This window comes from Oncorhynchus masou, chromosome 5 (assembly GCF_036934945.1).
Source record: "Oncorhynchus masou masou isolate Uvic2021 chromosome 5, UVic_Omas_1.1, whole genome shotgun sequence".
Classification (NCBI taxonomy): Eukaryota; Metazoa; Chordata; class Actinopteri; order Salmoniformes; family Salmonidae; genus Oncorhynchus; species Oncorhynchus masou.
The window spans coordinates 71,176,155-71,319,964 of NC_088216.1; the positions used below are offsets into that span (position 1 = coordinate 71,176,155).

A 143,810-nucleotide genomic window follows, 5' to 3' on the forward strand; every position below is an offset into this window, starting at 1 on the left:
TCTTTGTGTAGCATAATCAATCAATGCACATGCAAAAACACAACAAACTAAAAGGATAAAAACAATTCTAAAAATCTAACCGCAATCGCGCATGCTTGGAATATATGATAATGATGGGTGTGGTTTTGCAAGACCAGCTATACCATGCTGGACCAGCATAGACCAGCATCACCAGTATTACCAACATCACCAGCATCACCAGCATACAGCATCACCAGCATACTAGTATAAACTGGTCACCGGCATACCAGCATGAGCTGGTCACCAGCATTCCAGCATAACCAGCATACCAGTATAAGATGGTCACCAACATACCAGCATCACCAGCATAACCTGGTCACCAGCATACCAGCATCACCTGCTTGACCAGCTGGTCAGACCTGCTTGACCAGCATAAACCAGTTATTTTTTTCAGCAGGGTTGTGATGCAATATGACAGCTGTTGATGGTCAGTGTTTGTGTTTGTTTGACTATCTGTAAACGTATTTTGATTTTATGCATCTGTTCCACCACTCCAGCCATTTCAGCTGTTGCCAGAATCTTAACTTTCTTTGATCCCTTCTGATTCTCCATTTGGGAGGAGGTTCTCCAGCACCTTACAGTTAACTGGAACAGTGACAGTGACAGACTGTGCACATGTTCCCACAGAACACATCTCTCTGTGTGTGTAATACTGGGGTGGGGTCTGGATCTGAGCCAGAACGTCATGCACCTTTGGGGCTGTTCATGGGAGAGAGGCAGTGGTAGACCTATACGATGGACAGCTTCCTACGTGAAACTATCACACTCTATTAATAAAGTTTTAAATTGTATCGACACATTCTGTACTCTCCAACATACAGCAATCCTTGTTTAAGCAAGATGTCACTTGCACCAATGGTCGTCATCAAGTCAAATCCTGGGAAAAATGAATGCTTCATGTGAGCCAGTAATAATCTACCACAACAGTATATTTCTCAACACACTGTCTCTAGTTGGTTATGCTCAAACTGACAAGCCCTGACAAGAAGACACAAATTGACATTGCTACTTTCACAATACTCTCACATTGCCTCCAGCAACTGTTAACATCCCCTTTCACCTACTCAGGGAAAATACACACAGGTGCATTAGCTATAAAAGTCAAAGATGCACTATGAAGAAATTTCCTGGTTGCTAAAATTCTAATAGTTTGCCTAATGTCATTTTATGTGACAAAACAACCGAGTACCATCATTGTACCATCTAAACCGCTGTGAAATATATTTTCCATTACCAAAAATATTGTCTTTTTAGCACAGGAAGCATAAACATAGTGCACATAGAACAGATCTACCGCTTCTTAGACTTGCTTTCGATGAGAATGACAGATCTACAACTCAGTTCATCCAAAAAGTAACATATTGCAGCTTTAAATCGCTGAAACCAGATTGACTGGCTGCTTTAAATAATGTAGCTATTTCTGCAAATGGCAACAGTAATCAGGTTTCCATCCAACCTTTTATGTGTAAAGTACATGTCGTATAAAAAAATGTCTTGACAGGCCTGATGGAAACAGGTTTTTTCCCCCGTAAACTTTCCAAATGTCGACAAAACAAAATATGATATACAATGTGGAATCTTTTTGTGTCGGTAAAATGAATTGAGAGCAATAATGGTGGAAATGCTTTTATGCTTGAATATTGATATAATAACCATCATATTGAAGTAAACTTGGAGTCACACATTGACATGTTGTGTGATCCTCCCATGACTCGCTGGGAAAGCATGCAGTTTATTAGCCTACAGATAACATCAATATTGATTAACTTCACATGGTTGTGAAATTGCAAGGTGATGATGACCTTGATGCTCCTTTCCAATAGATATCGAGGGTCTTATTCTGGTTACATGATCATCAACGCTTGGCTGGCTGCCATTTGACAAATAAAATAATCTCGCTCATTTCTCCATAATAATCTCATCATGTAGGCCAGTGCTCTCCAACCCTGTTCCTGGAGAGCTACCATCCTGTAGGTTCACTCCAACCCTAATCTAGCACACCTGATTCTTATAATTAGCTGGTTGATAAGCTGAACCAGGTTAGTTACAACTGGGGTTGGAGCGAAAACCTACAGGAGGGTAGCTCTCCAGGAACAGGGTTGGTGTCACGTTCGTTGTACGGAGGAGACCAAGGCGCAGCGTAAGATGAATACATACTTTAATGAAGACGAAGAACACTTAACAAACGAACGTGAAGCTATAATAATACTAGTGCAGACACAGGCAACTAGACATAGACAATAACCCACGAAATACCCAAAGAAGATGGCTGCCTAAATATGTTTCCCAATTAGAGACAACGATAAACAGCTGCCTCTAATTGAGAACCAATCTAGGCAACCATAGACATACATAAACACCTAGATAGTAAACGACCCCATAAACCTACAAAACCCCTAGACAGCATAAAAACACATACATCACCCATGTCACACCCTGACCTAACCAAAACAATAAAGAAAACAAAGAATACTAAGGTCAGGGCGTGACAGTTGGAGACCCCTGATGTAGGTTGCTGATGTATATACCTGCACTCAGATACTATCTGCAGAGAGCACTGTTGGCTAGAGCACACGTGCCAATACCAGAGGAGTTGGGGTCGTTACAGGCCTACCTATGCAAGGTTCATTTCACCATCCCCTCCGTTAGGGAGAACGCGTCCCCACAGTTCCCTATACCAAGTCCCTCACGCGTGCACACCTCTCCTTTGGCCCCGAAGGCACCATCCCACTACAACAATTTTTTGAGAATGGCAACTCAGGTCTCCCAGCCCATAGGCAGACCTGCTAACCACTGCTCCAATAAGGGTCTAAACAATCCACCTAGGCCTACCGAGGCAAGGTTCATTACAATAGGTTTTCAGCAGGTTCTTTGAGACCTCAAAGCTGGAGGAAGAAGACCATCCTCCTCAGTGAATTTCATAAAAATATTAATAGTGAAATATTAAAAAAGTTATCCTTTTTAAATAAAACTATATTAAATATGTTCATATCACAAAATAATTGATTAAACACTGTTTTGAAATGAAGATCTACAGTAGTCTCAGCAGCACTCTGTAGGGTAGCACCATGGTGTAGCAGGAGGATAGGTAGCTTCTGTCCTCCTCTGGGTACATAGACTTCAATACAAAGCCTAAGAGGTTCATGGTTCTCACTAAAGGTCGACCGATTAATTAAGGCATGGCCGATTAATTAGGGCCGATTTCAAGTTTTTATAATCGGTAATCAGCATTTTTGGATGCCGATTATGGCCGATTACATTGCATTCCACGAAGAACCTGTTAATTTATCATCAAATCACAGCCTACTTCGCCAAAACGGGGGATGATTTGAGCTCATTCATGTAAAAAGCACAGTGATTGCACAAATGTACCTAACCATAAACATCAATGCCTTTCTTAAAAACAATACACAGAAGTATATATTTTTAAACCTGCATATTTAGTTAAAAGAAATTCATGTTAGCAGGCAATATTAACTAGGGAAATTGTGTTACTTCTCTTGCATTCATTGCATGCAGAGTCAGGGTATATGTAGCAGTTTGGGCCGCCTTGCTCGTTGCGAATTAATTTGCCACAATTTTACATGATTATGACTTAACATTAAAGGTTGTGCAATGTAACAGCAATATTTAGCCTTAGGGTTGCCGCCCGTTTGATAAAATACGTAACGGTTCCGCATTTCACTGAACTAATAAATGTTTTGTTTTCGAAATGATAGTTTCCAAATTCGACCATATTAATGGCCAACGGCTTGCATTTCTGTGTTTATCATATTATAATTATGTCTATGATTTGATAGAGCAGTCTGACTGAGCAGCCTATCTACTCCTGAGATTAGGCTGCAATACTAAAGTGCCTATTAGAATATCTAATAGTCAAAGGTATATGAAATACTAATGGTATAGAGAGAAATAGTCGACGCATCATCATTCTTGGGGCGGCAGGGTAGCCTAGTGGTTAGAGCGTTGGACTAGTAAGCGAAAGGTTGCAAGTTTGAATCCCCGAGCTGACAAGGTACAATTCTGTCGTTCTGCCCCTGAACAGGCAGTTAACCCACTGATCCTAGGCCGTCATTGAAAATAAGAATTTGTTCTTAACTGGCTTGCCTAGTAAAATAAAGGTAAAATTAAAAAATGAATAACTACAACCAAAAACTTCCTAACTGGGAATATTGAAGAACTGGGAATATTGAACCACTAGCTTTCATATGTTCTCATGTTGTAACATTCGTCATCCTCGTCTGAGGAGGATGAAGGATTGGAGGACCAATGCGCAGCGTGGTACGTGCTCATGATGATAATTATTAAACTCAGACCACTAAAACAAAAATAACAAAGAGAATGACACGAAACGAAAGTCCTGTCTGGTGAAGACACAAAACATAAAACAATCACCCACACAGGTGGGAAAAGGCTACTTAAGAATGATTCTCAATCAGAGACAACGAACGACACCTGCCTCTAATTGAGAACCATACCAGGCCAAACACAAAACCACAACATAGAAAAACGAACATAGACTACCCACCCAACTCACGCCCTGACCATACTAAAACAAAGATATAACAAAAGAACTAAGGTCAGAACGTGACACATGTTCTGAGCAAGGAACTTAAACATGAGCTTTTTTAACATGGCACATATTGCACATTTACTTTCTTCTCCAACACTGTGTTTTTGCATTATTTAAACCAAATTGAGCATGTTTCATTATTTATTTGAGACTAAATAGATTTTATGTACAGTGCCTTGCGAAAGTATTCGGCCCCCTTGAACTTGCGACCTTTTGCCACATTTCAGGCTACAAACATAAAGATATAAAACTGTATTTTTTTGTGAAGAATCAACAACAAGTGGGACACAATCATGAAGTGGAACGACATTTATTGGATATTTCAAACTTTTTTAACAAATCAAAAACTGGGCGTGCAAAATTATTCAGCCCCTTTACTTTCAGTGCAGCAAACTCTCTCCAGAAGTTCAGTGAGGATCTCTGAATGATCCAATGTTGAACTAAATGACTAATGATGATAAATACAATCCACCTGTGTGTAATCAAGTCTCCATATAAATGCACCTGCACTGTGATAGTCTCAGAGGTCCGTTAAAAGCGCAGAGAGCATCATGAAGAACAAGTAACACACCAGGCAGGTCCAAGATACTGTTGTGAAGAAGTTTAAAGCCGGATTTGGATACAAAAAGATTTCCCAAGCTTCAAACATCCCAAGGAGCACTGTGCAAGCGATAATATTGAAATGGAAGGAGTATCAGACCACTGCAAATCTACCAAGACCTGGCCGTCCCTCTAAACTTTCAGCTCATACAAGGAGAAGACTGATCAGAGATGCAGCCAAGAGGCCCATGATCACTCTGGATGAACTGCAGAGATCTACAGCTGAGGTGGGAGACTCTGTCCATAGGACAACAATCAGTCGTATATTGCACAAATCTGGCCTTTATGGAGGAGTGGCAAGAAGAAAGCCATTTCTTAAAGATATCCATAAAAAGTGTCATTTAAAGTTTACCATAAGCCACCTGGGAGACACACCAAACATGTGGAAGAAGGTGCTCTGGTCAGATGAAACCAAAATTGAACTTTTTGGCAACAATGCAAAACGTTATGTTTGGCGTAAAAGCAACACAGTTCATCACCCTGAACACAGCATCCCCACTGTCAAACATGGTGGTGGCAGCATCATGGTTTGGGCCTGCTTTTCTTCAGCAGGGACAGGGAAGATGGTTAAAATTGATGGGAAGATGGATGGAGCCAAATACAGGACCATTCTGGAAGAAAACCTGATGGAGTCTGCAAAAGACCTGAGACTGGGACTGAGATTTGTCTTCCAACAAGACAATGATCCAAAATATAAAGCAAAATCTACAATGGAATGGTTCAAAAATGAACATATCCAGGTGTTAGAATGGCCAAGTCAAAGTCCAGACCTGAATCCAATCGAGAATCTGTGGAAAGAACTGAAAACTGCTGTTCACAAATGCTCTCCATCCAACCTCACTGAGCTCGAGATGTTTTGCAAGGAGGAATGGGAAAGAATTTCAGTCTCTCAATGTGCAACTGATAGAGACATACCCCAAGCGACTTACAGCTGTCATCGCAGCAAAAGGTGGCGCTACAAAGTATTAACTTAAGGGGGCTGAATAATTTTGCACGCCCAATTTTTCAGTTTTTGATTTGTTAAAAAAGTTTGAAATATCCAATAAATGTCGTTCCACTTCATGATTGTGCCCCACTTGTTGTTGATTCTTCACAAAAAAATACAGTTCTATATCTTTATGTTTGAAGCCTGAAATGTGGCAAAAGGTCGCAAAGTTCAAGGGGGCCGAATACTTTTGCAAGGCACTGTATGTATTAAGTTAAAATAAAAGTGTTCATTGTTCATTCAGTATTTTTGTAATTGTCATTATTACAAATATACATTATATATATATATATATTTTTTAAATTGTCCAATTAATCGGTATTGCCCTTTTTTGATCCTCCAATAATCGGTATCGGTATCGGTGATGAAAAATCATAAATCGGGTGACCTCTACTTCTCACCCCCTTCCATAGACTTGCACAGCAACTATGACAATTTCCGGAAGACATCCTCCAACCTATCAGAGCTCTTGCAGCATGAACTGACATGTTGCCCACCCAATCAAAGTATCAGATAATGAATCTAGTGCTGAAATCATAAGCTACAACTAGCTAGCACTGCAGTGCATAAAATGTGGTGAGTAGTGTTTATTTTATTTAACATTTATTTAACTAGTGTACTCAAAGAGAAAGACAATAACTCTTCCAAAATTAAGAGAGAGAGAGAGAGAGAGAGAGCTATATGTGGTTTAATTTGTTTAATTTTCACTTTCACTAGCTAGTTTAGCCTACTCAAACACCCAGCTCAAACAGAGAGAGATCCTATTTATAAAATAAAAAATGACACTTTTATTTAACCAGGTAAGCCAGTTGAGAACAAGTTCTCATTTACAACTGCGACCTGGCCAAGATATAGCAAAGCAGTGCGACACAAATAACAACACAGAGTTACACATGGAATAAACAAGTTGTACAGTCAATAACACAATAGAAAAAAATAAAGTCTATACACAGTGTGTGAGGAGGTAGGCAATAAATAGGCCATAGTAGTGAAGTAATTAGAATTTAGCAGATTAACTGGAATGATAAATGAGCAGATGATGATGTGCAAGTGGAGATACTGGTGTGCAAAAGAGCAGAAAGGTAAATACAAACAATATGGGGATGAGGTAGGTAGATTGGGTGGGTTATTTACAGATGTTATGTTAGCTAGCTGGCTATGGCTATGGCTATCCAACACTGGAAGTCTTCCAAGTCAAGATAAGCTTTTGGTTTTATTAATTTATTGCCATCGGGGCCCACAAGTGTAACTGCTAAACTGCTTGCTGCAGACTGTACACTGTACTTCATGATTGTAGCAAGTTTACTAATGCGTTAGTTCTAGTAGTTCTAGTTGGCTATGATGTGACAATGATGTAGGCTGTGTGTAGCGGTTAGCAGTCATGATATGAAAGTTTGGCATGGAAAGGTTTTTTTGCGTGGTCACAGACAGCTGATGTGTTGTGCACTAAAGTCCACAAGCGAAGGAAAAAGGTGAGAGGAGGATAGTGCGTAGATAGTTGCGACAAGGAATTATACAACGAGCAAAGTGATCATGCTGTTTGTATGTGGCTGCTATGAAACCTTTGCACGTGATCAGGAGTGTATTCATTTTGTCGATTCTGTTGAAAAACACTTCTTAAACAAAAGCAAACGGAACGAAACGGGGATAAACATACCTGAATTTGTTCAATTGAAACTCTCATTTGCAACGGTCAAATGATTACACCCTAGATCAGCTAGATGCAGGCAAGAGTGTGCAAGGTAGTATTGAATGTGTCACTGTGTCACTCAAAGTTCTCTCAACGTTGTAAACTTTCATTCATAAACTTTCATTTAATTTCATAATCATCCTCACTCATCTTAAACAACACCGAGTGCCACTGATCTCCCCTGTAGCTGTTTGGCTGGAGTACATCAGTGGCATTGCTCATTTCTGTACATTTTACTATTTCAAAAATACAGTGAGGCAAAAAGTATTTAGTCAGCCACCAATTGTGCATGTTCTCCCACTTAAAAAGATGAGAAAGGCCTATAATTTTCATCATAGGTACACTTCAACTATGACAGACAAAATGAGAAAGAAAATCCAGAAAATCACATTGTAGGATTTTTAATTAATTTATTTGCAAATGATGGTGGAAAATAAGTATTTGGTCAATAACAAAAGTTTATCTCAATACTTTGTTATATACCCTTTGTTGGCAATGACAGAGGTCAAATGTTTTCTGTAAGTCTTCACAAGGTTTTCACACACTGTTGCTGGTATTTTGGCCCATTCCTCCATGCAGATCTCCTAAAGAGCAGTGATGTTTTGGGGCTGTTGCTGGGCAACACGGACTTTCAACTCCCTCCTAAGATTTTCTATGGGGTTGAGATCTGATGACTGGTTAGGCCACTCCAGGACCTTGAAATGCTTCTTACGAATCCACTCCTTCGTTGCCCGGGCGGTGTGTTTGGGATCATTGTCATGCTGAAAGACCCAGCCACGTTTCATCTTCAATGCCCTTGCTGATGGAAGGAGATTTTCACTCAAAATCTCACGATACATGGCCCCATTCATTCTTTCCTTTACACGGATCAGTTGTCCGGTTCCCTTTGCAGAAAAACAGCCCCAAAGCATGATGTTTCCACCCCCATGATTCACAGTAGGTATGGTGTTCTTTGGATGCAACTCAGCATTCTTTGTCCTCCAAACACGACGAGTTGAGTTTTTACCAAAAAGTTATATTTTGGTTTCATCTGACCATATGACATTCTCCCAATCTTCTTCTGGATCATCCAAATGCTCTCTAGCAATCGTCAGATGGGCCTGGACATGTACTGGCTTAAGCAGGGGGACATGTCTGGCACTGCAGGATTTGAGTCCCTGGCGGCGTAGTGTGTTACTGATGGTAGGCTTTGTTACTTTGGTCCCAGCTCTCTGCAGGTCATTCACTAGGTCCCCCCGTGTGGTTCTGGGATTTTTGCTCACCGTTCTTGTTATCAGTTTGACCCCATGGGGTGAGATCTTGCGTGGAGCCCCAGATCGAGGGAGATTATCAGTGGTCTTGTATGTCTTCCATTTCCTAATAATTGCTCCCACAGTTGATTTCTTCAAACCAAGCTGCTTACCTATTGCAGATTCAGTCATCCCAGCCTGTTGCAGGTCTACAATGTTGTTTCTGGTGTCCTTTGACAGATCTTTGGTATTGGCCATAGTGGAGTTTGGAGTGTGACTGTTTGAGGTTGTGGACAGGTGTCTTTTTTACTGATAACAAGTTCAAACAGGTGCCATTAATACAGGTAACGAGTGGAGGACAGAGGAGCCTCTTAAAGAAGAAGTTACAGGTCTGTGAGAGCCAGAAATCTAGCTTGTTTGTAGGTGACCAAATACTTATTTTCCACCATAATCTGCAAATAAATTCATTAAAAATCCTACAATGTGATTTTCTGGATTTTTTTCTCATTTTGTCTGTCATAGTTGAAGTGTACCTATGATGAAAATTACAGGCCTCTCTCTGTAACGGCGTTCTTCGTTTGTTGAATGAGAGTCGGACCGAAATGCAGCGTGTTGGTTACTCATGTTTTTAATGGAACAAAATGACAATACACAAAATAACTTATACATACAAAAAACAACAAACGGAACGTGAAAAACCTATACAGCCTGTCTGGTGAACACTAACACAGAGACAGGAACAATCACCCACGAAATACAAAGTGAAACCCAGGCTACCTAAATACGGTTCCCAATCAGAGACAACGAGAATCACCTGACTCTGATTGAGAACCGCCTCAGGCAGCCAAACCTATACTAAACACACCCCTAATCAGCCACAATCCCAATAACTAAAAAACCCTACTAAGAAATACAACAAACATAAACCCATGTCACACCCTGGCCTGACCAACTAATTAACTAAAACACAAAATACTAAGACCAAGGCGTGACACTCTCATCTTTTTAAGTGGGAGAACTTGCACAATGGTGGCTGACTAAAAACTGTTTTGCCCCACTGTATATTGCTCAAAACAACCTGTTAAGTTACCTACTGCTCTACCATCAACAGCCCTGGGCGTTCAGCCTGCCACCCAGTGCTTGGATTGCATTGCCAGCTATTACATTGCTTGCTATTGGGGGGGGTGCGGGGGGGGGCTGCTGCAATGAGATTACGGGATTTCATCACATGATTTTCCCAGCACAGAATAAATGGACCGTCCTGGGGCGTTGAAATGAATGGCCAGACCTTCTGGGTCTGCTTTATCAGGTACTGAACAGATGGCGCTAAAGAGCAAATTACAATTAACTTGTAAATAAATAATAATGACTGTCATTGGGAGCCTGGGACCTGAACCGAACATCCACATCCATCAACAGTCGAAGGACAGAGGGATATACTAGCTAGAACCTTCTTGCAGATCTGGTATAAAAAAAAGCATGTCTCTGTGCCCAATTTGCAAAACTGTTTTTTGTTTCTCCTGTTGTTAGATGCTAGCTACCTGACACTAGCTACCGGCAAGCTAGCATACAGCTTGCTAGTATCCAGCTTGCTAGCTCGCATGTCCATAAAGTCTAACTGAAGTTACTGGCGAGTTCATCATGCTTGTGACATTATGCTAGCTAGCTATCCCCAGTTAGATCATTTACTTGCACTTGTCGCGTTTTCCTGTGCTTGTGTCATCGATTCAATCATGAGTTGGCTGCTCGCTGCACATTCTAAAAATATACCTTTTGGTAATCAAAATAGTGGCAGCATGTGCTGAATACCCCCGCCTCAGTTTTCCTCTCCCTTCCACCCTCTCTCCCCTCTCCCTCTTCCTGAATGACTTTGGGAAAGAGGATGATAAGGAATCAGTGGCGTTCAGGGCCGTTTAAGATGAGGGAGGACGATATTTTTTTTCATGAGCATGGCCTTATTTCTATGACAGCATATTGGATGACTCTCATTCATATTCCATTCATCCAGTTCAATGTAACAGCAATAGGTTTAGGCTACTGCATGATACTCTAATTTTCCCTATACCCTTCATGAGAATGCTACAACCTAGCCTATGAATGAAAGTTTACGTCGTATGTGTACACAGGTCGAAAGACACATTTGAGATGACAGACAATGACATTCAATACTGCCTTGCACACTCTTGCCTGCATCTAGCTGATATAGGGTGTAATCATTAGTCCAACATTTGCAAACGAGAGTTTCTATTGGACAAATTCAAGTATATTTATCCCCATTTTGTTCCGTTTGCTTCCGTTTAAGAGACGTTTTCAACAAAATCGCCTGAATGAATACACCCCTGATCACGAGTAAACAAAGTTCACTCTCATAACAGCCATGTTGTATTCCTTCTCTTCCCTTCGCTTGTGGACTTCAATGCACAACAAATCAGCTGTATGTGACCAGGCTAAAAAATAACTTTTCAAGCCAAATGTTTTCAAACAGCCTACATCGTTGTCACTATATTAGCTAAAGTAACGTCATAGACATAGATACTAGAACTACCGCAGTAGTAAACCCACTACAATCATGCAGTAACGTTGGTGTACAGTCAGTAAGCAATGAGTACTTCCAAAAGCTTACCTTGACTTGGCAGAGTTCTAATGTTGTGTTGTAAAGTCATAGCTTGCTAGCTAAGTAAGTGAAACTGAAAAAAATTGACACTATTTCTCTCTTGCTTCTCTTTCATTTTGGAAGAAATTAATTTGTTCAAAACTATTCAACTATTGTCTTTCTCTCTCTTTGAGTTAACTACTCACCACATTTTAAACACTGCAATGCTAGCTAGCTTAGGTTTATGCTTTCAGTACTAGATTAATTCTCTGATCCTTTGATTGGATGGACAACATGTCAGTTCATGCTGCAAGAGCTCTGATAGGCTGGAGGACATCCTCCGGAAGTTGTCATAATTACTGTGTAAGTCTATGGAAGGGGGTGAGAAACATGAGCCTCCTAGGTTTTGTATTGAAGTCAATGTACCCAGAGGAGAATGGAAGCAAGCTGTCCTCCGGCTACATCATTTTGCTACCCTACAGAGTGCTGTTGAGGCTACTGCAGTCCTTATTTGCAAAATAGTGTGTTTTCATCAGTTATTTGGTTTAGTATAGTTTTATCTAAAAATGATTTCTTTTTAAATGTTTTACAATTTACGTTTTTATGAAATTCACTGAGGAGGATGGTCCTCCCCTTCCTCCTCTGAGGAGCCTCCACTGTAAGGAATGGGTGGATTTAGGTCAAGATCCCTTGTTTCCTGTCCTGGCATAAATGCTGGGTTTATTTTTCCCAGAGTGGGACGGGACACCCCTCCTCCCCAATCCCCAGTGTGAGGCAATGCCCAGGAGGGATAGAGGGAGAGAGAGAGAGGGCTTAAGTGCCATCCGTCCTTCAACCTCTCCCCCTCTCCTTGCTTCTCACTGGCACCGAGTCCTCAGCAACACATGTCTCTGATCAAGTGCAGCCTGCGTCATCAGTTAGTAAACTCCAGGCTCCAGGAAAACCAACAGAGAGCACATTCATCCCTGGCGACCCTGTGACTGAGTGTGTGATTCATTACTGTTTAATATGCACTCTATTCACCCCAACAACTCGACCACCTCTCCAATCCTGTCCTCAGGCAGACTCCAAACCCTGATGAAATCCATCATTAGACATACTTGTGGTGTTACTGTTGTTGGATTCTTTATTTACCAGGTGCAGTTGTCCATGGCCTATTTGCAGACAGAGAAATAGCAGTATAGGTGAGTTTGTTGGTGTGAGCTTTCTCTTCACAGGCAACATACAAAGAGGAGACCATTATTTTCTGTACGATAGGAGGGTTGGCGAGTATACACTACCGGGCAAAAGTTTGGACACACCTACTCATTCCAGGGTTTTTCTTTATTTTTACTATTTTCTACATTATAGAATAATAGTGAAGACATCAAAACTATGAAATAACACAAATAGAATAATGTAGTAACCAAAAATAATAGTTAAACAAATCTAAATATATTTTATATTTGAGATTATTCAAAGTAGCCACCCTTTGCCTTGATGACAGATTTGCACACTCTTGGCATTCTCTCAACCAGCTTCATGAGGTAGTCACCTGGAATGCATTTCAATTAACAGGTGAGTCTTGAAGGCTAGGCATCCCGCTAGTGGGACAACTTCCAGTGAAACTGGAGGGTGCACAATTCAAATAAATAATCATAAGAATTATGGATTTTAAACATTTAGGTACATTCAAGTGTCTTATATCGGTTGAAACCTTAAATTCTTGTTTATCTAACTGCACCGTCCGATTTACAGTAGGTTTTACAGCGAAAGCATGCCTTGCGATTTTTTGAGGACGGCGCCCAACATCAAAATATTTTTCCACCGGCACAGGTTTCATAAATTCACAAATAGTGATTAAATATACACTTACTTTTTGAAAATCATCCTCTGATTTGTCATCCAAAGGGTCCCAGGTATAACATGTAGTGTCATTTTGTTAGATAAAATCCTTCTTTATTTCCCAAAAAGTCTGTTTGGCGCCATTGATTTGAGTAATCCATTCGTTCAACATGCCAAGATAGGAATCCGAAAATCTACCCCTAAATTTCAAAAAGTGAAATTACGTTTCTATTTAATCCTCAGATACCCTAAAATGTAAACAATCTATAATATTCCATACTGAAATAAGTATGTTCAATCGGAAACTGATATTAGCAGATGCGCCTTGTCTTCATGGTGCACACATGAATTTCCAAGCAGATGTCCTTGTACTAAAACTCATTATTCTTACTCGTTTTGGAAGAAACAAGCATGAAACCTTTAACAAAGACTACTGACACCCAGTGGAAGCCATAGGAATTGCATACTGGGAGCTAGATTTAACTATTTCCTTATACGTTCCATTGTAAGAGCATGGGCTCTCAAAATAAATTCTGGTTGGTTTTTCTTTGGATTTTCTCCTACCATATCTATTGTGTTATAGTCTCCTACATTATTTTAACATTTCTACAAACTGTCTTCTATGCATAACCTGGCTTCAGGGCCTGAGCAACAGGCAGTTTACTTTGGGCAAGTCAGTCTGGCGGAAATTGAGAAAAAAGGACCCGAGCCTGATGAAGTTTTAAATTGTGGAATTTCTTTCCTTCTTCCTGCATTTGAGCCAATCAGTTGTGTTGTGACAAGTATGGGTGGAAAACAGAAGATAGCACTATTCAGTGAAAGACCAAGTCCATATCATGGCAAGAACAGCTCAAATAATCAAAGAGAAATGACAGTCCATCATTACTTTAGTACATGAAGTTCCGTTGATGTGTACAATTTCAAGAACTTTGCAGTTGCAAAAACCATCAAGCGCTATTGTTATATCTAGCTTAGCTGTCAAAAAATGCACATCTTCACAGTTTCACATTGCACATCCCGCTCTCATTCTAAGGACCTGTGCCACTCATTCTGACAACCCATTCATCTGTAAAGCCGCACACTCTCTTAAACCTTAACAACGTACAGTACGACGAACAGCACCATACATAACTGTAACGGCCGTTGGTGGAAGAAGGTGAGGACCAAAGCGCAGCGTGGTACGTGTTCGTCATGTTTATTCGAAACTGAACACTAAAATGCAAAGCAACAAAGAGACAACCGAAACAGCTCCGTCAGGTGCAACACACACTAAACAGAAATTAACTATCCACACCATACAGGTGGGAAAAGGCTACCTAAGTATGGTTCTCAATCAGAGACAACGATAGACAGCTGCCTCTGATTGAGAACCACACCGGCCAAACAACACAGAAATCCAAAACATAGAAAATGAACACAGAATGCCCACCCTATTCGCACCCTGGCCTAACCAAAATAGAGGATAAAAACCTCTCTATGGCCAGGGCGTGACAATAACAGCTATGATGAAACTGGCACTCACGAGGACCGCCACAGGAAAGGAAGACACAGAGTTACCTCTTCTAAAATAAGGGTTAAATAAAAAGTTAAATACCTCTACTGCAGAGGATAATTTCATTAGAGTTACCTGCACCTCAGATTGCATCCCAAATAAATGCTTTGCAGTGTTCAAGTAACAGACACATCTCAACATCAACTGTTCAGAGGAGACAGGCATCACGGTCAAATTTCACCAATAATAAGAAGATACTTGCTTTGGCCAAGAAACACGAGCAATGGACATTAGACCAGTGGAAATCTGTCCTTTGGTCTGATGAGTCCAAATTTGAGATTTTTGGTTCCAACCACTGTCTTCGTGAGACGCAGAGTAGATGAACGGATGATCTCTTCATGTGTGGTTCCAACTGTGAAGCATGGAGAAGGAGGTTTGGTGGTGTGGGGGTGCTTTACTGGTGACACTGTCTGTGATTTATTTAGAATTCAAGGCACACCAGCATGTCTACCACAGCATTTTTGCAGAGCTACGCCATCCCATCTGGTTTGCGCTTAGTGGGTGTATCATTTGTTTTTCAACAGGACAATGACCCAAAACACACCTCAAGGCTATGTAAGGGCTATTTGACCAAGGAGAGTGATGGAGTGCTGCATCAGATGACCTGGCCTCCACAAACACCTGATCTCAACTCAATTGAGATGATTTGGGATGAGTTGGACCGCAGGGTGAAGGAAAAGCAGCCAATAAGTGCTCAGCAGACCGTAGGATAAGTATTACTCATGAAGCTGTTTGAGAGACTGCCAAGAGTGTGCAAAGCTGTCATCAAGGCAAAGGGTAGCTACTTTGAAGAATATAAAACATAACATCTATTTTGATTTGTTTAACACTTTTTGGTTTACTACATGATTCCATATGTGTTATTTCATAGTTTTGATGTCTTCACTATTATTCTACAATGTAGAAAAGAGTAAAACTAAATAAAAACCATTGAATCAGTAGGTGTGTCCTTACTTTTAACTGGTACTGTACATGTGTGAGAGGTGCTTAGATAGCTATTCAAGGGGAGATTATACCTTTATTGCAAGTAAAACACACCCCAATTTCTTACAAAGACTATCAACATAAAACTAGTTGCACTTAACATTTCTCCTGACAATTTACTTAGTTGTTGAGTTTATATTTCTTGGCACGGCACACATTGAAAAAACAATGTAACTTCCCCCTGAAATCAGCATACTGCACTGCCATGTTGGGAAACATGCAGAGTAGAGAACCACCGACAGGGACTGGCACCTGAAGGAAAGCCCCATAGGAATCCACAAGTGTAGAACTCAGCAGCACTCAGTGTAAAGCTGCGGGTCGGCAGCGGTGTGGCCAGGGAGAGCTACCCCCAGGCCTTCTGTATCATCGGTGCAGGATGAGTCGTGTTTATGGGAGGCTGACAGCTCCTTCCTGTATCCCAGGCCCTGAGCCCTCTGTGAGCCCTGGCTGCTGCTGCACTGAAGGCCGCTCTCTCTCTCTCCCCCCTGACTGGGACTGGGCCTGGGAGCGGGCGTGGGTGGGAGCAGTGGGGGGGATGGGATTTGGTGCAGTGGCAGTAAGCAGTGAGGGTTAGCACTTTAGCCCCTCGGCTCCTAGCCTGTCTTTTTTTGGGTGAAGTAGGCCAATGTAAACTCCCATTTCCTGCCGGCCTGTCTCTGAGGGGGAGAGATGATCCTCCTGTGAAGAGAGAGAGAGGGCTGCTTCTCTGCAGGGACACTTCACACTAACACACATACATATACATAAATAGATATACAACCAAGAGACAGAGAGAGTGAGAGAGAGAGAGAGAGAGAGAGAGAGAGAGGGAGAGAGAAATACACAAAACACAGTGGGGCTCTGGAATGTTAAACACATGCTTTATGGCATAAATAGCAGCCACTTTTGGTAAATTACAGTGAGTGTTCTGGCACTGGGAAGCGCGCAGCAGGAAAAAGTTCTCCGATTTCAGAACCAGGCATTCTACACTCCCAAAGGAAGAGGAGTGTCATGTACTGTTTTCAGTTATTAAAATGTTTTGAAATATATACAGTAACTCTGAGTGTGGTGAGGGTTATGATATTGTGGGGTTTCAAATGGTAGCTTGTGTTTAAAATGGTTCTACATAAACTTTGTGGCAAAGATCAGATTAAACTACAGAGACATGATTCATACAACAGAAATAGTGATTCCAATGTAGTATTAAGAAGTTTTGACTAACTAGAGAGCATAATCCGACTATAACCGTTACTCACTTCAACTTGCCATGCTGTGTGATTTTATTTGAAGAGCTGATACCTTCGCCTGAGAACACGTTAAAAATGCACAACATAAAACAGCTCTCAATTCATTCCAAGCAGCTGGAACTTAAAAGGCCTGCTGTACAAGAGCATCCAGGTCAAAGGTGCAATGGTAACAACCAAATGACTCATATAAGACTCTTTGTTAGTACACAGCTGTATGAGCAAATGTCTAGAGCTCTTCTTTCTAACTACCCAGACCCAGTGGTTAGCATGTGTCATGTGATTCACTAAACAGACTAAAACTCACAACAGAAGTCTTATCTCCAGCTCTGTGAATATTTCCCTGACTGTGAAGGAAATGATGAGTTTAAGAAGCATGTGGCTAGCTGCTCCAGCTGACAGAGGCTGAGTGGAACAGTTTACATCACCTTCTGCCACAGCCCACGCACCCTCACTGCTCTGTGACCAGACCTGATCACTCAGAAAACCATGGGAACTTGGACTCTCCTGGCTACACAGACTCTGACTCACTGTCTGGGCTACAGAGTAGGAGACTTAAGTCCCTCAAAACAAGGAAATATAGACTTGGAACAAGGTTAAATAAGATGAATGTTGGCCAACAAATCTACTCTCTCTTTCACACACTTGCGCAGTGTTTAAACAGTGGCTGCGGGAGGCGAGTGGCAGGTGGAGACATTGAGCAGGTGCATGCAGTTGTACCTGTCCATCACTCAGTGTGTTCACCTGCCTCTCTCTAAACATCACAATGTCCAACTCAAACTGCTCATCCACAACCAACACACAACATTTACAGTTGCTGAAAGAGAGCCATATCCTAATTATCAGTCTCTAATCAAACATGTATATACCTGGCTGTTGTATAAGACTTTTTTTTAAATAGCTAATTTTAAAAGGTAACAACACTTTTTTTAACATAAATTACTTTATTGAATGTAAATCCATCAGCTATGAAATATTTGAAATAGAAGTGAAAGACAAACAAACACAGTAAAACATTGAAATAAGACTACATACAATCTAAACATTGCACTGTAAAACACCACCATATAAGGTTTAGGACTTTTTTATCCATCTCTGTACAGCCAGGGCTGTGAAACCGTGCTTCTATGAGACATTTTATTTGTCCCCTTCTTCCCCCAGTTCTGAGTGTTTGATGCATAATATTAATACACTTAGTCAACATTTAAAAAACTACTACCAGTTGAGGTAAGAAGGCACGGCACATCTTTGGTTTACAATAATACATTTCATAAAACAAGTTTATATCTTACAAAAATGGTGGTTCTCTCTACCATGGTCGAGAACAATGGGAATATTTAACACTGTGGTAACCTGGAGTGCATGGTTTTCAGGAATTTAAACAACATTGAAGGAGCAAAGCTACCATGAGGAATGACGACAGAAACAAATGGCTTTATCCTATTTCGGAAACACATCAGATTACAGTGGGGCTTGGTGTGGTCAAAATAACGGCTTAAGACAAACCCACTGGAGACAAAAGCATACAAAGGGACCAAAGGACTCCATCCTCTTTGTGACGATGACATACTTCCTCTTTCTAGGGGCGGTGGAAGTCACCTGTTATCGGCCCAGTAGAGGTCAGGGCCAGAGCACCTGTTAGCACCCTGTCTATCTACACCACTCTACCAGCGACAGCTGTGTGTGTATGTCATGCTGAGAGATGTATGCCACCCACGCACCTTTACATCTCTCAGCAGCTGTGTCTGTGTCTAGGCCATGATGATCCGGAGCTGGCTTGGCCAACACCGAGGCTGGGCTAGACTCAAAAGAACACGGTCACACTAACCCCCATGAGTCTACAATATGTATGAGAAAAAACAATGTTGGGACTGGGAGAATGGCAGGATTACAGAGTTCAGAACATCTACCAGATTTGGCTTGCAATGGGAGGAGTTTGAAAATCTGAGGAGTTCCTTAAATGTGATTGAAACAGAGAAACTGAGATGGCTATGGAAGTTGCATTCAAAGAGATGAGTCAGGGTCAACTTCCTCTTCTACTAGTAAATGGAGGATCTATGGTCTCTGTTGGCAGATTGGTTCAGGCTCCTCTAGTCTTGCTTATGGTATGGGTCTGTAGATGCCCCCACCGCCCTGAGGTCCCTCTGCGGATAACTGCCTGGCTCATTCCTGCTCACGCTGTGGAGGAGGAGCAGCAGCTGGCTGCACTGTGTTTCTGGAGGAGGGACATGCGGCTGAAGGTACGGGAACACACGCCACATTGGTACTTCTTCACCTCAGCGTGAGTCTGCAGGTGCGCCCGCAGGTTGGAGCGGTCAGCAAAGGCACGGTTACAGTGTTGGCAGGAGAACGGGCGTTCACCTAAGGAGGAGATCGTAGGAGGAGCATGGGTTAGAGATGCATGACACGAACTGTGACTTTAAGGACCACACACACCGCACCGAATGTTGATCTGACGTTCATCTGTGTGGTGTGTTTTAGGGACCATCTGCTGATGTACGTCTGACTACCGACATTGTCGCACAATTCTACACGAAGACAGACACAGCCGGCACTCTGTTCAGAGGGGCTAAGTACTCTCGGCCCGCAAATGCTATTGGTGTGTCCAAGCCTTTAAGCCTCTGTCTGTATATGAGACGGGGTCTGTGAACCTTGGCTTTGATTAGCAATAAAATGCTAACTTTTCTCCCCCACACAATAATATCAATTTAGCTGTCTCAGGCTAAGCAGAGTGGTTCATTAACACCTTAGTGAATCACCCTCAAAGCTCATTTAAAGGGTAATGATGAATCTGGTGTCAGGCTGGATGAATCACTACCAGACTTGAATTAACATGATTAAATCAGTGCCAAATTAGATTACTACTTTCAAGTTGCTGCTGGTGGTAAGTGGGCAGTTTGATAGAGCTTCCTTATGCTCTTTGTTCCCTTCATCACAAGATAATCCTGCATTCTGTTGTCTCAAACAGTAGCCAGTGATATGATCATTCTCAGTGAGTCATTGTTAGGGCTCCCGAGTGGTGCATAGGTCTAAGGCACTGCATCTCAGAGCAAGAGGTTTCACTACAGTCCCTGGTTTCATTTCAGGCTGTATCACATCCAGACGTGATTGGGAGTCCCATAGGGTGGCGCACAATTGGCCCAGCGTTGTCCGGGTTTGGCCAGGGTAGGCTGTCATTATAAATAAGAATTTGTTCTTAACTGACCAGCCTAGTTAAATAATAGATACAATAAAACATATATATAAAAAATGCAGTAAGGTAGAGTCACAATAGAGCCCCACAGTGGAGGTGTCATAATACCCATAAAACCTAGAGGTCAAACAGGGAAATGGTTCCAATTGGTTTTCAACCATTCATTATTCCTATAGGGGATTTTAGAAACGCTTAAAATGCAGGCTGTGTTTAGTGTAGGCTTACCCTGGTGTGACGTTTTGATAACCATGTAAATGTTTCTCGGACAAGGTGACTTTCATCAATATATTCGGCTCGATTCACTCTCAGAGTTTTGAAAATGCTAACTAGCATCAAAGTAGACATCATGCAAGACAACAAATCCCTGCAAGCTCCTGCACGTCATCTCTAGCTGGCACCTTTGCTAACAGGCACATTTAAAGAAATGTAACCAATTTATTAATTACTACATTTATCTAACATGAGATAGTTAATCCAGAGATTATGACATTTTCCTCAACTTCACAGTCTTGTAAGTGTTTCTAAAATCCCCTATGGGGAAAAAAATGAATTGTGGGGGAAAAAAACTATTGGAACTATTTCCTTATTTGACCGTTAGATTTTATGGGTACTATGACTCATACTGTGGTACTCTATGAGTGATCAATGACCAACGAGCCCACAGGGCTTCTTCATGTGCTCATGTCTACCACTACACTGTAATGATGATCCAATCAACTGAGTAACCAAACCTCCCTTCCACCAAAGTCATACCAAATGGCAAGTGTAGGAGTTCTTACCAGTGTGTGTGCGAATGTGGCCGCGCAGCAGCCAGGGCCTGGAGAAGGCTTTCCCGCAGGTGGGGCAGACACAGGGTAGCGTGTGTGAGCGAATGTGCATCTTCAGAGCCCCCAGGCTGGTGTACTCTTTAGGGCAGTGCTTGCAGAAGAAGGCTGGCCTTGCTGCAGTGACTGGGGCCACTCTCTCATCCTCGTTGGGGGCCCCATGACTCCTGGTGCTGGTGCGTTTGGGGCGCTGAGGGGGGTGGTAGGTGTCTGTGGGTTCGGGGCTGGAGGGGTCAGAGGTGCGCCCCTCGTCCTCCTCCCCACTGCTACTGGCACTGCTGCTGAGGCTGGAGGGGGAGCTGAGGTCCAGGGGTCCAGGGGTGGGAGAGGCATCAGTGGGGAATGTGGGGACGTAGAGAGCTGGAAGGAAGCTCACGTCCCATACCAGTCCCGCTGTGTAACAGGTGGTAGCTGAGTTGTTGTCCCCTGCTGGAAGCTCAGCTAGTGGGTACCTCTCCAATGAGGTGGCTGAGGGATGAGGAAAAGGGATAGAATACAGAGGTACATTTACAGCACTGTTGTCAGATACTAAGATGTTTTCATCATGTACATACTATTAATGTAACTGGAACCACACAACACAATAAAAAAAAAATATTATGATATTTGGATAGGCAACATATTTTCAACTTGTAAAGCAACAACTGCCACTGTCAAGTTTCCCCAGAGTATTTTTACACACACAAAAAAATAAGTTTCAGCAAAGCTGAGATTTCATGGGCCATTTCCTCCCACATATTTACATGGGGTAGAAACATGAATGGAAGCTCTGTACAGTTTAGGGGGAACTTTTATAATGGGCCTTACTTGAAAACTGAGAGAGAGTATAATTTGGTTGCCAACAAGGAGAAAGTTGTAATGGAAAAAGTTGTAAAAACTTAAGATCATGTAAAAAAAAAAAAAAAAACATATTTCCAAAGGTTTATTGTAAGGAACACGAATAGATAAAACAGGTGTCACCTATTCTGTAATATTTTATACATGTATGTATTCAGCTTCATACAAGGAATAAATACAGTAAAGCTTACTCACCATTTTGACACTCCAATTCACTGTAGTTGGGTTTTTTGTTTGCGAAATACTTTTTGACCAAGAAAGACCGAGGCATTTTTCCACTTTGCGAAATATGTGCGCAAAATATCCACTGGTTCAAACTGTGGAAATAGGCAGACGTCTAGGATTTAGATCCACATGAGAATGGCGGTATATAGAAAGAATAAAAGATTACTGAAACGTATAGTCCACCAGTTTGTCTGAACTTGTTCAACTGTGGACCACTGTGTGACTGTCTCCAAAATGCTGCTCTCTCTTTGCTGAAATACTCTGACACAGGCAATGGGGGTGTGCTCGCCCCGAGGGCACACCCCACCTACATATGAGCGCAGGAAGCGACACTCGCTAACCCATTCCTTAACAAAAACATGTGCCCCAAAAGCGATAACAATGGCCATCTATCAAATTGACCTGCATACAACACACATCAATGCAATAGTCTTTGACCATTCCGATTACGCAAATTAAACACTTGAGGGCAATAGCGCGCTTCCATAAACAGATTGACCCATCTGGAGACGTGCATGGAGACAATTGCGCAAACGTGTCAGATCACTAAACAGCTCATTTATTCGACTTCGAGACAATAATGATTGTTCTTTAAGACGCCAGTATGTCTGAAACAGGAGAATGATGGTTTGACTGCTGTGTATGTCGATTCTATCAATAGGTCCATAGGCCAACAGTCCAACTGATTAGGCCACATAGGGCGAGACAGTCCTTTTTTTATTGTTTTCTTCAGCATGATCAACGTGCAACATTTGGATAAGGGACTCCTTATTCAGATACGATAAATAATTTAAGTATTGTGGGATTAATACTTGGCAAGCGTTTATTATGTAAAGAAAAATCTACCTGGTCTCAGAGTATTTCGTATTATTATTTAAATCTGGAATTTGCTAAACATACAATATGTTACACATTTGCTAAATGTGTTGTATGCTTTACGAATTTGCCAAACGTTTAATATGTTACGAATTTTCAAAACATTTTTTTAATGAATTCTAGCTAGGTGGCTAGGAATTTGGTTTAGGATTTGGGTTAAGTTTAAGAGTTAAGTTAAAGGGTTAGGGGAAGGGTTAGCTAAAAGGGTTAAGTTTAGGGTTAGGTGAAGGGTTAGGTAAAAGTGTTCAGGTTAGGATTAGGGTTAGCTAAAAGGGTTAAGTTTAGGGTTAGGTGAAGGGTTAGGTAAAAGTGTTCAGGTTAGGGTTAGTGGAGGGTTAGCTAACATGCTATGTCGTGCCAAATTAGCAACAAAAAAAGTATATGTAGTTCAAAAGATTCAAACTCGCAACCTTTGGGTGGCCAGGCATTTCCATTTAACATCCGACCAACCACCATACTTCAATTTCTGCCTTAAGTAACAATCTCTCTTATGTAACCATACCAAACTTAACATATCATACTAAACAGGGTGTCTCGGATTTACGTACAGAATAATACGAAATGCTCTGAGACCATGTTGTGAAAAATAGGTCTGATTTACAGTTGCCACCAGTGCCTAGGTTACTCCTGGTATGTCATGGCGCCACCTTTTGGGAAGAAATAGTAGCTGAAACAAGTTCAATAGCAGCATGTTTCAGTTCGATAAGTACACACAAGATGACGCTATGTCACACATTTTCGAAGAGTGGTTGTCAATGAGTCACCTGCAAAAGCAGAGAAGTTTGAAATCAATGAAATGCAGTTAATTTCCTGCATTGCCATTAGGCATGCAACCTATTTATCATGAACAATTTTCCAGTCAAATGTACAAATAAGCAGCCTGTCCACTACAGAAATCTAGAGAAGACATATGAATAAATAAAACTAGTTTTGTCTAGATCAATAAATATGTTTTGTGATCACAGCATAACAAAAGTTGTTTTGTCGAGATCACAATAAATCATGAAATAAGCTCTATGTAACAGTGCTGCTTCTGCCCACCTCATAGCACCTACCTGGGCTCAAACCAGGGATTGTCTGCACACATCAACAACTGCCTCCCATGAAGCATCGTTACCTATTGCTCCACAAAGGTCTTGGCCATTGTGGAGCAAGGGAAACAACTACTTCAAGGTCTCGGAGCGAGTGATGTCACCGATTGAAACGCTGTTAGCACAAACCCCACTAACTAGCAGGCTATTTCATACGGTTACATATAAATAGGAGTGGCAGTATTGATGATAGGCTGCAGAGCCCAAGGTGGATCAACACATTCATTTTTATTAGAGATTAACCCAGGCAGAAATGTCATTATGTCTGTCAGTTTCATCTCCAATACAATTTAAATTTAAAGACATGTTTTGAAATGGATTGAATGTGTAATGTGGAATGTTCAGTGCAAGAAAAGTTAACATTGAGGTCTGTGGTTGCAGACTATCAATGAAAGTTTACAAGACTACCAGTAAAAGTTTATTTTAATATCTTTGATAATTTTAACAGATAGGTTGGCTTGTCAATAGCAGCAAAAACACAGTCACAAACAACAATTAACAAGTAGTACAGAAAAATAAAACTAGTAAAACAGGTAAAGTGACATTTCATGAAGGCTGCACAAATGGTGGGCAAAATATTGTGGTGCTGAAGGACAGATCTACGGAAGTCCAGCGAGGACATATGAATAAAAGTCAAATGTCTCTTCTTATTACAACATATTTTTCTCATGATCCCTACATGACAAAGTTGTTTTGTCAAGATATACTTTTCTGGTATATCGAGACTTGCTTTTGAAAGTAGCCTATTCGGTATGGAACTCAATGGATGAGATAGGGAGAATGACTCACAGCGGTATCAGCCTGTAGTAGGTCTATGTTATGAGTTCTGCTACATAAATTTGAAATAAACCAGGACAAAGTAAGGGGGGTAAGGAGAATTAAACAAAATGTTGTGTACAAGTGTAATACCTATATATATACTTTTCACACAATAGGACTATTGTATAAAATATATTTTAGACTCAGTCAAAAAGAAACATTACATAATATTTTGTTTGTAAAAAAAAAAGGATTTAACAACAGGTGTGAGAGGGAGAGAGAGAGTGGGGGGAGAGAGGGAGAGAGAGTGGGGGGAGAGAGAGGAAGGGAGTGGGAGAGAGTGAGAGGGGGGAGAGGGAGTCCCTGGTATTGCTGTGTTTACTTAGTAAAGGCATAGCTTGTCCTTGGCACCTGCTCTCTGCACAGCCAGGGACACTGCTGGGTGATGCCTCCTTGTAGGGATGCACAAGAGGCTGCTTAACGTCATGTTATCTAAAAGGATACGTGGTCACAGACAGCTAATGTGTTGTGCACTGAAGTCTGCCCACAAGTGAAGGGAAAAGGTGAGAGGAGGAGAGCACATAGATGTGAGAAGGAATTATACAGTTATAAAAGGTATCATATACCATATGAGTTCAGCTAACAAAAAGGGGCCATATTCCGATATCTACTGACACTGCACTTATCTGACATCTACATAAGGTGTGTTCATAAATTCACTCTGGAGTGCCCGAGGGCGCATTGGTAAATTCAGATTGTCCTTTCATAAATTCAGAGCGCACACTGGAAGCTCTGGCCAAGGAGTAAGTAGGGTTGATCCGAGCTTTCTGACCTCACAATGGCACTCGAGCACCCAAGTAAACTGACTAAAATTGGCTAGCTACTTCCAGACACAAATGAGAGAACAACTCATTTCACTCGCCCTAGGAGAGGCCGAGTAACCCTAGTTATGCTGTGTACATGTTATCTAGAGCGTTGATGACTGTAACAATTTAAGTAAATTTACTGACACAGGCCATATTCAAGGGTGTTGCACGTTCGTAAATTCCGCAGTTATTCTGTGCTCTTAATTTACGAACGCAAACCTAGTTTCTCTCTCTCGCGAGGTTTTCACTGGCTAGTTGTAAATGCGATTTTCAAATTAGATCCCTCCCGAGCCACAGTAAACCACCCTGTCCCAGTAAACCCTCACCGCATCAAATCAAGTGCACGAAATGGAATTGAATGCATTGTAGGCTGTATACATTGTAACACACTTTAGAGCTATCATACATTTGACACAATGTATGCGGCCTACCTAGCTTTCGAACTTGTCAATGAATAAAGGGTTTGTGTTTACTATGTATGAGAATTCTTGAAAAAAATTGAGATATACATAAATAACCAAGAATGTTGACAACTTATTCTAATAATGACGTTTTGAAAAAGGTGTGTAGCCTAATAATGAAAATACGTGAGCACTTATGCAATAATAGGTCTAAATGTATTAGAATCGTGAGGTGATGACAGAGGGAGCCTTCAAAGGTTGCTGCTAGTCCTTTTGCAGAGGTGTTGGTGTGAGTATTTTAATAATAACAGTTTATTTAGGATCATTTAAGGTAATCACCTCAAGCCTAGACAACACTGCTGCAAGTGCAACTATTTTAACATAAAAGGCCAATACGCCCATGTAGGTCTGCACAAAATGAGGGGCAGACCCGTATATTTTTTAACTGCGTGATTGGTTCTAAACCTCGAACGGGAGGGGGATACGGTTGCTGCGTTACTCGATCAGCTGTTTTGATTAAATTTGGAAAGAAACAGTTCCAAAGACCAGACAGAGAATCAAGAACTGATACACATCTTTGGAAAAAAGATGGTATAAACCGATACCTCATCAAATGAAAACGCATTAATGAAGGAATCGGTTACAACATCTCTTCAAATACAATTTTGGGGTTAACAGAATGTCCTACTCAAACTGAGAAATATTCTGTGAATATAGGTAAGTTTTATTTGCGGCTTGTCTTTCTATTTATTGCTATCATCTGCGTGCATCCAAACCGATCCTTTATCAACACAATTTGCAGAATTTTGTAATTGACAGGCCTTCTCCAATGCTGTAACATGAATGCAAGAGGGGCGTCTTTCCGAAAATGAGAAAATTAAATATGTCTGTTCTATTATTATCCAGTCTTTCGGTCGCTGAACTACCGCTGGCTGTCATTGAAACTGCCCCAATTTCAGACGAGACTTTGGTGTTATGTCACCTGCACCAAAGGAGTAGGCTATAGCCTAGCTTTCATATCCAGCTTTCATTTCAAAGTTCTTTCTCTGCTGATATAAGGCTAACGTCCAGGTTTTCTTTGTCATTGTGCAATGGTTTGTTTAGCCTTTCAGTGGTATCCCAGCTTCGTCCCTTCCTTGATTCCTGCTCAAGCTGTTGTTTAGGTTTTGAATAATGACGTCAGTTGCATACACATCTGACGCATTCAGGGACGATAATCAAAGCTTGATGATGAGTTGGTTATATAAATCTTGCTTGGGCAAACACCAACACCTGGACCTAGTGGGAGGAAGCCCAGGACCGAGTTTGGGAAACCCTGCAATAAGCCACATATTTGCTCAGCTGAGGAGCTGCCAATTATTTATATATACACAAAATTATGAACCGGGGGGTGCTGTTTTGGAGCCTTCATGCTTCCATCTTGGTACTCCCACACGTTGTAGAAAAATATTTTGGACGCTATAAAAATTATTTCATTAGTGTCTACATTTGTTTTTGCCACGTTTATTCTATTACAGACACCTTAATGCATACTTTTAAATTGTTAATGAGCACATAATAACAAAGTGAACTCTGCAGCCATTGGCCTCAGTGCCCATAGATCTGCAAATATGTTCGCTTATCTATTTTTTTATATTTCACATTTTATTTAACCAGGTAGGCCAGTTGAGAACAATTCTCATTTACAACCTGGCCAAGATAAAGCAAAGCAGTGCGACAAAAACAACAGAGTTACACATGGGATAAACAAACATACAGTCAATAACACATTAGAAACATCTATATACAGTGTGAGCAAATTAAGTAAGGAGGTAAGGCAATAAATGGGCCAGTGGTGGCAAAATAATTACAATTTAGCAATTTACACAAGTGATTTATGTACAGATGAGGATGTGCAAGTAGAAATACTGGTGTGCAAAAGAGCAGAAAAAGAGATTTGGGGATGAGGTAGGTAGTTGGTTGGATGGGCTATTTACAGATGGGCTGTGTACAGCTGCAGCGATCGGTAAGCTGTTCTGACAGCTGACGCTTAAAGCTAGTGAGGGAGATATGTCTCCAACTTCAGCGATTTAGATTTTTTTGCAAATCGTTCCAGTCATTGGCAGCAGAGAACTGGAAGGAAAGGCGGCAAAACGAGGTGTTGGCTTTGGGGATGACTAGTGAAATATACCTGCTGGAGCGTATGCTACGAGTGTGTGTTGCAATGTTGAGCAGTGAGCTGAGATAAGGCAGAGCTTTACCTAACAAAGACTTATAGATTACCTGGAGCCAGTGGGTCTGGCGACGAATATGTAGCGAGGACCAGCCAACGAGCGCATACAGGTCGCAGTGGTGGGTAGTACATGGGGCTTTGGTGACAAAACGAATGGCACTGTGATATACTGCATCCAGTTTGCTGAGTAGAGTGTTGGAGGCTATTTTGTAAATAACATTGCCGAAGTCAAGGATCGGTAGGATAGTCAGTTTTACGAGGGTATGTTTGGCAGCATGAGTGAAGGATGCTTTGTTGCGAAATAGGAAGCTGGTTCTAGATTTTATTTTGGATTGGAGATGCTTAATATGAGTCTGGAAGGAGAGTTTACAGTCTACACCTAGGTATTTGTAGTTGTCCACATATTCTAAGTCAGAACCGTCCAAAGTAGTGATGCTGGACAGGCGGGCAGGTGTGGGCAGCGATCAGTTGAAGAGCATGCATTTAGTTTTACTTCCATTTAAGTGCAGTTGGAGGCCACGGAAGGAGAGTTGTATGGTATTGAAGCTCGTCTGGAGGTTGGTTAACACAGTGTCCAAAGATGTGCCAGAAGTCTACAGAATGGTGTCATCTGCATAGAGGTGGATCGGAGAATCACCAGCAGCAAGAGCGACATCATTGATGTATACAGAGAAAAGAGTCGACCCGAGGATTGAACCCTGTGGCACCCCCATAGAGACTGCCAGCGGTCCGGACAACAGGCCCTCCGATTTGACACACTGAACTCTGTATGAGAAGTAGTTGGTGAACCAGGCGAGGCAGTCATTTTAGAAACCAAGGCTATTGAGTCTGCCGACAGAGTCAAAAGCCTTGGCCAGGTTTCCAATCTTTGGGGATCTCAGACGATACGAAAGAGAGGTTGAGCAGGCTAGTAATAGGAGTTGCAACAATTGCGGTGTATATTTTTAGAAAGAGAGGGTCTAGATTGTCTAGCCCAGCTGATTTGTAGGGGTCCAGATTTTGCAGCTCTTTCAGAACATCAGCTATCTGGATTTGGGTGAAGGAGAAATGGGGGAGGCTTGGGCAAGTTGCTGTGGGGTTGCAGGGCTGTTGACCGGGGTAGGGGTAGCCAGGTGGAAGCATGGCCAGCCGTAGAAAAATTCTTATTGAAATTCTCAATTATCATGGATTTTTCAGTGGTGACAGTGTTTCTTAGCCTCAGTGCAGTGGGCAGTGCAGTGGGTTTGAGTTATGGGACCCAGACTTTATGACAATGTTTTTCTCAACCAGGTCTTTGTGAGAAGTATTTTGATACCCAAAGCCTCTGCTGCGACGTCTGAGTTTCCTGCCAAAGAAAGGAGAGGAAAGAACACAGGCAAGAACATCACAACCAAGTCTGTGACCCAGAGTCAGAGACAACACCTCCAACCGCCACACAGAACAGAACCCAGTCATGTTCAGAAGGCTTACTAGTCTGTTTTTTGGAAGAGATGATGACATCTCTACAGACCAGAGGACATCCACCCCTACAGAAATGCTTGAGGAAGGGTGGCTTCTGATCAACCATAAAGGTCAGTCTCACAGGAAGTAGTGGTTGGACTGTAGCTACATAGTGTGCTCTACTAGAGGAAATATGGGTAACACTGGCTCTCTTGTTGCTCTACAGAAGTGAACCCATTGGAGGAGCAGGTAGTGGAGTGTGCTACCACATCTATCTACAGAAGTCCACCTGTCACTGAGGAGACTGAACCCATCTCAGAAACTGGCGTCAGGTGAGAGAGACTTTTGTGCATTTGCGTTTGATTGTCCTTGTCTTTATGTGAACAGATGTGGGTGTGCATTTGTGGGCTTACAAGCATTTGTTTCTCTGCAGGATGTCAGAACCAGTGGTCCCAGTCCAAAGAAGCACCACCAGCCCCAGCCGGATCATTCGTGGATCAGTGTCCATGGCTGGACAGCTGGCTAAGGTCTCGCAGGTTGCTCGTGTCCAGAGGGCTCAGACCCGGGTGGAACGCCACCACCTCACACGGAGCTGCATCCAGCGGCAGAACTGTGTCCGCCAGCGAGCTCAGCGCCACTCACCCCGCACACGCACAACCTACCTCCAACAGCCAGGCCACCACAACTTCAGCCACTGAACACCCAGCACCAGGGAGCGCTTTTAACACAAGAACAACAGGGACCTTTAATCTGCTCACACCATACACACACAAACAAACAGACATGCTCAGACACCTTCACAAATGCAACATAAATTGATTGGCAGCATATTTCCGTATAGTGAAATAAAGTCATAATTCAAACACATGTTGCATAGTTCAATCTTGTGTAGATGAAGGTATTTCCCAAAGGAATCCTATCTACCCCATTTGATTCAAAACACAAAGCTTGTTACTTGGAATTGTCACTTGTTCACTGGCAGCTAAAAATTAATTTTGAACCTGTACTGTACATGACAAGAGAATGAAGATGTGAATATATCAAGGAATACGTTCGCCCTAAATATTTCTGAGACTAAAAGCATTGTATTTGGAACAAAACACTCACCAAACCCTAAACCTCAACTAAATCTTGTAATAAATACTGTGGAAATTGAGCAAGTTGAGATGACTAAAATGTTTGGAGTAACCCTAGTTTGTAAACTGTAATGGCCAAAACATATTGATGGAGTAGTAGCTAAGATGGGGAGAAGTCTGTCTATAATAAAGCAATGCTCTGCCTTCTTAACATCACTATCAACAAGGCAGGTCCTACAGGCCCTAGTTTTGTCGCACCTTGACTACTGTTCAGTCGTGTGGTCAGGTGCCACAAAAAAGGACTCAGGAAAATTGTAATTGTCTCAGAACACGGCAGCACGGCTGGCCCTTGGATGCACACAAAGATAGTGGAGGAGAAATTGACTTCATCACTACTTTTATTTATGAGAGGTATTGACATGTTCAATGCACCAAGCTGTCTGTTTGAACTACTGGCACACAGCTCGGACATCAATGCATACCCCACAAGACATGCCACAAGAGGTCTCTTCACAGTCCCCAAGTCCAGAACAGACTATGGGAGGCACACAGTACTACATAGAGCCTTGACAACACAAATTCTATTCCACATCAAGTAACTGACGCAAGCAGTAAAATTAGATTTTAAAAAACAGATTAAAAAACACCTTATGGGACTGTGAAGCAACACAAACATAGGCACAGACACATGCATACACACACATACGATAACATACGCACTATACATACACATGGATTTAGTACTGTAAATATGTGGTAGTGGTGGAGTAGGGGCCTGAGGGCACACAGTGTGTTGTGAATGTATTGTAATGTTTTAAAATTGTATAAACTGCCTTAATTTTGCTGGACCCCAGGAAAAGTAGCTGCTGCTTTGGCAGCAACTAGTGGGGATCCATAATGAATACAAATATCAAATGAGATATGTTTGTAGGCTTGATAGTTTGTGGCTATGGCAAAACTGTCAGTGGCATGCATATTTCTGTGCAAAGCTTTTGCTAAAAAATTGCTAAAACATATGTTGAGGGAAATTAAAAGGTATTTGTATCATTACACATATGTATTTTGTCAGATTGTTGTGTGTGAGTTAAAAACATTTCATATAGCAATAAAAAGGATGACCCACGTGAATGCACCATTGTTCCTTTATTCCATTCCTGTCAGAACTGCATGATCAGGGCTATTTGGTGACCAAAAGACATTACTAATGTTATCCAATTCAATGTTATGCGACACAATATGTAAAAGAAGGTTACAGAAACAGCTCAGTGTATACTACTTTAAAAAAAATGGCTGATCAATTGGTTACTTAATTGGACAATCTGATTGGCTGAGTAATTCTTAACCCGTTTGTCATTATTCATGTGTTAAGGCAGGTAAGAGGGAAGCAAGCAATGGAGAGCTCATAAAACTGTGTTATACTTTCTGTTCTTCTAGATTACCGTAGTAACATAGTGCAATTGTTTTTGTGTATCTCTACATTCTACTGCTCCAACACCTGTGTTTTACAGCTTGTTTTCACCATGCTGACTTGCAGGTTTGCTAGTCATCAGATGGGAAGGGAGAGGGTAGTCCTGTGTCTGTCTAATTGTACATCATGTGCTTATCTCTGTGTGAACATAGGGAAAATGGATGTCAGTCCTGAGACTAAACTTAGCAGCAGACAATCCCCAGTTGGTTACAAGAGCTTTGAGGGCTTACCTCAGTTGACTGTGGATGACACATTGACCAAAGGGCAAAATGGGAACTTTCAGAATGAGCATAACCGAAACACAGGTAGTTGGTTTGGTAGCAACTCAATGCTACTTATATGATGTCAAGTCAAATCTTGCTTGTATCAACCACAAATTGCCACACATGTACAATATTTTTTTTTTTGCCCACCTCCACTCTGACAGGGTCTAAAATCTCTCCCTCCAGGTCTCCATGGCCATGGTGGCCTCAGTTCTGCTCCAGACCTCAGCAGTCTCCCAAAAGAATTGCCCCTGAGACATCTAGCCTCTGGGAGCCAGCTCCCTAACCTGGCTGATCTAAGCTTGTCCTCCATTAGAGAGATGGATAAGAACCCGCAGCCTGGGGGGCCAAGTAGGTGTGGCACTTGGCAGGATGCCATCATACCCATCTATGCTGCCTCTCTCATCATTGCCATAGCAGTCACCACCGCTATGGTCCTGCAGATTTATCTAGGGACAAATGAGGTATGTTCTCACTTAGAAAAATGTATAGAAACTATTTAGAACAACTTTTACTTATTACCTTATATTTATCCTCATCCTTACTATAATGGGGTCAGCAGGTCTTCAGAGGGAGTGTGTTGGTGACGGACCATGAACACTGTACAGAGCTTGGTCGTAGGGTGCTGAATGAACAAGGCTCCAGTGTGGATTCTGCCATTGTTGCCACCCTGTGCCTGGGGATAGTCCATCCACATGCATCAGGTATTGGCGGGTAAGTGACATGCATTTGAGAAAGTTAACGGCAAGTGCACTATATATGTGGCATAATGATTGTCCATAGGTTATCATGTGGATGGACAGGACATTCATGGTCCACCTGACTTAATTATGTATTTTTCTGTAGGGGAGGGGTGATGCTGGTTCATGACATCCGGAAGAATATAAGGAAGGTGATTAATTTCCAGGAAACGGCACCCTCTGGAATCAAGGAGGAGATCCTGCAAATTGACCCAGAGCTAAAGGTGATGTGCTGTATGACAACAGTGTATGAGTAATAATACATAACTTATTGTAGATCTTTCATTTTTAGGATAACACAATGTGTTGAACAATTACCTCAAATTGTGTGGCTAGTCTCAGATAGTCATGCAACATGTACACTGGGGCTTCAAAAGAGATTTTTAAATTGTAACCTCTTTCCTTAACCATCCAGCCAGGTCTGATTGTAGGTGTGCCAGGCTTGCTCAGGGGGTTGTACCAAGCCCATAAACTGTATGGAAGGTGAGGGGTTGTCATTATGTGCAATTTCATGTTTGTGTTCAGAAGCACATACTAGCCTATGTTTGTTATTGTTTCACCCCAGACTGTCATGGGAGGATATTGTCACCAGGGCTGCCAACGTAGCCAGAGATGGCTTTAATGTCTCTCACAGACTTGGTAAGGAGTGATTCACAATCATACCATGTATTTTTCTTACTGTTTTACTTCTCATGCCTGTACAATCTGTATGAAAGCCTCAATACAAAATTAGACCAATTGCATGTTTTCACCAGTAGATTTTTTTTTTTTAATTGTACCTTTATTTTACTAGGCAAGTCAGTGAAGAACAAGTTCTTATTTTCAATGGCAGCCTAGGAACAGTGGGTTAACTGCCTGTTCAGGGGCAGAACAACAGATTTGTACCCTGTCAGCTTGGGGATTTGAACTTACAACCTTTCGCTTACTAGTCCAACGCTCTAACCACATGAGGCTACCCTGCCGCCCCTTTGATATTTGTCTAACCCTGCAGCAGAGGCCATAACCAAGGTGAAAGGTCAGAATATGTCATTGCGCTTCAGGGACATGTTCTTGCCAAGAGGCCATGCTCTGTCCCCCGGCTCTCTTATGAAAACACCAAGTCTGGCTGCTGTCCTGGAGGCTGGGGTGTCAGAATTCTACAATGGGACTCTAACACAGGAAATGGCCAGTGAGGTAAATAAATGCGTTAGCTAAGAACATAGCCCTCAGCAAATTGCATTGAATCATATGCATATTTAACCTGTGTTGTATTTTAGGTGCAAGAAAATGGAGGAATTCTAACCAAGGAGGATCTCAGCAACTACAGTGCAGTCATAGAGCAGCCAATTGAAGGCCTGTATCAGGGTAAACATAGTCATACTTCATACTCTTTATAGGAAGTAGCCTACAAACAAGAAAATTCTACAGTATGTTGGGATTAGCTGCATTTGTTGACATAATAATTTGCCTGGTGGCACTTTAAATGGGTAGTAGGACAGGCTCATAATAATGGCTGGAACATAATGAATTGTTGGATTCCATCCATTATTATGAGCTGTCCTCCCCTGACCAGCCTCCTCAGGTCTACACAATATTTCCTAACACCCTCCCTCAGGATTCAGAGTTCTCGTGCCGCCTCCCCCTTCTATTGGTGCTGCTCTGATCTCAGCCCTCAACATTATAGAGGACTTCCACCTCAATGGGAATTGTACAACGTATAGAGCAAACCACTGGATTGCTGAGGTACTGTATCTCAAGCTCTGAAGTGAGACCCATGTCATTTACAGTGTGCAGAAAAGGTTCCCCTAATAAAAGTGTATTGTGTTCATTTTGAAGTCACTGAAAGCGTCCCTGACTATGGCTAGTGGGCTCGGAGACCCTGTGTATACCTCATCAGTTTCTGCACTCATCTCCAAGATGCTAAGGTAAACATTAACAAGCGTGCATTCACTTCCTCACCATGTTCTAAGTAGATTAGCCATATGCAATTTAAGTCCTTCTGAAATGCAATGACAGGAATTTCTGTGAACAATTGTCCTCTCTACTGATTGTCAGTTGTCAACAATTGTCCCCCCCCCCCCTTTATATCTGTGTCTCCGTTAAAGCAAGCCACAGGCTATAGTGCTCCGTCAGTTGATTAGTGACTCGCAGGCATCTCCTCCCAGACACTACTCTACTGTCTATGACCTGCCGAGTGGAGCTGTGGCCAGCCAGGTGGTCGTGATGGGTCCCGATGACATCATTGTGTCTGTCACCAGGTGCTGTGATTGGGAGCTTACCTGAAGGAGATAACAACATGTTTACATTAGCGTTATGGATATGGTGTGGGATAGCTTAAGTCTTGCACTTGTTCAATTTTTTTTTTGATGTTTCAGCTCACTGAACAGGCCCTTTGGAAGTAGAATTTTAACCCCTTCAGGCATTCTCCTGAACAGCCAGATCTTGGACTTCTCCTGGCCAATTAAAACCCAGGGACTGTTAATATCTAACCTGGTAACAGCATACCACAGTACAATGCAAGTTTGGGCTGTATAATGTATTAACATAACATAATTCTACTGTCAATCAGAGAAACAACCATTTTGTAAAAATATCCTATATCAACACTTTTTGGTTTTCTTTGCAGACGAACAGGGTCCAGCCAGGCAAGCGGCCTCTGTCATTTATTATGCCAACAATTGTGATACCGGCTCTAGGAAAATGTGGATCCTATGTGGCCCTGGGATCTTCTAATGGAGAGTCCAGCCTCAGTGGTGTCACCCAGGTCTGTTTATGCCTTTTTGTTATCTAAAAGTTAATGTCCTTGTAATTTCATTACCTTTCATTGTGCTTTTTGTTTCAGGTCTTGATTAATATTTTATCATATAACAAAAATCTGAATGATAGCATATCACTGGGACGACTCCATCCCCAACTTAAGCCGAGCAGACTCCTGGTGGACTGTGAGCATTTCTGATATTTTCTTTATCTACACTTAGTTGTGGGTGGGAAATCAGCTTTAAAATGGTTTGAAACCACTCACTTTTTTCTAATTCTTATTTTTCCAAACTTATTTTCCAAACTATCTCCCCTCAGCTGAGTTCCTGGAGGAGGATGTGAAGGTGTTGCGTTTGAAAGGACACACTGTCTACAGGGTGGGGCTGCTGTCCCTGGTGCAGGGTGCCCAGAAAACCAACAACATCATTAGGGGCATTGTTGACCCTCGTGCTGTGGCTGGCTCTGCCTAGCTTTCTGAGAATATGGCTTTATTTCAATGTGAACATAAGAAGATTAAGTAATATTTGAGTATGTTTATTAAAAAATTAATGTATTACAATTTTAGATTTACCTAGTGTGATGATGGCAGGTGTGGAACTTCCATTGGTGGCAATGGTGTGCTTTAGGACTATGCGGACACCTCTGAGTGGTCGGTTAGACTGTTTGGAGTGTTTTATCCGACTGGTTCCCCCACAACAATTAAATTAAATATGTCCCTCCTGGATGATGGCATATATTAAGGCAGATCTAATATAAAGGTGGTAGACATCACAGGAGGCTGATGACGGGAGGACCACTCATAATAATGGCCCAGAACGGCGTCCATGGAACAGCATCAGACACAGGGAAACCATGATTTTGATGTATTTGATCCCATTCCGCTCCAGCCGTTACCACGAGCCCGTCCGCCCCAATTAAGGTGCCACCAACCACCTGTGGTAGACATATATATCCCATTTAGCAGACGCTTTTGTCCAAAGCGACTTACAAGTCGGCTGGGGCCACTACTTTTACATATGATTTCATCTCTGCGTGTGAAGATGTGAATAGCCTATACCCACCAACCTAGGTCACAATAGTATTGGTTGTCCAAAAGGGGGCACTACTTGCCTAGGCAGAACTAGATAAATATAGTTTGCCCTAATGTTTGGTAGAAGTTAGAGGCAAATACATTATCGCTCTTTACAAATCAGATATTTGCTGTTAGTCACTGCTGTTTTGTCGAGGTAAAGATGATCCATATAGCCACCAGCTACTGTATATCTCCAAGAATGCACTTCATGTGTGAATGTTGACTCCCAAACAAGCCACCAAACCCTGCTCCTAATAATGAATGCAGCGTGGGATGGGTTGAAATGGCAAATATCCAGATTTTAAAAAGTTACTCGATCTTATTCCAATATCAGTGGCACTGTCAACCCTTACATTAAAGGCATGTGTCTATGTTTTCATTGTTGGTTTTAACTCTTTAGCTTGTTAATCAGCAGCCCAAAAGTATTAAACTGTGTGCTCAACACCTTCCTTGTGTAACAGTATAACTTTAGACCGTCCCCTCGCCCATACCCGGGCGCGAACCAGGGACCCTCTGCACACATCAACAACAGTCACCCACGAAGCATCGTTACCAATCGCTCCACAAAAGCAACAGCCCTTGCAGAGCAAGGGGAACTACTACTTCAAGGTCTCAGAGCATGTGACGTCACTGATTGAAATGCTATTTAGTGCGTACCGCTAACTAAGCTAGCCGTTTCACATCCGTTACAATTACAACACATACTCTCCTACTAGCCAGGGCCTCTTCGGAGTAGAGAATGTGCCAAAGGGCTGATGTCATAGGAAAATGGCATAGGAAGGTTGACAAGCAAATATATACCTCCAATGTCACTATAAAAAGACAAAACAGTGTCATAATGGCTTAAGAACACATTTTATGAAACTTTCTGTTATAGAGAACAATACAAAACCATAATTATGACAGATGACTAACCACATATTCCTGGGAGATGGATTATGTCGCTGGCCAGCCCATATGGAAAATGAATGTATTTCACATACAGTGCCTTCAAAGTATTCACACCCCTTGACTTTTTCCACATTTTGTTGCGTTACAGCATGACTTTTAAATTGATTAAATTGAGAAAAACAATTGACTGCCTTCACAAAATATCCCTTAATGTCAAATTGGAATTGTTTTTCAACATTTGTACAAATTAATTAAAAATTAAAAACTGAAATGTGTTGAGTCAATAAGTATTCAACCCCTTTGTTAGGGTAAACCTAAATAAGTTCAGGAGTAAAACTTGACAAGTCACGTATATTGCATGGACTCACAGTGTGCAATAATAGTGTTTTAGATAATTTTGAATGGCTACCTCATCTCTGTATTCCACGCTCGAGCAGTGAATTTCTAACACATACTCGGCTAAAAAGACCAGGGAAGTTTTCCAATGCCTCGCAAAGAAGGGCACCTATTTGGTAGATGGGTAAAAAAATAAAAAGCAGACACTGAATATCCCTTTGAGCATGGCCAAATCTACACTGGAGTTGCTTACCAAGAAGACAGTGAATGTTCCTGAGTGGCTGAGTTACAGTTTTGACTTAAATCTGCTTGAAAATCTATGGCAAGACCTGAAAATGGTCTAGCCATGATCAACAACCGAGCTTGAAGAATTTTGATAAGAATAATGGGCAAATGTTTCACAATCCAGGTGTGAAAAGCTCTTAAGAGATGTACCCAGAAAGATTCACAGCTGTAATCGCTGCCAAAGGGGATTCTAACATGTATTGACTCAGGTTTGAGTAGTTATCTCATCAAGGTATACAGTACTAGTGTTTTGTTTTTCATTTTTTTTTTTTTTTTTTTTTTTTTTTACAAATGTTTAAAAAAATGTCTTTCACTGACATTACAGATTATTTTGTGTAGATCATTGACCAACATGTTTGCTATTAAATCCATTTTAATCCCACTTTGTAACAAGATGTGTGTGGAAAAGTCTAGGGTTGTGAATACTTTCTGAAAGAGGCACTGTATGTACATACATGCTGGGAATTCAAAATATATTTACATATATGTCCAGAATATATTTATGAAATATATAATTTGAGCATATCATAGAATATTTATGTGAATGTATTTAAATTATAAACTGATTGGTTCACACCCTGAATGCTGATTGGCTGACAGCAGTGGTATATCAGACCGTATGCTACGGGTATGACAAAAATTTATTTTTACTGCTCTAATTACGTTGGTAACCAGTTTATTGTAGCAATAAGGCACCTTGGGTTTGTGGTATGCCCAATATACCACGGCTGAAGGCTTTGTCCTAAGAACAACCCGTAGCCACAGCCCCTCGTGCCTTATTGCTTAAATATATGTTAATTAAAGAACATATTTCTACCGATCTGTCAATCAAAATTTTAAAGCTCCCGTTCTCCAGCCCCGCGTCTAAACTGACAATGCAGAGGTTTAATTTTAATAAGATAAAAAGCAGCTGTCAAGCGCCCAAAATATTTCTCATGGTTAATGGCATTTTATTTGATTATATAATCCGAACAATTATTTAAAATATGTTTTCACCTGGTGGGTGACAGAGGAAGACGATATTTTCTTCAACTGCCTGCAAGCAAGAGTTTTCAATGAGCTAGCTAACACAGCTAGCTAATGAACGTTAGTTAGCTAACAGCTAGCTAGCTCCTTTTAGTTTGCTGCACCACCACAACAACACGCATTGTGACCGACCAAGGTTATAACCAGATGGTGTTTTTGTTTCTAACAATAGGCCAAGGGCATACATGTTTAAAAATAAATATATATATATGCATAGCTGATATTCCCTCTGTCACTCATGGGGAGGGGGATATTATATTGTAGATAATTAGAGTGATAAGGTTAACATTATCCCACATTGAAGTTTAAATACCCGAGTAGGCTACTCTGTCTTGATACTGTTCAATTATTTGCGACACTGATTGACAACCTGCAATTTTCTGTGACTGATACAATACGTAACAGTTACTTGCTTAGTAAATAACTACTATCATGTAGCTAACGTTAGATATAACGTTACCCAAATCCTAATGATAATTTGTGAATTTTCTGACGCAATATTATCTTGAAGAAAAATCACGATTTTCATGCTGAATTGTCTCTGTCAGATAGAGAATCGTATAAAACGGGCGTGTTCGGTCACAGAGCTACAGTATCAGTTAACTGGGCTGAATGACTTCCTTATTCCGGAGCTACGGTAGCGAGGATGTAGTTTACCTTTTGCAATCGAATGTGTGTAGAACTTCGGAGTAACTGCTCTTCAAATACTTGGAAAAACGGTCAGTAAGATTGACTCAATTACATTCTAGTAATAAAAGGTAATTACTAGAGATACATTGTTGTCATGTATCTTATTTTGTTGAAACAATGTGTTAAAACCCGTATACTGTTACCACTGAGATTGATGTTAAATTAAAAACTGCCAAAAGTCACGACAAAAAAAATATCCTAAACTGAATTGATTTCAAAAACTGTATACCCAAATAATGTATAAAGGAAGTCCTTTTGCATTCCTTGATTCTACCTATCTGTCACTTCTTTTTAAATTAGAGTCTTTAAAGCCATGCTTTGAATGTGACAGCACAATGAAATGGCTGTGAATTCACATTCACTATCAGAAGGATACAATAATACTTTCTTTACTTCTTTCGTTGACAGGGTGGCTTCTAGTCACACAACGTCTGCATTGCTTGTCAGCAGGAATATTGCACTTTAGAAGAGGGATGGAATCAAAAAGAGAAGGGAAGGACAAGTTCTTCATAGTGACACGGGGGAAGGCGAGAAAAGGGTTTGCAAGAGGATGTATCGGCCGTGTGGAGGCAGAGATGCAGAAGGGAGAGCTGATGGGACTGTTGTACGGAGGTGGCAGCAGTGGGGGTAACCCTAAGAGTGGGGGCATGGTGAAAATGGAGGACACATACCCCCTCACCTGCCACCAGGCCCAGCTGCTGCTCTTCGTGTCCCCCTCCAGCAAACGCCTGGAGCTCCTGTGTAACCCCCAGCTTTTTTTGGCTATCTGTGTGCTGTCTCAGGATGACCTGGTGGTAGTTAAGCACAAGAAGGGTCACCAACCAGGGCTGGTTAGGAACATAATGCTGATCGGTAAGAAGGAGAACCAAGGAGACCTGCTGATGCTGGGCTTTGAGGTTGAGTTTGTGGTGAGTATGCAACTTATATAAATCTGGTATCTGGTATGTCCATATCAGCATAGACACTGCCATAGAGAAAGTTGAATAACTTTGAGCATTTTGCCCAATGTATAAGCAAATAATCAGGAATTTCTACTGTCTTTGATCCTCTCATCGATAATTGAAAAATGTAGCCTAATGATTGCACAGTATGACATACACTGTAAACTGTACAAGTCAAGTACACCTGAACCTCTCATTGATTTACATGAGTTTCAGGAAGTGACAGCAGGAGACAAGAATGTCTCTCACACTGCGATCACACCGTCAGTGTCATTGCATTTTGGTACACCAGAAGTACGTTAGTTTCCAATGGAACGCTGCATTTGCCTTGCAGCATTGCTTTGCAGAGGCAGTTGCAGTGCATTCTGTATGGTCCATATTTGGATTTATCAAACGTATGCGTCAAACTGTATGCGTAGACAGCTTGACAGAAATGGTAGCAGAAGGTTGTTTTACTGTTTTACTTTTGTTACACACATATCCAGATGATGCTGTGTACCATTTTTGCACAATGACACTGTAGGTGTAAACAAGGCATCAGGGGAAGATCCATAATGTTATCGGATTAGTTACAGTACATAACTTTTACGTAACATCTGAAACTTAATAACACTGAGGAATTTGCAGTTGTTCAAATGCATTTTGTTGTATTTCTGGCTTACCAGTAACAATTCTCAGCATTGCTACTGTATAGGGATTGTGTTTACTTGATCTATTTTTTTCCTTTCCATTTCAGCAAGACTCTAATCAAACAGTGTCATCTAAGAAGCCCGCCACTCTTCCCCTGTTCAGTGCAGCAGACATTGTCCAGGTTGTCCCAGCGTACTCTGTAGGCCTTGGCCCTAGCTGGAAAGACAGTCATTCAGAGGGTCAGTAGTGCATGTTTACTTGCTGGTGTTCAATCCCCATGCATTGTCATTGATCAGTAAGCAAGCTCATAGGCCTACGTGCATTTATTTACAAAATATGACACATTTACCTGGCTTTTCCAGTCTTTAAACCCATTACATACTTTACTTGTTTTCTTGTAAGGAAAGAATATCAGCTTTCAGAACCCAGTGGCTTTGGGCTCTCATTTCAAACGTGCTTTTCACAGACATAATTCTTTGAACGGTTATCATCATTTTAGGACTTGCTGCGCATTGGGGTACCTGCAAGCAAAATACCCCTCCACCCGCCTCCCCCTTATCAGAAAGAAATGCTAAAATATAAGTGCTACACGTTATTGGACGGCAATGAGCAGCACCTGTGGCTAGACAGTGGGCAAAGTGCGGTTCCTTGTACAGAACTGGTAAAACTGGCCCAGGTGCTCTGGAATGTAGCAGCAGAGATCATCACATGCTCTGAGCTCTCTACATACCTCTTATGGAGATAGACATGTTTACCACAGATCAGTCTCATGACATGGGTCTTGTGACAAGGACAGAAACCATGTGATCCGTCATTCTTACCCCTCTTCAACTTCTTCTCCCCCAGGTCTTAAAAGAAAAGCGGGGTCACGTATCAGCTCCATGCCTAATATGGGATCTTGTGGACGACAAGTGAGAGATGTAGACCAGAGTGTCACCCCACCCGAAAGCCTGTCACACCACACTTTTGATGTGGGATCCCTGGTGGAGGTAACGTCCAACACTGGGATCACTGTATATGGGGTAATCCAGTGGATGGGAGTCCTTTCAGAAAATAAAATTGACTGGGCAGGAATTGAGCTGGTGAGTGTAATGTGAACTGTTTAAGCAATGTTATTGAGCTTACCTATTATTCTCCTTTCTGAGATTTCAATATCTCAATCAGATTTGATTCCTCAGCAACTCTTTTGCCATCAGGATTATGAGGTGAATAATTGCTCAGATGGGACGTATGGAGGCCAGCGGTATTTCACTTGTAAAGGGGGCAGGGCCCTATTTTTGCCCCTAACAAAGTGCAGTCCAGATGGAAGGTTCCTATGTCTCCGCTCTGAAAAGGAGACATTCAAAGCCACAAATATCCTCCCAGGTTAGACACTACTTGTATAGGTCCTTCCTAACACTAACACATGCAGAAACAGTGTCGATAATCTCAGGTTGTGCCATTGTAATAATAGCCTTATAAGCATTGGTTTGCAGCCCACACCTCAAATCAAAGTTTATTTGTCACATGCGCTGAATACAATAGGTGTAGACCTTACAGTGAAATGCTTACTTACAGGATCTAACCAATAGTGTAAAAAAGGTATTAGGTGAACAATCGGTAGGTAAAGGAATAAAACAACAGTAGACAACAGTGAAAAGGCAGGCTATATACAGTAGCGAGGCTATAAAAGTAGAGTGGCTACATACAGACAACGGTTAGTCAGGCTGATTGAGGTAGTATGTACAATGGGGCAAAAAAGTATTTAGTCAGCCACCAATTGTGCCAAAAGTTCTCCCACTTAAAAATATGAGAGAGGCCTGTAATATCCATCATAGGTACACTTCAACTATGACAGACAAAATGAGGAAATAAAATCCAGAAAATCACATTGTAGGATTTTTAATGAATTTATTTGCATAATATGGTGGAAAATAAGTATTTGGTCACCTACAAACAAGCAAGATTTCTGGCTCTCACAGACCTGTAACTTCTTCTTTAAGAGGCTCCTCTGTCCTCCACTCATTACCTGTATTAATGGCACCTGTTTGAACTTGTTATCAGTATAAAAGACACCTGTCCACAACCTCAAACAGTCACAATCCAAACTCCACTATGGCCAAGACCAAAGAACTGTCAAAGGACACCAGAAACAAAATTGTAGACCTGCACCAGGCTGGGAAGACTGAATATGCAATAGGTAAGCAGCTTGGTTTGAAGAAATCAACTGTGGGAGCAATTATTAGGAAATGGAAGATATACAAGACCACTGATAATCTCCCTCGATCTGGGGCTCCACGCAAGATCTCACCCCGTGGGGTCAAAATGATCACAAGAATGATCACAAAAATCCCAAGAACCACACGAGGGGACCTGGTGAATGACCTGCAGAGAGCTGGGACCAAAGTAACAAAGCCTACCATCAGTAACACACTACGCCGCCAGGGACTCAAATCCTGCAGTGCCAGACGTGTCCCCCTGCTTAAGCCAGTACATGTCCAGGCCCGTCTGAAGTTTGCTGGAGAGCATTTGGATGATCCAGAAGAAGATTGGGAGAATGTCATATGGTCAGATGAAACCAAAATAGAACTTTTTGGTAAAAACTGAACTCGTCATGTTTGGAGGACAAAGAATGCTGAGTTGCATCCAAAGAACACCATACCTACTGTGAAGCATGGGGGTGGAAACATCATGCTTTGGGGCTGTTTTTCTGCAAATGGACCAGGACGACTCATCCGTGTAAAGGAAAGAATGAATGGGGCCATGTATTGTGAGATTTTGAGTGAAAACCTCCTTCCATCAGCAAGGGCATTGAAGATGAAACGTGGCTGGGTCTTTCAGCATGACAATGATCCCAAACGCACCGCCCGGGCAACGAAGGAGTGGCTTCGTAAGAAGCATTTCAAGGTCCTGGAGTGGCCGAGCCAGTCTCCAGATCTCAATCCCATAGAAAATCTTTGGAGGGAGTTGAAAGTCCGTGTTGCCCAGCAACAGCCCCAAAACATCACTGCTCTAAAGGAGATCTGCATGGAGGAATGGGCCAAAATACCAGCAACAGTGTGTGAACCTTGTGAAGACTTACAGAAAACGTTTGACCTCTGTTATTGCCAACAAAGGGTATATAACCAAGTATTGAGAAACTTTTGTTATTGACCAAATACTTATTTTCCACCATAATTTGCAAATAAATTCATTAAAAATCCTACTGTTTTTTCTAATTTTGTCTGTCATAGTTGAAGTGTACCTATGATGAAAATTACAGGCCTCATCTTTTTAAGTAGGAGAACTTGCACAATTGGTGGCTGACTAAATACGTTTTTGCCCCACTGTACATGTAGATATGGTTAAAGTGACTATGCATATATGATGAACAGAGAGTAGCAGTAGCGTAAAAGAGGGGTTGGCAGGTGGTAGGTGGGACACAATGCAGACAGCCCAGTTAGCCACTGTATGGGAGCACTGGTTGGTCTGCCCAATTGCGGTAGTATGTACATGAATGTATAATTAAAGTGAATATGCATATGTGATAAACGGAGAGTAGCAGCAGTGTAAAAAGAGTGGTTGGAGGGGCCTCCCAGGTGGCGCAGTGGTCTAAGGCACTGCATTCGAGCCCTGTTGCAGCCGGCCGCGACAGGGAGGCCCATGGGGCAGCGCACAATTGGCCTAGCGTCGTCCGGGTTAGGGAGGGTTTTGGCCGGTAGGGATAGCCTTGTCTCATCGCGCACTAGCGACTCCTGTGGCGGGCCGGGCGCAGTGTGCGCTGACCAGGTCGCTAGGTGTACGGTGTTTCCTCCGACACATTGGTGCGGCTGGCTTCCCGGTTGGATGCACACTGTGTTAAGAAGAATTGTGGCTTGGTTGGGTTGTGTTTCGGAGGACACATGGCTCTCGACCTTCGCCTCTCCCGAGTCCATACGGGAGTTGTAGCGATGAGACAAGACAGTAACTACTAACAATTGGATACCATGAAATTGGGGGTAAAAAAATTATAAAGAGGGGTTGGGGAGAGCACACAATGCAAATAGTCCAGGTAGCCATAAACCATACACACAATGAACCAAACACCCACCAACAGCAGATATAAAGCATTCATCAGTTGGATTTCTATTATCTAAGTGGTACTTCATGTTTTTGTTTGGTTTGCATCAGTTACTCCATTGGAGGAAACCGATGAGAATGTCCCTCCTATCCCTGAGTCGGAAGCCTTGTCTTTGCTCGTGGGCAAGATGAAGGGGATCCAGGGGCACTACAACTCCTGCTACCTTGATGCCACTCTCTTCAGGTAAACTTACTTCCTGTTGCTCATTGTTCCTAACTCATAGTTGTATGACAATTTTACACTGTTGGGCATCATTTTTTGTTAAGCCCAGTTTCTTGTAAGAATGACTTAATGCTGTGCCAGGACCACTGCCAAGCTAACAAAAGTAATACATCTTTCCACAGTCTGTTCAGCTCATCCATGACCCTGGACAGTGTTTGCCACAAACCAGCTGACACAGAACAGAGCATATCTCGCTCTCTGAGGAGAGACATCGTTAACTGTTTGCGCCGGTATAAACATTCTGTACTTTTTTTCTAGATCCTCTTGACCCTCAGGCATGCCTGTATTATCAACTGCTCTTCAAAATAAGGGCGTTATGACATTGTAATCTACCCAGACTGAGAAAGAAAACGCCTTCTCTCAATGCATGTCTGGTATTACTCTGGCACATTGGTAGTGTATGTTCAGGCCCAGTATATGCACTTTATATGAATGTGCATTTCCGTGTGTTGTGTGTATTTGTGTGTGGCCACTGAGAGTGACATTAGTGGGTGTAATCCACAGACAAGGTTTTGTGCCTGCTGAGAGCGTAATGAACTTCCGCAAGCAACTCGGCTGTGACACCTTTGTAACAGAAGAGAAAGGTACTCACACACTTCTCAAAGTGTTGTTTCTATGGGTCTCTCAACATAAATGTGATACCAGCTAAGGGAAATGATGTCTAAATTATCAATTTTGAGTGGCTGCAGTGTCTCTGATTTCTCTTAAATGGTGTTGTCCTGCCTCCCTGCAGACCCTGAAGAGTTCATCACAATCCTTATACAGCGGGTGCTGTGCATGGAGCCATTGCTTAAACTCAGGTTTGAACCAGTCACCTTTCTCTGCTGCTCTATTTAACATCCTGACCCATATCTTTATCTTTCTTGCAGGTTATGCTGTAGGCTACTTATTGCTCCTTGCTTCCCCTCCTCACTCTGCTCATCTCCATTCTAATCGTCTGGACTTTTTTCTGAGTTTCTGTTTGGTCACTCTGCCATGATTGAGTAGCTTAGCTTGATTGTTCTCTGGGTCTCAGATCGAATAACAACACATCTCAGGATGCCTACACATTCCAGATTATTCTGGATAAGGAGCAGGTGACACAGACTCCCACGGTTCAGCAGCTGCTGGATACCTCCTTCCTGTCTTGTGGCCTCAAGTTTGAGGAGGTTGGTGATACTGTGCAAGGTTGTCTAAGGAGTTATGTTTACGAGGCCTTGTAAGCCGCCCACGTTCTTTTTGGAAGGCAATCCCATTGCTCTAATGTTTAATGTTTCTAATATATCCCTCAGATCCCATCCTGTCTCATGGTCCAGATGCCAAGGTTTGGGAAAAAGTACAAGATGTTCCCCCACATCATCCCTTCAACAGAGCTTGACATCACAGATCTTCTGTACAACTGTGAGTTACACCATCAGTCAATGTAATGAAGACTGACAGAGTTTTTTTGCAAAACGCTGGTCACACGTCTGCCACGCATGTAACTATGAATTAAAGGCCATACAGTAAATCCATAAGCATAGCTTGCCATAGTAAACTGTCTTCAGGTTGAGTGACAGCTTCCCACCTTCTTTCTCCCATCAGCCCCCCGAGAGTGCTTCCTCTGTGGGCGTTTGGCAGAGTATGAGTGCTCCCAGTGCCTACAGGACCGCAAGCTCCAGCCAGGAAGAGTCAAACAGTACTGTACTACTTGCAAGACACAGGTAGACACCGTTAAGCAGCATTACTGTTTGATTTACATCTTTTCTACTTGCAAGTGTATTGATTTATTTTTCTATCTTACTGAATCTCCCTCTACTTTCCCTCTTCCCCTCCTCCATCTCCACTTCTCCCTTTGTGACAGGTGCACACTCATCCGTCTCGGAAGGGCCACTGCCCTAGAGCCCTGGCAGTGCCAGCGGAGGTTCCGGCAGATGCCCCTTTACCCAGGCACATGATGCAGTTGTTCGCTGTGCTCTGCATCCACACCAGCCACTATGTGTCTTTTGTGAAGTATGGGCCTGGCCCTCGCTCCTGGCTCTTCTTCGACAGCATGGCGGACAGATGTGGTGAGATTGACCTCAAAGAACACAATTATTTTATAAATAAGAATTTAGTCTATTACCATCACAAGTCTGTTGAAGCACTGTTTATTTTAAAATCTATTCAGTGGATGTGTGTTAATGGCATCGGGTTGGTAAAACAATCTAAAAGGAAGAACATACTACTATTTTAATTTCTCCCGAGGTGCTGAACAAATAATCACGAATGTACAATTGCAGACTGTTCCATGCTTTGTGATGTTATTTGTCTTTCCTGTTCACTAGATATCCAATAACATGCTTTTGTCTCTGAACCTCCTGACTTGATATTGAGATAACACTGCACCATGACATATGTCTAGTCTTATCTATCTTCCACTCTGATAAATAATCATCTGCCCCCTCTACAGGTGATGACCACAGTGGCTACAACATTCCAGAGATCAGGGCTTGTCCCGAGGTGGGTGACTTCCTGTCTCAGTCAGAGGAGGAGCTAGTGTGGGCTGACCCCTCCCAGGCTGGAGAGCCTGTCCGCAGGCTGCTGTGTGACTCCTACATGTGTTTGTACCAGAGCGCATCCATGGCCCTCTACAGATAAAGCCAGCACAAGGCTGAAGTGTACTGAAGAGAACACAGTGTTCTCACAACAGTGCTAAAATAACCTTGGTTTCAGCATCGCCATGACATCAGTTTGTTTTCACAAAAACAAATCACTGATGATTAGTTGAACAACTTAAACTTTAAATGGATGCTTTTATGATAACTGAAATAATCACCAAGGTCTTTTCAAATGTTTTCCTTTGTCAATGTAATTGACCTTTGTTTCAATAAAGGTTGATTGATGAAGTTGGGGTGAGGAAGGGCATTTGAACTATTGGTAATGTTTTATTGTTGCGCATTTCTATGTATACTGTAGATTTATGGAATTGAAGTGGATCTATGACTGCTTGTGGAATTCTGTTGAATGTCAGTGTTTTCCTGCTTTTTTTATGTTGAAGGAATGAAATAATATATACTGTAGTACCTTGTGTTTTATTGACTGAAAAGTTTGAATGAAAAGGGCTTTTAATTTTTTTATTTTACTAGGCAAGTCAGTTAAGAATAAATTCTTATTTTCAATGACGGCCTAGGAACAGTGGGTTAACTGCCTGTTCAGGGGCAGAACGACAGATTTGTACCTTGTCAGCTTGGGGATTTGAACTTACAACCTTCCAGTTACTAGTCCAATGCTCTAACCACTAGGCTACCCTGCCGCCCCAAGCTACCCTGCCCTAAGTTATCCATTCCCAGTTTAATTTGGTTGTAATAATCTGCTTAAAATGATCAAAATGTGCATTTAAACTATTTCAATTGTGCTTCAGTTAAGATTGAATTATGCCCAGAAATCCCCCAGTTCTTAAAAAAACATATTTTGGGTATGGAAGGGAGATAGAGACATGCTGTAGATCAGGGGTCCCCATCTACATTAAGCCACAGGCTGATTTTTAATGAGTGGATGTTTGGGGGCTGAAACAATTATAAATAATTAGTAACCTGCAAATTGACTGAAGAAGCCCAAACAGATATAATATTTGACAAAAACATTGGTTACTTTGGGATACAATCACATTATTGCTCTATTTATGCGTGGGAATACTTGGGAACAGATTTCTTAACTTAAAATCACTTTGATCTGATTTCCTGGTAATTGTACAGTCTTATGTCCAACCATGGAAAACCTTTTTATGAAAATAAATTAAATCAGAACTTGGGGCCAAATAAAATCACTGGGACCGAGCTCCCTGCCATCCAGGACCTCTTTACCAGGCGGTGTCAAAGGAAGGCCTTAAAACGGTCAAAGACTCCAAAGACAGAGACTATTGTCTCTGCTACTGCACAGCCAGCGGTACCAATGCACCAACAGGACCCTGAACAGCTTCTACCCCCAAGTCATAACGCTACTAAATAGTTAATAACCAAATAGCTACCTGGACAATCTGCATGTGACAAATAACATTTGATTCTATGTCAAGGTTTACTCTATGTTGAATTCTTTAAAATAGACATATTTTATTCTCAGTTCATATTTGAAAGTGCTTGGGTTTGCCAAGAGGTAGGCATGGCTGTTGATAAAGCTGCTGGGTAGCTGGTTATGCCTGAATTCTGGCCTGAGTACAACTGTTGATGAGGCCAGGGAAGTTAAAAGGGCTGAGAAGCCCTCTTGTGGATTTGGATTCAATGTCTTGTGGATTCAATGTCTCACACAGTGGAAAAAGTAGTTATGGTATGGGAAGTGATTGTCCTTTAAATAAAACCCCATCTCATTCCAAAATCATGGGCATTAATATGGAATTGGTCTCCCCCTCTGCTGCTTTAACAGCCTCCACTCTTCTGGAAAGGCTTTCCACTAGACGTTGGAAAATTGCTGCGAGGACTTGCTTCCATTCAGCCACAAGAGCATTAGTGAGGCCGGGCACTGATGTTGGGCGATTAGGCCTGACTCATTCCAATTCATCCCAAAGGTGTTCGATGGGTTTGAGGTCAGGGCTCTGTGCAGGCCAGTCAAGTTCTTCCACACCGATCTCAACAAACCATTTCTGTATAGACCTCGCTTTGTGCACGGGGCCATTGTCATACTGACACAGTAAAGGGCCTTCCCCAAATTGTTGCCGCAAAGTTGGAAGCACAGAATCATGAAAAACAGCCCCAGACTATTATTCCTCCTCCGCCAAACTTGACAGTTGGCACTATGCAACGGGGCAGGTAGCATTGTCCTTGTGACGTGGTGGAGTTGGATCCAGGTGCAGAGAATGGACCAGATGAGGAATCAGTGGTTTAGGATAAATGTAAATACTTTACGAAAAATAAGGTAACAGAATGATCACAGTAATACTGAAAAAACAAAAAAACACTAGGACTAGATAACGTACTCAGGCGACACACAGGGCGACCAAAATCAAGCTTCTGCAAACAAGGACAGAAAACACCTATTTTAAATGGGAAATCATAATGAAATTATAAGCAACATCTGAGTAACAAAGAAAGTCTCTGCCGCCATCTGGTGCCCAGAGGAACCATGACAGTACCCCACCCTAGGAGCGGCTCCAGGCTCCAGCCACGGAGTCCTGCCAACCACCACGTAGTCTGTTGAAGTCTCTTACCAGACCCTGATGCAGGATGTCCCGGGCCGGGACCCATACCGCTCCTTAGGATCATAGCTTTCCCAGTCCACCAGGTACTGCAGGTTCCCTTGGACCTGGCGAGCCTCCAACAGATGCCAGACAGTGTAGCAGAGGAGCAGGTGTGGGGGGAGAGAAGGGACTGGTACTTACCAGCTTGAGACAGGAGACATGGAAGGACGGACAGACCCTCATGGGCCTGGGAAGCTGGAGACGATAGGTAACCGGGTTGATGCGACTCAGGATCTTGAAGGGTCCTATGTAGCGAGGAATGTAGCGAGGAGCGAGTTTCTGTGATTCCACCTTTAAGGGAAGATCACAGGTGGACATTCACACCAATTGACCCGGTTGGAGGACCCGAAGAGGTCTTTAGTGATGGCTTGCCTGATGTTGATGTCGGGCAGAGGAGTGGAGCAAAGAGGATGCGCTCTGATCCAGGTGCGACAACATCGTTGAATGAACGCCTCAGCCGATGGCACCCTCACTTTGGCCTCTTGTTCAAGAAACAGGGAGGGGGCGAACCCAAACTGACACTCGAACGGTGACAGTCCAGTGGACGAGTTTGGCAATGTGTTATGAGCATACTGTGCCCAGACGAAGAACCTGCTTCAGTTGCTAGCCTGAGTGGAGACGAAGCAGCGGAGGAACTTCTCTAGCTCTTGGTTGGCCCGCTCAGTTTGCCCATTCAACTGTGGGTGGAACCCCGAGGAGAAACTCATCGATGCCCCCAACAGAGAGTAGGACTTCCAATACCGTGCAACGAACTGGGGCCCCGATCTGAGACAATGTCCTGGGAAAGCCTGTGTAGTCGGAAGACATGGGTAATCATTTGATCAGCTGTCTCCCTCGCTGAAGGCAACTTTGGTAAGACTATGAAATGGGCTGCCTTGGAGAATCGATCGACGACCATCAGGATAGTTGTAAGCCCTTGAGATGGAGGTAGCCCAGTGATAAACACTAGGTGTTAAAGTCAGTTTCCACTCACCTCCTTCCCTGATTCTCACCAGATTGTAAGTGTTGCGGAGATCCAGTTTGGTGAAGAATTGGGCGCCTTGGGCCAACTCCAAGGCAGCGGACATCAGGGGTAGGGGGTAACGATACTTGATCATAATCTGGTTCAGCCCTCTGTAATCGATGCACAGACGCAGGCCTCCATCCTTCTTTCCCATGAAGAAGAAGCCTGCACCAGCTGGGGATGTAGAAGAGCGAATGAATCCTGCCTCCAGCAACTCCCGGATGTAATTGTCCATGACCACTGCTTCAGGGCTTGAGAGGGAGTACAGATGGCCCCGGGGAAGTGTGGAGCCGGGTAGGAGTTCTATAGCACAGTCGTATGGACGATGAGGGGGAGGGTGGCCGCTTGCCTCTTACTGAAAGCCTCCCAGAGGTCAAAGTATTCGGGAGGAAGAGCGGTCTCCAATTGATGCAGGAGGACACAACGAAGCTCTTGGTGGGGGTCTTAGACATTTAGTATAGCAGTCCTTTCCCCAGTCTAGTAAGTGTCCCGTGAACCAGGAGAATAGTGGGTTATGTAGCGCTAGCCAGGGGTACCCTAGAATAAGGGGGTTCTCTGGAGCAGTGATCAAAATAAATCTAAGAGTCTCTGAGTGATTCAGCTCAAGCTGCAGTAGAATGGGCTTGTTCTGATATTCCACCTGGCCTGAGCCAATGGGGTGTCCATCGAGGGCTTGAATCTGCAGAGGGATAGGACATTTCACGCAGGAGATTTGTAGTTCTCTGGCAAAATCTTGATCAATGAAGTAATCTGCGGCCCCGGAGTCCACGAAGGCTTGAATCTGGTGCTGACTGTGGAGGGTTGCGGGGAGTAACAGACGGTGATTGGGTAGCCGGGAGGTAACTGCACAGCTCGTCAGAACCATGACAACCCTGGCATTCACTAAACCCAGATTCGTCCATCGGACTGCCAGATGGTAAAGCGTGATTCACTTCTCCAGAGTCTAATGGCGGCGAGCTTTACACCACTCCAGCCGACTCTGGCATTGCGCATGGGGATCTTAGGCTTGTGTGCTGCTGCTTGGCAACGAAAACCCATTTCATTAAACTCCTAAACAAACAGTTATTGTGCTGACGTTGCTTCTAGAGGCAGTTTGGAACTTAGTAGTGAGTGTTGCAACCAAGGACAAACAATTTTAACGCTCCGCGTGCTTCAGCACTTGGCAGTCCTGTTCTGTGAGCTTGTGTGGCCTACCACTTCGCGGCTGAGCCGTTATTGCTCCTCGATGTTTCCACTTCACAATAACCGCACTTACAGTTGACTGGGGTAGCTTTAGCAGGACAGAAAGGTGACGATCTGACTTGTTGGAAAGGTGGCATCCTATGATGGTGCTTCACTGAGTCACTGAGCTCTCCAGTAACACACTGTAAAATGTTCAATCCAAGAAATAGGCTTATAATATTGATATACCAACTCAGTGGTCTCCACTGTGCACTTTGAATAAGTGTTTTAAATGCACTAGAGTGTCCTCAGACATTGATGGACATTGAATACTGACAAGTATCACAGATGATCTGGCTGGTCATGATAGTTCCATCCTATGGACATTCTCTCAGATACTGGTGGTGGACTGCAGTATTTCCACTAGGGCCAGGACAGCATCAATTGATTTATAAAATCACCATCCCATCTCCTATGGGCTCCACACAGTTGCTTCTGCATTTCAAATTGTCACTGCTAAAGAAAGATATGTTGCAGCTATTTATCTATTCAGTTCTAATGCACAAAGGAACCTCTATCTGATCAAAATGGCCCTTTGGTGTGTGCTGTTTGGTGCTATGTTGCATAGAATTAGGAATTAGAATACTAAAATGGACATAAAAGGTCTTATGACAGTAAAGGTCAGCCATTTTGGTCAGGGAGTTGGTAAACCATGGTCAGCCAGTGTGCTGTGATAAGATTGAATTCAATCAAATCAAATACTTGTCACATGCGCCATATACAGCAGCTGTAGGCCTTACCGTGAAATGCTTACTTACAAGCCCTTAACCAACAATGCAGTTCAAGAAATAGAGTTAAGAAAATATTTACTAAATAAATTAAAGTTTTTAAAAAAGTAACACAATAAAATAACAATAACGAGGCTATATACAGGGGGTACCGGTAACGAGTCAAAGTGCGGGGGTACATGTAGGTAGGGGTAAAGTGACTATGCATAGATAATAAACAGCTAGTAGCAGCAGTGTAAAAACAAAGGAAAGGTGTCAATGTAAATAGTCCAGGTGGCCATTTGATTAATTGTTCAGCAGTCTCATGGCTTGGGGGTAGAAGCTGTTAAGGAGCCTTTTGGACCTAGACATGGTGCTCCGGTACCGCTTGCCATGTAGAAGCAAAGAGAATAGTCTAGGACTTGACCATTTCTTTGGCCTTCCTCTGACACTGCCTAGTATATAGGTCCTGGGTGGCAGGAAGCTTGGCCCCAGTGATGTATTGGGCTGTACACACTACCCTCTGTAGCGCCTTAAGGTCGAATGCCGAGCAGTTGCCATACCAGGCAGTGATGCAACTAGTTTGGATGCTTTCGATGGTGCAGCTGAATAACATTTTGAGGATCTGGGGACCAATGCCAAATCTTTTCAGTCTCCTGAGGGGGAAAAGGCATTGTCATGCCCTCTTCACGACTTTATTGGTGTGTTTGGACCATGATAGTTTGTTGGTGATGTGGACACCAAGGAACTTGAAACTCTCAACCTGCTCCACTACAGCCCCATCAAAGTGAATGGGGGCGTGATCGTCCCCCCTTTTCCTGTAGTCCACGATCATCTCCGTTGTCTTGCTTAATTAAGTTGAGGGAGAGGTTGTTGTCCTGGCACCACACTACCAGGTCTCTGACCTCCTCCCTATAGGCTGTCTCATTGTTGTCGGTGATCAAGCCTACCACCGTTGTGTCATCAGCAAACTTAATGGTGTTGGAGTCGTGCTTGGCCACACAGTCGTGGGTGAACAGGGAGTACAGGAGGCGACTAAACATGCACCCCTGAAGGGCCACCGTGTTGAAGATCAGCATGGCAGATGTTTTGTTGCCTACTCTTACCACCTGGGGTAGGCCAGTCAGGAAGAGGGAGGTGTTTAGTCCCAGGGTCCTTAGCTGTAGTCAATGAAAGCATTCACACATAGGTATTCCTTTTGTCCAGGTGGGAAAGGGCAGTGTGGAGTGCGATTGAGATTGCATCATCTGTGGATCTTTTGGGGCGTTTATGCGAATTGGTGTGGGTTTAGGGTTTCCGGGATGATGGCGTTGATGTGACCCACGACCAGCCTTTCAAAGCACTTCATGGCTACCGACTTGAGTGCTCATTTAGGCAGGTTACCATGGTGCCTGAGGGAGGCCCGCAGAATTATCAAGGACCCCAGCCACGAGCTGTTCAATTTCTTACCATCGGGCAGACGGTATCGGAGCTTGAGGTCTGATAACAGGCTCAGAGACTGTTTCTATCTACAAACCATCAGATTGCTGAACACTTGAACTGGACTGAAAACCTGCTCTTATTCTCCGCACCTTAGCACACATTCACTCACGCACACACCCACACTCATGCTACACACACATTACGTCTGCTGCTACCAGACTCTTTTTATGATTTCTAAATACTGCACAATTTAAACACTTACCCCCACCCCCTTCCCAAAAACATGTAAGTATTGGATTATAAATTGTGTGTGTATTCCTGCATTCTATTCTACTGAGCAATTTTACTTTATGTTCATATTCTTCTTTGATTGTTTGTTATTGTTGTTGCACTATCAAGAAGGAACCTGTGTAACGGCTCTCGTTGGTGGTAGGAAGAGTAGACCAAAGCGCAGCGTGAAAGTGTTCATGATTCCATTATTCAAAAAACACTCAAACAAAATAACAAAAGCGAAAACGAAAGTGCACAGTTCTGTCAGGCTGACACACTAAACAGAAAACAAGATCCCACAACCAAATGGTGGGAAAAAGGGCTGATCCCCAAAAGGGTATGATCTCCAATCAGAGACAACGATAGACAGCTGCTTCTGACTGGGAACGACACCCGGCCGAAAACAAAGAAACAGAAGACATAGAATTTCCCACCCGAGTCACACCCTGACCTAACCAAACAGAGAATAATAAGGATCTCTAAGGTCAGGGCGTGACAACCTGTAAGTAAGCATTTTATTGGATTTTGTATACCATTTATCCCGTACATAAGATTAATTCAACTTGAAACTTGATCTGCACAGTATGTTTATTAGCTAGCAATCATTTGGACTGATTCCAATAATTTCTCAAATTAACTGACAAAATCACAACATTCCATACAAAAAATGCAGTCAATCGACAGCCACTGGCTGAAAGCGGTTGATGATAAGACTTAGACAAGTTGTAAATGCAATGAATACTGATATTATACTCGAACCACCCAGATATTATAAACTGGGTGGTTCGAGCCCTTCGAAAGCCGTGGTATATCAGACTGTATACCAAAGTATGACAAAACATTTATTTTTACTGTTCTAATTATGTTGGAAACAAGTTTATAATAGCAATAATGCACCTCGGGGGTTTGTGGTCTATAGCCATTATACCATGACTAAGGGCTGTATCCAGGCACAAACATTGAGACATTTATGTTTTTTTTACATATATGTATTAGAGGCTAGTTATAGAGAAAATGTGTATAACACCTGTATAAACTGTATTTATAATTATACGACCAGTGTTGTAAAGTACTTAAATAAAAAATACTTTAAAGTCCTACTTAAGTATTTTTGGGGGGTATCTGTACTTTACTTTACTATTTATGATGTTGAGTACTTTTACTTTTACTTCACTACATTCCTAAAGAAAATTATGTACTTTTTATTCCATACATTTTCCCTGGCACTCACTACATTTTGAATGGCTATCAGAACAGGAAAATGGTTAAATCCATGCACTTATCAAGAGAACACCCCTGGTCATCCCTATTGCTTCTGATCTGGCAGACTCACTGAACACAAATGCTTCCTTTGTAAATTATGTCTGAGTGTTGAAGTGTGCCTCTGGCTATCCTTAAATTAAAAAAAAAAAAAAAAAAATGGTGCCATCTTGTTTTCTTAATATTGGTAATTTAAAATAATTTATAATTTTACTTTTCATACTTAAGTATATTTTATCAATTACATTTACTTTTGATACTTAAGTATATTTTAAACCAAATTGTTTAAAACTTTTACTCAAGTAGTGTTTTACCTGGTGACTTTCACTCTTACTTGAGTAATTTTCTATTAAGGTATATTTACTTTTACTCAAGTATGACATTTGGGTACTTTTTCCACCACTGAATAGGACAATATTTTAGGTTAACAATAATTATATTACACAATTTCTGATAGTCGTATATATGTATGCATGTTTTGGAGAAACTACGTGAGACCACTGAACGCGTGGGACGGAGAGCACGTTTTGAGGAGGGGGGTCTAAAAGTGGCCAACTGCTTTTTCCCACCCATTTAAAATGACACGCGCATGCGCACTTACTTACAAATTGGACTTAGTCTGTTACACAACTGTTTCTTTCTTCATTCTGCTCTCATCACCTCGTCGGCGGTTTCCTCCAACACGTTTCACACTTTGCTTTTAACAGATTAATAATTGAAAATGAGTGGAGATCATTCCCACAACGATAGCCAGGTAACATTTGTAATCGTTTGCTGTGTCATTGCGAAAGAGCTTTGTAGGACATTAAACTCGCTTGCTTTTTTTATTTGCCTCAGCAGCCAGGCTACACTAACGTTAGCTAGCTAGGTAACTTGGCTAATTAGCCAATCAACAGTGAATATAATTGCAACAAATGTGACAAAGTGTTTTGTTATTCTTTCAATATTGTGTTTTTCAGATAATAAAAAGTAAAGTCCATTCAACTAAACTTTGTGGCTAGCTAAGGATGGCAAAGGCACTATGCGCTAGCTCGTTAGCCATTTTATCAGACTGGTCTCAATTGCCAACCATCAGCAGGGTTGCTAGCTAGTCGTTAGCCAGCGAGCTAGCCAACAAGTTCAAAGTTATCCAGCTAGCAAGCCATCAATCAAGGAACATGGCTAGTTAACCAATCTTTGTTTTACAATTTGCAGATAGACTCCGGCTCTCGGGTCAATGGTAAGTGTAACGTTAATGTGTCAAACAACTGTCACAATAATTGTCTCCTTCAAATTCTGACGTGTCCACACTGTAGTAAGCTAGCTATCTGCTAACATGGGCTAGTTCGCTAGCCAGACATATAGCTAGTTTAGCAAAGGGCAGAAATGGCGTCCAGAGACTAAGTCCTCTGCCTCACTCACAAGCGCCTATTGTTCAAATGGGTGGCTCTTTAATAGCTTTTAAACATTTTATAATCTCGATCTGATCACAAATTCTTAAAGAACTAGAGGTGTTTTATTGGTATACTAAATTAGATTTTGTTGTTGGCCGGCTTAAAATGCCACATTCCGAGTCTAAAAGTAAGGGTTTGGGGGTTGAGAACTTAGTCTCTGCGCCATTTTCTTTTTTCTGTCTAGCGGTCTGACTAGGAAACATAGCTGAAGTGCAGATGGCTGTGATATGGAGGGGAAACACGCAGGACCGTTTATCAGGACACGATTTCCAGCGGTGGAGGAAGTAAAATCACCTGATGGGGCCCCGTTTTGCTTTTAAATAATATTTTATAGTCTTATCCGAATGTATTATGGATAATTCTGTATCATATAGAAGTTAATTTACATTAACTAGTTGTGGACTCAAGTCCAATGCGGGATTTTATAACATCCCTGACAGATTTGTGGTGCAAGTTTGACAATGCACATTGACTTCCACTACTAACACAATTTTTGATGACTTAATTCATTGATTTGATAGCTTTGTTGGCATGGTCTAAACCACATGGCCACTGAGGCCTAACAAGTTAAACCCCCAGCAGTGGTATTTAACAAGTATGAATTACCTTTAAAAGTTATAACAAGTATGAATTACCTTCAGAACCTACATGCTTCCCCTCATCACTAAGTACACATTTTTTGTGAAAGATTATTTCTGAACAATTTCAGAAAGGGTCATTTCAATTCATGTTTATTTATCATATGACAGTGTATTTCTTATGGACAAGGACTCTACTCCTAGCCCTTGGGACAACATGGTTGGCTGCCTCAAAATCCTACAGCTTTAGACAAACTATTAATCTTTCCAGATTAGTTGTGTGAATCTGTTCCGAAGTCCAGATAGGGATTTTAACATGCAAAGAAGTGATTGCTGTACCAATTCAAATATAAACTTGTCAAGACACTGCATTGAATGCATTTTCTACTGTGGCACATCTCAGAACAGCCTTTCCTGCATCAAAAAAATACCCTCACAGCTATTTTTGAATGAATACTAGGCCTATATCATATTTGGTTTGTGGTTTTGGTTCTCACCATCACATAGTGGGCTCCTGAAATGGTTGTGTGTCTGTTGGTAGAACACTGCACTTGACATGCCATAGTTGTGGGTTCGATTCCCATGGTGGGGCAGTATGGAAATGTGTGCACTCACTAAGTTGCTCTGAATGAGTGTCTGCTGAATGACAAATGTAGTGTGGGCTGTCCTTTGTTGGTCAGAACAGCCTATGTCAAGCACAAAACCTGATACCTTGTCAGAACATGGAATACAGGGGTCCAATGGAGACTCAGGGGTTAAGAGTTGTCCCTGTATACAAGACATATTTATTTCTTGTTTTGTCTTCTGCAGTAGTGGAGCATGGGGCCCTGAAGTGAAAACAGCCAGTCACTGATTTGCTCTTATTTGTTAGATTTAAGATCTACAAGAAATGCTGTAATGATATACCCACTACCTACATCATTACAAGGTATATGGGCAAACATCAGTCCAAGCTCTGCAAGGGCTTGGCCCCAAAGAATCCTCAGACTAGTTTGTTTATAAATACCATGATACAAATTGTTTAGATTTTATTTCATGGCTCTGAAGACCTATAGCCCACATTCCTACTGCAGTCTCTAACAAATAGAATCTACAGATGCCAACATATTAATTTAATCTTGCATCTGTGTCCTCTTTGGTTTCAAATGCATTTATTGCCTGCCATAGGTGATGTCAGATCATGAGGAAGGGGAAATCTGTTTATTGGTGTGTCGGCCAGTAGCTTGCTGTGGGGCATAGAGCCTTGTGACTGAGTCCCTTATTTTAAAGCCTCACACCTTTCAAAACATGCCTCGATTGCAGTAGGGGAAAGTAATTTAATGTATTATGTTTCTTTGGCTGTCAACTTTGGTTTGCCTGTGTGAAGTACCTGTGTTGTATATGTATCAACTAAGGAGAGAAGATTGGCATTCATTTAGCTACTATTGCTGCTTGTAGGGGGTTGGTTAAGTGAAAGCAGATGGACTAGGCCTGTTAAAGCTTGCTCCCTCTTTTCATCCATGTTGATACTGTTTCTGAGTAAAAATGAACCTCAACTGTCAATGGGCACTAGGAGGTGCTGTCTTACCATGTATGGCACATCCTCTCATGGCCCTGAGTCTGACCTGAATTTTTTAAAACTTAATTTGTGAAGGGTGTTCTGTTAAGTTTTTGGTCTGTCATGAACAAGGTCCCCAAATCCAAATGTGCCTGAAATTGACTGGAGATGATCCTATTCTGTGTCACCTCTACCAACCAGTAATGTATTCCGGCTGACACGGGTGCATATACAATCCGACTGTCAGTATTCAGATTCACACCCAGGTGTTGGATGAGTGTTCTGGCCTAGCACTTCCTGAGCCAAGAGGCACTCTTATCTAGTCAGTCATTCAGACATTACAACACTGTCAAATCTTCCCATGTCTTTTGTGCACATATTTGTATTTTACATAACATTTTTTTTCTCACATTGCCTGTTGTATTCTTTTTACTAACCTTTTAGTTTTACCACAGAAACTTGTCTGAACTTGTTTTGTGTGTTTCTAAAGCATAGACTGGGGTATTGTTTACTTATTGTTCCTGGTGCGGTAGATGTCTTTTGTGTTAGCTGTTTTCACCTGCTGGGTTTAGAGAAGGGTTGAGGAAAAGTGGATATATTTACAGAATGTTTCTGTAGCCTAAATGTTTCCTATTCCTTTGGCAATGGTCATTTAGCCTTTCTGTCAGTCCGTGTTTGAATAACTTTCTTATTTTGCAGATTCTCATAAGCATAAAGATAAGTACAAGGATAAAGAACACAAACACAAGGACCACAAGAAGGACCGGGAGCGTGAGAAATCAAAATATGGCAACAGGTATGACTCTCCAGTCTTTTTAAGCAGGGTCACATAGGTGAAACTTAGTGCGTCACTAGGGCAGTAATTGACACCCACACATTTGCTTTGTTGAGCTCTTTAATGTAGCTGTTTGTTTGATGATTTGTCTGATAAACAGGGTGTGTATGAATGGGCGTAGGACCAGCCAGAGACTCTTCACTGTTTTATTGCTATAGTATATCCTCAAATATACACTCTTAGTTGATTTCCTTATTGGTATGTTCAATCTGATGCTGATGTAATCTGTGAAATTCCAGTGACCATAAGGAGTTCTCGGAAAAGAAACACAGAGAAAAGGAGCGAATAAAGCACGAAGATGTCAGCACAGACAGACACAAGGACAAACACAAGGAAAAAGACCATAGGAAGGATGAGGTGTGCTAATTTTCCAACAGAGAGGGATGCATCGCTGCCATTTAGGTTTAGATGTGCCAATCAGTTTGTCAAATATTTGTCCAATCTCTTTCTCAGTGAAAACCTGAATTTATAGCTCTTAACATTTCAAAAGATGCATGTTTTAACTCTTCGTTGTCATCTTGCAGATCAAGCCGAAGAAGGAAAAAGAGAATGGCTTTGCCAGGTAGGTTTGGTTTGTATTGTTCATTTGACATTTGTGCTGCTTACAAATGCTGGTTACATATCTGGGGCCCTATAAAATCAGCGATTGTATTTTATATATTTATTTATTTTATTTTTTTGTGTGCAGAAGTTTAATGTTTTTCCCCAAATATAGTTTTTTTTTCTCCAGTTTTTGGTCTCAATCACACTTTTAAAAAAAATAGAACATCCCATGTTGTTTTTCTAAGTCAATAACCATGCTTAAACCACATCTGGAGACCACTTGAGGTCTGGAAAAAGCTAAGAAATGTACGTTTTTGGATGCAGTTATCCTTTAAGTGCCAGAGATGGTTTAGGAATGTTTATGTGATTCCAGAGTTTGCTAAATAAATTGCTCCTTGATTGATGCAAGTAATCACGATATCATTCTGCCAGTTAGACATAGGCGACTTTGTATATAACATTTAATTGAGAAGGTTTTTGAGAGCCTTTCAACTCGACCAGCAGGTTATTATTAGCATCATTGCTATCGGCTACACCGTGTAGACATGTGCACGGGGGCATTCCTGTGCCGTTGCAGGAAAATACTAATCAGATTTTGTTCATGTGCTATGATTAACTTGGGCAAATTAATGCATTTTCTATAGTTCAATATATTACGATTTCCTACTCATTTCAATAAATGTTTTAATATTGTTAAATTCTGTTATGTGGAAAACGCACACGGAATGTAGACAACAGATTTTATAGGATCCTACATATTTGATTTCAAATGCACAATGAATGTAAATGTTTGAATTCTATCACCAGCCCTCATCGCATTAAGACGGAGCCGGACAGTGATCACTTCTACCACTCTCCCAAGTCCCTGAAAAGACAGCGTGACAATGACGAGTGAGTAGATCTGTACTTAACTTTGTCAACAGGCCCATTTCTTCCTTAGTCTTTGGCCCTGTTACCTTTGTATGATAAAAATGTTGGCTGTAGTTGCCATGTTTAGACCAACCCCATCTGGTTTTTCTTCGTTCTGTTGGGCAATGACAATGTTTGGTCATTGTTGGCTTTGCAAGAACCACACAGCTGCCTTTCGGTATGACTATGTAGTTTGGTGTAGAGAAGACCAAGATAGTTGTTGAATCTACCATTAGTCAGGCCTCTTTTATAAGGTGTTTATTTTTATTTTTTAGAACTGAATTCAAGCCCAAAAAAATTAAACTTGAAAATGACAGAGTGGACAAGAAAGCAAAGAAGAGGAAACAAGATGAGGTACGTGGAAATCTTTGGATTTCATATTGGATATATTTCAGTGATCCGTTGCGAGAAGGAGTCTCATGCGTTCTTTGTTTCTTGTAAAGGACATCAAGCCCAAAAAGACACAAAAAAACAAGAAAGGGGAAGTTGCTGACGGGAAAAAGAAAGGAAAGAAGGAGCCTGAGGAGAAGTGGAAATGGTGAGTGTCATAGTTGCCCTCCAGCTGTGTTGCTGCACAGAGCTTTTGTGAAGGCACATTGACTGCCTCGTTATGGAATGCTCATTATGGTGATGGATACAATATGGATGTTCTTTGTATCTCTGTTGGACAAAGGATTTAGTTTGTGCATCAACCATCACTTCACGTTGTTGTACCCTGTTGGACTACAGGTGGGAAGAGGAGAGGGCAACTGACGGTTCCAAATGGAGGTTTCTGGAACATAAAGGCCCAGTCATGGCAGCACCTTACGAACCTCTTCCCAGCAAAGTCCGATTTTTCTATGATGGTAATAATAATACTCATGTGCTGTTATTTCTATGACACTTGGTCCATTTATGAGTGGCCTTTGCTGTGTGGAAGTGTAGGGTTTGGCTGGTTGAACAAGTCTGCTGAAATCCCTCTGTAGGAAAGCAGATGAAGCTCGGCCCAGAGGCTGAGGAGGTGGCCACCTTCTTTGCCAAAATGCTGGACCATGAGTACACTACCAAGGATGCCTTCCGGAAAAACTTCTTCAAAGACTGGAGAAAGGTAGTGAATGTTTAAGGCTGTATACCTGGAGTTTGCAATTGCGTTACTTAGATGTCTTTCATATATTTTTTTTTTTAGAAATGGTGAGTTGGAACAGTAATTCCATACACGCATGATCATGACTTGTCTACCTCTGTTCCCTCCTACAGGAAATGACCTCGGAGGAGAAGTCTAAGATCACAGACCTGAAGAAGTGTAACTTCAATGAAATGGGGGAATACTTCAAGGCTCAGTCTGAGGCCAGAAAGGCCATGACTAAAGATGATAAACTGGTGAGCATGAACAATACTTGGTGCTTTTTCTTACATAAAAAAAAAAATTATAACCCCGTTCAGACCACGACTGTCCAGTGAAGTTCTACATGAGGCAGTGGAGTAATAATACCTGGAATCTTCAGGCTGGTCTAGAGTTCCAACAACTGTACCCAGATCTAACTAGTTTGTCTCTGGTTCTCTGCTTCTTGTAGAAAATCAAAGTGGAGAACGAACGCCTCCTACAGGAGTATGGCTTCTGCATCATGGACAACCACAAGGAGCGCATTGCTAACTTTCGCATTGAGCCCCCGGGCCTGTTCCGTGGCCGAGGAGACCACCCCAAGATGGGCATGCTGAAACGCCGCATCCGCCCTGAGGACATCATCATAAACTGCAGCAAGTGAGTGACAGGGTCCTGGGTAGGGGTGCAATGGTGACATGTATTCGTACCAAACCGTTTGGTATGGGGTCCTCAATCCGGGCTGCACTGTGAACCTAAATGAATACATAAAATATAACACCAGGCTATATGGCTATGCCTACTCTGCGTTGTATGCCTCTTGGGTAAATCTGAGCTGAGAACATTTCAGGCTATTCTGTTAAAACGACTAGAGCCTATGCTCACATTGTAATCAGAATTCTAGTCTTAATTGGCACTTTTTGTAAGGCACAGCTGGGAACTTGTTCTGTACGATGGCGAGTGGTGGCGTCCATAAACTAGGAGTCAGTCATTTAAATCTCCAGTTTGGGAACATTTTGGCTTCCCAGTAGATTACGAGAGTGCCCTATGCCGCTGCCAACACCTCAAACATGTTGACACATTTATGCCAACCTCACCCCAGTATTCCTACCACCGGAGCAAGACGGAAACGCAATAAAACACAACTTAGTATTCGCTCTGCATTCAAGCAGCCCTTCGAGTGTTGGGCCAGTAACCAGAAGGTATCCACCTTTCCCTTTCCACAGTTGATTACAAACCGTGGGTGAACCATTAACCTCATAGTCCTGGGTGCAGGTGGCAATATGAACATAATGAAAGAAAAGGCTTACAAAATGTTCTACAGCGCTTTCCCCTTCTCTTGATTATATTAACCGATGGACTGCTTGTTTGGACCAGATTAGTGTGTGTATGTATGTCTGGATACTTGCTCTGACTCAGCCGCTCTATTCTTTCTCTCTCACACAGGGACTCCAAGCACCCCAAGCCTCCCCCTGGTACCAAATGGAAGGAGTTGCGTCATGACAACAAGGTGACCTGGCTGGTGTCGTGGACAGAGAACATCCAAGGCTCTATCAAGTATATCATGCTGAATCCCAGCTCAAGAATCAAGGCAGGTTCATCTTTATTATAGCTCATGGTGGTTGCAGTGAAAGTGGGAGCGAGTGACGTCTTGTATTGTTAGCTTTTAATGAAGTCTCTAGAGACGACAAAAGTCTGCAATCCTATTCAACATTTCTCAATTCATTTTTTTATATTTTTTTATTCTGTTTCTCGACAATTTTGAAGTATCCAATCGTTGCAACTCCCGCGCGGACTCAAGAGGCGAAGATCGAGAGCCATGCGTCCTCAAACCCAACCAGGCCGCACTGCTTCTTGACACAATGTCCACTTAACCCAGAAGCCAGCCACACCAATGTGTTCGGCGGAAACACTGTGCACTTTGGCAACTGTTTCATCGTTCACTGTGCCACAGGAGCCGCTAGAGCGCGATGGAACAAAAACATCCCTGCCGGCCAAACCCTCCCCTAACCCAGACGACGCTGGGCCAATTGTGCGTCACCCCACGGGTATCCCGGTCGCGGCCGGCTGGGACAGAGCCTGGACTCGAACCTCTAATCTCTAGTGGCACAGCTAGCACTACAATGCAGTTCTTTAGACCACTGCGCCACTCGGGAGACCCAACATTTCTCAATTCTGTTTTTTAATTTTTTTAACATATTTGTTCATTGTTGTGCCCCCTGTCTCATCCCCCTGGTTGCTGTAATGGTGGTGTGTGTTGATCTGCAGGGAGAGAAGGACTGGCAGAAGTATGAGACAGCCCGAAATCTGAAGAAGTGTGTGGACCGGTTAAGGAACCAGTACCGCGAGGACTGGAAGTCCAAAGAGATGAGGATCCGACAGAGAGCCGTGGCACTCTACTTCATCGATAAGGTGAGACTGCTGCCACACGCACACACACACACGCACAGCTCCAAGTTTGGTTGTAACATGTTCCCTGTTGTGTTGTGCACCAGCTGGCTCTGAGAGCAGGTAATGAGAAGGAGGAAGGGGAGTCTGCGGACACAGTGGGCTGCTGCTCCCTCCGAGTGGAACACATCAACCTGTACCCCGAGAAGGACGGCCAGGAGTTTGTGGTGGAGTTTGACTTCCTGGGTAAAGACTCCATCCGCTACTACAACAAAGTCCCCGTGGAGAAGAGGGTAAGGCCTTGAAGAATTGACATTTGGTTCACCAGAACATTTCTATGTGCTTTTTCCCTCGAGTTGAACTACAATGGTTTCCAGATTACTCTCACTTCAGAGAAACTCTCACCTTGTTATTCTTATGAGTTGTAAATATTCTGTCCTCCTTTTCTTAGGTCTTCAAGAACCTGCAGCTGTTCATGGAAAACAAGCAGCCAGAAGATGACCTCTTTGACCGGCTCAATGTAAGAACAAAAAAATACTTTCAATTTACGTTACTTGTGAATTGCAATGTATTAGTCATGTCACTGGACCTTGTGAGGGAAAATTAGTACCCTGTTTGACGTGTAGGAATTGGATATCCTCTTGAAATTCTGTGTCTCTTGCCATCAGTTATATTTAATGGTGGCATTCCTCTCTGTCCTCCATTTCAGACCTCCATTCTGAACAAGCACCTTCAGGAGCTGATGGACGGGCTGACGGCCAAAGTGTTTCGTACCTACAACGCCTCCATCACTCTGCAGCAGCAGCTGAAGGAGCTCACCAGCCGTAAGTCCCCACGGTCATGAAGCCCCACCCAGAGACAGAGGGTCTAAGAATACACAACCTACCCAAAGCACATTTATCTCATATTCTGGTTTGGTATGACCAGAGGTGGGAACTGGGAGGAGTTGTTGTAGATAGTTGTGTGCTGGTGGTCACTTGTAATACGGTGTAAAGGCTATAGCAAGAGTCATAGTAATGCCCATTTTTCTCCCCTACTTGTAGCGGATGAGAACCTTCCAGCCAAGATCCTGTCATACAACAGGGCCAACAGAGCTGTGGCCATCCTGTGTAACCATCAGAGGGCACCGCCCAAGACCTTTGAGAAGTCCATGCAGAACCTCCAAACTAAAGTGAGTCACGGGGAGGACACACGGCCAGTCGACCTGACAGATGAGATGGCTCTTTGCTGATGGGAGAAAAGGAAACAAAATACTATTGCTATGATTTGGGATTTTGTTTGGGGTTTATTTGTGACTTGTTTTTAGAGTTATGTTTGTCTGCTGGATGCATACTCTTTGTTATTTTGGGAATACTTGGCTCGGTAATGTCTTTTTTTAATAGCTGCATAGTAAGAATCCAGCTATACTTGGCCTTAGTTTCAAGATTATTGACATTGATAATATTTCTACCAGATTGACGCAAAGAAGGACCAGCTATCTGACGCAAAGAGAGATGTGAAGAGCGCCAAGGCTGACCTCAAAGTACGGAGAGACGAGAAGTCCAAAAAGTAAGCATGTGGATATGATTGGCTTGTTGAGGCATCCATTGGTACTTGTATGCTGGGATGTAGAAGTAGCTGATTCTTTCCCTTACTCCCCCAGAGCTGTGGAGACCAAGAAGAAGGCTGTGGAGAGGCTAGAAGAGCAGCTGATGAAGCTAGAGGTGCAGGCGACGGACCGCGAGGAGAACAAGCAGATTGCTCTGGGCACCTCCAAACTCAACTACTTGGATCCACGCATTTCTGTGGCCTGGTGAGACATGACCACGAACTTGTTGACAATCATTCACACCATCTTGCTTTCTCCATTGCTTGTCCCTTGGCCCACACACTCAGTTGCTCAGGATATGTGGCACATGTCTTTTGATTAGTTAAAAGTAGTGAGTGAGTTGATGGTTTTAGTTTCGAGTGACTAAACTCCTGGAGGGTTTATCATTCTAATAATACTCCTGCTGTCTCCTAGGTGCAAGAAGTGGGGTATCCCTATCGAGAAGATCTACAACAAAACTCAGCGTGAAAAGTTTGCCTGGGCTATTGACATGGCAGAGGATGACTATGAATTTTAAATCCTGTTTGCGGTTTTATAATTGTGATTTCTATTGTAATTTTATTGGATACTTGTTTTTAGCTTAACCGATTATACAGAATGGCCAGCCTGACAAGGAAATTATAGACAAGCATGGTGAGGTTGAATGTCAGGGGTCAGGACGTATAGGCCATTACAGATGAGCTGGAGGGAGGGGGGCGAGGTGGGTTAGTCTGAGGTCTGGTCGGATGTCAGATTCAAGGGCAGAACTATACCCATACCCAAAGGTGACGTGGTAATCTCTGATTGGATGAGAACCAGTGGATTGCCTTTTTTGCCTTTTGGCTCTTCCTCTTCAGCCACATGCACGACTTAAAGGTGTCTGAACTTTGAACTCTGGGGTCCTATTGCTACTGTATTCAACAAAAAATGACTGCTTTGTCTATTAGAAATTATTATTTTTTTGTTCACTTGGTCTGTATTTTTAGCCCTCCCATGTATTATTAATGGATTCTATATTTTAATAGAGAAGAGTTAAATCAAATGAAATCCTGAAGTACACCCATGCGCCTTTGAGGAAATTAAATGTGATCGCTAGGTATGAGTTGTAGGGGGGATAAAGACCATGAAAGCTGTGTTTTGGTGAGTGTGATGTTTTAAACTGGACTATGTTGATTGTGTACCGTAAAGAGGATGCGTTGACACGGAAGGGGGAAAATGCTACACCCATGTCAATATTTACATAAGCAGGCAGGATGTGATTTAATTTGTTTTACAGTATCTATCAGGGACTGATTTTCAATGTGAACCAATCATTTAATTTTTCTCCCCTTGCGTTGCCAGCATCCTCTGGATCTTTCTGCATAGTCTATCTGGTTTTAACTTTATAATTTCTAATGATTGTTTGAGTGGAAAACAACTCCCTTATCTGTTACTTGAAAAAAAAAAAGCTATTTTAAAATGTAGTTAATTGAAAATATTTTTTTCTTCCAGAAGGGTATGTGAGGGATATCAACTTTGCCAAAAAAAATACCAATCTGTTACAGTTTAGGCAGTTATTGTTTTAATTGTGTTAAAGACTGAGGATGAAGAACATTAACAGGAGTTTCAATGTGAATTTTATTCCACTCTAGTGTCAGAGGAAAGTTGGTGTTTATAGCGGTAAGCTCAACTTCCTTTTCCTGTTTTTCAACGTCTTCTGTCATAGCCTCCAATCATGTTCTTGTTTTATGCTCATTGTAGGTTGAAAATGAATAAAACCCCTCAACTCTACACTTGGGGTCTATTTTGTGTTATTGCTGCACTTGACTGATAGGCCTTGCACCAAAGGGATAGTTTTTTTTTTTCTTGTCAAATTTCTTCCACTAAAGTTGGATCTGTCACTGGTGTGTTCAGCCTGCTTAGTCACTTTTCAACATTTCTCTTGAATGTGTTCTGTGGTTATGTTTCAGGAGGGTTCCTGTGTTCCCAAAACCCAGTGTAATAAGTAGCTCAATCTTTCCTGAGAACAACAGAACCCAGGAAGCACCACTGCCTGTTGATTTAGACCAGTTGCTATGAAGGATTTAGCAGGGTTTGGCGCAGTCCTGGCTCTCATGTTTGGAGTTCTTTAACACCTTGGATCTCTTGATCAATCCTTGACATCTGACAGACTGCTGTGTGCAGGATGGCCGAGACCAGTTGAGTGCAGACATCAAGTCCCGTACAAGTGCTACGTAAGATTTATTATAAATGGTGGTTTGAGCACTGAATGCTGATTGGCTGACAGACGTGGTATATCAGACCGTATACCATGGGTATGACAATTATTATTTTTTTAACTGCTAATGACATTGGTAACCAATTAATAATGGCCTTATGACACCTCGGAGGTTTGTGGTATATGGCCAGTATACCACGGCTAAGGGCTGTATCCAGGCACTGCGTGTTGCGTCGTGCAAAAGAACAGCCCTTAGCCGTGGTATATTAGCCATATACCACAAACCTCCAAGGTGCCTTATTGCTTAAGATGGTCCATTTGAACTTGAGGGCATGTTTCTGAGCAGGGATCCATTCAACATGAGCAATAACTGAGGCTGATTGGACTAATATGCATAATGTTTTCAGCATTGTTCAATAAATATCCTCAGTAAGGCCAACATCTGCAGATTTTGGATATCCTCTATCGTAACAAAGGTATCTAAAATGTCTTACATCTTTAAACCCATTATTATGCATTCTTTCATGTCCCTAGACTTAAGTATGGAAAATCATTTCAAAAGTAGCTAGTGATCAGGCCTTGTTAGATTTGGAGTCCCAAGATCGAGCTGTTCATATTGACATAGGCCTACGCAATACAGTTTTGTATGTCTCTGATTACAACTTGCCAAATACAGTACCCTGGAAATAATGATTATAGAGATCAATTTCCCTAACCAATTGATTTTTCTTGTTGGCATGTAGTTCTTAATGGAGAGAACAGTGCATCAACTTGTCCTCTTACCAGTAGATGGCACTACCTGTGTTTATAAAATAACCTGCCAATTCTTTGTTTGTCAATTCTTCAATGCAATTTATGTAAATGAATACACCCATATAAATATCCATTACCAAATGTCATGTACTATAATCATTCTACAGGTGTGATAGCTTTTAATGTGGCAATAAAAAAAACAAGTAAAGTTTCTCAGTGAGTTTATTCAGTAAAGATTCAAAGTGTAGAAAGGATGATACAACAGTGCTTTTTGATCAAACTATTTCATAAAAGTTAAAAGTGATCATAACACCGTAAGTCCAGATTTGTTTTCATAATTTTTTTAACCAAAATAAATTGATAACATTCACAAGTGCATACACTGCTGGTAGGAGATCGCCTCCAATTTGGATGGTATAGCACCGTTCTTCGCTTATTTAGCAGCTTATCAGAGATGCAGCTTTGTAGGATTTATGTAGTGACTACGTTTGTATGAAAATTCAGTAGAGTGAAAAGATCTCTTCATTTGGCTCTCTAGCTAGCACAAGACCTACCTCTGTGTCCTCCAGGGCATTTGATCAAATTTACCTTTATTTTATAACATTTGCCAGTAATGATATTTCATATTATTACAGCTGAATGTTAAGCTTTTCCAAGAATACAGAAGCAGCATATTGTTTTTATTCATAGATGTAGACCATCACAGGAGTGACTAATGCACTGGCACCTTGTTTTGATCTCAACATCACAGCAGCTGGAAAGCTATAAGTGATGGGCAGACCAGTCATAAATGCATGGACAGACTGAGTAAGGCAACGTTTGCATGACAGGCTTCGTTTATGTTTGGGTTTGCAGATGAAGCCAGGGCAGTGTATTGATTCCGTTAGCTCTCTGCCAATATCTTTACTCTGGGGCAGTGTGGCTTTAGCATTGTTGTCTTTTAGTACATTGTATTGTCTGTTGCGTATAGCTGAACTGTTAAGTGATCAACATTTATACAGAGCTAAATAAAACTAAATGCTCAATTGCTTCTGGACTTACAGTGACTATAGAAGAAGAGTAAGAATTGGGGGAAAAAAATGTTTTACAGAGAAAAGTAAAATTCAAGGCAGTGAAGTACTGGTTGCTAAAAAAAAAAGTAAAAAATATCACAAAGCCAACAATAACATCTCCTAGACACTTGTCATTTTGTCCAGTCTACGAAAACCCTCTATAGTGCAGTTTGAATCATATACTGTACATCCCTCTCCCATCTTCCCTCAAGTCAGTTGTCCAGTCAGTGTGCGCCTCCTTTCTGTCTCATGTCTTACCGCCCTCTACGTGCATCATCCTATTCATCACATGACCACAAAGAAGCATGAAGAAAGGCTTGAACATCACAGGACTCAATGGTGAGAAGTTATTTCTTTAGAGGATGGCAGGAAGTGATGGTATAAGGGGTGGGGGGGGTATTCACAGTTACATTCCAACGGTCCAGCAACAATCACATCTGCTGTCATAATGAACACACCAGATCATGGCCATCTGTAATGCCGGACAGCCAACCCATCCTGTACCCCTAGTACGTTTGGCCCACTCCATCAGACTTCAAGCAGCTCTATCCTCAGACGATCCCTGAAAACACGTGCACACAACACGCGTACACACACGTATTAGTACAATATTGTTCTGATTAAATGACATTTCCCATGAATACACGTCATATTAAGTGTCTTTAGAATCAGCATCCTCAACATGTGATAGGAAATCAGAGACTAAGTTATGTAACAGCCAACTCATAAAAGACAAATTTCATGATTTATTCACATATATTAACACTCTCTTAATCTATAATTCAATGGCCCAGACTCCAACTCTTCTAAAAATACACAGACCTTCTAATACACAGACCTTTGATTGTCTGTGAAAGCCACTCTGTATGAGTATCCACACTCCCTCCCTGGGTTTTTTTGTTTCTTCCAAAATCACAGTAACAACTACAAACATAATTTTCACAGTTTACAAAGCCCTAAATAAACCATATCCAGTTTCAGAACAATATATAGCTACTGTAGAAATCAACAGTATAGTGTTTGACATTCTGTTATGGCCAAGGAGCAATATTAACCTTTGAAAAATCATCATCAGTCTCAAAGAGCCTGGCAAGTAAACAACTGACCTAACATATACAGTACATTCCATGAAGGTATGGGGTGATCACAGATTGAGTCATTTTCATTAGACAACGGTAACTGATAAAACTCACCTGGCCTCCGCCTGCTTCTCCCCAAAGGCCTGGCTGTTAACCGGCTGAGGGTGGTCTTCCTCCCTCTCTGCCCAGTGACCATGTAGTTCTTCTGTCTCCACAGCTCTCCCTCTCTCCCCAGTCTCCTCTGGCTCTGTTGCACTCAGCAGTGGCCTCTGTGTGTCTGCGCCCCACCAGAATCCCAGCTGCCCCGAGTGGAGCTCCTTAGGTCCTTCATCAAGCTGCTTGTTCACCTCCAGTTCCACTAGTTTCCTATTAACCTCCTGGGGATTGATCAGTGCCCCTGCTCCAGAGTCTCTGTGGCCCTTTCCTTCCTCTCCCTCTACTGGTAGGCACTGGTAGCCCTCCAGCCATTTCAGCTGGCCGTTCTGGTGGATGTAGCGGCTGTCGCTGAACCAGCGGACCACCTCTGGATTTGGCAGGCCCGTCATGATACTCAGCTCCTCATACTGCTGGCTGCTGGGCCACAGTGTGCTGGTGAATGCCTGCCTCAAAAGGTGCACCTGCTGGGGACTTTTCTTGGATGGGTGTGACTGGTCTGAGACATGTGTCTCAGACTTGAGCTCTGGAGGGAAGGCCTCTGAACCAGGTTTGGCAGCTGGATCGCTCACCATGAGCCTCTGCAGGTTGATCTTGATGGGGTCAATTTTTAGTTCAGGGCAGGGTCTGTCATCCCCAAAATGGTCTTCCTCTTTGATAAGCTGCCGCAGGACTGAAAAAGCTTTAATAGGAACCTCCTTGATGCATTTGCCATCCTTAATGATAGATGTGCTGTTGCTGCTACTGCTGCTTTTGGTAATGACACTGATGCTGGTGTTTTCGTTTTGGGCTTTGCTGGCAAGGTTCAGGTTGTTGACACTGTCATAATTTCTAGTGCTGGAGTAGCCACTGCTAAAACTGCCATTTTTGGACTTGTGGATATTGTTGTTGTTACTGTCATCATCGCTCTTTGTTGATGTGTACTGATCCTGGTTAGCTATGTTTCCATTGCTATGAATGTTATAGGCGATAACGTTAGATTTGCTGGTGTTACTCATGATCACTTTACCTTTGTTGCTGCAGCCTTCCAAGACAGATGCAATGCTAATATGTCTGCTGCTTTGATTGTTTGGTTTGTCATGGCTGTCAGTGCTACAGTCATCTTTATTGCCAATGTTGGAGGAGCAACTGACAATGCTGTTGCTGGAACTGATGTTGTTCATTGGTTTCCTAGTGCCATGGTCCCTGTCGTTACTACTGATGGAGGAGTTACTACTGATGCTGCTGCTACTACTGCAACTACTACTGTTACTGCTGCTACTACTGCAACTACTACTGTTACGGCTGCTTCTGCAGCTGGTGCTAATGACACAACTGTTTCCCAGCCTCAGAGCAACAGTCTTGTCAGACTCCTGGCTGGCCACAGTAGTGGGGATAGTGTTCCTGGCCACTACCTGTGTTGTTCTGCTGACTACAGTCTGATATTTTGGGGGGATCATGGTTGGGGTAGCATAAGAGACCCTAGTGGTGACCGGGTGACCAGCGGCTGACATGCTAGCCGAAGTGGATATGACTCCAGTATGCCTGCTCACTACACTGCCATGGGTCACCTTGGCAGCCTGGTGGCTGGGGCCCACTGGAGCAGGCTGGGCATGGACAGTGTGATGGGTCACAATATGATTTGTGTGCCATTGCTTGGGGGGCTGTTTTTGGGGTGCTGCTCCTTGGAAGACCGTGTTGAACATCTTCCTCCTGGCCTCCTCTATCTCCTCGGGGGACCAGCTGATCCCCTGTTTGAGTCTCTGGGCAGTGAACCACAGTTTGATCTGCTCCTCTGGCCAATCAGAGACCACAGTCAGGTAGCAGAGCTCAGCTTTGGTCGGGTAGGGGAACTTACCAAAGGAAGTCTTGAGAAAGCTGCTGGTGTCCATGGCAGCATCATAAGTGGGGATGCTGCTCAGGGGAATCATCACCTTTGGAAGGTTTTTGCTGGAATCTGAGATGGAGGAGAAGGTGGGAGAGCTGTGCTGGTGATAGGTTTGATTGGGCACTGTTGTTGTTATCACATGAGTGACAGGGTTTCTCAACATAGCAGCACCACCGGTCCCACTGAGAGACCCATTTTGTAGTTGAGGCACATTCGTAAACATGGTGGGGTCTGTCCGCTCCATTTTCTTCCCAGTGTCTATCCTCTGCACCTCCACCGTGTGGGAAACCACAATCTTCTTGTGCTCTCCCTTGGCCTTCATCACCCTCACTATAGGTGTTTTAGTGAGAAAGATTGCAGTATCGCTCGAGTCCTCCCCATTGGTGGTGAACAGACTCTGCTCTACGGTGGTTGCACCATCTCTCTTACTGACATGCAGGGAAGCGGAGACAGAGCCCCCTGACACCCCAGGGTGTGCTTTAGCATTGTGCAGGGCCAGGGCCTCAAACCTGACCACTGACACGCCACAGTTCAGGCAGGAGAAGCAGGGTTGGGCCCTGAAGTCTATGTGGCAGTTGTGCAGGTGGTCCAAAAAGTAGTTCAGCTCTCTGGACTCAAAGCGGCAGGGTGGGCAGCTGTATGTGCTACCTTTCTGCCATTTGTCGCCCCTTTCAGGTCTGGAGGAATCATGGGAGAAATGGCCTCTGTCTTCTCCAGATATACTGAGGATGCTGTCCTCTGGGATTGTGGGTAGGAGCTCAGGAAGGCAGCCAAGTATGATCTCCTCACGCATGTGTTTGCTTTTGGATGTGATCATACAGGGCACTGTTGACTTCCTTTTGCTGGCCATTGTAATGTAGCTGTGTGCAGATGATGAGTGACTGACTGGTTGTCCCGTATGGTAACGGAGGGCGAGTGGTTTGTGGATAGGGCTGAGAGTTTAAGTGTCATGGGCCAGCCGCGATGACTTCACAGTGTTGCTTCATGTTTGCCCTCAGCTTCTGGGGCTCCTCTCACACGAAGAGTTAGGGTTAGACTGTTTTAGCAGTTCACTGGGAACCTATAGGAGAGAAAACAGAACAAATATGTGATAAGGTAAATCATTCCTTATAAGAATAACACCACACACAATTGGTTATTAGCTATTTAGTTATTTTTACACTGTCAGTAAAAAAACGATGGTTGTATCCTATCCTTCTATATGGGTCCTTAACCCCCTACCCATACCATCAGCGTGTGTCTAATGATCATCCTGATCATGTGCCTCATATTAATGCCAAATTCTTCTGCCAACCTTGGATGAGAGCCACTGTTCACATTTGAGCCACTGTTCACATATTTAAGACGTTTGGTATGAGTGTTGGCACACACACACACATCCATGCAGAGGCTTCATACCCATAGGGGACACAGGGGCATGTGCACCCCCAGATCTGTCCGGTTTAAGAAATTATTTATTTAATAATAAAAAAATCTCTCTCTCTGTAATACCTAGTGCATTCCCCAAGAGAGGATGGCTTTCACTTCAGCAGTAATAAATTCATGAACTTCTTTGAAGAAAAGATTATGATCATTCGAAAGCAAATTACCGACTCCTCTTTAAATCTGTGTATTCCTCCAAAGCTCAGTTGGCCTGAGTCTGCACAACTCTGCCAGGACCTAGGATCAAGAGACACTCAAGTGTTTTAGTACTATATCTCTTGACACAATGATGAAAATAATCATGGCCTCTAAACCTTCAAGCTGCATACTGGAACCTATTCCAACGAAACTACTGAAAGAGCTGCTTCCTGTGCTTGGCCCTCCTATGTTGAACATAATAAACGGCTCTCTATCCACCAGATGTATACCAAACTCACTAAAAGTGGCAGTAATAAGCCTCTCTTGAAAAAGCCAAACCTTGACCCATAAAATATTAAAAACTATCGGCCTATATCGAATCTTCCATTCCTCTCTAGAATTTTTAGAAAAAGCTGGTGCGCAGCAACTCACTGCCTTCCAGAAGACAAACAATATATACGAAATGCTTCAGTCTGGTTTTTGACCCCATTATAGCACTGAGACTGCACTTGTGAAGGTGGTAAATTACCTTTATTTGGCGTCAGACCGAGGCTCTGCATCTGTCCTCGTGCTCCTAGACCTTAGTGCTGCTTTTGATAGCATCGATCAGCACATTCTTTTGGAGAGATTGGAAACCCAAAATTGTCTACACGGACAAGTTCTGGCCTGGTTTAGAGCTTATCTGTCAGAAAGATATCAATTTGTCTCTGTGAATGGTTTGTCCTCTGACAAATCAACTGTAAATTTCGGTGTTCCTCAAGGTTCCGTTTTAGGACCACTATTGTTTTCACTATATATTTTACCTCTTGGGGATGTCATTCGAAAACATAATGTTAACTTTCACTGCTATGCGGATGACACAAAGCTGTACATTTCAATGAAACATGGTGAAGCCCCAAAATTGCCCTCGCTAGAAGCCTGTGTTTCACACATAAGGAAGTGGATGGCTGCAAACCTTCTACTTTTAAACTCGGACAAAACAGAGATGCTTGTTCTAGATCCCAAGAAACAAAAGAGATCTTCTGTTGAATCAGACAATTAATCCTGATGGTTGTACAGTCGTCTCAAATAAAACTGTGAAGGACCTCGGCGTTACTCTGGACCTCTCTTTTGACGAACATAACAAGACTGTTTCAAGGACAGTTTTTTTCCATCTAGATAACATTGCAAAAATCTGAAACTTTCTGTCCAAAAATTATGCAGGAAAATTAATCTAGGCTTTTGTAACTTCTAGGTTAGACTACTGCAATGCTCTACTTTCTGGCTACCCAGATAAAGCACTAAATAAACTTCAGTTAGTGCTAAATAAGGCTGCTAGAATCCTAACTAGAATCACAAAATGTGATCATATTACTCCAGTGCTAGCCTCCCTACACTGGCTTCCTGTTAAAGCAAGGGCTGATTTCAAGGTTTTACTGCTAACCTACAAAGCATTACATGTACGCTATGGTCACAAGACGCAGGCCTCCTAATTGTCCCTAGAATTTCTAAGCAAACAGCTGGAGGCAGGGATTTTGCCTATAGAGCTCCATTTTTATGGAATGTCCTGCCTACCCATGTGAGAGACGCAGACTCGGTCTCAACCTTTAAGTCTTTACTGAAGACTCATCTCTTCAGTGGGTCATATGAGAGTGTAGTCTGGCCTAGGAGTGTGAAGGTGAACGGAAAGGCTCTGGAGCAACGAACCGCCCTTGCTGTCTCTGCCTGGCCGGTTCCCCTCTCTCCACTGGGATTCTCTGCCTCTAACCCTATTACAGGGGCTGAGTCACTGGCTTACTGGTGCTCTTTTATGTCGTCTCTAGGAGATCTTTGTGGGCTATACTCGGCCTTGTCTCAGGATGGTAAGTTGGTGGTTGAAGATATCCCTCTAGTGGTGTGGGGGCTGTGCTTCGGCAAAGTGGGTGGGGTTATATCCTGCGTGTTTGGCCCTGTCCGGGGGTATCATCGGATGGGGCCACAGTGTCTCCTGACCCCTCCTGTTTCAGCCTCCAGTATTTATGCTGCAGTAGTTTATGTGTCGGGGGGCTAGGGTCAGTCTGTTATATCTGGAGTATTTCTCCTGTCTTGTCCTGTGTGAATTTAAGTATGCTCTCTCTAATTCTCTCATTCTTTCTTTCTCTCACTCAGAGTACCTGAGCCCTAGGACCATGCCTCAGGACTACCTGGCATGATGACTCCTTGCTGTCCCCAGTCCACCTGGCCGTGCTGCTGCTCCAGTTTCAACTGTTCTGCCTGCAGCTATGAAACCCTGACCTGTTCACCGGAGGTGCTACCTGTCCCAGACCTGCTGTTTTCAAGTCTCTAGAGACAGCAGGAGCGGTAGAGATACTCTCAATGATCGGCTATGAAAAGCCAACTGACATTTACTCCTGAGGTGCTGACTTGTTGCACCCTCGACAACTACTGTGATTATTATTATTTGACCATGCTGGTCATTTATGAACATTTGAACATCTTGGCCATGTTCTGTTATAATCCCCACCCGGCACAGCCAGAAGAGGACTGGCCACCCCTCATATCCTGGTTCCTCTCTAGGTTTCTTCCTAGGTTTTGGCCTTTCAAGGGAGTTTTTCCTAGCCACCATGCTTCTACACCTGCATTGCTTGCTGTTTGGGGTTTTAGGCTGGGTACAGCACTTTGATATATCAGCTGATGTAAGAAGGGCTATATAAATACATTTGATTTGATTTGATTTAGTGCCATGGTCCCTACAGTCTGATATTTCTAGGGTGATCATGGTTGGGGTAGCCACCTAGCAATTTTATGAAGTTAGCTTTAGCTAGCTCAGATAGGTTGCCAAACTCATAACTACCTGCCAAGAAGCCATTTCAGGCTATCAGTCAAGTTAGAGTAGCTAGCTTGTCCAACTACCTTAGCTGGCATGCCTGCTGCAAGGTTGGTAGACTTGAGAAAAGCAAGCAATAACTAAATGTAATGAATATGTTTATCAATCAATTTACCCAGATTTTTGCAGATATGCAGAGAAGCATATATACAGTGGGGAGAACAAGTATTTGATACACTGCCGATTTTGCAGGTTTTTCTACTTAGAAAGCATGTAGAGGTCTGTAATTTTTATCATAGGTACACTTCAACTGTGAGAGACGGAATCCAAAACAAAAATCCAGAAAATCACATTGTATGATTTTTAAGTAATTAATTAGCATTTTATTGCATGCAATAAGTATTTGATCACCTACCAACCAGTAAGAATTCTGGCTCTCACAGACCTTAGTTTTTCTTTAAGAATCACTCCTGTTCTCCACTCATTACCTGTATTAACTGCACCTGTTTGAACTTGTTACCTGTATAAAAGACACCTGTCCATACACTCAATCAAACAGACTCCAAACTCTCCACAATGGCTAAGACCAGACAACTGTGTAAGGACATCAGGGATAAAATTGTAGACCTGCCCAAGGCTGGGATGGGCTACAGGACAATAGGCAAGCAGCTTGGTGAGAAGGCAACAGCTGTTGGCACAATTATTATAAAATGGAAGAAGTTCAAGATGATGGTCAATCACCCTTGGTCTGGGGCTCCATGCAAGATCTCACCTCGTGGGGCATCAATGATCATGAGGAAGGTGAGGGATCAGCCCAGAACTACACGGCAAGACCTGGTCAATGACCTGAAGAGAGCTGGGACCACAGTCTCAAAGAAAACCATTAGTTACACACTACGCCGTCATGGATTAAAATCCTGCAGTGCACGCAAGGTCCCCCTGCTCAAGCCAGCGCATGTCCAGGCTCGTCTGAAGTTTGCCAATGACCATCTGGATGATCCAGAGGAGGAATGGGAGAAGGTCATGTGGTCTGATGAGACAAAAATAGAGCTTTTTGGTCTAAACTCTTGCCGTGTTTGGAGGAAGAAGAAGGATGAATACAACCCCAAGAACACCATCCCAACCGTGAAGCATGGAGGTGGAAACATCATTCTTTGGGGATGCTTTTCTGCAAAGGGGACAGGACGACTGCACCGTATTGAGGGGAGGATGGATGGGGTCATGTTTCGCGAGATCTTGGCCAACAACCTCCTTCCCTCAGTAAGAGCATTGAAGATGGGTCGTGGCTGAAGCCAGGGCAACTATGGAGTGGCTCCGTAAGAAGCATCTCAAGGTCCTGGAGTGGCCTAGCCAGTCTCCAGACCTAAACCCAATAGAAAATCTTTGGAGGGAGCTGAAATTCCTTATTGCCCAGTGACAGCCCCGAAACCTGAAGGATCTGGAGAAGGTCTGTATAGAGGAGTGGGCCAAAATCCCTGCTGCAGTGTGTGCAAACCTAGTCAAGAACTTCAGGAAACGTATGATCTCTGTAATTGCAAACAAAGGTTTCTATACCAAATATTAAGTTCTGCTTTTCTGATGTTGTCAAATACTTATTGCATGCAATAAAATGCAAATTAATTACTTAAAAATCATACAATGTGATTTACTATATTTTTTCCGTCTCTCAAAGTTGAAGTGTACCTATGATAAAAATTACAGACGTCTACATGCTTTGTAAGTTGGGAAACCTGCAAAATCGGCAGTGTATCAAATACTTGTTCTCCCCACTGTGTATATATTATATATATGTATACGTTTTAAATATACGAACCACCAGTCGGGAGGATACAGACAGCTCAATAATGCATTGAATTAAGCATAATGATTATGGCTCTAGATTGCAGGAAAAGCTATTTCAGGTGTTTGAAAAATGTTAAATTCTCCAACATCCGGACCGGAGGCCTATCCCCCTTCCAGACCAACCCCCAGCCATCCTCACATACTTTGTGCCCCGTCAGATTTTTGGGGTGCATGATGTCTATCCATCCATGAATACCCCCTTTATACTGTAAAACACTCACGCATGACGTTCCTCACAATTGCTAAAAATGTTACATATGCACACACACCCCTTAATGCAGTTTGAAACCGCTTCAGGACACAGGTCAGTGATTTCCGCGTATTCTGTTTCTACAGTTATGTAGCTAAATATCTCACAATGATTGTTTCTCTGGGCACTCTATCATATGTAACATTCTGAGCACAAAAACAGAATCAGAAAGTGAGAACACGAATCTGCTTCTCTTACTCGCTGCACTCTTGGTGAACCCTACCCTCCCCACACATATTTTTTCTCTCCCGCTCTATATATTTATGTCTCTCCCTCTCTCTGCCTCTCTTGCTGTGAATTTGTTCATGTGTGATGTGGTGTTGAAAACTGCTCTTGATTCATCTAGTTCTCACAGAGAAATCATGATGCTTTGGTAGATAGACATGTGTAAGCTCTCTTTAGCGAATGTTCATCATCATCCTCATCAGTGCCGCTCTCAGTACTTAAAAGTATTTATTACAAGGAGTGTTATTACTTTATATATTACAATGGAGCCCACTGCTCAGTATGCAGAATGAGCACACGATTACGTTATTGAAATCTTAAGTCAAATTATTTACAGTCATCCACATTCTCTTGAACATGGCTACACTCCTAAAACAAAACGATATGTCTTCAGCCAGTGAAACTGAATGGAGTCACATGTATGCATTCACCATGGCCTGCTGGTTGGTAAATAAAAAATGAACCTGTTCCAGAATTTAAAATCCCAAATGACTGCCCACAATACATGTTGATCCCAGATGGGCTGTGACGTCCTTTTTGTAACTGCCTCTTTTTATTTCTAATGACGGCTCCCTTTCAACAAAAAAAAAAAACACCACAAAAAAAATAGGTCACCAGCCTCTTATGCAGTAATCCCGGTTTGCTGCATCCAGACGTGGGCATTTGCTGTATGTTTAGCCAGCGGAGAGGTCATTATACAGCACACAATTAACCCCTGACAGCAGGTTTAGTGAGTGCATTCCATTGAGACGAAGGCTATAGCTCTCATGCAAGAGTCTGGTCTTCTCGTGCTCATCTAATTAAATGTGATGCTATGGTTTTAGTATAGTGTGGACAGTGGATGGGCAGCCGATGAAGTTAAGTTACTGGTTATGATACCGTAGTTAAAGGAAAAATCCACTAAAAACAATGTTTTGGTGTGTTTTTCATTAGTCCACTGTTGAAACTGTCCCAAAATGGCAGCCAAGCACGAGTGCTCAGTGTAGTATGCTTTTATCATCTAAACTTTTAGGACACGTGTGAGTTTGCTAATTCCATTCAAAAAGTTTCCTAAAGTAACCTGTCTAGACTCCATCACTTAATGACAAATAATATAAAAAAAATTAAAATATAAGAAAATTATGATGATCAGCATATGTGCGAGGAATGACAACAGGTTTTTGAGTTTCTTTCCTCTCGTTATCATTAATGGGGATGCAACTGAAGCAAACAGCTCAATTGAATCTTGTTGGCTAATATTTTCAGTATCATTAATTCTCTCTCATTACGGAGTCTTCTCTAGCCACTATGAACAACATGATCTTGCATTGACTGCAGCAGGTCGTAACGGTATTGTTTATTGTTGTTCTTAAAATTCAAACTATATATTGCGCAACATTTGCAAGCCCCACATGTTCCATTACGTTGTAATGGAAAATATTAATGTTGTTTCCAACTACCAATCAGCAACTGTGCCATAAATCTGGCTCTATATTGAACGTTGAGATTGCAGAAAGCAAATGACAAGAGTGGCAAGGAGTGGAATGTTAGCTAAAAAGACCGGTAACCAGACTAAAAGAGACTGGTACTGATGCTGCGTTCAAAACAACTGGGAACTGGGAAATCTCAGACTTGGAACTCGGAATTCCAAGTCGGAAACTCAGGCATCTTTCTAGAGCTCTTGCTTTCCGACTTGAAGATCACTGAGGTCATGATTTGACCTTGTTCTTTTCCAAGTTCCCAGTTGTCTTGAAAGCACCATCAGACTAGCCACATCATGATGATGATGCAATCATGATGATGTGGCAAGTGACGAATGGTGCTTTCAAGACAACTGGGAACTCTAGAAAAAAAAAGGTTGACAAGATTCTGGGTTCGATTCCAGGCTGTCACAGCCGACCGCGACCGGGAGATCCATGGGACGGCGCACAACTGGCCCAGCGTCGTCTGGGTTAGTGGAGGGTTTGGCCGACAGTGATGTCCTTGTCCCATCGTGCACTAGCGACTCCTGTGACGGGCCGGGCACAGTGCACGCTGACACTGTCGCCAGGTGTACGGTGTTTCCTCCGACACATTGGTATGGCTGGCTTCCGGGTTAAATGGGCATTGTGTCAAGAAACATTGAGGCTTGGTTGGGTTGGGTTTCGGAGGACACACGGCTCTCGACCTTCGCCTCTCCCGAGTCCATACGGGAGTTGCAGCAATGAGACAAGACTGTAACTACTAATTGGATACCACGAAATTGGGGAGAAAAAGGGGTAAAAAAATACAAAGGCCATGCCATTTAAAAAAAGACCATGTGATGGAAAATAATGTTATCTGAGCACTAATAAGTTATTTGATGTAGCCTGTGTGGATGTGGTCCAGGACAAGAGTACTGTGCTGAGCAATATTCTAGTGGCAAGACAGCCGTTGCCCTGGTATCTCTCCTCCTAAAACATCAAATTTCCTGCATGAAAAACCAAAGACAGGCCAAAAGTTGAGCAAGGGTACATAAAGAACCAGGTCACCTTTCAAAAGAATGGGGTGCATTATCTAGCGAGCAAGACGTGCGATCAGACACAAGACAAGGGCTTCCCAGACAGGGACTGGAGCCAATGAATGGTGCACTCTGAAAAGAGGGGCCTCGTGTTTCAGCGCTGAAGGAGACGACTCAGACGAGCACCGTCTCCTGGTGTGTCATATGTCCCGATACTGGCACTGGCTCTATGGCTGAGATTAAAAGAGTTTCATCTCTGGTGAGTACTGATCTGAACTGAGGCAAAGTGACAGAGCACTCAGACAAGCTCTTAGAACACCTCCGCTCACTCTTCACAAGCAAAGTCCTCGTATTACCTTGTGTGCTCAACTCAGCCAGCATGATTTCATTTCAAGAGACTACTTCATGTTTGGATTTTTAGAATAAAATGTTTAGAAAAAATGTGGCTTCATATCTGAAGGGGTGTAAAGTGGTACAAATTCAATAAAATAGTCCATAGGCACTCGCACTGTTGACATTTGCAAACAGATTGGTATTTGCAATGCCATGTCGCTGGTCACATGACTGAGGAGTGAGGGGACAGAGAAGAACGACATACGGAAAGCAGACCCAGACAGACAGCTGGGTGATTATGACAGAGAACGTGTTTTAGTATTCCACTTCCTCCAATACACGCACACAACACACACCCTTCTTGCCTGTTCTCTTCAACATCGTTTTACACCAAAGCTTTCAGAAATATTTCTCTTTAAACTCAACTGCCAGTAAACAGTCTGTGGTGCTGCAGTCAAGGGCTGATGAGAAATCTTGGCTGTTTTATGACAACATTTGTTTTCCATATATTAGCATTTCAGTGATCCACGGCTGTCTTGAAAGTCTGACAGCCTCAGCCTGCTTCCCTGGTTTTGAGTTGAAAATCAACAGAAACTGTGCCTGGCATAAGTGGGACAGACAAAACAGTTCCTGATAGACACACCTAAACAATAGGAAAAATCTGTTTAGGAGTACATCTTCTGCCAAATGTTCATTAAATAGATTAAAGTCATGTGAGTGGATTTACTGGACATCCAAATATAAGTCAGAAACAGATAGCAATTACTTCCCTGAACAAGGAAGATGTTGGGAACAATGGCGTCTCATTTATAAGAGAAACGTGATCCAGCACTGGGAACCTTATTTAGACGACTGTCCGTCAACTTGCCATTGTTCAATTTCCTGCATGTCTGGATGTCTGCTGTGTCTATTATGATTTCTGTGTCTAGTAATGTGTGTTTGACTGAATGGCTGTGACTTAGTTTGCGCATCATAATTTAAGTGTATTCCAATGGGTTAATGCTTGTATGTCCATAATATCCACATTCACTACAGAGTTGTAAGCTCCACTGTCACACCTTCAGCCAAGGATGCAAGTGGTTAACCCAGTGTATCTGTCTTCAGCATCTGGTCGTTTGTATGCCCCGTAATTCTGTGTTTGACTGTGTCTTCAGGGCCTGTGTGTATATTTGTCTATTCTATGTATTTATGTGTGTACCAGTATGAGTAAGGGTGTGTGAACGTGTGAATGACTGCTGAGAGACGCAGGTGTTGTCAACCGTCTCCTCCTTGCCCCCCTTACCTCCATGACTGCAGCCCGGTCCGCTGGGAGACCAGTCGGCGGTGCCACTCATGTGTTAACATTGCCATAGCAACCCCTCTCTTCTCCTTGCCCACCACACCACACACAGAGGAGTCTCTCGACTACACCCACCAGACACATTTACACACACACGCACACACATAAATGACCACCTTTTATGCCAGGCAAAGGACAAAGTTAATCCTCCTGCTGTGCCATCTTTGAAAATGCCAGTCTTGGCTTAGCTGTTCCGGACCATTGGGGTTGGGTTGGCCAGTGGTAAAGACACCTTCTCACAACGACAATACAAAAATACCTGCTCAACTGCACAGTCCACTCTACTGATTAAGTATTTTTGACAGTCCTTTCATAAAAGACAAATGTGGGATATATACATTGCAAAGGACATCCTGTCAGTGTCGTCTTGTAAAATTGGCACAGAGGTCTGAGGACCGGGGTATTGTAATACAGTATAATGTACACTGCCAAAGCATCTCTTGTTCTGTTCAAATGCATTTTCATGTCATCCATCACAATCTTATATTGTTCACCAAAGCCTTCCTCTATGGCCTGGCTGAATGACAGACAAAAAATGTGTAAAAAAAATCCTGAGTAATGAGAACCTATTTCTGTGTTTTTTTAATGAATATATCTCCTTCAGTTCTGTATCTTGGACTCCAGGCCATTGATATGGCAACTTGAAAAGAAAAACTAAGAAAAATGGCGGCGTATCGCGCATTGTACTGTCCGACCTAAAATGGCTGACATCACAGCCTCTTGTAAGTACCAGAGCTTGGCAAATGCCAGCTCCTGCTGACCAAACCTTTCTTGCACGGGACAGAGAAAGTGGCAGGGGCTCTCTCCTCTCTAGCCCCCAGTTTTTTTCTTCCACGAGTGCAGAGAAGTTTCTTTTGGTTGGAACTGAGCAAACATGCTGTCTCAGGGAGGCTTTCGATCGCTTTGTGCCTCGATACTCCTAAGACAAAAGCAATACCATACGATGAATAGGAGAGAATAAGAGCAAACCCATACAGAGTGGTATAGACTTTCAGACTAACATAACAAAGCTCTCAAAGTAGTATGCTTATGGGACTGTTTTTGTGAGGAGGGGGAAGTATGCTGTTATCACGAATATGGTTGTTTGTACAGAACTGCTGGGAAATAGATCTGGTTGGCATTAGATAGCTGATTTTCCTCTCTGAACTCGAGGAATGTTATACACTCGATGTCAGCTAAAACTGCAAATCACGACCATATGACCTCCTTGAGGGTGCTCTGGCAATGACTATACGGCACAGTGAAGCCTAAGCCAAAGACATAAAAATATTATCTGACTGGTGTCAATAGACAGAACATTTAATCCTCAAAGCGGTATATTCGTACAGTAACTAAGGAGTGGCATACAAGGATGTTTTTTGTAGAGTGGGGTGGGCACTCTCTGCCCATTACACAGTGTCTGTGTATACAAACACTCTCTGTTATGGCCATAACCAAAACTGTGAGCTGTTCCTAATTGCAGGGAGTCAGGATAAAAAGCAATATGCCTGGCCTCATTAGAACAGTTCCGAGAAGGGAGATGGAAGAACGTTCCCAGGGATCCACAAAGGGAATTGACATTCCCCCAGTGTAACTGCCTAGAAGAGTGCAAACCTCTACACAGACACACTCACTGGACTAGGCTGAACCTAGCTAGCCTAGAGGAGCCAAGCTATGGGAGCTAGCTTGTCTAGCTTTGTATTAGTCAGTAAGGAGAGACATCTGCCAAGCATAGGAGCAGAATGAGGCTCTTTTACGAACTTCATGCATCTATGTATTTTGATGGGGCAATAATGGTCAAATTAGGTGTCTGCATATTCATTCTAGTTTAATAACCTTAAATGATATTTCCTATACCACTGGTAGCATGACATGCTCCTTCAGTTCCAATGGGCATGAAGCCCCTGGCTCATTGCATGTGCATGAATCACTCACACATTTCCCCTGATTAGAAGGTTGAATATTTAAACCAATAGTTTTCAGATGAATTTTTTGTGCTGCTCATTCAAGAGGTAGAATACCATCTTATGGTCCAATATAAAGTGTAGGCATGATGGCCAGCTAAGAGACAACAAAAAATGTGATTTTACAGGGTCAATTAATTGGCTACACATGAATAATGTGCGCTGTCTTGTCTGTTTTAGTGAGATTGGAATCGTGAGGAAAAGTTTACAGTGTGCAATATTCTGACAGTTTGACACGTTAAAAAAGACAGACGAAAACATGATGACAGCTCCCAAAATGCAGTTGATTGTCGAGCTCTAAGCATCAACGCAAGGCAGTAACAGGTGGGAAAACAAGATTGTTCAATACATAGGCTAAAACAACAATGTCTGCAATTAAACATCATACATTAGCCTACTGAACTGATTACTTGAAAGGAAGGATTAACGTCGCTTTAAAATTCTTAGATTAAAAGGGAAGACATTTTGGGTAGTAAATCCAGCCGGACGTCTTTGGTCGTCTAAATTAGACTACCGACATCACATCCAATAAGATTATGTATTCGTTATATAAAAAAAGTCCTTAGAACTTGTAAACTGAAATAGTAAGCACTGACTCGCTCAAAAAGCTGGGGAAATATTCAACGTTGTGCAATAAATTAATCAGAAACGTCACATTGTAGCGTGCGACAGGGCAAGTACAACGTTGAGTAGACTACATTCTTGAAACTGTAACAAAAAGTCGAGTTAACCCTTTCACTCCAGTAGCCTGTTGGCAAACATTGGCTCAGTGTTTGGGCTATTTGCGACTATCTTCAACTCATACTGTAACGTTAGAATAAAACATATTCCCAAAAATCCTAACTCGGCACCCCCCACCTACTGTCGCCATTTTATATATTGGCGACTTCATATATACTGCCTAGACTACAGCACCAGATACAATTCAATAGCCAGAATTGGAGTAAACTATCTGTGATTATACAAAAATAATTAGAGCTATTCTATTGTAGGCTACAAGGAAAAGTGTCCTTACCTTGATAGTTGGACAGGGGTAAAATGGAATACGACATTAATATAGAAATTATTAATATTAGATTAGCTCCATTCGTTGCGCTTTGAGAGGAGGGGGGTGGGTCCTCTCCTCAGTTGAACCCGATAAACTGGCGTGAACCCGTCCGACAGTGACCACAGCAAGGTACATTACCTCTCCTCGCACACTGTATGGACAGAAAACAACTGTGGTCGGCGGCAGGACGAGGTAGCCAAAAATTATACGGAGTGTATTTCCTATGAACACGTGATTCAGAGCGTCACCCAACATCCTAAACCCTTTCATCTAAATTTTGGAGAAGGGCGGGGGTTGGACGGTGAATGTATAGAGAGATACGCTCTAACGAAGCGAAAGTGTTGGACACGAACCACGGTCGGTCAAAATTTTGATGTCTGCCTGTTGAAAACTGAAGTGTATTTGAGAATTTGCCAAAGATGTGGCTTAATAATTTTGACGTCTTTTCCTATCAGAAAAGGTCTTACCTGCCACATAATGAAATCAGTCTAGCCTAATGAATAGGCTACATAATAATGAGGTAACTCTGTTTTGCCAATTTAACGTGTGTTAAGGCGCCTCGTCTGTCGAACCACAGGAACGTTGAGAGTGAGATTGTCCCTGAATATCAAAAAGGCCTGCTCAGCGTAATGAATAGTGCGCGTAAAGGGGTGGATAGCTCATGCCACAAATATGTCGCACCGACGCGCCATATCCTATTTCTATTTACATTTTCCAGCTTTACTGACTCAAGATTCATCGAGGGACAATCCATCTGAGGTCATAGCTAGCTAGCTTCCCTGGTCCATTAAACAAATAAGGTATACCAAAGACTAGGCTCTTACTCCTTGGTTGGTTATACAGTACGTGTGCGTAAACATAAGGCACCATAAGTGGCAATATGGGGACATTGACTCCATCATTTGCATTGCCAGATGATAATTATTATTTTGATTGCCAACAACATGTTTAATCCTTTGAATTCAATTCAGGAATACATAGACCTTATCAATCACTTTAAATCATGCTGGGCTGGTATTATTTTTAAATATTAGGAATCAATGTCATGATTAATCAGCCAATTAGACGTGCTATTTTATCATCATATGATATAGCTTACTTCAGACCAGGCCTATACCCAAAGGCCTACCGTGAACCTTCATCGTGTCTGTAAAAATGTACATGGTCTTACTCCTTGGTTATAGACTTGTGGTAAAAACAGAATGTTCCAATATGTGGCATTGGGACATTGCGTCCATCATTTTAATTGCAAGGTTAATTATTCATTTTATTGCCAACTACACTGTTTAAACGTTTGAATTATTAGGCATAAACTACACATACATGATCTATACCATGATACCACAACTAACGTAACTTGATAGATAACACACATGATTAATGATTACGTGGTCTCCTTTTTAAATATTAGGGACATAAATGTCGCCAGTCAGATAATTAGGCTTGTGCTTAGTTTTATAATCATACGATATAGCCTACTCCTTCCGTGATTTTTCGTAGTGTCAAAATGTACAGTCGTTCTACAGTAGGCTAGTCCGGGCATTTGAGGTCGTGATTTGAGAGTGGATACTGGATAGGGTTTGTTTGCCTCCAAATTCAAACTGCTGGCCAATGAGCGAGCGCTTATAGCGGAGTGACAGGTGTATAGCGCAGGCTTGTCTGCACGATTCTGGTTCCTAACTTTCGAGTAGCCAATACTGACTACGGATGGGCTGGAACTAAGTAAATTGCAAAATACAAATTTGCTTCTTCTGGCTAGGCTACATTATATCACGAGGTACACTGAATTGAATGGTTACTGTCTATTCTAAATAGTTCACTTAACGTTATGGCTCTATCGCAATGTTTGGAAGATTCACCTGTAAGGTGGCCGTCAAGAAGACAGGAAAATGATTTGAATGTAAAGGAGTTATACAACGAAAGGCACCGACTGGCGTTAGAGGAACTTATTTCAGGTGGAGTTGATTCGTTTTTGGGATTTCTAAGAAAAGAGAGAATACCGAACTTTCTCTCGGATGACGAGATCAGACGCATTGGCGGTGCTGCGGTGGTTCCTCGCGGTGTGTCCCTCCACGCAGAGGACGCGGTTTTTGAACAGTCGGTAAGCAGCTCCATGGATTGCTCCTCGGTCACTTACTTCCCCGAGGTCTCGGACGTGGAGCCACCGCTGTTGGAAATCGGCTGGCCCGCCTTTACATCGGGCTCTTACCGAGGAGTCACTCGTGCTGTCGCCCACTTCCAACCCAGTTATGGAGAATGCATCTATAGTTGCAAGGAAGCTGCGAGAAGAATGATTCAAAGTGCCAAGGAGGTAATGCATTAACAAAACACTAAAATGGTGACCACAGTAACATCAACTCAATTGTTGAGCTTAGTCGGCTCTGTAGACTACAGTGTTTAATGTGTGCATTTAAAAAAAATGTAACCTTTATTTAATTATTTAATTAGGCAAGTCAGGTAAGAACAAATTCTTATTTACAATGATGGCCTTATTTATACAGATTGTTTCAGGGCTAGGCCTATATCCTATGGAAAGAACCATTTTGCTATTTTACTCAATTTTGTACACCTCAGATGTAAAATTCAAACGATACCAGTCACGTATTGATTGTTTGATTTGAGTCAGTCAAGTCAATCGGCTCCTGACCCTGGGTGTGTCTGTTTACTCAAACGTGACCATCCAAAGCATCCACTCACTCACTAACTGACTGGTATTCTAGGCCTATATACAGTGCATTCGGAATGTATTCAGACGTTGACTTTTTACACATTTTCTTACATTAAAGCCTTATTCTAAAATCGATTACATTGTCGTCGTCCGTCCCCCGTCCCCCCAACCCAATCAATCTGCACTCAATACCCCATAATGACAAAGCAAAAAAAGGTTTTTAGACATTTTTGGAAATTTATTACAAAAAATATGTAAATGTAAGTATTCAGACCCTTTACTCAGTACTTTGTTGAAGCACCTTTGCAGCGATTACAGCATCGAGTCTTGTTGGGTATGACGCTTGGCACACCTGTATTTGGGGAGTTTCTCCCATTCTTCTCTGCAGATCCTCTCAATCTCTGTCAGGTTGGATGGGGTGGTGTTGCTGCACAGCTATTTTCAAGTCTCTCCATAGATGTTTTATCAGTTTCAAGTTTGGGCCACTCAAGGACATTCAGAGACTTGTCCCGAAGCCACTCTTGCATTGTCTTGGCTGTGTGCTTAGGGTCATTGAGGTCCTGAGCACTCTGGAGCAGGTTTTCATCAAGGTACTGTCTGTATTTTGCTCCGTTCAACTTTTCCTCCGTCCTGACTAGTCTCCCAGTCCCTGCCGCTAAAAACATCCCCACAGCGTGATGCACCATAGGGATGGTGGCAGGTTTCTTCCAGATGTGACGCTTGGCATTCAGGCCAAATAGTTCAGGCCAGAAAATCTTGTTTCTCATGGTCTGAGAGTCCTTTAGGTGCCTTTTGGCTAACTCCAAGTGGGTTGTAATATGACATTTACTGAGGAGTGACTTCAATCTGGCCACACTACCATAAAGGCCTGATTGGTGGAGTGCTACAGATATGATTCTCCCATCTCAACAGAGGACCTCTATGGTTCTGTTAGCGTGACCATCGGGTTCTTGGTCACCTCCCTGACTAAGGCCCTTCTCCCCCGATTGCTCAGTTTGGCCGGGGGGCCAGCTCTAGGAAGAGTGGCCATCTTTTCACTTTGTCATTATGGGGTATTGTCTGTAGATTGAGGGGGAAAATATTTCATCAATTTTAGAATAAGGCTGTAATGTAACAAAATGTGGAAAAGGGTAAGTGGTCTGAATACTTTCCGAATACACTACATCTTTCTGGGGTCTGGATGAACCTTTATGCTGTGATGCTCTTCTCAATAGTCATATTTAAAGTACTGTTTCATTTTCTTATAATTCACAGATAGTCTTTTTGAAAACGATATCACCCAATGTGAGGAGTGCTAGATAATTGAAAGGTCAGAGGAAAGAAAGACACTTGTTAGTCACATGTTCAAACTCAACACATTTCTGGACGTGCTTGGAACTGTCAGTTTAATGCAGTTTCCTTACCATCCTGATGAGTTAGCGTTCCAGAATGGCGAGATTGATGAAAAGCTTCAACTCCAAGTCTGGTTCAGAGGAGCGCCTACAGTAATAGTACATTAATGAATGTGTCTGAACATGCTTTTCACATATAATAGTGTTGGTGTGCACTTTTCTTAATGCTTAGCCTTGTGTGTCATCTACCTCTGTGTGCAGGTGAGCTGTAGGTAGGTTTACAGCTAAGTGGGAGAAATCAGAGTTGAGTTACATCTTTGTATTTACAGTGAATTTAATTACTCTCTCTGCTTCAGGCCTTATAGTTGATCAGCATCAGTATCAGAATAACAATTTAGGAAATGCCCCAAATGGCCCTTGATCTGTAAGCTATTGAGTTATTGTTGATTGTCCAGATTGTCCATGTCGTAGAAACACATTTGTTTGCAGTCCAAGCATTAAAGATGATTGCCATGGCAGCAGACCACAGTTGACTGCAGTGAAGCTCATCTAGATACACGGCAGAGTGTGGCCAATAGAGGCACTGCTTAGTGTTTTCTCCTTCTTAAGGTTTGATTAAGACCTGGTTTGTGAGCACAAGCATGCATAAGAGCCCATTTAGAGTGACCCCGCCTCACAAATAGTAAGGCAGAAGAGCAGCCTCTTTTAAATTGTAAACTGGGCCTATATCAATGGTGCTTTGACTAACAAATGATTTGATTTACCATTACAGGTGATTGCCATAGTGACAGACTCTCTGACAGACCTGGACATCTTTAAGGATCTCCAGGAGGCGTGCACACAGCGCAGAGTTCCAGTCTACATCCTGCTGGACTGGTCTTGTGTGCCAGCATTCCTCAAAATGTGCAACAACATCAATGTGCGCCTGGACGATCTTAAGGTATATGTTGTTTTGACTCCACCTGTGTGTCATGTCTTATTGCAGATAAGCTGATATTTTATTACTGATTTAGAAGCATGATAATTCAGTATTTAATAAGTGACCTGTGACTGGCTTGTATTTCATATTGTTTTTGTTTCATTCCTCAACAAAGCAAATGCGAGTGCGGACCATAACTGGTGGTACATACTTCATGAGGTCAGGGGCCAAGATTACTGGGAAGGTTCATGAACGGTTCATGTTGATTGATGGGAACAGAGTGACTACAGGTTCCTACAGGTAAAGACTTCTTGCTTTACTACCACATAATTATATGCAGTATAGCATTGAAAAATGTCCCAGTTTTTTTACAAGACCCCCGAGCAAAAAGCCTATAAAACACTCAATACTTTCAACTTGTATGAACCGAGCTGCTGTGAGTGACTTCCATCCTGCCATCCTTATTTGACTGATATGGGGTATACAACTGTAAAGCCCTTTGCTTACATTCTTAGGTTCAATTGGACTGATGGGAAACTAAACAGCAGCAACATGATCGAGTTGTCTGGCCAGATCACTGAGAACTTTGATGAGGAGTTCCGGATTCTGTACGCTCAGTCCATGCCTGTTATTACCAGGGGCCCAGCCAGTGCCCGAAACAGTGGCATCTACGACCACCTTCTCATCAAACACCCCGTCACCTCATCCCCTCAACCGGGGAAAGAGAGGCCCCCAGTCAAGCCTGTCTGTCTGGAAGTGTTGGGGAAAACTGTCTGTCTGACCAGCACACCCAGCCGAGCCCAGGCTGTGGCAGTGCCGCCCTCCAGAGAAATGACTGGGAAGAGCAGCCCGGAGTCGGCCTCCTCCACCATAGGGGAATACTGGATGGAGCAGCGACACATGCAGGAGGTCCTAGCTGGAAGTGCCGCCCAGTGCCTGCCCACAGGTGACCCTACCACTGCCACATCAGCAGTGGATGTGCAGGTCACACCCTCCATCCCTACCTGCTGTCATGTCTCCACCCAGACCAGCTGCCCTGCGGTGGACCTTGGAGTGCAGACTGATCTGACTCAGTACACTAAGCACCTCTCCCCCAACAAGGCTACATTTACTCCCATTACCAGCACCACGACTCAGACCAACAACATTCAGAGTGAAGCTGCCGCCTCCTCAGATTCTGTCTCTACCTCCCCCAGGCAGCACCTCGCCCCCCATGGGGTGGACCGTCGCCCTGCAGTCCGTCACTGTACTGCACCCCCTGATGGGAACCTGAGGGAGTGTTTCCGCAAGCTGACCAAAGAGCGTCAGTATCACTACTCCACCATCCGCTCCAAGCTGGAGCACATGGTGACCATGCTGTCCCACCGCCGTGAGCTGGTGGACCTCACCAACATGGCCCTGGGGCCCGGGCTGCACAGAGCATGCAATGCCCAGAAAGAGCGGAGACAGAGGCAGGGGCATAACCCTGGCCTGCTGATGGACAGTGTGGGCATGGGCACATGGCCAAGGGCTAGATGTTTACACTAACAGGACTTACAGGGCTGCAGGGGCTTGAAGGTGGAGGGTGTTGTAGAAACCGCTCTGTGTTTCGTAGGTATACACTACTTGAAACAAATGGGTTTAAAGAGCAATATGACATTTGAGAATTAGTCTTCCTTAGAGTTTAGAATTTGAAAGTATGTGTCACTGTGTCTGTGTTGTGATGTAGCCTTCTTCCTAGTTTTATTGTGAATCTGTTCCTTTTCTTTGACCCCTGTTTAAACATTTCTACTTTAGAAACTGATGTCAAATGGCAGGAGACAGGCGATGGATATACTGTAATTTGCCTTGACTATATAGGTGTAGACATGCAGTAAGACACAATCTATATATGGTTTTGATGATTTAAAAAAAAACATATATTGAAACAATAAGATTGTCCAAAGATTTATTTGAGAAATACTGTAATTTCAATTCAGAAATTGATATTTGATGAACATTTTAACATTTTGTTAAACTGAATGTTAGAATGCTGTATAACTTGTTAGGTTCCAATTTTGAGTAAATAACTCACGGACACTAGAGAAGCTTAACCAAGTTTAATTCTTCCCAAAGAGTCGTTACAGCTGTAATTCAGACCAAAACTCTTTTCACACAAGCACGGATATTTAACCCTTTCTCTTTCAAGCACGGATATTTCTCTTTCAAGCACGGATATTTAACCCTAGGCTGAGTCTCCTTTGCAACTGAACAGCCAATGCATCTCTGTTGCTCGACAGAACTTTAGTGATATCTGTTCTTCCTCACTTCATCTAACCTGACCTCTACCCCAAAGTGCTCACTCCTCCCCAACTCCAAGGCTGTCATGGTTATTGATACCAGACGGTGTCTCTTCTCCACACAGAGGATCCCTGATGGCTAAAAATAACATATCCTGACATAATTATACATCACCCTCTTTCCCTCAGTGACATTGTTAGGTTCTAAGCTCTCCACAAGTCTCCCCTACACATTCCCAAAGCCATCTAACTCCTACAGATAACCATTCACTTCTGATGTAAAAATCAGTCTATCATCTCTGATACCATACTTCTGATCTATCATGTCTCTAGCAATGTTAAAAGTTTACCCAGAATCGAACAAACTAAATCTGAGTACTGAGAAAGCAGTTACGTGTTATGATATCAATGTATGTACTTTATTGCTGACACTTAAAATAAAGGAGTATGTGATGTATCTTTTTTCATCTATCACTTTATTACATGTACACTCTCCAACCTCACAACGAGTACTTGGAACCAGTGACAGTGTGTTCTGAAGCCCAATGCTTAAACATGCTGATCATTGTATTATGAGACGTGATTACTATGGAGATCTTTTTTTTATATATATGAATGATAATGTTGAGGGCAATCATTTTTTGAGTCTCAGTTTAACATCTGGGTATTTGTGGGCCACTTTGCAAGGGAAATCATCTCTCTTCACTCTGTAGCCTTTGCTTTACATGTGGTAGATGTTCATCTAGCCAATATTTTCAGAGAATATGTCAAGGGAAGCTGAGCGGCAGCACAAATGCAGTAATACAATAACAATATACGCATTAGACTAATGTATTTCCGGTATGTCGGTTATCTCCTATGACATATGTAAGGCCTTGTACTATACTGCAATAGTTCATAGCGTCATCTGGGTTTGGCAAGAACATGTTGTTTTTCTCTCATCTGAGCACAAAGGTCCTTCGATGATCAAGCCAATGTCTTGGCTCCTTTTGAAAAATGCCCTCATAAATGTGTTACTCTGAGTTTTGTGAGCAATATTAACCCAGAGGGGAGGGACACGGTGACTGGTAGTATAGGTTAAACTTTGTCCCAAGTTTGAAGTCTGAAGTTAGGAATCACTTCACTATAAACCAGTTTATTGATTGGAATGTCCCTTGGTATACCACATTTATATAAAAAATATTTATTTGTAAATATTTTTTGATATAGTTCATTCAACTTTTACAATAGGAAAACATTGGATGGTTACCTAGAAGTATGATAACACCCCTGCTGAAGACCAGAGGTAGTAGTGCTTCATTATTGTGTGATCTGTAGCTAACATTATCACTTTAGGGCCACTGCCTCATAATTATAATCTCCATAAAATATGATCATATTATTGAAGTAATAACAATGAAAAATACATTAACATAAACATGTTTTTTATTTTAATGACGTTATCAGAAGCCAGCAGGCTCAATTTATGTTCCCAAAATAAGGCAGGCATTTTAACAACTCTCTTTCAGACTTGTATATCCCCACAGGGCAGCATATTAGAACCCACTGTATTCATGTATTCTAGTAGTGCAACCTAAGGGATCTGATCTGTGAGTAAATGCGCTGGTTGTGTTGTGGGGTAAAATGAGATTCTAATTAAGTGCTGTAAGGCTGTTTCTACAAAGGTAGCCCAATTCTGATATTTTTTCCACTAATTAGTCTTGACCAATCCAATCAGGTCTTTTCACATTAGCTCATTTTCAGAGCTGATCTGATTGGTCAAAAGACCAATTAGTGAAAAAATATCGGAATTGGACTGCCTGTATAAACGCAGCCTAAGACAAGTGTGCTTGTAATGAAAGAATCCATAGGGGTTCCATAATATTGCCTTTTTTTCTATTAGGTTTTTCACTCATTTGTAAATAGTGTGTGTCACAGGAGGCTGCTGAGGGGAGAACGGCACTTAATAATGGCCGGAACGGAGAAAACGGAATGGAATCAAACACCTGGAAACCATGTGTTTGTATTTGATACCTTTCAACTAATTCCACTGAAGTCAATACCACAAGCCCCCCAATTAAGGTGCCAGCAACCTCCTGTCTGTGCATTTCCTGCTCCACACAGCACTATTAATGAAATGTATATCATTTAGTGTATAGGTGGTAAGGGTAGGTAATAACACATCTGCCACGCTGATCCTCAACATGTGGGCCCCTCGGGGGTGCGTGCTCAGTCCTGTCCTGTACTCCCTGTTCACCCATGACTGCATAGCAAAGCACGACGCCAACACCATCATTAAGTTTGCAGACGACACAACAGTGGTAGGCCTGATCACAGACAACAATGAGACAGCCTATAGGGGGGAGGTCAGAGACTTGGCAGTGTGGTGCCAGGATAACAACCTCTCCCTCAACGTGATCAAGACAAAGGAGGTGACCGTGAACTATAGAAAAGGGAGTGCCGGACACGCCCCCATTCTCATGAACGGGCTGTAGTGGAGCAGGTTGAAAGCTGGAAGTTCCTTGGTGTCCACATCACCAACAAACTATCATGGTCCAAACACACCAAGACAGTCATGAAGAGGGCACTACAGCGCTTATTCCCTCTCAGGAGACTGAAAAGATTTGGCATGGGTCCTCAGAAGTTCTACAGCTGCACCATCGAGAGCATCCTAACTGGTTGCATCACCACCTGGTATGGTAACTGTTCAGCCTCTGACCACAAGGCACTATAGTGGGTAGTGCGTACGGCCCAGTACATCACTGGGGCCAAGCTTCCTGCCATCCAGGACCTCTATACCAGGTGGTGTCAGTGGAAGGCCCTAAAAATTGATTGCCAAAGACTCCAGCCACCCTCATCATAGACTGCTCTCAATTCTACTGCACGCCAAATGTTCCCGGAGCGCCAAGTCTCGGTCCAAAAGGCTTCTTATTTATTTTTTTACTTCAGTTTATTTTAGTAAATACTTTTTTAACACTTATTTTTCTTAACTGCATTCTTGGTTAAGGGCTTGTAAGTAAGCATTTCACTGTAAGGTCTACATGGCGTGTGACAAATACAAATTTATTTAATTTTTGATTTGATAATTGACAAACTTGTTTTCAATTGCAAGTATATCCTATTTTCAGACACTGAAAGGCTTCTGCTATTAAAATATTGTATTTGTTTTCAATTGTACATGGCACAAATTGGGGTACATGGCACAAATTGAGGTACATGCTTTTGGACCCAACTAGTGGTTTTACATTATTAAGTTGTGCCTTAACTACTTTGACAGGAAAGAAAGGCATGCAAAGATTGAGATTATCAGTAGGGTTTAAACTGGCTCTTGATGAGCAATTTTGATACTGAAAACAAGTTTATTTACAGTTGACTGTCTCTTGTAGAAGTTCTACCATGTTCCGTCATAGCATTCATTAGGAACGACTATAATGATCTACTATAATTACTAAATTGCTAATAACTCAAACTAATGCTGAATGCTGTCTGAAACGGTATTGTATGGGGGTAAAGGGATCTTCCTAATTATTCATTGCATCAACAGTACCATGTCTCTGCCACCAGAGAGAGCCGTAGCCTTGGTTATATCAACATGGCATATGGCGTGCTCTATTGTGTCGGTCTTCAATTCCTCTGAGACACGAGGACTTAACCATTTCATATCGTCTGTTTACCACAACAGTCCAGTTTCTCAAATTCATGGGAGGCTTGATATAGACAACGTACACAATTAGAGTCATTTGATGTCCTTTTCAGGTCATTTCTGTAATCCCAGGAGGGCAGAATGTTTCCTAAACCAAAAGCATGCTGGGTAAAGTCATCTTGGCTGTCATAGTGGCTGACAAAAGGTGTAACATTATGTCCCGACACATATTGAATTAAAATGTAATTAGATTATTAACTTAGAGTATGCCATTAGTGATTACCTTTAATCAAAATTATATAAAAGATAATTAACCTTGTGCTTGTCTGTTTTGAGAGCAACATCTGTATAATCACTTTTTTCTATCTATAACTGAGGCAGACATGATGCATGCATTCCAGTCATACTAATGCTTTGTGCATTAACCTTTTTTGGCCGATAGGTCACGGTTTTTAAATTCTTGTTTTACAGCTCAGATAAGGTGGGCAGTGTTTGTGTCAGTGCTCGTGAGCGAGTGTCCACATGTGCTGGGGAATTCCTCTCACCTATAACATCAACAATGTAAATTCACACAGGAAATCTTTAGCAATAAGAAAAGTATTTGCAAGGGGCACTTGCCCTTTACTTTTGTCAAGTATTTCCATACCAACCCCACCCTGTCCACCCCCCCCCCCCCCAACTGACCCCACCCTGTCCACCCCACACTGATCCCTTATTGAACAGCATAGACTGGGTGAGACGGACAGTAACAGCCACCTCCATTGATTATTGGATTTGTATCCATCACCCTGTGGATTTGTATTGGCTCCCTTGGTGCCTGGGTGCTGAGATATTGACTGCTTCTATCTGTAGCCTAAGTCACACATTTGCAATGACATTCATTAGATGGTGATTTGAAGAGCACACATAGTGAGTTAGGCACACTCATTCTCTGTGCAGTTTTACTCAAATTGTTTTAATACTAGTTTCAAATGTAGGATTTATAATGCCAACATAAATGTTAAGGCAGTTTCTGGTCACCAGAACCTTCTGGTTTGCCTAGTGTTTAATTAATGTGACAGATTGAAATGACTGTCCTGATGCCTAAAGTAAACCTCTCAATTTCACACACACACACACACACACACACTTCTCTCTGTTATCAGCCTGAATAACTTGGTCTAAGCATTTAATTTCAGAAGGCTACTAACTGTTAAATCACCCTGACATATACATACTGATAAAACCTGCTCATTTGGCTGAATCCTGCTTTGTTTAACTGTCCCCTGTCTTGATGAATCCTGTTTTTAATCTCTGCTTTATTTTCCATGAAGGGATGCAGGGGTAGTCACTGCACTGGAGAGGGAGTGTTCTGCCTCAGGCTACAAAACGTAGATAATAAATGTTCAAGTCATTGGAAAATAAAGTGATTCTAAAGCATGTAGTCAGGTTTAATGCTGTTGTTCTGTGGTTGTTTGGGTGGGTGAGTAAGATGGCAAGTATCATTGTTCAAATGCACAGAATTCTGTTACTTCCTTGCCTTCAAATGCTGATGACTCAGGCGGAGGGTATTGTTGATAGACTCTCTATGCTAACTGCATGCTCTGCATTTACACACTGTCCAACAACAGCATGACTGCTATTTTTAGATGAGTCCAGCTGCTCCCCTGCACCACCCTTTAACCAGCTATTCACCAATGATTTATAGGAAGAGTCCATTTGAAACAGTTGTGGTGTTGGGACACATGTTAGGTTTGTAAGAGCAGTGCCAGCTAAGATTGGTCAGGCCTCATTAATGGTGATACTTATTAGAAAAGTGAATATGAAAACTATATGAAAATATGAAAACTATATATAGGCCTATGCTTTACATATTTTCAAACTTACAACATTTACTATTTTTATTTTTAATGTGTAAGTACCAGGAGAAATCCCTCAAAGTGACAACTGTTGTTATGTTGCTGTTGTCCTTGCTGTCGTAGAAGTGCTGGCTCCGGTTCTGCAGATATACACTTGCTGAGGTCAGACAGGGAACAACCATGTTTTAGACCTCTAACACTTGTCATATGATGTCACACAGTCACAGTAATGATGAGTCAACAGCACCTGGACCCAACCCAAGTAACACACTTGTGGTCATTCCATGGTATCCAACCCACAGACAAGTCCTTGCACAAAGAGACAACCCCCCACTCCCTGATACTGTAACTGTAGTCCAGTTCCCGGCTAAGGCTTTGCGACAACCTCCCTCTCTCAATGAGACCAGTATACATGATCACACTGGTAGGCAAGGAAACACCTTATCATTCAATTACGGTCCTTACCACAAACACACACATTCACACACACGCACGTACACACAATACAATGCAGTCAAATACTCTTATTTTACAATGACAAATAGACATCTCTTTTTGGCAAAGCATTTTGGACAGTGTATTCTGTGTGTTCCGCGTGACACCTACTGTGGTGTCTATTTCAGCAGCTCTCTATCCATGTATTGATGCATGCCTTCCATTGATTCAGGCATTGATTTGCCATGCAATCCATTACCCATCTGTCTGTTTCAGCTGGCTTTTAAATGACCAGTCAGACTGAGCTATTAAGGTGAGTGCTGGTGAAGTCCAAAGGTTGGTGATACAGCCAAACAGAGACCGAGGCATGGTGGATAGTGCATGGATAAAGTGATTGAGAAAATAGTGGATTGAAATGGACATATCAACATAAAAGGGATTTCATATAAATATTTTGTCAACAGTTTGTGAAATAAAGTCAGAGGAACTAAAATTATTTTACAATAACTGCTTTTATATTTTTGTTGCCTTAACTAGCCTAGGCCTGCGTCTATGACTGTGTTTACACAGGCAGCCCAATTCTGATCTTTTTCCACTAATTGGTCTTTTGACCAATCAGATCAGACATTTTCCCCAAAAAAATCCTAATTGGACTGCCTGTGTAATCACAGCCCTTGACACTGGCCTAGGCTAGTTAAGGCAACAGGCTGCCACTGAGAAAGTAGAGTACAGTTAACAGAGGATAAACTTTGACCCTGTTACTGAGGCCAGTCAATCCACAGTGGGGTCAAGTGGTGGGTGTGCCGTATTAGATGGATTCATGGCTAATGGGATTGATATCATTACTCTTTTAGATGGTCAATTATTTGTTTAATTAACTGAGATGGACCTTGGATAATTGAACTATTGACTGGCCTCTCAGTAACATTTGTCTTTCATAATAACAAGTGGTGCAGATAAAGCTACTGATCCTGGTGTCCTACATGTGTGGTTCAGAACAGTATGGGCTTGGTTGAGAAGCATGAGATAATACTGAAATGTGACTAATTCTTGAGTGATCTGGTGCACTCATTGCATAAATCGAATCAGGACCCAATTTTCCTTTGGTTTTATTTTCCTTTTATACAGTATACAGTATAAACCTCGCTATAACCCTAAATTATATTATGTTGGAGGAGCTCCAAAAACAACAATGAAACAACCATTTCTAACCATTAAGCATTTTCTGCATGTCAGTCTGCTGGTTGCATGTCTGCAGCTGTCTCAATAATGCTGACAATGCAGCCAGTTTCTGCCCAACACCACACTGTCTCTGTATGTGAACTTGGATTTAGCTCAAGGGTACATCCACCCAGCTAATGTGATGTTGCTGGAAGAAGGAAACAAATTGGGCTGACATCTCATACAGTAGCTTGTCTTGATTGTGTGATGGCTACCGCTGCTAATGTGTTACGATGGGTAGACCTGCGCAGGGAGAGGGGTGCAGGAGTGGGGGAAGGGGCACAGACTGCAAGATCAGCACAACTGGAATTGCATTGATTCAGTTAACTGCAGAGTTGGCGCTTGATGTGGAATTCTGTTTATCGGGGGAGGTTTACACGCTGGTCTCCATTTTGTTCTCATTTCTTACACTGTAGCCATAATCATCCTATGCTCTATTACTTACAGTAAGCAGTAGCGTAGTACAATGTGGTATAGCTGCACACGAGATAGGATTAGTGTAATACAATGATGTGTGGGTGATGTTGATTAAATGTTTTTGGTGGTAAAAAGAAATGCCTGTAATGCATTTTCCCAAGGTCTTTATTTCCTAACGAGCACATAATTCATACATTAATTGATTAAAGGCCTTAATCTGCTGCAAGTGTGCCTCTCTGTCAACAATATTTAGCATAAAGACTGTGGGGCTGTCCTTTATGCTGGAAGGGTCTGATACTAGTGCGCTATTTCAGTTTGTCACAAGGAGACAAAGAGACATTTTAGGAAAAATCTTTCCCTGCGACCTAACCCCCCCCTCTTTCTCTTTCTCCATCTAGCTGAAGGGATTTCTGTGCCTGAAGGTTTATTCTGATTGCCTCATATATTCCTTCCAGTTTGTAATTTTGCTGATCCAAACATTTCTCATATTTCAATATTCTTATCATCCAGCAGCAGAAAAATGATACATTTTACGTCTGTCTAATAAGTATGTCTATGAGTCAATATTAAGGAGGGACAGGTAATAGTAGTAATCGTAGTTAGTAGTAGACGTGGTTCTGGACTCAATGATTTTATACAGAGTCAGCAAGGGTGTGATGTCAACCATCTCTCAGGGATGTGGTTCCATAGTCTTCTATTGGAAGCTTTAATCTTAATTGAGAGCATCACACATTGATATTCCAAAGGCCTCTCTGCCCTTCCCCTCTCAGCTACTTTCATTTAGAGGATAGCCGCACTGCACTAGAGCATGGGGAGTGCTTTGTCAGAGAGCCAAGAGGCCAAAGGCAAGGTCAACTCTTCTTTATAATGGCGGGTGACTAGGAAAGGTGGAATCGCAGCTTTGATGATGCTGCTGGTTTCTCTATTGGAATCTTCTGAACTTAGTGCAGCGCACGGCTAAATGTTACTTTTCTCCTTTCTCTTTCATCCATTATTGTCCTCTTGTTGGAATTGAATGATACATTTTGCCATAATCAAATGTTAGAGACTTTGGGAGTGTTTGTGTGCACTGACTGTAGTTGCTGAGTTATAAACAAACAGCTTTTCCCCACAATGCAAGTCAAGGCCAAGGACAATGGAGAGTGCCAGTAATAAACAAATCATTTCCATAAATGTGTAAGTCAAAGCTAGTTCATTATAGCCAGTGGGATGATCTGATGCTGAGTATCTGTGTTATGTCTGTCTGTCTGGCACAGCTCCATGTAACATATTGTCACATGACATAATAGGCTAATTTCCCAAAAATCAGTTTTGGGGTTTTGTTGTCGAAGCGCTGAATAATGGTTTACCTTTGAGGCTGCACAATTTCAGTGCCTTTGTGAACGTACTTGAGCAGGGTTTTTAGCATTGATGACAGAATATAGGAGTGCATTGTCTTGGGTTACAAGCAGAGAGCCCCTTATTGGCACGTTAACTGTATTAAACACCACAATGGGTGCAGTTCCACTCTTTAATCCCCAAACACCTCTGTGGAGTGACAGAACAGACCCATATCTGCCCTGTAGATCAAGGCAGTGATAAGTCACCTGTCAGGCTGGGGAGCGAGGTGTGGGACTGTAGCTCTCTCTCCACTCCTGAGGGAAGGCTCGTCCTGCCGCTTTTCCAGTGAAACACACACACACACACACACACACACACACACACACACACACACACACACACACACACACACACACACACACACACACACACACACACACACACACACACACACACACACACACACACACACACACACACACACACACACAGACTGTTTAACAGTGTTAATATCACAACCAGGGGAGTCACAGCTGAGTTGACAGCCCCTATCTGTGGGACTGAGGACTGAGCTCTCCCCTGTGTCTCAGGCTCCAGCCTCAGCCCACTGCTGACACCGATACTGGTAGGCTATACAGAGATAGGGCCAGAGATAGTTATGTATGTGTGTGTCAAAATAGCCGTGGGGGCCGGTGAGTTTAGAAACATGAAGAGTGTGGGAGACGGTGTATGTGCCTGACAGAATGAGAGCCAAACAACTACAACATTTCCATATCTGGTTTCAGTAAAAAAATATTTAAAAAATAACTAATCAGTGAGGTGTTAAATTGATACAATAAATAATGAGTGTATCAACATTTCCACAAACAAACACATAGAGATGAAGCGATGTGTTTCCTTATCTACTTATGAATTTAAATTGGTTTTTGGATTAGCCTTAACAGGATTTGAATGTATTATTCTGCTCTGTCTCCCCTTTGTGTAACTAGTCAATGTGTAAAGTTGAAATGACAGTCACAACTACTTGTGGGGGGAGTCTCGGGTTGATTTGAACAGGTTTAGCAAGTGATCAGTGATAGAAGCTGCTCCTATTTCAAAGTGTCTCCCCTGATGCTGTGGGTAAGCCCAATGTCCTTGCTTTACACTTCCACCAGAAACCACAACTGCCACACACTTCCAGTCATTATAGTCAACTAGTGAACGCAAAGCAGGATGAGGACTCTGTCAGATGTGTTCGACACAATATTGAGAAGTCACAATTTGGGAGGCGAGGGGGAGTTCATTTTAACTCAGAAATCAATGAACTCTATATAAACCAAATTGTATTGAAAGCCTGTTATTGTATCAATAAGTAGTAGCATAGTTTGTATCTCACCTGTTAGGTGACCTAGATACGACATTACTGGGTTGTCCTAATTATCCAAAGGATTTGCAGATGTATTTTTATCTTCATGTGAGAAACACAAAGCAGCCAAAGGAGCCTAATATGATCTTGAATCCAGGCATGACCACTTTCCTGGCATGCAAGCTTAAAATTAGAGCTTCATTTTTTCAACGATCTACATAAAATACTATTTTTTAAATGTATTTTTATTAATGAAAAAAAAATAAATATATATATATATATATATATATATCTTAATTAGATAAGTGTTCACCCCCCCAAGTCAATAAATGTTAGAAACACATTTGGCAGCAATTATAGCTGTAACTCTTCTTGGGGAAGTCTATTAGAGTTTTACACACCTGCACTGTGCAATACTTGCCCAATATTCTTCTTAAAATTCTTCAAACCCTGTCAAGGTGTTGGGGACCATGACTAGACAGCAAATGTCTCTTGCCATAGATTTTCAAGCAGATTTAAGTGAAAACTGTAACTTGGCCGCTCAGGAACATTCACTGTCTTCTTGGTAAGCAACGTTAGTGTAGATTTGGCCTCGTTGTGGATTATTTACTGCCAAAAGGCGAATTCCTCTCCCAGTGTCTGGTGTAGTTACATTTTTAAGTTTCAAGTTTTATTACTCGTATGTAATACACAAGGTATACACCGTCCAACCAAATTCTTACTTGCAGGGTCCTTGTCGACAATGCAACAAAATAATAAATAAGGAAATATAAGAATACAAACATAAAGTAAATGGTTCAGTGGAAAATAACATTTTTGGGGGCATAAGTATAATAGAGGAAGGCACAATTTATAATCCAATATTTATACGTCTTAAAGGGAAGCGGGGATTGGGGGGAAATGTTAAAATTGTGCAGCATTTAGCAACCATAGTCTTACTCTGGTAGCAACAGTTGAGTGTATGTAGCATGAACGTACACTAAGTGTAAAAAAACATTAGGATCACCTGCACTTTCCATGACATGACTGACGATGTCATGAAACCTATGCTCCCTTATTTATGTCACCTTCATGTCACCTAAAAACACTTCATTACTGTAGATGAAGAGGAGGAAATGGAGGAGACAGGGTAAAGAAGTATTTTTAAGCCTTGAGACAATTGTGACATGGATTGTGTATGTGTGTCATTCAGGGGGTGAATGGGCAAGACAACATATTTACAGTGCATACTGAGAGTATTCAGACCCCTTGACTTTTTCCACATTTTGTAACATTACAGCCTAAAATAGATTCAATATTTTTTTCAGACCCTTTGCTATCAGACTTGAAAATGAGCTCAGCTGCATCCTGTTTCCATTGATCATCTCTGAGATGTTTCTACAACTTGATTGGAGTCCACCTGTGTTAAATTCAATTGATTGGACATGATTTGGAAAGGCACACACCTGTCTATATAGTGCATTCGGAAAGTATTCAGAACCTTTTACTTTCCCCACATTTTGTTACGTTTCCTCATCAATCTACACACAATACCCCATAATGACAAAGCAAAAACAGGTTTTTAGACATTTTTGTTAATTTATTAAAAATATAAAACTGAAATATCACATTTACATAAGTATTCAGACCCTTCACTCAGTACTTTGTTGAAGCAACTTTAGTAGCATTTACAGCCTTGAGTCTTCTTGGGGTTGACGCTACAAGCTTGTCACACCTGTATTTGGGGAGTTTCTCAAATGTTGTATTTTTTTTTACATTTTGCACAAAGAAAAAATAAACTGTTTTTGCTTTGTCATTATGGGGTATTGTGTGTAGATTGATGAGGAAAATACAGTTTAATCAATTGTATAATAAGGCTGTAACGTAACAAAATGTGGAAAAAGACAAGGGGTCTGAAGACTTTCTGAATGCACCGTAAGTGCCATTGAAATGGGTATGGTAGTAGGTGCAAGGCACACTGATATGAGTGTGTCAAGAACTGCAATGCTGCTTGGGTTTTCACGCTTGACACGCTTGGGTTTCCACCACCAAAAGGACATCCAGCCAACTTGACGCAAATGTGGGAAGCATTGGAGTCAACATGGACCAGCATCCCTGTGGAACTTTTTCGGCATCTTGTAGAGTCCAAAATGGGTAGTACAACTGTACACTGTGTGTGTGTGTGTGTGTGTGTGTGTGTGTGTGTGTGTGTGTGTGTGTGTGTGTGTGTGTGTGTGTGTGTGTGTGTGTGTGTGTGTGTGTGTGTGTGTGTGTGTGTGGTGGAAGTAGCTATAGGACGAAGCGCTCATTGTGATAGCTGGAATGGAATTGATGGAACGATATCAAGCAAATCAAACATTTGGAAAACACATTTGACTCTGTTCCATTTACTCTGTTCCAGCCATTTCAATTAGCCATCCTCCTATAGCTCCTCCCACCAGCCTCCACTGGTGTGTGTGTGGATGTGTGGATGTCTGTGTGGGTGTGTACGTGAGTGAGTGCATCTATGCTAAGGTGCGGAGAATCAGAGCAGGTTTTCAGTCCAGTTCAAGTGTTCAGCAGTCTGATGGTTTGTAGATAGAAACTCTGAGCCTGTTGGTATCAGATCTCATGCTCCGATACTGTCTGCCTGACGGTAAGGGAATGAACATCTCATGGCTCGGATGTGTCATGTCCTTGATGATGTGGGGGGTGAGTGCTACTGGGCAACAGTCATTTGGGCATGTCACACTGTTTTTCTTGGGCACTGGGATGATGGTGGTCTCCTTGAAGCAGGTGGGGACTACAGCCTGGGACAGGGACAGGTTGAAGATGTCAGAGCAGCGACAGTCTTCCTGGATGGATCGGTATTGTCTGACTCGAAACAAGCATGAATGTGTTAAGCTCATCTGGGAGGTAGAATTCGGTGGGCACCACACAGCTGGATTTGCCTTTGTAGTCCGTGACATGCGTCACATGCGTCGCGAGTCTGAGTTGTTTGAATCTGTATTGTCTTTTTGCATCCCTAATGGATTTGCGGAGTTCGTACCTGCTTTCCTTGAACTCGTTGCATGCCACAGAGTGATCGGGATGTAAAGCATTATGCCTATGCCTAGCTCCATTCCATTTATTTTTTATCCGGAAAACCTCCTCATTCTTTGCCGATGTCAAGCCTACCCATACCATGATTCAGCCACCACCATGCTTGAAATTAAGGAAGAGGTTACTCAGTAATGTTTTTTTGGATTTGCCCCAAACATATAAGGCTTTGCATATAGGCCAAAAAGTATTTTATTTTGCCATGTTTTTTGCAGTATTACATTAGCACCTTGTTGCACACAGGATCCATGTATTCTCTCTCTCTCTCTCTATTTTTTTACTCTGTCATTTAAGTAATTATTGTGGAGTCAATACAATGTTGTTGATCCATCCTCCCATCATAGCCATTCAACTCCATTGCTTTTTTAAAATTACCAATGGCCTCATGGTGACATCCCTGAGCAGTGTCCTTCCTGTTCTGCAGCTCTGTTCAGAAGGATGACTGTACCTTTGATTGTGTCTGAGTGGTTTAATACATCATCCACAGCATAATTATTAACTCACCATGCGTAAAGAGAAATTCAATATCTGATTTGTTATTGTTAACTATCTACCAATGACTGCCCTTCTTTATGATGTTTTTGAAAAGCACCCTGGTCTTTGTAGTTGAATCTGTGCCTGAAATTCAATACTTGGCTGAGGGACCTTACAGATGTTGTATGTTTGTGGGACAGAGGAAGGGGTAGTCATTCAAAAATCATGTCAACCCCTATTATTATTTTGTTGATCTGTTAAGCCAAATTTCAATCCTGGACTAATTTTGGCTTGCCTAAACAAAGGGGGCGAAAATGTATGCAATGACTATATTTTAGTTATTAAATTGTTATTAATTTGTAAAAATGTGTAGAATGTTCTTTTCACTTTGATATTCTGGAGTCTTTTGTGTTAGATCAATGACAAAAAAAATCACAATTAAATCTATTTCAATACCACTTTGTAATGCAAGAAAATGTGAAAAAAATCCAAGGGGGGTGAGTACTTATGATACCCACTGTAGCAAATTATTTTCCCACCATATGTTTTGTTAGGTAAAAGTACCATACGTTCAGTGGCTGATTTCACTTGTGCTGATTTGGTTATCATAATAGTATATCTGTGTCTGACTTCTTGGACATCATTTATCTCACCAGTTATGTTGGTTAAGTGAGTGTACGGGAGAAAGACAGTTGGAAATTCCCACAACAATGGAGCCCTCTTGAGCGTCCCAGAACACCTGACGGGGATCGGTTAAGGTCAAACGGTGTGGGGTCACATGTCAGGGGTCTGTAAACCCCTGTTACACAGTTACACAACATATTGTCTGTGAGGGATGCAGGATCACTGCTCAGCCACATGTGGGCATGGTATCCCCTTAAACAGACCTCTCTCCCTTCTCTATTCTAGCACGCCCTTTGTCATGTCAACAGATTTGTATTAACAGGAATGAGGCTCTGTATCTTGTGTTTGCGCATGCTATCAAGTAAGATAGTATACAAAAAGAAAAGTGGACAGTGGAGATAAATAAAAAGGAAGGGGAGAAGAACATTTAATTAATATGTTTTCCCCAAAATCTGCTTACCACTTCGAAAGAACATGGTCATTCAACTTTCAATCTTCTCATTCGTTTTCCTACTCTGGGAAAATACTGCTTGGGCTTTTTCTTCTTTCTGTTGTTAAAATCCCAGAACAAAGTACTTCCTGTATCTCAACCACAAAAAGAGAAAACAAATACTTAAGCATAATGTATAAAGGATGACTTGGCCTTAAATATAACTCTTATAGGCTCTATGCTGTGTCAATGAAAAGCCCTCCTCCATGTAGTTAGACCACAGCACAGAATTGGTTTGCGTCTGGTTGCTTTAGTTGTTTGTTTTAGCCAGACTTTAATGATGGTGAGAAAACTGGGTTTGGAATCAAAGAATGGGTGTGTGTATGGGAAAAGCAACCATTTCAGCTGTTATGACTGTGTTGGAAGAAGAGAAGGAGGAAGGAAAAAGATGTCAAGAAGAAACCAGAGGGAGGAGTGGCCTTGAGGCCTTTTTGGCACTTCTGAGAAACACAAACTTTTGATAAAAATGGAGAGAGAGGAGAGGTATGACACATTGGAGAAGTTGACATGACACATTGGTCTTGGATGGACACACCCAACTCCCAGATAGTACATCTTAGCACCAAATTCCCAGATATTACATCTTAGCACCCAACTCCCAGATAGTACAACTTAGCACCCAACTCCCAGATAGTACATCTTAGCACCCAACTCCCAGATAGTACATCTTAGCACCCAACTGCCAATAGAACTTTATCTAAAATATAGCAAGACGCCAAGACCAAACTCATGGTAATGACACCCAGAGTAAACTCACTAAATTACCATTTCATTTATTTATTCATTGAACCTTTATTCAACCAGGTAGGCTAGTTGAGAACAAGTTCTCATTTACAACTGCGACCTGGCCAAGATAAAGCAAAGCAGTGTGACACAAACAACAACACAGAGTAAGGCCTCCCGGGTGGCGCAGTGGTTAAGGGCGCTGTACTGCAACGCCAGCTGTGCCATCAGAGTCCCTGGGTTCGCGCCCAGGCTCTGTCGTAACCGGCCGCGACTGGGAGGTCCATGGGGCGACGCACAATTGGCCTAGTGTCGTCCGGGTTAGGGAGGGCTTGGTCGGTAGGGATGTCCTTGTCTCATCGCGCACTAGCGACTCCTGTGGCGGGCCGGTCGCAGTGCTGCTAACCAAGGTTGCCAGGTGCACGGTGTACCCTCCGACACATTGGTGCGGCTGGCTTCCGGGTTGGATACGCGCTGTGTTAAGAAGCAGTACGGCTGGTTGGATTGTGTATCGTAGGATGCATGACTTTGGGGTAAAATAAAATAAAAAAAACACAAAAAAACCAACACAGAGTAACATGGAATAAAAAAATATAGCAATAATTCAATATAAAAAGTCTATATATGTAACAGTATAACTTTAGGCGCGAACCAGGGGCCCATCAACAACTGACACCCACGAAGCATCGCTCCACAAAAGCCGCAGAGCAAGGGGAACCACTACTTCAAGGTCTCGCTATTTAGCGCACACCACTGCTAACTAAGCTAGCCGGTTCACATCCGTTACACTCACCCCCCTTTTGATCTCCTCCTTTTCCGCAGCAACCAGTGATCCGGGTCAATAGCATCAATGTAACAGTATAACTTTAGACCGGAGGTAAGGCAATAAATAGTCCATAGTGGCGAAATAATTACAATATAGCAATTAAACACTGGAGTGATAGATGTGCAGAAGATGAGTGTGCAGGTAGAGATACTGGTGTGCAAAGGAGCAAAACATATCAAATAAATAGCAGTATGGGGGATGAGGTAGTTGGATGGGCTATTTATAGATGGGCTATGTACAGGTGCAGTGATCTGAGAGCTGCTCTGACAGCTGGTGCTTAAAGCTAGTGAGGGAGATATGAGTCTCCAGTTTTAATTATTTTTTCAATTCGTTCCAGTCATTGGCAGCAGAGAACCGGAAGGAAAGGCGGCCAAAGGAGGAATTGGCTTTGGGGGTGGCCAGTGAGATATACCCGCTGGAGCGCGTGCTACGGGTGGGTGCTGCTATGGTGACCAGTGAGCTAAGATAAGGCGGGGCTTTTCCTAGCAAAGACTTATAGATGACATGGAGCCAGTGGGTTTGGCGATGAATATGAAGCGAGGGCCAGCCAACGAGAGCATACAGGTCGCAGTGGTGGGTGGTATATAGGGCTTTGGTGACAAAACGGATGGCACTGTGATAGACTGCATCCAATTTGCTGAGTAGAGTGTTGGAGGCTATTTTGTAAATGACATCGCCAAGGTCAAGGATCGGTAGGATAGTCAGTTTTACGAGGGTATGTTTGGCAGCATGAATGAAGGATGCTTTGTTTTGCGAAATAGGAAGCAGATTCTAGATTTAATTTTGGATTGGAGATGCTTAATGTGAGTCTGGAAGGAGAGTTTACAGTCTAACCAGACACCTAGGTATTTGTAGTTGTCCACATATTCTAAGTCAGAACCGTCCAGAGTACTGATGCTGGACGGGCGGGCAGGTGTGGGTAGCGATTGTTTGAAGAGCATGCATTTAGTTTTACTTGCATTTAAGAGCAGTTGGAGGCCGCGGAAGGAGAGTTGTATGGCATTGAAGCTCGTCTGGAGGTTAGTTAACACAGTGTTCAAAGAAGGGCCAGAAGTATACAAAATGGTGTCGTCTGCGTAGAGGTGGATCAGAGAATCACCAGCAGCAAGAGCGACATCATTGATATATACAGATAAAGGAGTCGGCCCTGGAATTGAACCTGTGGCACCCCCATAGAGACTGCCAGAGGTCCGGACAACAGGCCATCCGATTTGACACACTGAACTCTGTCTGAGAAGTAGTTGGTGAACCAGGCGAGGCAGTCATTTGAGAAACCAAGGCTGTTGAGTCTGCTGATAAGAATGTGGTGATTGACAGAGTCGAAAGCCTTGGCCAGGTCGATGAATGATGAGTGCTCTATTGGGCATAAGGCTAATTGTTTTTTCCAGACGTGTTTACTGTCAAAGTGAAGTTTCGTATTCACTCTTTATTGTAAGAAGATGAGCAATTTTCCGGTAAATCTATATTTTACCTTCGTTTCTACCAAAGAATGACAGATGGTGAGCAAGTTTCCTCTTTACTTCTAAATTGCACAATCTTGTCTTTAAAGGAAGTCCCTCCCTAAATCTGGGGTTAGTCATACAAACCAAAGGACGCCTGTGACTTTTTAATGTTAATGTACTGCACATATGAATGCAGCCTTTAGGATAAACAACTGGCAAGACATTTAAGTCACTGTCCAGCATAGCTAACCCCAGCAGCAGAGAAGGATCTAACCCTGTTCCAAACACACAAACAGACATGCACATACGCCAGGCAGTCACACATACTAACATTTGTTGTGACACTCTACCTTCTTATTCATTCTCACTGTCACATCATCCTAATCTTAATTAGAGTTCTGCTTTATTATTGAACCATGAGGAAACAGCTATTTAGCTTTACAACAACAGCCTACTTGCCAAACGCCTCAGTGACTTCAGGATGTCAGTCTCATTACTTCAAACACTAAACAGCTGTGCATAAGACCACACAGTTTCGGGACTTGCTTTGCAGTTTGTGTTGAACTCAACAGGGTGCAGACTGGTGTCTGAATGGGGCTGAGCCTTTATCAGCAGTGCTTTGCTAACAACACCGAGGTGCCCCAACTCTGCCCTTGCCGTCCAGATACAGAACCAGAACCAGTGTCAGGGCTGTGAAAAGGGAAGAGGCAGTCAAGGGGGAACAGCCTGAGTTAACCTCCGTGGCTCATGTTTCTACTGGGCACTAATGGAGGCCTGTCATCGTTATGGACTGAAACAGGAGGGCGCCTGCCAGCTGCGTGACCCCCATAAAACAGAGCAGGAAATCCTAGCAGGGGAACGAGAGTGAGGGACAGAGGAACTCCTACTAGTTTTTTTCTCTCCTTCAACCACTCTTTCTTTCTTCTCTCTGTTATCTCTCACATGACCAGTTTCAATCTTTGACCTCCAGCTTACTGCTGCTGCACTCTGTTCATTAAGCACTACATGGATTAACTTTCATGTTCCCCTCTCTGCCAATCAACTGCCATGTCACCTCTATGAATAGAAAAAAAGAGAAAGCACTGTTTACTGTAATAGAGTTTCAGAAGCACAAGCGTAGGAATTGGACACAAGATGATTTTAGGTCTCTGTACAATTTATTTAAACGTTACATTATACTCATGTCTGGATTTCGATCTAATATTCAAATTATATAGTTACCCCCCATTTAATTATTGTTACAGTTGTTGAGGGCCTTTAAACTGTGAATTATTATATGCAGAACATCACCTTTGCTCTGTCTCTAAAGTCCATGGTCAGTAATCAGACAGGACTTTGTCACATCCCTCTCAGAAGTGCTCAGTGAGACGTGACTGGGGGGGATCCTTATCAGATCCTCAGTGACTCACGCCTGCAAACACGCAGTAAACAGTATCGTCTCCTTACGCTCTATGACATCAAACCAGATAGCTTGCGACCTTTATTACAACACTGGAGCTACACATTAATCTGAATCATGAGTGTCCTCTGCTGAAGCCTGCTAAGGCCGTCATGTGATAACCTGGGACATTTACAGTAGTGCCAACATAATTACAATACAACCCTTTAAAATGTGGCCATCTTGGCTTGAAGGAGTGTATTTTATGGTATGCCCAAGGGACTAGCTTTAGGAACAAGAGAAACTTAAGACTTGAGAGACTTGACTAATACATTTAGGATCATGCAGTACTTTCAATAATGAACCTAATGTACATGTTTGTGTGTGTGCATGAGTGCATGTGTGCATGTGCATGCACAATCTGTGAATTATTCAGACTGTCACAACTCTGCACAGATAGGACTGGACATCCTGATCGGAAACCACAAGCTGCATTTTCCTGCACTAAACAACCCGCTCTCACAAAGAGTCACTTGACTGGACCCTCATATAGGAAGTGAAAGAGGAACCCCCCCATTTCATCCTCTACTCCACTCTTTGCTCTGCTGTTCATGTGAAGTCACAGATAGACAGGTCATCTGAACCAGCCTCATCCATTGCACAATAACAATGGTTAAATTGGAAATAACTGGCTCTGACTGGTAACGTCCTGCTGCTGTAGAGGTCAAATGTCTGGTCAGTGGATGATATTATCATAGAAATATCCTCAGCAAGCAGTTGAATAATGAGAAATAATAATTTTACTGGAACTGTTGGCAGGAGTGGGATTAGTTATAATGTTATACCAAGGTCTTGCATTTCTGATGTATGGGTTTAGCTAAATAATGGGTATGACTGTGAGAACGGCGGTGGTGGATTGGCTTCATGTTTGAGAAGGAACAGCCCCTTTTGCCCCGCACCCCTCCTTTACTGACGCCCCTGGCTGTGTTCATTGGTGACACTGCAGCCTGGCGGCCTGCATTCCTGTGCATCTCCCCACACAATGGCGCACATCTCTGACATTCCTCTGTCACCAGTGCCCACTGGGAGCAGCCAGGCCTCTGCAAACCAGCACAAAGCACCAAGCAGAATTCCATTTGCCTGCCCCAAACCTCATCTCACAGTCACCATCCCTACAACTGAGAGCAGTATCCCTAAATTAATGTTGTCACCTCTGTTTACAGATCTTTATTGAGTTTTTTTTACCTTTATTTAACTAGGCAAGTCAATTAAGAACAAATTCTTATTTTCAATGACGGAACGACAGATTTGTACCTTGTCAGCTCGGGGGTTTGAACTTGCAACCTTCCGGTTACTAGTCCAACGCTCTAACCACTAGGCTACGCTGCCGCCCTGAAGAGTTTAAAGTTAAACAGTCTATTGATATTTATTACATTACAAATACAACTAAACCAACTGTAATAAATGATGATGACACTTTAAAATGGTCTACTCTACTGTGATGACCTGCTGGTATCAATGAAGGTTCACTGTTTGTGACACTGAAAGGAGTAAAGGTGACTGATGATGATTGCCCTCCTTCTTCATTTTTTCCTCCCTCTCAACCACTCTTGCTCTCAACTATCTCAATATTTTTCTGTTTCGCTTGTTCTCCCATCCATATATTCTATCTCCTCTCCATCTCTCGTCTATTTTCTCTATCCAACATTCTCTCCACTCTCTTCAACTCTCTCTGACGCCACGGAGAAGCAGACACCTTTTCCTCCCGCTGACTCAGTAATCAGCCTGAGGCGGTGGGTTTGAGGTGGGGGTGTTGGTGGCAGAGAGCGAGGCCGCGAGCAAGGAGGGGGAAGTGCTGGGCTCCCACATCAGGCACACTAGCGTATCACATGCAAAGAAAAAGAGCTGGCTAATGGCTTTTACAATGGCACCCTGCAAGCTGTGTTACAGGACCACAAACCGCTGTCTCCTCTCTTCCAACAGTCTACTCCATACTGAACACAGTGACCATGCAGGCAGACATGCACGCACACGTGCACACAGGCACACACACAAACACAAATAAACACATTCTTATGCAGATGAAAGTGTGTGAAAAAATGATTTTCCAGTGGGATTTTGCAAGGTAACTGCACTGGTTATTGGAGTCAATATTTAGATCTTGGGGTGGGTCCATCCCTGATTCACGTATTTCTCCTCCTGTGTGTCACATTGGTGATGGTAAGCTGAAGACGCTACAGACCACTTGATCCTCAACCTGAGCAGTGGGGTGACCTTCCAGGAATCTACCTTCTGTTTTCAGTGGGAAAGTGCCTTTGCACCTGTGCTCTGTTTCTGAGGCAGTTTGCACACTGCACAGAGGTTAAGGTCAACACTGTGAGGTAACATACGAGTGGAGGAGAAACAGTCAGCCAGGTTAAAGGTTAGAGCCAATAGTACCCTACCTGCTCATCTAACTGTGGAGGGAAAAAGAACACACACTGAGACAACACTTCAATCTGTTTTCAATGTATTTTTTTAATGCAATTGTATTGTGTCTACTGAACAGCCAGTGGGTATATGTAAATATCATACCAAAAATAACTACACATTTATGTCCTATTTAGGCTACATGGTTGGTACAGTACTGTAGCACTTACAAATGTTAAATATTTTTGCAACTTGCCTAATTTCAGAGATTTTAAATACAATTAGTGTGATAAAACGTGAGGGAAGGCTTAATACAATAAATGACTTTGTTTGCAAATGTAATAGATGTACAACATTTTATTAAAATCAATATGCAGTCACACCAACCACATTGTACAAATGTGTATATATTGTGTAATTATACAGTAATATAAAAATACACCTGCCTACAGTTTGTAACTACTACATAAATGCTTTAAACAAAACTTAATATGAAATGGGACTATGGTGCACAATTTCAATTAAACGTATTCCAAGCTATTTCTCCACATATACGACTCTGAGAAGCCCCTTAATCCGGGCTTTCGAGTGGCGGACTAAGGCACTGCATCTCAGTGCTCGAGTCGTCACTACTCACCCTGGTTCGATCCAGGGCTTTATCACATCCGGCGCACAATTGGCCCAGCATCGTCCGGGTTAGGAAGGGTTTGGCCGGGGTAGGCCATCATTGTAAAATAAGTATTTGTTCTTAACTGACTTGCCTAGTTAAATAAAGGTTAAATAAAATAACAAAAATAAAAATCTGAACAAGCTTTCAGTACTGAAGTTTGTGATTGCTTTTTATACATTTAACTTTTAGATCTACAGAAAGTATTAAATGATCGCCATCATCTCATGGACATTTTATGAAGATACATTCTAAGATCAACTCCACTGCATGTATTGTGAATATGGTTGGTTCTGTGCATTTCAGCACTGATCACCAGGCAGAAACTGTCACCTTTTGTCCAAGGTGTTTCCTTTCATCATATTAAACCTTTACCAAAACTTGAAAATAACTAAAAAGGTTGGAACAGTTCTAATGAAAAATACCCTATAGAGTTCACAGAAAGAGACAAGTGCACAACAATGTGCTGTGCTTGGTGTTTCTCTTTTCCTCTGTTAATGAATGCAGAGGTGACCTGTTTGTCTGAGGAAGAGAGCAGAGGGGAAGCCTGATTTCCACTCATATTATCTCCACCACACAGCCCCAGCCAGCGAGTCTTCAGTGCCTTCACATCCAGGGGTCCCTCAGGAAGCAGCCGTCCATGAAGGTCAAAGGTCAGCACAGAGAAAAAAGACACTCATCCTTTCATTTGTCACGAGCCAAATGTGTGCATTGGTATGGAAAAGAGTTTATTATTAGGGGTTCACAGCTAAGCTGTGAAACCTAATGTTATTCTTAGGATTGTTTTTTTTCCTTGAGATGGTCAAATAACTCAAGCATAGATTGGTAACTTTTTTCTAATTTGGAACACATAAACTAGAAGCCTTGAGTACTTGGTCAAAAAGAATGGCACCGATTAACAAATAAGTGCCACTGTTATAAACAGTCTCACTTAAACCCTCATATCCGCTTCCCTGTGGGATCGAGAGACTTGAAACTTTGTATGTCGCTGTCTTTCTTCAAGCTGAATACATTTGCCACAAGCACCAAAAAGGTCTATCAGGATAGATTTTCCTCAATCTTCAAATTTTTGAAAACCTTTGAAAAAACATATTCTCATGAACAATAAGTCTAAATAAAAACTTGGTATGTAGGCCCATGGTACATCTCTTAACTTAGTTTGAGAAAAGCTAAGGGATTGTTTAAGAGATGGCTGAGTTATTAATGAATCAGGAAATCAGATTTCCATTTAAATTCATTATAAATCCACTCCACAATGGACTATCAGTTTGAAACCTTTTATGGTCATCAAATACATTACCATGACGAACCATGTTAAGTTTGGCATTGATATCCTAAAAAATAAGGAAACTATGAACAATTCAGTTTTTGGACTATGTCATGCTAATGCTTAAAATAATCATAAAAAATGTTTTCTCGCGGACTAAAAGTCAGATGTTGTCTTTGAACTCATCACAATAGTCCCTAAAGAGTATGAGAAAATAACATTGATGCATTCGAAGATGGCCACACTATACCTGTAGATGCATATTAGCACATACACTAATATACTAAAATATGCAAAAAATACTTTAAAAATATTATTCTCATGAATCAAAAAGACCAAATGACACCACATTTGGAATGTAGGCCGATGGTACATCTATCTTCGTTTGAGAAAAGCTAATGTACTATTCAAATGATGGCTGAGTTATTGACAAATCATAAATCAGATTTAAATCAATCATCTCCACAGTGGCCTATCAACGTGAAACTTGGAATCGCTATCATGGATGTCCCTTACATGAACCACACTAAATTTGGTATTGATACCTCAAAAAACAAGGAAACTATTAATAACTAATTCTTTGCAAATGTAACACTAATGCTCAAAATTATCTGTAATAATTTTCTCCTCATGAACCATACCTCAGATTCACTTCAGATTTTTTTTTAAATAGACTCATGATTGCACATAAAGGAAGATAGTTCCTACCATCGTCTCACATCAGATACGGCTGTCTGCACTGATCTGTCTAATAACTCAAAAACACTGATGGTATAGCTAAAAAGAAGTCCGGCTACAATATACAAGCTGACATGATCCACTGGGTTAAAAGGGTCAATACATGACACATTTTGATATTTTAAAGAATACAGACAATTTCCAATTAATATTTTGAGTTGATATGCACCATATCCTGTGGATATGCACCATATCTTGGCGAATTCCGAATCCAGATGTTTCTTTTAGATATATATGATATTGGGACTACTCTGAATATCACACATGGATATTTCTTATGCCCGGATATGACCTCATTCAACATCCTGAGATATGCAACATCCTACTTTCTCTCCTTATGTTGACAAATACTGACTGTATACATTGCATATTTGTGTTTTCTCAGCACATTCAAGACATGAAGCTATATTGATTCCAGATATCCTTCTCTTGGCTGAGGTCCATCTCCGGATCTTGATAGGCTTTTCGATATGCTGAAAATAAGGATGATTTCTGATGCATTTTTGAGTTTTCAGCACACGCTCAATAATTTGACAAATATGAAATCTATATTTTTCTTTCATGCACAAATCATTTTTGGATTCCCCCCGTAAGTCATACATGATATTGACTCATTAGATATCCTGAGATAGGCCTATGTGGACATCTTATCTTATTTTCTCTATATGCTGAGAAATACTGACAGTAGGCCTACATAGTATATTTTCAGCATATACAATGCATATGCTCTTGACTGAGGTTCATATCAGGATCTTGATGTGAATTTTGATATGCTTAATAAGGAACATTTATGATGCTTATATGAGTTGAGGACATGCTCAATAATTTGACAAATATTAAATCCATATCATTATTTCAGACGCTAGCTATAATTTTTGTATTTCCATCTGGATAAAGTAATTTTGAAACCATAAGCACTGTAACTGGTTGCCAAGCAACAAGAATCATGTATTTTCAGCTATGGAGTTCCAACTGTCATTTTTTAAATTTGTGCACCACAAATTAGTGTGTAGCATTAAACCGTGTTTAGTCGAACTGACAACTGGAGAAACAAGGAAGTGAGAAGCTGTTCAGAATATACCTCAAAGAAGTTAACGCTACAGTGAGTAGCTAATTTGAGATGTTTTATATATCATAGTAACTAGAATCAAGAATGCTAGCTAATCTGGCCAGTAGCCATTACGATAAAAGCTAACCTGTAGCATAGCTAGTAAACAAATATCGAAATAGCCTCAAGGGAACAGCTAACGTTAACATTTTAAAATGTTTAGGAGTATTTTGTATTAACTTTACTGGTTAATATAAGCTAACTAAGCTATCTAGCTTGTTCCAGTTAGTTTTCTCATGGTGAATGAAGCAGTTATAGTAGCTAACTTGTGGTATTGTTATGTGAAATTACAATATTCTTTTGCAATATTGACACAATTTAAATGAATGATTTATGCATTGACAGTTTGGAGGGGATCACAGACCATAACTACCATCACGTTGGGTCAGGACTGCCAGGGACCGCCGCTGACGATCCAATCTGGAGTCGGATTTAGCCCATTTTCGATCAGACATGAGGATGAACAGTACATATCATGTAAGAATATCTATTGAAATGTACATACATAAATACATACATAAATTATCAGGTAATGCCTACAGATATGATACATTTCTGGAAATATGTTGATTCTTTAATCCCTACGTATAGGCATAGATATGTCAACATGTTAACACATACCCTTTCCGGAGTTAGAATATTCTACAAATATGCAAGCGGGTTCACACGCATCAGGTGAGTGTCTTGAACATATCTCTCCCCGGATATATCCCTGGACTCATAGTAGCAGGGAGATTTCTGAGGTCCGGATTGGATGCAAGTAGAAACTGTCCCATTGCAGAGAATATCTTAGCTCCATCTATGAAATTAAGGACATGTGAATCTGGAGTATGTCTACTCCTTATATCTAATAAAATGTTTGATATCCAGAAATATATACATAAAGATATCCCCTTATATTGACCGTTTCCCCCAGTGCCCTTTCATCCTCAAAAGAGTTAGAGAAATCATCCTCAAAATCTTACCAGAAACTATACACCTACAGCTAATATTTACATTTTTTCATGAGCAAGTCTTCACTACCTAATTCTACATCTAGCTAAGGTGTTTTGTGGTAGTAGAATCAGTATTTCTGAATGTCACGATTGTTATAAGGAGTGGACCAAGATGCAGTGTGGTATGTTTCCATCCATTAATTTGGAATAGAAAACTTTCAAGTATAAAATGAACAAACGAAACATAAAGCTAATATAATGCTCACAGGCAACTATACATAGACAAAATCCCACAAAGCACAATGGGAAAATGGCTACCTAAATATGATCCCCAATCAGAGACAACGATAAACAGCTGCCTCTGATTGGGAACCATACTAGGCCAACATAGAAATATAATTCACCTAGATAACCCACCCTTAAATCACATTTCCCCTTACGTTATTGCGTTGGCCAAATGTTACAAAGTAGTGAGGCACAGTGGCAGCTGTCAGAGTCAGATACATGATAATTTCTGAGAAAGTCTCAACTTATAATAGGAGAATAAATCAGGAAACTAGGCATATGTCGCAAGTCACGACTTCGCAGGAGAGCCGTTTGAACGTAAAAAATATTTTTGGATCGAAATGCGTTTTTGGGCAGAAATGCCTTCTCAAACTTGCAAACGTTCATGTGCCTTAATAACAAACTTGTATGCCATCTGTAAATACAATAAAATTGTTAAATTACGAGCCCACAAAAAAAGGAAGCAACCTTCCCACTAGCTATGATTGGCTTAGATAATGAGTGGGCTGGACATGCTGAGAGATGAGTTCGGATTGGTCTGGCATATAGAAGGCTTCTGTCTATTTGAGCTCATCAGTCTGTGTTGGTAATACTGTCGAACGTGGTTTTAAAAAAATGTATTGTGTAGTGGAGCTGCATAGTTGTTGCTCTCCACTTCCTGGAGGATCACATTTTGAAATCAGTGGAATTTGATCGCTAAAGAGATGGAGAAAACACCTGTCTCTAGATTACATCTTCAAACTAAGGGCAACCGTGGCATGGCATTCCTGACAGTGAGACGCGCCCATCATGCATGATGATGTATACAGGTAAGATAGTCTAGCGCTTTCAGATATTACACATTTCTAACTTTGACAGAAAGTGGTTTCATTTCAAGCTAAAGTGTACTGTTAGCTAGCTAACATTAGCTGGGTGGCTCCCTAGCAGAAGTTATTATTCGTATCCCAAAGCAGTTTGCTTTTCTAGTTAAAGCCTAATGTTAGCTAGCTAACATTGAACCTGGTTGGTTAGCTCCCAGCACTGTGACATTATTGGCAAAGTGTTAATTGTTGTTTAACTAGCTAACGTTAGCTGGCTGGCTTGTTAGCTAATGTTACGTGACGTGTGTACAACACCTGTAAAAGTCTGCAAAAAAGTGTAATGAAATTGTTGTCAGCAGAGCTGGTTAGGCTTTTTTCATGTTATCCCTAGGTAAACAAATCATCGGCCAGAACATCAAGCGTGCGCTCCTAGAGCGAAACTATATGTGTGGGGCTAAAGCTGAACTTCTCTAGGGTAGGGGGCAGCATTCGCAATTTTGGATGAAAAGCATGCCCAAACTAAATGGCCTGCTACTCAGGCCCAGAAGATATGATATGCATATAGATAGATTTGGGTAGATTTGGATAGAAAACACTCTAAAGTTTCCAAAACTGTTAAAATAGTGTCTGTGAGTATAACAGAACTGATTTGGCAGGCGAAAACCTGAGAAAATTCCATTCAGGAAGTCGTTTTTTTGTTGTTGGTTTTGTAGTTTTCTATTCAATGCCATTACAGTATCCATTGACTTAGGACTCAAATTGCAGTTCCTATGCCTTCCACAAGATGTCAACAGTCTTTACAAATTGTTTCAGGTTTGTATTCTGATAAATGAGGGAGTAAGACCAGTCTGAATGAGTGGACCCTTGTTGTGTCACAGAGCTTTTTCATGCGCGCAACCGAGAGAGAGCCTTTCTTGTTTACTTTTTAAATTGACGACATTATTGTCCGGTTGAAATATTATAGATCATTTAGGTTAAAAACAACCTGAGGATTGAATATAAACATTGTTTGACATGTTTATATAAACTTTACAGATACAATTTTGATTTTTTTGTCTGCCTGTTTTGACTGCGTTTTAGCCTGTGGATTACTGAAGAAAACGCACAAACAAAACGTAGGTTTATGGATATAAAGAGACTATCAAACAAAAGGAACATTTATTGAGTAAATTAATGTCTTCTGAGTGCAACCATATGAAGATCATCAAAGGTAAGGGATTAATTGTATCTCTATTTCTGAGTTGTGTAACCCTTCTGCTTGGCTGGTTACTGTTTCTAATGATTTGTCTGCTGGGCTATGTTTTCAAATAATCGTAAGGTATGCTTTCGCCGTAAAGCATTTTAAAAATCTGACACCGTGGTTGGATTCACAAGGAGTTCATCTTTAAACCTATGTAAAATCTGTTTTGTTTTTTGAATGTTTATAATGAGTATTTCTGTATTTGAATTTGGCACTCTGCAATCCCACTGGATGTTGGCCAGGTGGGACGCTAGTGTCCCAGATACCCTAGAGAGGTTAAAACATCTTGGGGATAGCCCCCTGTTTTAAATTTTTGCCTAAAATGACATACCGAATCTAACTGCCTGTAGCTCAGGCCCTGAAGCAAGGATATGGATATTTGTGGTACCATTTGAAAGGAAACACGTTGAAGTTTGTGGAAATGTGAATTGAATATAGGAGAATATAACACAATAGATCTGGTAGAAAAAGAAAACAAATTCTACCACCATCTTTGAAATTCAAGAGAAAGTTCCCAGTTCTAACCATCACTCTGGTTGTAATTCCGATGGTGTCCACAAGATGGCAGCAGTGTATGTGCAAAGTTTCAGGCAGATGACTTGAAGTATGAGCAAACTACATGACATTTAGTGTGAAGTCACCCAGGTACATTTGGGCAAATCGTGAAGGAGACAATTGCATTCATATTTGCAAGAATATCGTCAAATCTGTATACTTGGACTTTGATTTAGCTTTTCCAGTATTAGTAGCCATATTATATGTTCAAAATTTGCAAAACAACCAGTTTTCATAACTTTATTACTCTGTGTATATTTTTATAATTTTTGTCCAAAAGGAAAAGGCATGCTGTCGCACAAGGTTAGTAGCTAAATTTTACGACAGATACAGGGTTTCCAGATACTCCTGTAAAGCCCAGCTCATTGGCTATCTAACTAGCTTTGTTTGATCCCTATTGGCGCATATTTCACAAAGTTAGAGTTGTTCAAGTGAAGACCGCCCGCGTCTTTGGCGTGCTATGACCAAATTTGGTGTCCTATAGGATATACTACACCCCTAATGATATAGTGAAGTCTGGTTACGTTTTAGGATCTCTGAGGAATATGTACGAACTTGATTTGACTGGTTGAAACCATGTTTAGGGTTAGATTTTCACAGATTCTCTTCTTTGCAAATTACAGTGCCTTGCGAAAGTATTCGGCCCCCTTGAACTTTGCGACCTTTTGCCACATTTCAGGCTTCAAACATAAAGATATAAAACTGTATTTTTTTGTGAAGAATCAACAACAAGTGGGACACAATCATGAAGTGGAACGACATTTATTGGATATTTCAAACTTTTTTAACAAATCAAAAACTGAAAAATTGGGCGTGTAAAATTATTCAGCCCCTTTATTTTCAGTGCAGCAAACTCTCTCCAGAAGTTCAGTGAGGATCTCTGAATGATCCAATGTTGACCTAAATGACTAATGATGATAAATACAATCCACCTGTGTGTAATCAAGTCTCCGTATAAATGCACCTGCACTGTGATAGTCTCAGAGGTCTGTTAAAAGTGCAGAGAGCATCATGAAGAACAAGGAACACACCAGGCAGGTCCGAGATAGTGATGTGAAGAAGTTTAAAGCTGGATTTGGATACAAACATATTTCCCAAGCTTTAAACATCCCAAGGAGCACTGTGCAAGCGATAATATTGAAATGGAAGGAGTATCAGACCACTGCAAATCTACCAAGACCTGGCCGTCCCTCTAAACTTTCAGCTCATACAAGGAGAAGACTGATCAGAGATGCAGCCAAGAGGCCCATGATCACTCTGGATGAAGAGCAGAGATCTACAGCTGAGGTGGGAGACTCTGTCCATAGGACAACAATCAGTCGTATATTGCACAAATCTGGCCTTTATGGAAGAGTGGCAAGAAGAAAGCCATTTCTTAAAGATATCCATAAAAAGTGTTGTTTAAAGTTTGCCACAAGCCACCTGGGAGACACACCAAACATGTGGAAGAAGGTGCTCTGGTCAGATGAAATCAAAATTGAACTTTTTGGCAACAATGCAAAATGTTATGTTTGGCGTAAAAGCAACACAGCTCATCATCCTGACCACACCATCCCCACTGTCAAACATGGTGGTGGCAGCATCATGGTTTGGGCCTGCTTTTCTTCAGCAGGGACAGGGAAGATGGTTAAAATTGATGGGAAGATGGATGGAGCCAAATACAGGACCATTCTGGAAGAAAACCTGATGGAGTCTGCAAAAGACCTGAGACTGGGACGGAGATTTGTCTTCCAACAAGACAATGATCCAAAACATAAAGCAAAATCTACAATGGAATGGTTCAAAAATAAACATATCCAGGTGTTAGAATGGCCAAGTCAAAGTCCAGACCTGAATCCAATCGAGAATCTGTGGAAAGAACTGAAAACTGCTGTTCACAAATGCTCTCCATCCAACCTCACTGAGCTCGAGCTGTTTTGCAAGGAGGAATGGGAAAAATTTCAGTCTCTCGATGTGCAAAACTGATAGACATACCCCAAGCGACTTACAGCTGTAATCGCAGCAAAAGGTGGTGCTACAAAGTATTAACTTAAGGGGGCTGAATAATTTTGCACGCCCAATTTTTCAGTTTTTGATTTGTTAAAAAAGTTTGAAATATCCAATAAATGTCGTTCCATTTCATGATTGTGTCCCACTTGTTGATTCTTCACAAAAAAATACAGTTTTATATCTTTATGTTTGAAGCCTGAAATGTGGCAAAAGGTCGCAAAGTTCAAGGGGGCCGAATACTTTCGCAAGGCACTGTAAATGAGTGGAAATATAAAATCCATTGTGCATGCTATATGGACCTTTTAATGACATGAAAAATGATTTTATCTAACAAAACGACGCATCAAGTTATCTCTGGGACCATTTGGATGATATCAGAGCAAGATTTCAGAATGGAAGTACACATTTCACCTTCAGAGGTGAATTTATCAAACCTATCGCGGTGAAAAAAAGTGTTTTGTTGTTAGGAGCTCTCCTCAAACAATAGCATGGCATTTTTTCACAGTAATAGCTACTGTAAATTGGACAGTGCAGTTATATTAACCTGTTGAAACTCCCCATCACGGATCCGGAATCGTGACTAAAGCCTCAGGCTCATTAGCATAACGCAACGTTAACGATTTCTGAAAATCGCAAATAAAATGAAAATAATGCGTCTGCTCTCAAGCTTAGCCTTTTCTTAACAACACTGTCATCTCAGATTTTCAAAATATGCTTTTGAACCATAGCAATTGACTAATTTGTGTAAGAGTATGCTAAGCTAGCTTAGCATTTTGAGTAGCATTTAGCACGCAACATTTTCACAAAAACCAGATAACCAAATAAATAAAATCATTTACCTTTGAAGAGCTTCGGATGTTTTCAATGAGGAGACTCTCAGTTACATACCAAATGCGCAGTTTTTCCTGAAAGCGTCTGTGTGTAGGAGAAATCGTTCCGTTTTGTACATCACATTTGGCTACCGAAACGAACCGAAAATTCAGTCACCTACAACGTCAAACTTTTTCCGAATTACCTCCATAATATCGACCGAAACATGGCAAACGTTGTTTGGAATCAATCCTCAAGGTGTTTTTTCACATATCTCTTCTTTGATATATCGTTCGTGGAAGCCTGCATTCTCCTCTGAATTCTGTGGAAAAATACTTGCAGCTGACTTTTGCGCACCAATTTCGGCGCAGGACACTGGGCGGACACCTGGTAAATGTGGTCTCTTATGGTCAATCTTCCAATGATATGCCTACAAATACGTCACAATGCTGCAGACACCTTGGGGAAACGACAGAAAGGGCAGACTTACTCCTCTCGCATACACAGCCATATAAGGAGACAATGGAAAACAGAGCCTCAAAAATCCTGCTCATTTCCTGGATGCCGTCTCATCTTGGTTTTGCCTGAAGCTCACGTTCTAGGGCACGCACAGAAAATATCTTTGCAGTTCTGGACACGTCAGAGTGTTTTCTTTCGAAAGCTATCAATTATATGCATAGTCGAGCATCTTTTTGTGACAAAATATCTTGTTTAAAACGGGAACGTTTTTCATCCAAAAATGAAATTGCGCCCCTAGAGTTTCAACAGGTTAACAAGAATATAATCTTTCAGTCAATATAAGACACTTATATGTACTGACATTTGTTGTTTCTCAAAGTAAGTTTACAAGTTGATCGACTTTCATAGCAGAATTACTTTCACATTGTTCCTCAAATGCAGTGTATGATATATCCTTTTGTAGCTCTGTAAAAAACACAATTTCAAATTTTGCTACATAAGACCGAATCCAGGTGGAGTCACATATGACCATTCAAACAAGATTGCGCTTTGCTGCTAGCTGGAGCATGGTTTTCCATAATATCAGGTGCATCTATAGCTACCGAGAGCGGAGTGATTTTCAGAATTAGGAACTAGTGTTAGGCGGATGAGCAAAATCACATTTTTTTAGATGTGTTCCACGTCCTACAAGACAGATTGGTTGAGGGATGAGCGTTGCGATCTGATGTAAGACAATGAGTTCCTACATGATAGAGTGCTTGCTTTGTTATGCAACTGGTGTTGTGTCCTTTCCGTCATCCTGTGAACCCCATTCATTGCTGCTCGCAGTTATATTTACTTTTTGTATTCCAATTACTTGTCTATCAAATCAGTTGACTGTGTGCAAAATGCAATAACTGTGTGTAAAAATATAAATAAATACAACTACATTTTTTCACTATAAATGCCAAAAAACGTTATTCCTGTCATGACAGTACCAATAACCTGGAATGTTATACTGTGCATTGGGGACATTCACTGCTCTGTCTTCCACACAAGTGCATGAGTAAAATGGTGTAGGATTATGTGTTTTATGCAGCACAGGCATTTGTGTGATATATTGTATGCAGTGCACAGAACAGACTTTAAAAAAAGGATTCCGCAGCTTACTTGGCACCTGATTTACACACCAGATGCAAGGTTTGTACTTGTTTTTCCATGATGAAAGTAATAATAGAAGGTATAGTAAGGTGAAAGAAAGAATGTAAATGAAGAGACATTTGTTTTGATCAAACAATCACTCAACTGTATTTGTTTTAAAAAAATTCTAAAACACATTGGTCACAGCTTTGAATTTTGCGTTTTATTGAGCTCCTTCTTGTTGTAATGACTCTTTCTTTTTCAGCAATCAAATATTTCTACGTCAATTAGCTTAATTAGATGTAAGCAAGATGTTCCTTTACATTATGTCTGCCAGTCGCACTTCACTTCTTCTTTATAGACATGAGAAAAACTACTCTCATACTGCTAACAATATGGCCACATGAGGCAAACCTTTATCTCTGTAAAAACAAAATACTCTGGAAAAATAAATATGATTTTTATTTTAAAGCCACTGGTTTCCATGCTCAATAAATGTAATCAATAAATTAATCAGACCAGCTCCAAATGAATACATAGCTAAGTGAGCCAGCACAATGTCTATAAGTGGATCCAATGATTACTCAACAGATTAAACACAAAGTTGCAGTATAAAAGTATTAATGGCTTTATTGATCTTTACAAGTCTAAAGCAGGTGACAATAGATTTCAACACAACTGGACAGGTAACAATGATGGTCATTTGCAGGCAATAATGCATGAATAATACTTTTAAAAAATCTCGCTCTTTTTCTTGTACAGTTAACATAAATGTATGTGAAAGAAAACAACAAAAACATTAGCCACATCTGGCCAGCAGAACCAGCTCCTCAAAATGTAATATAACATAAAAGGATATCTAGAACAAGTAGATACATCATCATCACCCATGTACTCATTATATTTGTTATAATAGATAGCCTACAGCAGGCAGAATTAACACATGAATACCACTCAAGTGAAGATTTTAACACAAAAAATAGAAATAATTTCAAATTGTTTTGATGGATGATTCCATTTAAGACTAAATTGAGAGTAGGCCAAGTACGTAAAGCTAAAAGTAATGTAATTTCATAAACCAGACTGGTTTTTCAATTCAACAAAAGTAAGAGGAACTATTTAAAGTATTTTCACAAAGACTTGTGTGACAATGTACAACAGATTTTAGACCTACTAAATAGACAGTTCCATACATGTCCAGCATGCATGATTGATTATAGATTCATATTACAAATCTTATTATCTTAATTTGAAAGGGTGAATTAAATGGTAGGTTTGCATCAAGAACTGGTAAGAAATCATTAATATTGTTGAAACAAATAAGTTTATCAATAAAATCAGTAAAATAACTTTAGTAGCTGATACAAAGAATAAACTCACATAAAATACTCAGGCGAGGAAGGGTTGTCACTGGTAGACCCAGTTTCATGGTAACCATTCGAACCAGTCAATTTCTCGCATTTGAGTTTATATGCGTCCCTCTCGCGTGCCAGTCGGTTGAGCTCGTGCTTCAGCTGCTCCACCTGTGTGACAAGGCTGGTCTTCTCGTGCTCAAGAACGTGTTTCTGCTGAACGCGTTTGTAGCGGCACGATTGTGCGTAACCACGGTTTTTCAGGGTTCGGCGCTTCTGCTTCAGACGCATCATGTCGTCCTTGGTCAGACCCCTCAAGTGCCGATTGAGCTCCCTCACTGACATGGAGACCAGCTGGTCGTCCGAGAAGGCGCTCTCCACGTTGAGTCGTCTGTCGTGGCGATTCTGCTGATGGAGGTGGTGCGCACTAAGCTGGGAGTCGGGTGAGTGCGGAGCCGAGCTGTCGAGGTCCTGCTTGTGGTGATATTGATTTTGGCAGTGCATATCTTGCATATCAGGGTGACCCGAGAGACCGTCGGGTTGACGGATAAGTCCAGGGTACTGCTGGACATGGCCGTTGAGGTTATGTGCCGCCCCGTACCCTTCGAATTCTGCTTGGAGAGCATGTTGATGACCGTTTGGAGTGGGTTGGTGCCCGTGGACTGTGGTACCGATAAGGGCCTCCACTGCGTCCTCAGGTGTCAGGCCAAAAGTGTGGGGATACATTTGCTGAGAATAACCTCCACTGCTGGGCGTCCAGTAAAGATCATCAGGGTTCCTTTGCTCACCCGGATTGAAACTCGGTGACGATGGCACCGAACTGCAAGGGGTGCTGACGGGTGTAGAGGAGACTGAGTCCGGTCTCTGGAGCTCGCTGCACGGCCCAATGAACGAGTGATCAATCCCCTGCATTGTCTCCTTCTTCACTTCGAACTTCATCAAGTCGAACTCACTGACATAACCCAAAGGGGTTTTCGGCAGACCCAGATTTGTATGCGATTCGGCGGTCATTCTTTCCAGGATCTATTTGTCTTGGCCACTTCCAAGGGGCACAAAACTCTATTCTTTCATGCAGTCTTTTGCAACAATTGCACAATTGATGAGACGCTTCATACAATTAGTAAGTCCGTCAAATTAAATCTACAGTGAAAACACGCGTGCGTAAAAATGGAAAGAAAACCGTCCTCTTAATCGGATAGAAGAAAGGTGCTCTGAGTCCACGGCGGGGCCAAAAGCTCTGCATATGTGTAGCTGTACTGGTTTATGCTTGCGAGCGCACTTTCTTCATAAAGAACGGTTGCATGATGTCACACGGTATAGACTACACCTCCCTGCTCTTCTCCAATAAAAAGACGACGAGAAGGGTAATTTGCATAATAGCTGATGTGTGCGTTTTGACAATCCAACAAAGGTTGAATGTAGAATGATGCCCAACATTTCTTTTACATAGACCTGCAAAGACATATTGTAGACTAGACATTTTACAGGCTACTGTCTACTTTATTTAATTTGTGCACATGTTTCTCTTTCTCTCACACACTACCTCACCACTTGATATATTAAAATAGTGTATTGTGAAAGACCACAAGGGAACTGATGCTGGAATGCAAAGCATCTGAGGACTAAATATGTAGTCTGTCGGCTATATGTCCAGGGATATATTATAGTCAATAGGGCTAGTTATTACAAATGTAGACACACTAAATGACCATCTGACGTTCCATATAAATAACATAAAACTATCACAGTTTTAAAGTCACAATTGTATTTGGACAGTGGTCTTTATATTTAAGTGGAAGTCCATCATGCAAAAACATAATTCAAGAATTCTAATAGAGCTGTTGTGCGTTTGCAATAATCCACCACCGCCCATAATAAACAAATAGCCTATACTCTCTCTAGACCATGACTAGCCCACTGAAAATAAATCTTTATATTCCATTTGTATGTGCTATTATTTGATTTCTGGTTATATTATATGGACAAGCATGAAGGGTGGACCATAGAGTTAGAAATAGGCTAATTATAAATAATTGTATTGCTATGGGGTTTCTCCTGAGAGTTCTGGTAGCCAAATTGTATATTTATAGATCTATGCTGACCCCTTGTGGTGATATGAGGAAAACGTCATTATTGACCCTCAGGGTATAGTGAGCAGTGAATGAAAGCTGGCGTTGTGTCATTGTCTGATATTTACCCTGTAATTTTTTCCTTAATTATTTTTTTATATTGGCTTTTTATAATGTCAGAATGTACAGAGCATGCACAGTAAATAAATATGATGATGGTGGCTTGTGGTTCTCAATACCCCCCTCCACCCAGTCTGGCCCCTTGGTTATAGGGTCTGGCCTAGCTTTCTCTCCCTCTTAATTTTTTTTGTCCATGGCAGAACAGATTCTGATAAGAATACCTAATCAGAAACCAAGTGTCCTCCTGATTGATGTGAGTGTTGCAGTTATTCTAAACACCATCAGGATTTCTCTCCCTCTCTCTCTGGGTTTATGCACAACATCTATCCCACATAGTCAGAGGCTGCTGCTGGGCAGTGGTAAACATACTGGCTTCTAATGAAATTAGTCGTTTTTTTTTAGACCAGTGTCAATAAAGGAACACGGAGAAAATGGAAAGCAGCAGAAACATAAAAGCAATGACCAGACTTGCACAAGGCTGAAATTATGATTGCTGTAGAACAACTGAGGTATGGAAGAGAGAGAAAGAGAAGCTTGATTTTCTTTACAGTTATGCTACCTGTAGAAACATACTGTGTTGAAATCCAACAAGTTCATTTCAGATAGTTCACATATTTTCTTCAGCCGACCTTCCCATAAAAATCTAGCAATAATAGATACAATATACAGTGGGGCAAAAAAGTATTTAGTCAGCCACCAATTGTGCAAGTTCTCCCACTTAAAAAGATGAGAGAGGCCTGTAATTTTCATCATAGGTACACTTAAACTATGACAGACAAAATGAGATTTTTTTTCTCCAGAAAATCACATGGTAGGATTTTTAATGAATTTATTTGCAAATTATGGTGGAAAATAAGTATCTGGTCACCTACAAACAAGCAAGATTTCTGGCTCTCACAGACTTCTTCTTTAAGAGGCTCCTCTGTCCTCCACTCGTTACCTGTATTAATGGCACCTGTTTGAACATGTTATCAGTATAAAAGACACCTATCCACAACCTCAAACAGTCATACTCCAAACTCCACTATGGCCAAGACCAAAGAGCTGTCAAAGGACACCAGAAACAAAATTGTAGACCTGCACCAGGCTGGGAAGACTGAATCTGCAATAGGTAAGCAGCTTGATTTGAGGAAATCAACTGTGGGAGTAATTATTAGGAAATGGAAGACATACAAGACCACTGATAATCTCCCTCGATCTGGGGCTCCACGCAAGATCCACGCAAGATCTGACCTAATACTTATTTTCCACCATAATTTGCAAATCAATTCATTACAAATCCTACAATGTGATTTTCTGTTTTTTCTCATTTTGTCTGTCATAGTTGAAGTGTACCTATTATGAAAATTACAGGCCTCTCTCATCTTTTTTAAGTGGGAGAACTTGCACAATTGGTGGCTGACTAAATACTTTTTCCCCCCACTGTATCATGCAGAAATGTCATAACTGAAATTGATTAAATACATGTTTCAATATTTTTTCTTAATGTTCCCTTCCCTATTTATAATAGTTATAGCTGATTAATTGTACATTGTATCTCACTGCAACATTGAGGCTGCATGATGGCAAACTGATCAACCACCGACTGTACCATCTGCGCACTTACCCCAACTACTTTTTGGCCCAAGAGCTTACAGACTGGCTGAACAGCCACAAGGAAGCCCTCGATCGGGCAACGGTGGTCTGCCTCTTGCAACACCTTATGGACATGACATTGTGCACCATGGTACTGTAAGGCACCACAGTAACATCTCTAAGGGGAAATAAAATGCATAGTTAGAGCTTTTCCAAGAGCCTATAGCCCTGACACAGGACCAAGTGTATATTCAACTCCTGTTATACACTTCCTCCTACATCAGGGATACCAAGAGCCTATAGCCCTGACACAGGACCAAGTGTATATTCAACTCCTGTTATACATTTCCTCCTACATCAGGGATACCAAGAGCCTATAGCCCTGACACAGGACCAAGTGTATATTCAACTCCTGTTATACACTTCCTCCTACATCAGGGATACCAAGAGCCTATAGCCCTGACACAGGACCAAGTGTATATTCAACTCCTGTTATACACTTCCTCCTACATCAGGGATACCAAGAGCCTATAGCCCTGACACAGGACCAAGTGTATATTCAACTCCTGTTATACACTTCCTCCTACATCAGGGATACCAAGAGCCTATAGCCCTGACACAGGACCAAGTGTATATTCAACTCCTGTTATACACTTCCTCCTACATCAGGGATACCAAGAGCCTATAGCCCTGACACAGGACCAAGTGTATATTCAACTCCTGTTATACACTTCCTCCTACATCAGGGATACCAAGAGCCTATAGCCCTGACACAGGACCAAGTGTATATTCAACTCCTGTTATACACTTCCTCCTACATCAGGGATACCAAGAGCCTATAGCCCTGACACAGGACCAAGTGTATATTCAACTCCTGTTATACACTTCCTCCTACATCAGGGATACCAAGAGCCTATAGCCCTGACACAGGACCAAGTGTATATTCAACTCCTGTTATACACTTCCTCCTACATCAGGGATACCAAGAGCCTATAGCCCTGACACAGGACCAAGTGTATATTCAACTCCTGTTATACACTTCCTCCTACATCAGGGATACCAAGAGCCTATAGCCCTGACACAGGACCAAGTGTATATTCAACTCCTGTTATACACTTCCTCCTACATCAGGGATACCAAGAGCCTATAGCCCTGACACAGGACCAAGTGTATATTCAACTCCTGTTATACACTTCCTCCTACATCAGGGATACCAAGAGCCTATAGCCCTGACACAGGACCAAGTGTATATTCAACTCCTGTTATACACTTCCTCCTACATCAGGGATACCAAGAGCCTATAGCCCTGACACAGGACCAAGTGTATATTCAACTCCTGTTATACACTTCCTCCTACATCAGGGATACCAAGAGCCTATAGCCCTGACACAGGACCAAGTGTATATTCAACTCCTGTTATACACTTCCTCCTACATCAGGGATACCAAGAGCCTATAGCCCTGACACAGGACCAAGTGTATATTCAACTCCTGTTATACACTTCCTCCTACATCAGGGATACCAAGAGCCTATAGCCCTGACACAGGACCAAGTGTATATTCAACTCCTGTTATACACTTCCTCCTACATCAGGGATACCAAGAGCCTATAGCCCTGACACAGGACCAAGTGTATATTCAACTCCTGTTATACACTTCCTCCTACATCAGGAATACCAAGAGCCTATAGCCCTGACACAGGACCAAGTGTATATTCAACTCCTGTTATACACTTCCTCCTACATCAGGGATACCAAGAGCCTATAGCCCTGACACAGGACCAAGTGTATATTCAACTCCTGTTATACACTTCCTCCTACATCAGGGATACCAAGAGCCTATAGCCCTGACACAGGACCAAGTGTATATTCAACTCCTGTTATACACTTCCTCCTACATCAGGGATACCAAGAGCCAAGGAGCTTTGCCAATATACTAACATTGATACAGGAGATCCAAAATGCTGAACTATAAAGTAGGGCAATGTGAAAACATTTTCAGGAAATGTTTCCTCTCTGATCTCCTTAGTTTGTGACAAGTACCCTATGTTCAAGGATGCAAAATTGCTGTACCGTTTCCGTAAGGATGATGGGATATTTTTGAACACTGTCAAGGTAATCATCCAAGGACAATTATTGTATAAGCAGTAAGAACTACGTTGTTTACCCTGGGGTTCTCTGTCTGATAGGAACTGGTGCCCTTGAAGAAGTCAAGCCTAGCTTGGGAAGAAGGGTCATCATCATCTGAATTACAGAATGTTCTCAGTATGTGCTGGTTTTGGTGATTATGGACTGAAACATTCAACTCTACCAATTGTGTACACAAGTTTGTGTGTAACTGTTCCATTCATTCTATCTCTCAAGTGCAAAATGGATGTGACATGTTTTGTGTGTGTGTTGTGTTTTGCAGTGTAATAACTGGCAGACTCCATTCTGCATCTAAGGGAGGCGCAGGGTGTTGCATACCAGGGCTCCTTCCCTGGCTGCCAGTTGATCGACTAGTTGCTATAGAATGCAAAGACAGAGAGTAGGCGCCAGGGTTTGGAGCTCTGCCGTGCCTTGCTGGAGCATGGCATCATTCATCCCATTGTGAGATGTTACCTTTTGATCTTTGGCCCATTACACTGCATCTCAGTACAAGAGGTGTCACTACAGACACCCTGGTTCGAATCCAGGCTGTATCACAACCAGCCGTGATTGAGAGTCCCATAGGGCGGCGCACAATTGGCCCAGTGTCATCCGGGTTTGGCCTGTGTAGGCCGTCATTGTAAAATAAGAATTTGTTCTTAACTGACTTGCCTACTAAAATAAATGTTAAATAAATTAAATTAAAATTGGAGGTAATACAGGTTCCTCAGCCTCACAGTTGCTAGCCTACTTAAATTACTTCTATCATAACCAATTACTATGATTGTTATGATCGTTCAAAGATGGATTGGACCAAGGTGCAGCGTAGTAGGCGTACATTTTGAATTTATTAAATGAACACCAAAAAAACAAGAAAGATAACCGACACGTAAGGTTTTGTAGTGTTAACACAGCCGCTTTACAAAAACAAGATCCCACAATCTAAGGTGAGAAAAAGGGCTGCCTAAGTCAAATTTATTTCAAATTTTGATCAAATCAAATCAAATTTATTTATATAGCCCTTCGTACATCAGCTGATATCTCAAAGTGCTGTACAGAAACCCAGCCTAAAACCCCAAACAGCAAGCAATGCAGGTGTAGAAGCACGGTGGTTAGGAAAAACTCCCTAGAAAGGCCAGAATCTAGGAAGAAACCTAGAGAGGAACCAGGCTATGTGGGGTGGCCAGTCCTCTTCTGGCTGTGCCGGGCAGAGATTATAACAGAACATGGCCAAGATGTTCAAATGTTCATAAATGACCAGCATGGTCGAAAAATAATAAGGCAGAACAGTTGAAACTGGAGCAGCAGCACGGCCAGGTAGACTGGGGACAGCAAGGAGTCATCATGTCAGGTAGTCCTGGGGCATGGTCCTAGGGCTCAGGTCCTCCGAGAGAGAGAAAGAAAGAGAATTAGAGAGAGCATATGTGGGGTGGCCAGTCCTCTTCTGGCTGTGCCGGGTGGAGATTATAACAGAACATGGCCAAGATGTTCAAATGTTCATAAATGACCAGCATGGTCGAATAATAATACGGCAGAACAGTTGAAACTGGAGCAGCAGCACGGCCAGGTGGACTGGGGACAGCAAGGAGTCATCATGTCAGGTAGTCCTGGGGCATGGTCCTAGGGCTCAGGTCCTCCGAGAGAGAGAAGGAGAGAATTAGAGAACGCACACTTAGATTCACACAGGACACCGAATTGGACAGGAGAAGTACTCCAGATATAACAAACTGACCCTAGCCCCCCGACACATAAACTACTGCAGCATAAATACTGGAGGCTGAGACAGGAGGGATCAGGAGACACTGTGGCCCCATCCGAGGACACCCCCGGACAGGGCCAAACAGGAAGGATATAACCCCACCCACTTTGCCAAAGCACAGCCCCCACACCACTAGAGGGATATCTTCATCCACCAACTTACCATCCTGAGACAAAGCTGAGTATAGCCCGCAAAGATCTCCGCCACGGCACAACCCAAGGGGGGGGGCCAACCCAGACAGGATGACCACATCAGTGAATCAACCCACTCAGGTGACGCACCCCTTCCAGGGACGGCATGAGAGAGCCCCAGTAAGCCAGTGACTCAGCCCCTGTAATAGGGTTAGAGGCAGAGAATCCCAGTGGAAAGAGGGGAACCGGCCAGGCAGAGACAGCAAGGGTGGTTCGTTGCTCCAGAGCCTTTCCGTTCACCTTCCCACTCCTGGGCCAGACTACACTCAATCATATGACCCACTGAAGAGATGAGTCTTCAGTAAAGACTTAAAGGTTGAGACCGAGTTTGCGTCTCTGACATGGGTAGGCAGACCGTTCCATAAAAATGGAGCTCTATAGGAGAAAGCCCTGCCTCCAGCTGTTTGCTTAGAAATTCTAGGGACAATTAGGAGGCCTGCGTCTTGTGACCGTAGCGTACGTGTAGGTATGTACGGCAGGACCAAATCAGAGAGATAGGTAGGAGCAAGCCCATGTAATGCTTTGTAGGTTAGCAGTAAAACCTTGAAATCAGCACTTGCTTTGACAGGAAGCCAGTGTAGGGAGGCTAGCACTGGAGTAATATGATCAAATTTGTTGGTTCTAGTCAGGATTCTAGCAGCCGTATTTAGCACTAATTTAAGTTTATTTAGTGCTTTACCCGGGTAGCCGGAAAGTAGAGCATTGCAGTAGTCTAACCTAGAAGTGACAAAAGCATGGATTAATTTTTCTGCATCATTTTTGGACAGAAAGTTTCTGATTTTTGCAATGTTACGTAGATGGGAAAAAAGCTGTCCTTGAAATGGTCTTGATATGTTCTTCAAAAGAGAGATCAGGGTCCAGAGTAACGCCGAGGTCCTTCACCGTTTTATTTGAGACGACTGTACAACCATTAAGATTAATTGTCAGATTCAACAGAAGATCTCTTTGTTTCTTGGGACCTAGAACAAGCATCTCTGTTTTGTCCAAGTTTAAAAGTAGAAAGTTTGCAGCCATCAAAGTATGATCCCCAATCAGAGACAACGATAAACAGCTGCCTCTGATTGGGAACCATACTAGGCCAACAAAGAAATAGAAACATAGATTTGCCCACCCAAGTCACACCCTGACCAAACCAAATAGAGAATAAACAAGACTCTCTAAGGTCAGGGCCTGACAATGATGCTTTTTGTGGTCCTCTCATTTATTGTATATAGTACCAGTTAAAAACTATGAAATAATGCATGTGAAATCATGTAGTAACCAAAAAAAGTGCTTTAAAAAATCGAAATATATTTTCTATTTTAGATTCTTCAAATTAGCCACCCTTTGCCTTGATGACAGCTTTGCACACGCTTGACATTCTCTCAACCAGCTTCACCTGGAATTCTTTTCCAACAGTCTTGAAGGAGTTCCCACATGTGCTGAGCACTTGTTGGCTGCTTTTCCTTCACTCTGCGGCCCAACTCATCCCGAACCATCTCAATTGGGTTGAGGTCAGGGGATTGTGGAGGCCAGGTCATCTGATGCAGACTCCATTACTCTCCTTCTTGGTCAAATAGCCCTTATACAGCCTGGAGGTGTGTTGGTTCATTATCCTGTTGAAAAACAAATAATAGTCCCACTAACTGCAAACAGATGGGATGGCGTATCGTTGCAGAATGTTGTGGTAGCCATGCTAGTTAAGTGTGCCTTGAATTGTAAGTAGATCACCTACAGTGTCACCAGCAAAGCACCATCACACCTCCTCCTCCATGCGTCACGATGGGAACCACACATGCTGAGATCTTCCATTAACCTACTCTGCTTCTCACAAAGACACGGCGACTGGAACCCAAAATCTCAAATTTGGACTCATCAGACCAAAGGATAGATTTCCACCAGGCAAATGTCCAATGCTCGTGTTTCTTGGCCCAAGCTAGCCTCTTCTTCTTATTGGTGTCCTTTAGTAGTGGTTTCTTTGCAGTAATTCGACCATGAACGCCTGATTCACACAATCTCCTCTGAACAGTTGATGTTCAGATGTGTCTGTTACTTGAACTCTTTGAAGCATTTATTTGGGCTGCAATTTCTGAGGCTGGTAACTCTAATGAACTTATCCTCTTGCTGCAGAAGTAACTCTGGGTTTTCCTTTCCTGTGGCAGTCCTCATGAAAGCAAGTTTCATCATAACGCTTGATGTTTTTTACGACTGTACTTGAAGAAGCTTTCAAAGTTCTTAAGATTTTCCGTATTGACTGACCTTCATGTCGTAAGGTAATGATGGACTGTCGTTTCTCTTTGATTATTTGAGCTGTTCTTGACATAATATGGACTTGGTCTTTTACGAAATAGGACTATCTTCTGTATGCCACCCTTACTTTGTCACAACACAACTAATTGGCTAAAAAGCATTCAGGAAATAAATTCCACAAATTACATTTTAAGAAGGCACGACTAACTCATGAATCTGGTTGAGAGAATTCCAAGGGTGTATATATAGACAGTACTCATTCAAGGGTTTCATTCAAGGGTTTTAGATTTGAGATTATTCTAAGAAGCCACCCTTTGCCTTGATGACAGCTTTGCACACCCTTGACATTCTCTCAACCAGCTTCATGAGTTAGTCACCTAGAATGTATGTCAATTAACAGGTGTACCTTCTTAAAAGGTTAATTTGTAACATTTCTTTCCTTCTTATTTTGTTTGACCCAAATCAGTTGTGTTGTGACAAGGTAGGGTTGATATACAGAAGATAGCCCCATTTGGTAAAACACCAAGTCCATATTATGGCAAGAACAGCAAAAATAAGCAAAAGAAACGACAGTCCATCATCACTTAAAGACATGAAGGTCAATCCGGAAAAGGTTAAGAACTTTTAATGTTTCTTCAAGTGTAGTCGCAAAAACCATCAAGCACTATGATGAAACGGGTTCTCATGAGGACTGTGTTGGTCAATGTGTTCAACAAATGATCAGGTCTATATTGCTTTCATACATACATTGGTAATGGAAAGGAAACACAGACACTTTGTTTAAGTATTAAAATACTCCTTTTAGTATTTTTTATTTAACCAGGTAGGCTAGTTGAGAACAAGTTCTCATTTACAACTGCGACCTGGCCAAGATAAAGCATAGCAGTGTGCACAGACAGCAACACAGAGTTACACATGGAGTAAACAATAAACAAGTCAATGACACAGTAGAAAAAATGAAAAAAATGAAAAAAAGTGTCTATATACATTGTGTGCAAAAGGCATGAGGAGGTAGGCGAATAATTACAATTTTGCAGATTAACACTGGAGTGATAAATGATCAGATGGTCATGTGCAGGTAGAGATACTGGTGTGCAAAAGAGCAGAAAAGTAAATCAATAAAAACAGTATGGGGATGAGGTAGGTAAATTGGGTGGGCTATCTACCGATGGACTATGTACAGCTGCAGCAATTGGTTAGCTGCTCAGATAGCAGATGTATAAAGTTGGTGAGGAAGATAAAAGTCTCCAATTTCAACGATTTTTGCAATTTGTTCCAGTCACAGGCAGCAGAGAACTGGAAGGAAAGGCGGCCCAATGAGGTGTTGGCTTTAGGGATGATCAGTGAGATACACCTGCTGGAGCGCGTGCTACGGGTGGGTGTTGCCATCGTGACCAGTGAACTGAGATAAGGCGGAGCTTTACCTAGCATGGACTGTGGTCATCCTGTCTGGGTTGGCGCCCCCCCTTGGGTTGTGCCATGGCGGAGATCTTTGTGGGCTATACTCAGCCTTGTCTCAGGATGGTAAATTGGTGGATGAAGATATCCCTCTAGTGGTGTGGGGGCTGTGCTTTGGCAAAGTGGGTGGGGTTATATCCTTCCTGTTTGGCCCTGTCCGGGGGTGTCCTCGGTTGGAGCCACAGTGTCTCATGACCCCTCCTGTCTCAGCCTCCAGTATTTATGCTGCAGTAGTTTATGTGTCGGGGGGCTAGGGTCAGTTTGTTATATCTGGAGTACTTCTCCTGTCCTATTCGGTGTCCTGTGTGAATCTAAGTGTGCGTTCTCTAATTCTCTCCTTCTCTCTTTCTTTCTCTCTCTCGGAGGACCTGAGCCCTAGGACCATGCCCCAGGACTACCTGACATGATGACTCCTTGCTGTCCCCAGTCCACCTGGCCGTGCTGCTGCTCCAGTTTAAACTGTTCTGCCTTATTATTATTCGACCATGCTGGTCATTTATGAACATTTGAACATCTTGGCCATGTTCTGTTATAATCTCCACCCGGCACAGCCAGAAGAGGACTGGCCACCCCACATAGCCTAGTTCCTCTCTAGGTTTCTTGCTAGGTTTTGGCCTTTCTAGGGAGTTTTTCCTAGCCACCGTGCTTCTACACCTGCATTGCTTGCTGTTTGGGGTTTTAGGCTGGGTTTCTGTAAAGCACTTTGAGATATCAGCTGATGTACGAAGGGCTATATAAATAAATTTGATTTGATTTGATTTGATTTGATTTGACTTGTAGATGACCTGGAGCCAATGGGTCTGGCGACGAATATGTAGCGAGGGCCAGCCGACTAGAGCATACAGGTCGCAGTGGTGGGTGGTATAAGGTGCTTTAGTAACAAAGCGGATGGCACTGTGATAAACTGCATCCAATTTGCTGAAT

The 143,810-nt window shown here is 42.1% G+C and overlaps 9 protein-coding genes across 11 annotated transcripts in view; 6 read left to right on the top strand and 3 right to left on the bottom strand.

The window, feature by feature from the left end:
• Positions 1-18,198: 18,198 nt before the first annotated feature.
• Positions 18,199-22,622, bottom strand: LOC135540183 (protein snail homolog Sna-like). Its single transcript, XM_064966638.1, has 3 exons — positions 22,324-22,622; positions 21,247-21,759; positions 18,199-19,635 (listed from the first exon to the last, which is right to left on the bottom strand). The coding sequence occupies exons 1-3, from the start codon at positions 22,397-22,399 to the stop codon at positions 19,448-19,450; spliced, it is 777 nt and encodes a 258-aa protein (XP_064822710.1). The 5' UTR covers positions 22,400-22,622; the 3' UTR covers positions 18,199-19,447.
• A 4,208-nt stretch (positions 22,623-26,830) lies between these two features.
• LOC135540184 (tumor protein p53-inducible nuclear protein 2-like) lies at positions 26,831-32,177 on the top strand. Its single transcript, XM_064966639.1, has 4 exons — positions 26,831-27,063; positions 29,828-30,108; positions 30,204-30,309; positions 30,411-32,177. Exons 2-4 carry the CDS (start codon positions 29,991-29,993, stop codon positions 30,673-30,675), a joined length of 489 nt encoding a protein of 162 aa, XP_064822711.1. The 5' UTR covers positions 26,831-27,063; positions 29,828-29,990; the 3' UTR covers positions 30,676-32,177.
• A 501-nt stretch (positions 32,178-32,678) lies between these two features.
• Positions 32,679-36,730, top strand: LOC135527815 (glutathione hydrolase 7-like). The gene is made up of 15 exons (XM_064956418.1): positions 32,679-32,833; positions 32,996-33,248; positions 33,344-33,498; positions 33,631-33,748; positions 33,940-34,007; positions 34,090-34,163; positions 34,516-34,697; positions 34,781-34,868; positions 35,119-35,246; positions 35,340-35,428; positions 35,609-35,761; positions 35,879-35,996; positions 36,130-36,267; positions 36,346-36,445; positions 36,579-36,730. Exons 1-15 carry the CDS (start codon positions 32,679-32,681, stop codon positions 36,728-36,730), a joined length of 1,971 nt encoding a protein of 656 aa, XP_064812490.1.
• Positions 36,731-40,467: 3,737 nt separating this feature from the next.
• cyld2 (cylindromatosis (turban tumor syndrome) 2) lies at positions 40,468-49,451 on the top strand. 2 transcript variants are annotated; one of them, XM_064966642.1, is made up of 14 exons: positions 40,468-40,628; positions 40,969-41,468; positions 42,238-42,370; positions 42,978-43,213; positions 43,328-43,496; positions 46,260-46,392; positions 46,554-46,661; positions 46,936-47,015; positions 47,165-47,231; positions 47,447-47,579; positions 47,703-47,811; positions 47,995-48,113; positions 48,254-48,458; positions 48,842-49,451. In XM_064966642.1, the coding sequence occupies exons 2-14, from the start codon at positions 41,034-41,036 to the stop codon at positions 49,027-49,029; spliced, it is 2,115 nt and encodes a 704-aa protein (XP_064822714.1). In that variant the 5' UTR covers positions 40,468-40,628; positions 40,969-41,033; the 3' UTR covers positions 49,030-49,451. The 2 variants fall into 2 exon arrangements, with proteins under 2 accessions (XP_064822714.1, XP_064822713.1); XM_064966641.1 differs by having other exon boundaries at positions 40,468-40,589.
• An 8,647-nt stretch (positions 49,452-58,098) lies between these two features.
• On the top strand, positions 58,099-70,125 carry top1a (DNA topoisomerase Ia). The gene is made up of 21 exons (XM_064966645.1): positions 58,099-58,238; positions 58,679-58,703; positions 61,732-61,828; positions 62,107-62,224; positions 62,392-62,429; positions 63,218-63,301; positions 63,595-63,673; positions 63,763-63,857; positions 64,049-64,164; positions 64,285-64,406; positions 64,556-64,678; positions 64,873-65,060; positions 65,847-65,995; positions 66,673-66,812; positions 66,896-67,081; positions 67,240-67,308; positions 67,498-67,612; positions 67,832-67,959; positions 68,242-68,336; positions 68,431-68,580; positions 68,791-70,125. Exons 1-21 carry the CDS (start codon positions 58,206-58,208, stop codon positions 68,891-68,893), a joined length of 2,253 nt encoding a protein of 750 aa, XP_064822717.1. The 5' UTR covers positions 58,099-58,205; the 3' UTR covers positions 68,894-70,125.
• A 1,384-nt stretch (positions 70,126-71,509) lies between these two features.
• On the bottom strand, positions 71,510-89,459 carry LOC135540186 (zinc fingers and homeoboxes protein 3-like). 2 transcript variants are annotated; one of them, XM_064966644.1, is made up of 4 exons: positions 89,207-89,459; positions 77,046-77,115; positions 73,551-76,516; positions 71,510-72,919 (listed from the first exon to the last, which is right to left on the bottom strand). In XM_064966644.1, exons 3-4 carry the CDS (start codon positions 76,304-76,306, stop codon positions 72,886-72,888), a joined length of 2,790 nt encoding a protein of 929 aa, XP_064822716.1. In that variant the 5' UTR covers positions 76,307-76,516; positions 77,046-77,115; positions 89,207-89,459; the 3' UTR covers positions 71,510-72,885. The 2 variants fall into 2 exon arrangements, with proteins under 2 accessions (XP_064822716.1, XP_064822715.1); XM_064966643.1 differs by lacking the exon at positions 77,046-77,115.
• Positions 89,460-89,516: 57 nt separating this feature from the next.
• Positions 89,517-96,329, top strand: fam83d (family with sequence similarity 83 member D). Its single transcript, XM_064966646.1, has 4 exons — positions 89,517-91,550; positions 94,011-94,178; positions 94,333-94,457; positions 94,673-96,329. Exons 1-4 carry the CDS (start codon positions 91,068-91,070, stop codon positions 95,682-95,684), a joined length of 1,788 nt encoding a protein of 595 aa, XP_064822718.1. The 5' UTR covers positions 89,517-91,067; the 3' UTR covers positions 95,685-96,329.
• Positions 96,330-130,612: 34,283 nt separating this feature from the next.
• On the bottom strand, positions 130,613-132,653 carry mafbb (v-maf avian musculoaponeurotic fibrosarcoma oncogene homolog Bb). Its single transcript, XM_064966647.1, has one exon. The coding sequence runs from the start codon at positions 132,369-132,371 to the stop codon at positions 131,385-131,387; it is 987 nt and encodes a 328-aa protein (XP_064822719.1). The 5' UTR covers positions 132,372-132,653; the 3' UTR covers positions 130,613-131,384.
• Positions 132,654-133,602: 949 nt separating this feature from the next.
• Positions 133,603-143,810, top strand: part of si:dkeyp-97e7.9 (DEP domain-containing mTOR-interacting protein) — a 15,103-nt gene continuing 4,895 nt past the window's right edge. Inside the window, 8 exon segments of the mRNA XM_064958295.1 lie at positions 133,603-133,628; positions 133,968-134,016; positions 134,018-134,058; positions 135,098-135,252; positions 135,255-135,275; positions 137,152-137,269; positions 137,533-137,544; positions 137,546-137,711. Of these exon segments, the coding sequence (XP_064814367.1) occupies positions 133,603-133,628; positions 133,968-134,016; positions 134,018-134,058; positions 135,098-135,252; positions 135,255-135,275; positions 137,152-137,269; positions 137,533-137,544; positions 137,546-137,711 (588 nt within the window).

What these genes read in the sequence shown, in the direction of transcription:
- fam83d (XM_064966646.1), top strand. Translation starts at nt 91,068, where the DNA reads ATGGCTCTATCGCAATGTTTGGAAGATTCACCTGTAAGGTGGCCGTCA. An exon ending in TGATTCAAAGTGCCAAGGAG is followed by an intron (nt 91,551 to 94,010) that starts GTAATGCATTAA and finishes TTACCATTACAG; the next exon opens with GTGATTGCCATAGTGACAGA. An exon ending in GTGACTACAGGTTCCTACAG is followed by an intron (nt 94,458 to 94,672) that starts GTAAAGACTTCT and finishes TTACATTCTTAG; the next exon opens with GTTCAATTGGACTGATGGGA.
- cyld2 (XM_064966641.1), top strand. Translation starts at nt 40,541, where the DNA reads ATGTGTGTAGAACTTCGGAGTAACTGCTCTTCAAATACTTGGAAAAAC. An exon ending in GAAAGACAGTCATTCAGAGG is followed by an intron (nt 42,371 to 42,977) that starts GTCAGTAGTGCA and finishes CTTCTCCCCCAG; the next exon opens with GTCTTAAAAGAAAAGCGGGG. An exon ending in CAGCATGGCGGACAGATGTG is followed by an intron (nt 48,459 to 48,841) that starts GTGAGATTGACC and finishes CCCCCTCTACAG; the next exon opens with GTGATGACCACAGTGGCTAC.
- LOC135540186 (XM_064966643.1), bottom strand. Translation starts at nt 76,306, where the DNA reads ATGGCCAGCAAAAGGAAGTCAACAGTGCCCTGTATGATCACATCCAAA. An exon ending in GAGAAGCAGGCGGAGGCCAG is followed by an intron (nt 72,920 to 73,550) that starts GTGAGTTTTATC and finishes ACGTGTTTTCAG; the next exon opens with GGATCGTCTGAGGATAGAGC.
- LOC135527815 (XM_064956418.1), top strand. Translation starts at nt 32,679, where the DNA reads ATGGATGTCAGTCCTGAGACTAAACTTAGCAGCAGACAATCCCCAGTT. An exon ending in TAATGTCTCTCACAGACTTG is followed by an intron (nt 34,164 to 34,515) that starts GTAAGGAGTGAT and finishes CTAACCCTGCAG; the next exon opens with CAGAGGCCATAACCAAGGTG. An exon ending in CAAACCACTGGATTGCTGAG is followed by an intron (nt 35,247 to 35,339) that starts GTACTGTATCTC and finishes TTCATTTTGAAG; the next exon opens with TCACTGAAAGCGTCCCTGAC.
- top1a (XM_064966645.1), top strand. Translation starts at nt 58,206, where the DNA reads ATGAGTGGAGATCATTCCCACAACGATAGCCAG. An exon ending in AAGACCATAGGAAGGATGAG is followed by an intron (nt 62,225 to 62,391) that starts GTGTGCTAATTT and finishes GTCATCTTGCAG; the next exon opens with ATCAAGCCGAAGAAGGAAAA. An exon ending in AAAGAGAATGGCTTTGCCAG is followed by an intron (nt 62,430 to 63,217) that starts GTAGGTTTGGTT and finishes TTCTATCACCAG; the next exon opens with CCCTCATCGCATTAAGACGG.
- LOC135540183 (XM_064966638.1), bottom strand. Translation starts at nt 22,399, where the DNA reads ATGCCTCGGTCTTTCTTGGTCAAAAAGTATTTCGCAAACAAAAAACCC. An exon ending in TGAATTGGAGTGTCAAAATG is followed by an intron (nt 21,760 to 22,323) that starts GTGAGTAAGCTT and finishes CTCATCCCTCAG; the next exon opens with CCACCTCATTGGAGAGGTAC. An exon ending in CCACATTCGCACACACACTG is followed by an intron (nt 19,636 to 21,246) that starts GTAAGAACTCCT and finishes TCTCCTCCTTAG; the next exon opens with GTGAACGCCCGTTCTCCTGC.
- LOC135540184 (XM_064966639.1), top strand. Translation starts at nt 29,991, where the DNA reads ATGTTCAGAAGGCTTACTAGTCTGTTTTTTGGAAGAGATGATGACATC. An exon ending in GCTTCTGATCAACCATAAAG is followed by an intron (nt 30,109 to 30,203) that starts GTCAGTCTCACA and finishes GTTGCTCTACAG; the next exon opens with AAGTGAACCCATTGGAGGAG. An exon ending in ATCTCAGAAACTGGCGTCAG is followed by an intron (nt 30,310 to 30,410) that starts GTGAGAGAGACT and finishes GTTTCTCTGCAG; the next exon opens with GATGTCAGAACCAGTGGTCC.
- mafbb (XM_064966647.1), bottom strand. Translation starts at nt 132,371, where the DNA reads ATGACCGCCGAATCGCATACAAATCTGGGTCTGCCGAAAACCCCTTTG.